This window comes from Cydia strobilella, chromosome 22 (assembly GCF_947568885.1).
Source record: "Cydia strobilella chromosome 22, ilCydStro3.1, whole genome shotgun sequence".
In the NCBI taxonomy this organism is placed as follows: domain Eukaryota; kingdom Metazoa; phylum Arthropoda; class Insecta; order Lepidoptera; family Tortricidae; genus Cydia; species Cydia strobilella.
In genome coordinates, this window is record NC_086062.1 from 1908232 (window position 1) to 2025587 (window position 117356).

General features: G+C 37.6%; 1 protein-coding gene across 2 annotated transcripts; it reads right to left on the reverse strand.

Moving 5' to 3' along the window:
• Window positions 1-6295: 6295 nt before the first annotated feature.
• Window positions 6296-113687, reverse strand: LOC134751538 (potassium voltage-gated channel protein Shal). 2 transcript variants are annotated; one of them, XM_063686987.1, is made up of 6 exons: window positions 112494-113687; window positions 22432-22594; window positions 21044-21232; window positions 17078-17230; window positions 11540-11653; window positions 6296-6845 (listed from the first exon to the last, which is right to left on the reverse strand). In XM_063686987.1, exons 1-6 carry the CDS (start codon window positions 113606-113608, stop codon window positions 6747-6749), a joined length of 1833 nt encoding a protein of 610 aa, XP_063543057.1. In that variant the 5' UTR covers window positions 113609-113687; the 3' UTR covers window positions 6296-6746. The 2 variants fall into 2 exon arrangements, with proteins under 2 accessions (XP_063543057.1, XP_063543056.1); XM_063686986.1 differs by lacking the exon at window positions 11540-11653 and having other exon boundaries at window positions 6300-6845.
• Between the last annotated feature and the right edge of the window lie 3669 nt (window positions 113688-117356).

Here is a 117356-nt window from a genome sequence, read left to right on the forward strand (position 1 = left end):
TCAAACTAAAGATACGTTCACAAGTTAGTACTATCGTTAATTGATTTATTTTGTTCCAGAAATTAAGTAAATTAATTAGGCAATTTTGGACCCATGTTGATATAACATTTTTCTTTCGTAACACTGCCAGGAATCCACGGTTAAAGTCTGTCGGAATCCCTGTGCCCACCCTGTATAAATAGGCGCCCGCCATTTTTATTAAAAACATAAATATATTTAAACAACAAAAGTTAAAAAACATTGGAAAAAAGTTGAAAATTTATTTACTTCTTTATCGATTTTAAACACTTAGCTACACCACTTTAAATATATTAGTTTTAGTAGAAATTGTGGCAATTTTATGGAAGAAATTTTCAACATCGAATTCGGTATAATAATTAACTACAAAATAAAACGTACGCCTAACCTTAAAATGCATCCAATGCAACACCGTCATTATACATCTCGTCTTAATACTAAATTTAACATATAATTTAAATAAATCTCTAGATTAACCACATAAATTCATCTATCTATTTAACATTTACGAACTATTGCATTCATAAGAGTCCATAACGAGTCCTTAATGTCACATTTCGTACCAAAATTTCAATTTTGGTACAAAACGTCGACATTTCAGCCCTTAACGTATAACTAGAATCACTATATACAAGGGACAGCTAACCATCTGAATTTCTTATTCATTGTACAATATTCATTGCATTACCGCCTTTTCCATCAAAACAGTGTGATATCCAGTAGAATCCACCGAGTGGAACACCCGGGTACTATAATAAACTAGAATATCTTAAGAGATTCCTCAAGTGTTCTACTATGGTGTTTTGTCTAGCAAGCTGGGCTATACTGAACATATCGACGCTGGAAATGAGAAATGGGATAAGCGACAGTTTTAGAGGTATTGACAGAGTTATATACATCGTTGGAATCGCCAGATTTTTCTACATCGAATGGACTAGGTTTCGTACCCATCTGACGACTTTAGTGTCGCTTATCCAGTAGCTGATTCAGAGAATCACGGACATATTTCAATCACTAAACGACTTAGCCATTAATATCATCCATATGACCTAACAACTCAAGGGACCTCAAAAAATATTTGCGTTTACCCTCGCCCATGGACACCCGCAACACCAGAGTAATTGAAAAGACGTTACCGGCCTTAAAGATGAGGCCGAGAGTACGGTCTTTTCTTAAGGGTTTGAAGATTTCAAAGTCACTGAGTCGTATCGGTCCGGAAATACCACGGGCGACAGTTCATTCCACAGTTTAACTGTTCGAGGCAGGGAATTTCGAAACGTAAATAAAATGGAAATATTATGTCCTGGGTAATCCACCCTGATTCTGCTTAATATCACGGAATTTATCTATAACGTGGCAATGTACCTCGAGCCAGTTATCTAAAACTCTATACTCACTAACACAGAGCAACGTTAATTATTCCGAAATAATCTTCGAAGGCACTAGATCGCTAGTGGATTCAAAACAAATTTTAATCAGGAAGTTGAAACGCGATTATTTTACAGTATTTAAATACTACGGATAAATTTTACTTTTTATTTAGAGCAACCCCACACTAGCGTCTCCCAAGCGTCGGCGTCTAGTCAACTCTATGGCTGCTGCTCAACGCAACGTGGGCGCAATTTTCCTGTCAGCGCTATGGAAAATGGCGTCGCTGCGCAGTTGCGCCCACGTTGCGTCGAGCAGCAGTTATAGAGTTGACTAGACGCCGACGCTAGGGAGATGCTAGTGTGGGGTCTCTCTTATGCGTCGCGCCGTGGACGTGAACGGTAGGTAGGTATTCAACCTGAGGAAGGACTCCCGAACAGCACGAAATTTTAACTTTAAGTTTACCCGTAGTAGTTAAATAGTTAATTCTATGTCCAATGTCACAATAAATCCTTTGCAAAGCCTATTATCGAAATTGAGTTTGCATTTGAATTTTTTTATTGAACTGTGAACATTATAATTGAATATTTAGATAGATTGTTAGGAACACGTCAACTGAATACTATTACTAATATTTATAATTATAGTCCATCCGATAAACTTATATATACATACTAGTTTTTGGAACATTAATAAAATTGTTCCAAAACGGAACCTTGTACTTAATCATTGTTGAAATATTTAAATACATATATCGCTTTGCAAAGGCTAGCATTGTATTTAAAATGTACTTATTTCAGTTACATATTTTTTTCTTCTGCAAACTAAAATGGCGTAAACGCCATCCGAAACATACAATTGCTTAACATAGACTAAGAGCCAGCCCCAGAAAAGTTTTGCTGGCCTGTTATTCTGACCTCTACCGGTGACCAGTTGCCAAGCATTCGGCTTCAATAATAAGGACTTTTTTCTGATATAGGAGGCAAACAAGCGGACCAATCGCCGGATGGTAAGCAATTCCAACCGTCGCCCATGGATATGGATACATAAAACACCAAGGGTTGCAAGTGCGCCGGCTTTTAAGATGGGAGTACGCTGTTTTCTTAAAGGTTTGAAGATTGTATCGGTCCGAAAATACCGCAGGCGACTGTTCATTCCACAGTTTAGCAGAGCTGTGCGAGGCGGGAACTTTCTAAGGATAGCAGTAACTGCCTAGTTTCGTTGCTCGTAACCTTGAACCATTTTTCGGAGCCAGCTCTTTATCTAGCAGCGGCATTGACACCATACGTTAATCAATATAAGATGAAAATGTACTTTAAAATTTACCAGTAACCTAACCAGCTAATATTGATATGATTTCAATAACTATTGACTAGACCAAAATTTGAAATCTTTCCTTACCAGCGATGCGATAACTAAAATCATCTCTAAATCCAAACTTATCTCAGTTGTGGTAAGCGACATTCAATGTCTGTTAGGCATATGAAATGTAAATAGAAATGATTAAGATCCATTAGAAATAGTTCTTAAGGAGAACAGTTTTTTTTACTACAAATCTCCCGTGAGACTCAAACATATTATTAAAATTATTTTAAAACGGGTCACTCACGTATTATTATTAAGTCGAATAGCTCGACTTAATAATACGTGAGTGACCCGTTTTTTTTTTTGTTGGATATCATGAGAAAGTCGTAAACAACATATGTTTACACTAGGTACATCATGCTTTTAAGTAGATGTTGAAATTATTAATACCGATACATCTTGATCTTCATTTACATTTACAACTTACATTTTTTTTTATTTGCAAAAACTTATTGCATTGACGCTTACAACATTTGAGAATTATACACATTCGAGTAATCGAATCTGAACAACTGTTTCAGTCACCTTTACAACATTAAAACCTTATAATACTGTCATGTATCACTGCTCGGTAAAACACTGATAGGAAATTATTTATTAGAGACTGGTATTAGATTAGGTCAATGTGGAGAGCGTCTATCAGGTAATACCGTCTACAAGCAAGAGCTTCGACGAAAGATCGCCGCTTTTAACTCTTGCACTTGTACAAATACTCCATTAACAGAAGGTCGGTAGAGCAGAAGGAGCGAATCTCTTCCTTTCTGACTATCTGAGCGAAGTATGTATACAAATACGAGAGTTCTTACTCTATGACGGTTTTCTCAACCAAAAAAATTATATGCCGGTCTTTCCCACATTTTAGCTGTTTGAGGTGGTGGTACATGATTTTACGCAAAAATAACAAATTTTCATTAACGTACAACAATTGTCGCGTTTTTAATTTGTTCCAAACGAGGAACGTGACACAATAAGCAGTAAATTGTATTGTATTGTAGTTCGGGCGATTTTCCGCAACTCGACGACTGGCGCCTATTTTGCGTGACAAGCAGTAAATTAATATTAACATATCAATTTACAATAGCTAGCACGATATTTGCTGTTTCTATAAATATTTTGGTTTCTTGCAGAATTATAGGCCCAGGTATCGTTGAGAAGACAGTGTGACAGCGGATCTGCTTCAGCTTTGCGTCAGTAATTGGCAGGAAGTTGCGCAGGATCGGGACAGGGACAGGACACTGAACCAAAATAGTTAGTTAGTTAGCAGAATTATCAGTGCTTCACCCGAAAATGTGGAGCGTATTACTGAGCCATAACCCTTTTGTTTTGCTGCAACGCACACAGCAAACCTACCTACCTTTTATTGATGCTTTTTTGTTATTTATTTTATTTTTATTTTGGTATTGTTATTGTTTCTATTTTTTTGTCTAGATTGTAGCAAGCGAATACATGGTTTATTTATCTATTATTTTTTGGCACAGAAACCCGGCACTATCTCTTGGGCTATAATCTTCCCATGTAGAACTGTCTTCCTTGAGATAACTAAATCTAAACCAGCCTCTAAAGTTGGTAATCATTAGAAATATCCATTTCAGCGTGTTTATTAATCAGAAGTTGACATACGTGGCACATTGTACAAACTTCTTAAACTGGGCAACTTTATCTTTTTAACAAATTACATTTAGCAAATTAATTAAACACAAAGTTTTTCATCATAAACCAGTAAACCATTTTATGCTTCTGTTTTATAAAATTATGTTTGCTATTATAGTTTATAGCATTAGTTTTACACTGTAATGTCATTTAAACATGTTTTCAATAAATAAATAAATAGTGACCCAACTTGTGACATATTTAACATTGTAACATTGACAAAATTGTGCATCTAAAAGTACTTGAAGCAAAAACTTCTAGCGTATCGAGCATTTTAGTGTGTATTGTACATTCTCGTTGTTTTCTTATTTAAATACAAAACACAAATACAAATGCTTTATTTCATTACTTTTTACAGCTGTTCAGGTAGGTAATTAGTCCATCTTAGGTACACTTAGGTGCACTTTAGTGCAAGTAGTTAAGTATTTATCTAAACATTGTCCGACAATTTGATTGTTTAAGTAATGAAAAAGGTGCGGTGATTGCTGGATTTAAACCCGCCCTTGGTCAGCTAATTGAAAAGGTATTAAGATTATATAAGAATTTATGAAATTTTTGTTATTTTTAATCTTTACATAATGTAATTTAATAAATGCGTGTTATTGGCATTATTTTAAATATGTAAGCATTATTATATGTCTGTTATAATTACGGCTGTTGTTATCCTGATTATCAATAGAATAAATAAGTTTTTGGCTAAAATTTCATTTTTGGTACAAGATTTTATTGCTGACTGTACTTTTTTTCCACAGGCAACTAATACATCGAGACAATTCTAAAAACCCCAAACACAATTAGGTTGCGTTGTTTTATCACAGAGTTTCCATGTCCACCTCCTGTCTTCATCATCAGAACAGCTCGATGGTACCATAATATTGCATTGTCACCCGACTTACATGCGTATGCAAATTTTCAGCTTCATGGGAAACCGGGAAGATGGTTAAATTTGTTACCCTAGATTCCAATACATAGTTACATACAGGTCGACCTAATAAAAGCGTGTTAATAATATGGCTGTTTACGGACGATAATTTTGCGTGATAACGTTATAACGTTACCATGGAGATCTGTCAACAACGTGACACTCTTTCGTGCATGGTACCGGTGTTCGTCGATTTATAAGATGTTAGAAAAAAATTTTTTTGTTGTTCGGCATTATACCTGTTAAAAGATAAGGTAACATTTTAAGGAGTTTGTACCATTTCCTGAAACACTGCTTTCTAGAACACTGATTTAACATTCTGAATCGGAAATATATTTTTTGAAATGTGGGTACTTAAATATACGAATTTAATACGAAAAAACTATAAATGTACAATCGTGCCTGAAGTATTTATAAATTATAATACAGTGAAATTTCATTGGTATAGGCAACATTCAATTACAGTACATTTCTTTACAGTTGTCAAATATTATGTAAAAGATATTGTTAATAATTTGTGTATTTACATATTAAGAGGGAAGAATACCACGTACTCGTCCATACAAGAAGAGAATTTTTTTTTCCATCCTCGCAAGATTTTTAGTGCGTTATTGGTACAATGAGAGACTAGGTTTATAGGTTTTCCTTTTTTTCAATGTTTTTTTTTAAAGCGAAACCTATAAAGTCCGATATCGGCCTGTCAGTTGTTCGGAACTGTCAAATTTTTGTTCTAACTGACAGGCCGATATCGTCCGGCGTACTGATAGTCAGTGGGCCCCTTAAACCTAGAATATTGCTTATTATTATGCTGAAGCGATCGACATCAAAATTAAAGTGATTTATTAAGATTTAGTTAGTGGAAACTGTATTCTTCTGAAATAGAAATTTCATCAAATAAGTACCTAGGATCGCAAATATACGAGAAACTATTCATCCCTCTTAACGTGGAAACCCACAAATTTTCAGTGCATAATAAAATAAAAATACCTAACTATGATAAAATAAATAACCGAAGCGTTTTGATAAACACAACTAATTTATATTTATAGTTTAAAATTTATAAAATATTAAATTCGTATATTTAAGCAATCCACCCAAGATCAAGTACCTATACATCGATATAAACTTGATAATTCATAGGCAGTATCATGTTAGATAAAGACGTAATTATACATACATCTAATAATTGTTGTCAATAGTCTTTCCACCCTCACTGATCACGGGGTCCGTACTAGGTCCATCCGGGGGTTCGTGCGGGGTTCCGTTTGTTCCGTACGCGGGACCGTACGGGGGTTCGTACGGGGGTGGTCCGTATGGGGGTCCGCACGAAGGTCATTGCGGGTTCCGTACGAGGTTCCGTAGGGGGTCCGTACAGGTTCCGTGCGGACTATACGTAGCTCTCCATATGGCTAGTGGACGGACCCTAAAATGACGCCTCCACTAAATATGTGCCGTCCATCGCTACGCCCGTCTGGTTTCCCTGGACGGTGCTCCCCGCCGGAATGTATTTGCCGCATGCTTGCTGGAATGAGAGAAATTTTTTCGTGTTAAAATACAGGTGTTAAGAGGTACGTCCATATCTGGCTAATGCTCCGGCAGTTAGGGAAACGCTCTTTAAAGGGGCCCACTGACTATCAGTCTGCCGGACGATATAGGCCTGTCAGTTAGAACAAAAGTTTGACAATTCCGAACAACTGACAGGCCGATATCGTCCAGCGGACTGATAGTCAGTGGGCCCCTTTAGTAGTTGCGTATATATGTTTTGATATCGCAGTTACTAAAATGACAATTTGACTGGACATATTGGATAGTAGATACACCTTACTGTCATTTTTATAATGGCAAATGAAACGATAGCGAAATTTTGCTAGATTTGGAGGTACCTGTATTGTCCTGTACAGGTCAAAACCTAAAATATTTTTAACTTATTTATTTCTGCATGATAAAATAAAATTATTTATATAAAAAAAAAAACAAAGTAATTAAAGTAGGGACATTATTATAATTCATAAACACATTTAAAATGTTTGTACATTTTATTGTCAGTGTTTTAAACAGGCTTAGTTGAGATTTAAAACATTTTATTTGCTATCTGATTATAAATCGGTTTTATTTAAGCACTTAAATTTAAATACACATTACTTTTGACCTAACTACGTTTTTATCTACCTTAAATACTCAACCGACACGACATAATGCTCAAGCTTTAAAAACAAAAGTGTTAAAATACAAACACAATTTGAAAGTGGCAAGTAGCAGTGAAATTGTTGTGTGTATGAGTGAAAATTTTGGTGTAGTCATGCCAATTTGAGAGAAATAGCTTTTTATGTAGACCCAATAGCGTGTAACGTGTTAAAGAAATGTGCCATTGTCAACCAAAAGGGTACTTATTGTCGGTTGTCAATAAGGCGCTATTTCGAAACCTTATCGACAAGCGACAATGTGGTACCTTTTAGTTGAAAACGTCACAAATGTTCTTGTCAATAAAAGTGTTGGATGTCAAGGTTTTAATTTGTAAATTTTACAAGTTACCACAAGGTTGTGGACCTCTGTCCAACCAACAACTGTTATGTTCCTTTGCGTTAAAAACACGAAAAATTTCGTACATTGATCTGCCACTTCCTATGGACTGTATCGTTTATTATAAAATTTATAAATACAGATAGAAAATACCTGGTGCCCGTTTATCAAAAGCTTGTAGCTTGTAATACAAGTGGAAGACCCTTTCGGACAAATGCTGTCAAAAAGGGACTTCCACTTGTATTACAAGTTACAAGTTTTTGATAAACGGGCCCCAGGGGCCCGGGTCTCAAAAGCTTGTAGTTCGCTTTACGAATCATTGTAATTGCGGTTCGCATAGTAAGAGTTTTTTTTTGTGTAATATCGATTTGTTTGCACACCGTAAATTTTCTTGTAGTATTTGTCCGAAATCGTTATTATTACTCGAGAGAATTGAGTAAATTTTGTCTAAATCGTATGCTTTACGTCGAGCTTCCAGGACGAAATGTGTATCTTATTAAAGAATTAAACACATGTGTAATTTTTAAATTAAAATATAATAGCGTGCGTTGGGATAAGATCGAACGGGACGTCCGTATCCGTATGCCGAAGCGTTACGAGCGACTTTTCTTCTTATCAGACATAAAAAACCCGATCTATCTTACCCCAATGCACCTACCAAAAAAAAAACGGCTAAGTTGTATTTATAATAAACGATACAGTCCTTAAATATCTCTATCAATTACATATACTGTTGTTCCGCCGGTGATGCCGGAGGTCAATGACACCGTGCGAGCGGAACAGCGATATATTTATGCACGTACGATAGAGAGAGAAAATGGCGGATCAACGTATTAAATACTTCGTCCTTACTTTAGATGCAATACTGTGTCACATTTGACTAACCAATTATATATGGATTCTATTTCATTGTTATTAGTTAGTAAACTATGTTTGTGTTTATACTGATGATACTGCATAAAATGGTCAGGGGTAACCAACATTTATTAAAGAATTTACTTTTAATTTTTCTACTGAATATGTTTCTACTACAATTAACATATAACACTGCTTATAAAATGGCTATATGTTAACGCCATTTTATATATAATGTGTGCGGTGTGTTGGCATTCCTGTTGAAACCTTTGTCACAGTTGGGAGTTTCAACATAACTAGCAAATAATTTACAAACATTGAAGGACATCCGATTTTAAGTACATTTACAACACTCCTGGATCTACTTGAAACCTCGTCTCATTCTTGTTATTTAAATTTTAATAACAATACAATTTTTATATTTAAAATAAATATTACTCAAAATTGCGGTAGCCTTTTTTTCTACTCCAATTTCTGCAAGGTATTATAGAGACAAAATCCTACTCTCTACAAAAAATATATAAATTTGTTTAACGCACGCACAAAAGCTTGCAAAAAAAATGGTTTTACAAAGGTTTCTTTTGCACTTCTTAAATTCTTCTTTCTTAAATTATTAAAATGAGGCCGATATGCTCAGATAAAATATACCCTATCAAGATAATAAAAAAAAAAAAACAATTTTATTTTTTTATAAAATTATTATAACAGGTCATTTATGCTACCGCAAATTTTGGTACAACTTGTTAAAATTGTTCAAGAATAAGACGATCTCATAACAACAATATAACATCATATAATATACTGAAATACACAATAATAAATACATTTGACACTTCACGATATTGAAATAAAAACTTGCTTTTTACAACATCTTAGCACAGCAGCAAGCCCGTAAATAAAAATCACATTAAATACAACATTTAATACAGGATAAGTCGTACTGAAAAATACTGGGTATCACTGTTAGTACAAAAAACCTTAACGCAGGGTACTACGTAGGCGGCGCGGCGCGGCGCGGGGTGAATCAATCCTTTGATACCTATAGAAGTGTCCTACGCGGGCGATTTTGTTGCGAATGCGAACACCTTGGGCCCGCCACGCCGCGCCACTTCGCTTCGCGTTCGCGAGTGTTCGCCTACAACGCAGCGAAGAGTGACCGATTGGCCCGCTTTGAAGGCATATATTTTCGCTGAACATAAATAAGAATCAAATCGTTCTTACGGTCCTCTACATATTAGATTATTTTAAACCGGGTCACTCACGTATTATTAAGTCGAATAGCTCGACATGTGTCGGTCCAATTTACGAGGACCGTCTTCACGGAGACACGACACGTCTTCACTGGTCGAGGGGGCGGCGAAACATGTCGACTTAATAATAGGTGAGTGACCCGGTTTAAAATAATCTAATATGTTTGACTCTCATGGGAGTTTTATAGTTAAAATTACGGTCCTCTACGTTGGCCTTCGTTACATCAATAAGTACTAAAAGTGACACCGTGTACAATGAAGCGACATTTTTTATAGCAGCCAACACCCTGCAGACATTAAAAGCCTTTTTATACAATTTATCGGTTAATTACCACACAGCGATCAAAATCTAACCTGAATTTAAAAAACCTAAAATGTCTGTAGTATTCTTTCTAATCAAATCCAATAATATAACCATACTAATGAAATTTAAGACATACAAAAACGTTTAATGTGTCATACATATATTTACTTACCTAGCTAACTTACCCTCACTTTGTAACTATAAGTTTGTTTTATTAATATTGTCTTCGGTTACCGCGATAGTTACTCATGAAATAAAATTATATCGTGTATATTGAATTTATAATACATCCCGACGTTTCGAACCCCTTTGTTTCATTATTTATAACAATTAATCAGTCTTATTTCTTATCAGTTCACGTTTCCCTGTTTTATTTTATGTATAAAAATAACACTAACAAAGAACCGCTGCCGTATAATCTCTGTTATTATACTCCAGACATTAAAATTACAGTTTGATTGCCCATTATCCTGCTTTTGTACTAGTCTGTTCTAAAATTAATAGTGATCGGCGTTTTGAATGCCACATCGCGGTATATCAAGTTGAAATAGTAATATGGATACGCCTTTAAGCCCGCGATACCTATTAAACCGCTCGAAATAAATGCGTTTTAAGTGTAGGTAATATATTTATAAAATATACGACATTCATTAACCAGTTATTTTCACTCACCCCGAGTTGCAACCAAAACGCCGATATTAAGTTCACTACGGTTACTCACTAGTAGTTTTAGTCGCTTTTGGCGACATGTTTCGGACTCGTCGGGAGTCCTTCCTTAGGCTCGAGTGCCCGCGTCGGCTGTACTCCGTGCACTGCCCCCCCGCCGCACTGCGCGTGTGGACTCCCGAGTCCGAAACATGTCGCCAAAAGCGACTAAAAATAACTAAATAGTGAGTGTAACCGTAGTGATTTTGAAATATGTCTCACGATAATTTAATTTCAAAACGCCGATCACTGAAAATGACAGATCAGTTAATTAAACTGGTGCAATCTAACTGTCGTTTTTGCATCTCGGGTCAATTATGTCAACCATATCGTTTCGTCAGCCGTCGGAAACGTCACTACGTCAGCCCTACGTATATAAAGCTCCCTCCACACTCGGGGCGCGAAGCCGCGAACTCGAGTGTGGAGTCAATTTCGCAGATCGGCGACGCCCGCTACACAATCGCGGCTTCGCGGCGCGATTGGCGCACGAGTGTGGAGCGGGCTTTATGCCTAGCTTCACCCACATCCCTACCCTACTCATAGCTAGCCTAGCTTCGCTGCGTGGTAACACCGCACACGTACTGGTAAAGGGTCTTCGCTGGCCGCGGCGGACACCGAAGTATCGCTCGGTCTGGAGGTCGCAGTGTACCTCCGGGTGCCCCTCCTGCCCTTCCTGCTCGTATCTAAGAGCAGTACCTGTCAGCCAATTGGAGTTTTGAGTTTTTGGAAGAAATGTACTGTGAAACTGCTTGCTTGGAATTAGAAACGGTAACAACACTCATTGTATGTTATGTATGAGTAACTAAAATATATATATATATATAAATAACGGGTTAGGTGTTCATCACACAAATAAATGCCGTTACCAGGATTCGAACCCAGAACCATCGGCTTCATAGGCAGGGTCATTACCCACTAGGCCACACCGGTTGTCAAATATTTCGAAGATAATCGACTAAAATTGTATGAGTAACCCGTATTAAAACGACTTTAATGTGTTTTAGTCTCACGGGGGTTCTATAATTCTTAATACTATCCAGTTTTGAAATATAAAAGGTAAAATGCACTTAGATACTTGATATTATAATTGGAGGAGAATATCTTTGGACTTAAAATACCAATTCAAAAAAATACATTTCAATTCAGTTGCAAATATGTTTAAATATAGTGTATTGTATAAAAAAAATTATACAATGAGTGTTGAAATAGAGTTTTAAATAGGTATACAATTGCAAAAAGAGTAATTTTAATATTAATTGTAGTCAATTTACTGACAATTTGTATGTCGTGTGAGTGAAGGGATACATGACTAAATGAGAATAAATTTAAGATTAAGAATAATAAAAAGTCTTAAAATTATAGACAGACATAAATAAGCGAAAATAATAACAAAACATAGCTTTAAAGACACAAAGGCAAAGAGCATATAAAACCCTGTATTTAAGTTGAGCATAACATATACGTAATACGTATACAAAGTACAAATATTGTTGTGTGTAATTGTAGATACAGCTAAAATTACTTAAATATTAATGCTATATTTAACATGTTGGTATTGAACTCACAATGCTTTCAGTAAATGCTGGACTCGTTTTTACCTTTAAATGTATGCATTAATGATGATAATTTGAAAATACATAAATTAAGTAAATATAGTTTTATTTGGCTAAATATTTTCAAGCCCATACTTACCATATAATCCTTTGATAAGCTAATATAACTATAAAATACCTTGTGTTCGGATACTAGCAAATGTAACTTTATTTTTTATAATGTCTTATTTCGTTTTATTACAAAAGATGCTATTGTGACGATTAAAATAACAGTATAATTAAAAAATTTACCAAATAAAAAATGCATATATTCGAATACCTAGTTATTTGAGATTTGTATAGTCACATCTCGCCATTATACGAGTAGAATAACATCTTTTGTTTAATACGTATTTGTTATTATTTTTATTTGTAGTAATTCAGGAGCATTAAATTTCTTAAAAAATAGTTCAGTTGTTTAAGTTACTATATATAGAACAGTTTTTTTTCTTATGAAATTTTTATTCAAAGCTACTGACGAAAAAAAATTTAAAAAAATGTTTGTCTTGTTGGTAAAATAATACTAACTCCATTTAATCCAGTGCTTTGAAGTGCAAATCTATTCAATCGAAGATGTTTTAAAAACACCTCTTTATGAGATACCCCACACTAGCGACTCCCGAGCGTCGGCCTATAGTCAACTATATGGCTGCTACTCGGCGTTATCGAGTATCAGTCGGCCAACTGCGCAGCGACGCTACTTTCCATAGCGCTGACGCTCAAAAGACACTAGTGTGGGGTGTCTCTATATTACTAGTATATCTAGCATGATGAATGTTACTGAATACACAATATTGCAGCACGAGATACACCTAGCACGGCCAACATGACGGGGCAAGCGACAACACCCCAGGTTTTAAGGGTTTTGTGAACGAGCAATTTTATGTTTCTATGGCCGAGAAAAGAAAATGTCAAAGCTATTATTTATCGTAAATTTTGTTCATTTATTATACACATACACAGCATTGAGTACCTAATTATTTAAACTAATTTTTCATTTATATTTATTTTATTTTGCTGCCGCTATTTGTAAAATTGTGGTTTTAAATTGTGTGTTGCATAAAACGCATTAAGTTCTCACTTATAATGATCCTTTAATTTTTTATAAATATTTCTACGCATTTGATTCCAAATAATCAAGAAACATGTAGTAGTCTACCAAAGTCGATCATAGAAACATAAAGGTACGGCAAACAAAAGGGTCCACATAGTGCTCAGTAAGGCAACAGATAGTACCTCACGACGAGGGCAAGAGGTGAGTCCGATAGGACTGACGCAGCGCACCGAGCGGCGGCGCTTCTGCCGTCAAAATATCAGAATAATATAGTATGGGGTAAGAGCACTACACTAGCGTCTCCCGAGTAACTCTATGCGTGCTGCTCGACGTAAGGTTGACGCAACTGCGCAGCGACGCCATTTTCCATAGCGCTAACTAGACGCCGACGCTCAAGAAACGCTAGTGTGGGGTGGCTCTAAGAGTGTTTTCACCTTGTACAACCCAATATCGGATTTCGAATACTGCTATAAAAAAGAAATAATAACAAGTGCCTCTTTAAATCATGACAAGATTCTACTTTGGCCCTAAAATAGTGTCGCTACAAGCAAATTAAAATGGCAATAATGTGCGTATGTCATATATACTGTAATAATATATCAATACCGGTCGTGACAACGACAACGACTAATTTTAAAATATTGTTTATTGGAATGCCACGAAATCCTTCGTCGTTTTATTGATGTAAATGTTTTATTGTATTCAAAATATTTTGTCTTGCTTCTTAACTTTGACAACCTTCTATGGCGTTTTTATGGTAAAATCTGCAACATGGCGAAGGCCAAATAAGGTCTTGTCAGAGTTTATATTTATGCATTATAGGCTAGATGACAAATTTTCATTACTGGTATCAATCGATCAGGTTTATTTTTAGGATCAAATGTCCATATGGGCCCCATTGCATTAAAGCTATACAAAAGTCAGAAATGATAGTCAAAGTCCGACATTTAGACTGGATACATCTCTGACAAAGTATCTAATATTTTATTGATTCCATATTTGTAATTGTTTTTTGTAAATTTTGGTTTTGTATTGCTTGTAAAAATTGACATGTAAAAGTGCCCCTGTGGCCTATTTGCTGAATAAATGTTTGATGTTTGTTTGAGTCGTACTTCACTCGCGAAACGCTCCAAACAAAACGATAAGTGAACGTGACGTCAAGTTCACTGAGAGCCCATTTTGAATCTATGGACAAAATAAGAAAATTGCGTTTTTGTCGGTGAAATATTGCGTTTATGTATTTAGTTGCCATACAATCTTTTTTTGGATAAAATGTAAGAAATCGAATGGTACCCTTACTTTTTTCCTTTTTGTAAGTTGAAAAATTACTTAAATTTTGAAACTTTCAAGTCCTGTATTTTTGTATTATTTCCATATATTATTTTAATATCTACATTTTTATGATAAATTGCTCATTTGCTATCTATGTTACTAGATTTTGTTATAAAATTCAACATGTGTCGTCATCCCTATTAAAGGTATTGATAATTATATTCATTGAATTATTATTTGTTGTCCAAAAGAAAGCTTTATGACATAAATAAAAGGACTTACGCTATAAGGCACTCAATACACCTATTTTTCTTCAAGGGTCATCCGACCTCCGATATCGGATCGGACATGTACGGTCTCTCCAGATTTTATGAATGAAAAACTTTTTGTCTCAGAACTAACTTTTATTGGTAATTTTAGTTGTTTAGAAATTAAAAGATATGGATAGAAAATTGAAAATCAGGTGTTTCGGCTCAACATATTTAAATGGAAAAAAAGGGGCGATCCGATCCGAGAAGTGCTATTAAAATCAGAATAAAAATGATACTTAATAAAGTACGTTCTGAAATAAAAAGTTTTCATTCAAAACTATTGGAAAGCGCTGATATGAAATTATTCTTCCATTATTCCTTCCATTATTTAAACATAAATGTGTAGTTTACACATTATAATATATGTAGACAGACTAAATGACTTAAGTATAAGCTAATCAACGAAACCAAGTTAATCTGAAAATATTACTTAGGTATATACCTATCTATCTACTTATGTACTTATAAATGGTATTTGTATGTGTGTATGGTATTTGTTGAATGGTGCGTAGTATAATTAAAATGCAGGTACATTATATTAGACTAATAAAATTAACTTCAGAAATTCATTTGACATAAAAATCTACAAACTACCGACTAATATAGAAAAACTAATAATATAATATAATAATATCCGACTAATATAATAACTTAGTAAATAAGTTAGTATTTAATGTTGTTAATAGTCAGCTTTTGTGTTTTACTAGGGAACTATGAGTATGAGCCACCGCACACTAGCGTCTCCCGAGCTGGCCGAGCGTCAGCGTCTAGTCAATTCTATGGCAGCTGCTCGACGCAACGTACACGCAACTGCGCAACGACGCCATTTTCCATAGCGCTGACTAGACGCCGGCGCTCAAAAGACGCTAATGTGGGGTGGAACTACATGGGGTTGCAAGTGTAGGAGCACTCCAGGGGCCCATTTCTCGAACGGTATTAGACTAATATTATTAGTCCACGAACTGTCAAGTCATATGGGTTACTATGGCAACACACTAATAATTGCTAATAATATTAGTCTAATACCGTTCGATAAATGGCCCCCAGTATAATTTACGAGGTTGCAACTGCAGCTGAACCAGGTTTCTTATAAAAAACGGTTTTATTTTCGATAATCATCTTTCATGTCAAATCATTTATGATTTTTTAGTTGTTTTTTTTTTTTGGATTTCTACTCAAAATCAGAAATAGTACAAAATGTTTTTCTTTTTACATTATAGCTAATAATTATTTGTAAGGTATTTAATTTTTTTTTTATTCTAGGTAATGTTACATTTTTTTTAATGTCTACAGAGAACAGTCTTGCAACTGTATAAAGTTCTTAACATATTGTCATATTTTTATATTCTTTCACGTTTCACTATGTCACAAGTGATTTATTTATTTGTCTAATCTACATAAATCACTTTCTCTTGATATTTAAAAATGTATTGATCATTTTGTTGAATATTTAATTCAGTGTACAAACTTGTTCCAAAATATATGTACAGCAATAAATTCGCGAATCGCGATACTTAGACAGTATTTAGTGTATCTTTCTGTGGATAACGGCTACAATAGGTACTAATACAACTTTAACTTTATTTTTCAATATTATTAGAGCAACATGATTTAAATTAAATATATATTAATAACGGGTCACTCACGTATTTTAATTGATCCTAGTTGGTCGTTGTATAAAGAATTTAATTAATTAATTAAGTCGAAAAACGCTCGTGATGTTTCATTCCGTACCGAGGAGATTAATATGTATCATGTCTCACGGAAGTTTTGTTTATTAAAATTATTTAAATTGTCTTTTTTTTTAAGTTTTTTTATTGTTAAGTTTAGTTAGCAAGATATCTCTTTCGCAGTATTTTAAATGTTATTGTTTTCTTTGTTTATGTATCACCTGGTATTTCTGCGGACAGCAGCCGCAGCGCGCGCAGCAGGCTAACAGCGCAGGCGCGCGGCCGGAGTGCGCCGGCGACGCGAGCGGCGACGGCGAACCGGGCCGCTTCACCGCCCCGTTGAACGGGTTCTCCATCTCCACGAACTCGCGATCCTGGAAAAGGGTTTAATTATTTTGTTATTAAAAAATCTTCGAATAAGACGTGTGATTTATGATTTGACTTTATTTTTAAATGAGAATATACGGGTCATGTTGCTTTACATTTGAAACCCGCGCAAAAGGCTACCTACTTAATCCACGTTTTAGATGTTAACATGTCTAGGTAGTTTCAACTAAAAAAATAGGCAGCCCGTTTTGAAATACGAGTTTCATTGTCATTATTTTACGTCTTTTATACAAGGTGTAGTTCTGTAGTTTAACAAAAATAGCGGGAATCCGTTTTAAGGAAATATTCGGTATCGTGCTTTGATTAGGAATAAGTAGAAGAATTTTTTTTTTTAGACAAAAAAAGGGTTTTTGCTATATAGGGCAGTCAGCCAACTGTCCATACAAAGGTCAAAATTTTTCGCGTCAAAAATTAATTGGATACCGAACAAAGAAGATCAATTAATATAATTTAAGTCATAAATAAATAACCGAAAATAACCATAACCGGTTATTCGAGTTTTCAATAATCGGTTATGAAGTTTTGTCAAAATAATCGGTTATAACCGATTATTTCGGTTACGGTTATAACCGATTTGCATTCCCTAACTTGCACGGAACCCCACTGTCTTTTTTACACCTTGTATTTATTGCAGACATTATAGTCAAAATTAAGTCAGTAGCGTAGGTCAATAATATTTACACGTATGGTATATTTTATATGTATAGTTTGTTATATTATTGGGGATATGATTTGAGCAGTTAACGGGGCAGGAATTTTTAATTATATCACAAACAACAAAGTAGTTTACATTTACCTAATTTTAACATGCATTACGTAACTGTTATGTATCTTGTAACCATAAACCCCCCTATTCATAAAACTTTACTGGCCTGATTTAGTTAAATTATGTTTTATCCCTTTCTTACAAATACATAAGTCAAAATGACAGATAAAGAAACGATCCATAGCTAATTCAGCCCAGTAACGCTTTTATGAATAACGCCAGAATAACTATAAAACTCCCGTGAGACTCAAACATATTAGATTATTTTAAACCGGGTCACTCACGTATTATTAAGTCGAATAGCTCGACATGTTTCGGTCCTATTTACGAGGACCGTCTTCACGGAGACACGACATGTGACACGATACGTGAGTGACCCGGTTTAAAATAATCTAATAACGCCAGAATAATATACAAAGACATATCGAGCGCAACTAACTACTCAATTCGGTTTTTGACATAAATTAAAATAGAAAAACAACTAAAACTAAAACACATCGAATGTGTACTGATATAGGTAGTGGTGTGTAAATTGTGATGTGATTGTGATCTCTTCTAGGCCCCTTTTCGCCACGCGCCAAAAATATAATTAAAGTAACATATTTTTTATGTTATAGCTAAACACTTCACAAGACAATCCATGAAGAGAATTTCTCATAATACTATTTACTGTTATTGCGTGTCAGATACAAGCCTGGGGGCCGATTTTTGAATTTCGACCGATCGATTTCGTGTATTTCGTTCAATACTATCGCCACTACCAGGGGCCCATTTCTCGAACGTTATTAGACTAATATTATTAGTGCACGAACTGTCAAATCGTATGGGTTACCATAGCAACACACTAATACCGTTCGAGAAATGACCCCCAGGCATTTAAATTCTAGAGGTTATAATAGAATTGAAAATGAGTCTATCGCTCGTATTTCAAAAATAGCATGTTTCGACATTTTTGACTGATATTCGAGTCTTGAGTTCGAGCGGTCGAAATTCAAAAATCGGCCCTCGACCTTTAAATAATTAATGTGTTTGGGTATAATGTTCGATAAGTGTATAGATTTTTTATTATACATATTTGCTCATTCCTTTCCATGTATTTATTTGGTTACATTTGTGTTTTTAAAAATACGAGTGTCAAGTGATAAATATATACATTAATGATACAAACTTATATTAACATAAGTTTTAGATATGTATGAATACAACACCAATTTCACGAGCATTGCACATAAAACTTACAGTGCAAAGGGCGGACCTATTGCGTAAGACGTTCTCTACCAGCTAACCTTTGGGAAAATGAAAATGGTGTGAATACATGTGTAATATAAAAACAGACAATTTTGAAACAGGTGTCAACGCGGAATCTAAAATATGCACCTTTTGTCTTCATTTTCATTGACAAATCCGAAATTTGCTACTGAAATTTTAAACTACTTTTTTAGTGTAGAATACAGTTTATTTTGTTTTGTTTGATATTGAACGAAACAAAACAAATGCAACTTTTACATTCGAATATGATTTAAACTTAAACTCCATTGAACCGAATAAAACTATAGCTACGTACAGAACCATGAGCCTTGAGGTTATGTCAGAATAAGGTGCATATTTCAATTTCCTTGACACATTATTTAATTATCTAATTATTTGTAACTATAGCTATTATATTAACTAAGCAAAATAGAGCGTATTTTGTGGCTCGTGTGACAAATGATCTGTAGTCTAAAATTTGTGTTTAATTATGATGTAGAAAGCTGTGTGATGGATTAGGCACATAATATGCATATGCTATTATCTGTGTCATTATCATAATTAATTAATTACCTTTAGAATTGACAAGTAGCTACATTTGAATATTGTCATTGAAGAGCCCACATCCCTTGCAAAATCTTGATGCTACTTTAGGCTGCCATTCTCTGAAACTAAGATGACAGGAGACGTGCGGGAATCAACAAACGGCATTGGTTGTCTACTTCCGCGGGATCACCAATAATATTATATAGGTAACTATAGATAGGATTTTGTGCTTCTTATGTACGAGTATAATCATACATAAGGAGCACAAAAAATACTTCCATATTTATTTATATACCTACGAAGAAATCCGTTATTTTTGATTAATTTTCGCATTCCATTCATCTTTGTCATATTCGTTATTAAACACGAGCTTGTCTCTTTCTCTTTCAGTGAACGGGAGCTCGTTAGCATGTGCACATTTCTCGGGTGCCCAGGTGCGATTAGACAACTTGTACAATTTGTCACAAGGTAAGCGCTTCAATTTTGGAACGCCTATAACATATCTTGAGTTATATTAAATCATTGGGGATCACGATAAATAAAATGCTTACCAAGAATTTCAAATGTACGACGTACAATTGACTTTAAAACTAGCTTATCCATGGAGTCCGCGGTGTTATTGTGTCACAAGAAAACTGACTTCGACATGTCTATCTTGACTGAATGTATAGTGGGAAGCAATGTATATAAATTAAGATCTTATGTTACCATATGTTCATTGTGAATAAACGATTTCATTCATTCATTCATTCGACTCTGATTGGAAGACACCAGTGTTTGCGTGCTTCTTAGACTATTAGTTGAAACCCGGACGTCTCCTATCATCTCCGCTCATCACCAAGGCAGCAGGCAAGGCAGTCTAAATCACCTTTGCGTAGCTGGTGTTCAGCCCCTGTTTGGATTTATAGGGCCACCCCATACTAACATCTTATGAGCGTCGGCGCTATGGAAAATAGCGTCGCTGCGCAGTTGCACCAACGTTGCGTCGTGCAGCAGCGGTATCATGGTCGCATTTTTATCACCTGCCATGCCATGCGTCACTTTCGCACTTACATATTTGTTAGAACGTGACAGGCATGGTGACAAATGATAAAGAGCCGACCGTCTTAGCCCTACAGCAGACATAGAGTTCACTAGACGCTGACGCTCGGAAAACGCTAGTGTGGGGTCCATACAAAACTCGGTCATTGATCACATAGGCCCAGGAGTATGGTAAAGCACTTGCCCAGTCAATACTCACCGTGGTGCGCTCCAAGCACCGCAGCAGATGGTGATGCTGCAACTCGAAGATGTCTTCATCTCGTCCAGCGTCGTCCAGCTCCACGCCAGACTCCTGCGCAGCCAGGCGAGCCTCGGCGGCTTTCTTCTTGGATACAAAGGCTGCGCCGGAAGACGCCTTGGCAATGCGGATACGGGCGAGGCGAGCTTTCTGGAATTTGAGGATGTGGAGTTTAATTGTTACCCATTTAACAGTGTATGATCAAATAGGTCTCACGATTTTGCAACCACCAAAAACAATTATTTATTAACACATTACGAATTCCAAAAAATGTCCTATGGTCTAGTAATACCCCTTCTTATTATTAGCGACACAAGTTATAGGGCGTTTGAGAGAAGACCAAGTCGATCAGTGTTGTTCCTGTAGAATTTTGGAGTTGCCGTGTACAGAGTCTTAAATTGCCGTGCTTAAATAGAAAACCTTAAGAATATTGCGTCCAAAAATTACGTCAAAGTGCAGGTTTTTTTATGGGAGCTACGGCAATGAAACTGCTGCCGTATACCGAGTTTTGGTTAGAATGCACGTAAATTGCCAGGAACAAATCATTATGATAATTCTTACCCGCTGCGCCTTTATCAGGCGCCTTTATCAGCTCTCTGGTTCTGATGATTGATCATTGAGAATTGGACTCAATAACCGGAACAGGCAAAGCGATCGCGATCACTCCAGACAGCAAGCATACGCAGCATACGATCTTGTAGCCATTTGTACAGCTAAAGTTTATGATAGACTTTCAGTTCAAATATCAAAGGTCATTACGAATCCAAAAAAATGTCCTTTAGTCTAATCATGCAATATTCCATCTTATTGGTGATACGCGTATTATGATATGGTTATGATGATTCTTACCCCTTGCTTTTATCAGCTCTGTAGTTCTGATGATAGATTCTTGAAATAATAGATTAATATAACCACTCCGCAATCAAAGGATATTACGAAGTAAAAAAAAAGGTCCATTGTATTGCGCCATCTTCTTAATAACATACTTTTAGGAGCGCCTGGATAAGATATTTGCACAATTATGGCAGTTCTTACCCGCTGCGCCTTCTTCTTGTCAGCTCTCTAGTTCTGATGGTAGATCCGCGAGAAGTTGGATACGGTGACCGGTACAGGCAGAGCGATCACGAGCACTCCAGACAACGAGCATACGCCGCACACGATCTTGCTTGTACAACTAAAGATTTTGATAGAATCCACCATATCATAAACGACTTTCAGTTCAATAATCTAAGGGCATTACGAATTCCAAAAAATACCCTTTGGTTTAACCAATGTCCCTTCTTGCTAACGGCACGCGTTATAGGGCGTTTGAATAAGAGAAGACCAATGATGAATATGATGATTCTTACCCGCTGCGCCTTCCTCTTATCAGCTCTCTGGTTCTGATGGTAGATCCGTGAGAAGTTGGACACAATGACCGGCACAGGCAGAGCGATCACGAGCACTCCAGACAGCGAGCATACGCCGCCTACGATCTTGCCCGCGATCGTGCCGGGGACCATGTCGCCGTACCTGGAAAGAAGAATTCAAGGTTAGATTTGTATAGCTTTTGACGGTGTCCATAAATCGATAAGCGTCATCATTGGCCAAATTTTGCCACTACCACAATCTGAGGGTCTAAGAAAATCGCTTTTTTTTTTTAATCTACTTACACCTCTGTCACTCTTGCATATTCGAGAGATAAAGAGGCAGATAGCTAAATTTCGTATTCGCGTTTCCCGTTTCCTATTAATTTATTAAAATTTTGAATCGGGGATTTGTGCATGCCGCTGCCTATTAATACCATAGCTTAAGTGGGATTGGGCGGGACATGTCTGCCGTATGCATCCGGATCGGTGGCTCAAATTGGCTACCAAATGGACACCGCAGATTAGCCGGGGCCAAGGCATACCAAAAAAGAGATGGCGGGATGACCTCGACGCTTTTTGCTTTTTTTGTTTGACCAAACCGTGGTGAGTGGCGAAAGAAAGGGGAGGCCTTTGCCCAGCAGTGGGACAAAAGATAGGCTATTAAAAAAATGATTCAGGCAACTATGTATGTATGTAAGTGTGCGATGCACGCTACCACACAGTACCAGGGAGACGGACGCGGATCCGCCGACACTATCTGCCGACATCCTGAGACTATGTATATTTGAGCTGCTAGAAAAGAGTTTTAGGAGAATAAGCTAGTCATTAAATGACACTTATAAATAAATAATTGAAGGCCTAGTTTTTAAATCCTTAAAGATTCACTTATAAAATGTAATACAAAAAATAACAGCATTTAAACGTCAATCAAACAAATAAATGACATTATTTTGAAACTAAGTAGTCATTTTCATAAGTTTATGAATCATAAATATGCCAGTGACTAATTGTATCCTCGGAGATTAACGTTAAATAGAAAATAACACGAAATATTTTGACAACACAATGAAAGTTATTGCATTGTTAGCCATAAAATGTAGGCAATCAAGTCAAAAATTAAGAAATTGTTTCTTTTTATTACATTTTTAACTGTTTGGGAGCATATATACACAAAATTTATAGCTTTACTCACCTCCACCATGACAGTAAACTCTTTATTCGCTTCGCTTTTATTACAAATTATGACTCTTCTGTAATTTTAGTTTTGTTTCTAAATAGTCCATTGTTAATTAGTGCGAAGAAAATATAAGTGTGATTTATTGCTTTCGGCCAGGGCTGCGCGATTGACAGACAAATGTATGTAACCGAATTTGTAATACTTTGATTATTTAATTATATTGGTCGGTGCTATGTCATGCTTGCAAATTAGTAATTAATACTAATGTACCATTTTGGGTGCATTCCACGAGAATGTCCCTTACGAGACGCCGTTCTTCTAATAGTTCTGAAAAACCACGGTCATCACGGTAATCACGGTCTATATCCCGGTCAATATAAGTCTAGTGAAACTAACCGTGAATCATTCAAAACTCTAAATCTGAATAAGCTGAGAAAATGATATTGGGTCTGGTTGATTGAATCAGCTGCCATACAAGGCAAAAGCATTTCGTAAGAGATTCCCGTGGAATGCCCCTTTGATGGCACGATATTTCATGTAATCAATTTCGGCAAAGACCATTAATTCAATTTAGATCCATTAAACGCTATTTACTCTAACAAATGAAGTAAACTGAAATTAGCAATACATTGATTTAAACTTTCACGATTTTTACTCATTATTATTTATCTCCACGGGACTTAATCGCGTAAAATAGTTTTAAATTTACCTCCGACGTTAATCCACATGGAACCCAGTCATTAGTAAGTGTAAGCGAAACCAAATATCGAAAGTTGAAAAATCGAATATTGTTAGTGTTGTGTGTCGACCCGCTAGCATCCCTAGTGCGCAAAACGTTCAAGTTAATAAACAAGACCAAGTGCGGGTAGTTCGAAAAACTCGCGCGCCTAGAAGATGTTGATGTCAACTTTAGCCAGTCTTCTCCGAGACCACGGGGACAACGCCGTCCTCGAAACGTCGGAGGTAAATTTAAAACTATTTTACGCGATTAAGTCCCGTGGAGATAAATAATAATTAGCAATACATATTTATTAACTCAACAACGCTCGGTACGGAAACGGTCGGAAACGTCGGTAAATAAAGGTAACAAAATAAATTCGCGATAGACCCGTTTCTAAATGTGATTTAATATGTCAACAACGCTGTCAGCAAAATACAACGAGATTATCAATTTGCAGTCATGCTACATGTCCAAAACATCAACATTTCATCAGGTATCCAACATTTGTTGTGTCTGATCTCGTAAGTTTTACACATGCGTTGTCAGAAGTTGTATAACTTGTCACATTAATTTGGAGTTCATTTGGCTGGCTGCCAGAGAGTTAATTACCTACTTTGAAAGAATCCGGAATTGACTTCCGTTTTACGTTCTTTTGGGAAAATTACGGATTGTTTTAATTATTTATTGTTATTATTTTGTATGTCTGATTTTTAGGGTTCCGTACCCAAAGGGTAAAAACGGGACCCTATTATTAACTCCTCTGTCCGTCTGTCTGTCACCAGGCTGTATCTCATCAACCGTGATAGCTAGACAGTTGAAATTTTCACAGATGATATATTTCTGTTGTCGCTATAACAACAAATACTAAAAAGTACGCAACCCTCGGTGGGCGAGTCCGACTCGCACTTGGCCGGTTTTATACGTACTATCACTGAGCCATTTTCTTGAGTGCTCTAATAGTAACCGCACTTTATCCAAATCTACTTTCAAAACATACATTTATGTAGATAAGTTCGATCTCATCCAATTTCAATCCAATTTAGGGCCAATCTCATTTCGTGAGCATTGTCCGATGCCATATGCTTAGGTGTTGAAAGGACATAAGTATACAGTTATTTTATAAAATATTATTCGTATTCTAATTGTAATAACAGGTAATTGGTGTCAAAAGTGACGTTACTGGTTGAAGAAAAAAAATATGTTTTATAAAATTTGTACAGTCGCCATCAGATATATCGGAGCGACCATGGTGTTCACAATATCTACACGCACTAACGCCTTGACAATAGAGGAGTGTTCAGATATTTGTGACCACCTTGGCCGCTCCGATATATCTGATGGCGACTGTACAACACATAACCTTTTTCATTAATTTTATTTTAAGATTGTCTCAGTATATTTATCAATTATATCTATCAATGTATATACGTCTTATGCCAAAAGTCGTATCAAAACGCAGATAAGTTCATAATTTCACAATTCTACCTGAAGCTAACTTACTACCATTTGCTTAGTAAACAAATCCCTCGTTCCCACAGTGTTTGCTCCAACTCTGTTTGCATTTCATTGACGTCAAGGAATTTACGATTTCACGGTGTAAAGGTGTTTTTGTGTTTACCTGGTCTAGATTTGAGAACGTCAAAAATAACAAGTATTTGCGAAACGGGGTTTAAAAAATGTACATTGTTTAAAGCTTGGACATCGTTAGATAAATTTGAACCGGGCCACGGTAAAAAAAATAAGCAAGAAGTTTTGGGTTCGAATCCCGGTAAGGACAGTGTGTCATACATGTGAAATGTAAAAAGGAATATTACGCAAAAATTTGCTTAGGGGGCGCCACTAGTACAAACAGTAAAAAAACCGCTTTGATGCATCAATGTCATATTTATTCGTAACAAATAATCTGTGAAAACTTAATCGAATTTAAACTGTTGTGAGACATACTAACATTAAATCATTTTACGGTTTAGACTCACTTGTTTTAGTCACTCGCGCGACATGTTGCTGTGAAAACCGATGAATTTGGTCAAGTTTAAAAACCTTGTAAAAAAACACTTACTTGAATTACAAAGGCAAACATAAAAAAACAGCGATTTATATATATATACACACACACACACACACACACACACACACACACATGTACAAATCCCGTGCACCACCGGCTATACCTATTCACCCAACCACAGTAACAACAATAGATGACACTCGTAAACAGTTACAAACACACGATACGCTAACCATTTGACTGTAATATTGTAACATTGTTCTTTATACTATTGCTTTTCATAACTGCTCATCATTTTACATATAACGGCTCAGAAAAGATCATCATGTACTTCGTCAGACCTCCAAAAAAGGGGCCAAACTGAAAACCAGCGCTGGACTTCAGTCTAGCACATGCTGAGCTTGGTACCCATGGCCAACATGTATTGCAGAATTTGATTACCTATTAGATTAGACAATAAGTTAGTATTTAACCTAGAATAAGTTAACACTATACTTAAACTAGAACTTTTGTATTGTATTGTTGTATTGCTATTTTTTGTACTATCATGTTTTGGCAATAAAGTGATTTGAATTTGAATTTGAATTTGAATTTGAAAAACTTGTCAATAACTGTTTACGGCATAGTATATACAAATACAAAAATTTGTTGATAACAGCAATCAAATCAAAATAGGTAATTATACGTTGTATAACTATAACTATATTGTTACATAATATAAAATTAGTCATTCATTATCATATGCATGTCAATATCAATTTATCACGTTTTATGTGCATGGTAACTCAAAAAAGTCTCCCACGCATACAAAATTAAAGATACTGTATGGTTTATGGTTTGCGCTAGTGCTGCACTCTTTTTAGCGATAAGACCGCCTGTTGTTACCTAGTCTTAAGCTTGTATTTCGCTTTCTGTGTATTTTTTAACTTTATGGTGTACAATAAAGAATATTTACTTACTTACTTACTCCCCAAAGGTGTTATTGATTTAAAGTCCTCTAGGTTGCTAACTCGGTTAAATGTTCCATAATCCGACATTAGTGCAAAAACTAACTTTGCCAGCCAAAAACCTACCCAAAGTTAAAGACATAACCACTAAAATTAAAAAGTTTTCATACGAATTCAGATAAATCTTACAATAGCTTAAAATCTACCAACTTATATTTGCCGCTTAAAAACTCCAAGTTGTTCCTTATTTCTAAAGAGTTAAGGAGTAAAATCGTAATATCGTATTATTCGTGTGCTTCGGAAAAGTATGGATGGTAAAAGATTTTGAGTATACTTTAGTTTTTATTGGTGATAAAAGATGCTTCCGGGTGTATTTTGGTTAGCCTTTAAGGATTTTGTTATCTCTTATCAGCAACGTTTTTTATTGCTTCGGTAAATTTAGTTCATGTGAAGGTTTTTCTTTAGGTAGGTACCTTGAATTTTTTTCTTGGTACGTTTTAACGTTTAATATCAGGATCGAAAGTAAGAATAACAACGGCTGGTGGATGGGACCGGGGATAAGAGAGCTGGCAGCTTCCTCGCCCAACGCTTGAGCGTAGCGATTCAGCGAAGAAATGCTGCCAGCATCCTCGGTACCATGCCACGGGGGCCCATTTTAGGTTTAGATTTTTAGTTTTATAGTAGTTTTAGTTTAGTTTGTAGTTTAATTTTTACTGTAAGGCTTTATTTATTGTTTATTTTACTTGTTATTGCAATAAATACATTTTTAGAATAACAATAAATAAATGTGATATTTGGATGCCAATCTAACTGCAGGTGCATTACTGTTGTGGCGTCGTTGTTGCCGCAGCTGTATCTGTAAACTTTCTTGATAAAATGAGTAACGGAATGAACGTCATAGTAATGCGGTGGCGAACGTAACTTTTTTTTTTATTAGCCTACTTTGGTGTCACACTACTGGGCAAAGGCCTCCCCTCGTTTTCTCCACTCGACCCTGTCATCGGCATTTTCCCACCATTTGGGGTAGAATGCGTCCAAGTCGTCCCGCTATCGCCTTTTCGGTCTGCCTGAACCCCGGCCTGCACCGTCTATGGTGTTCCGTGGGTCCCACTCAGTAACCATTTTGGCTCACCTTTCCGGGTGCATGCGACAGACATGTCCAGCCCAGTCCCACATAAGCTTAGCGGTCTTGACGCCCACATCTACAACTCCAGTTCTGGAGCGTAGTTCCGTGTTTCTGATTCGATCAGTTTTACGAACACCTAATATACGTCACTTATAACAAGAAAATTTACCGCAACAAGTTCGCAGCAGCACTGCAACAGCAATGCACAGTTTAAGGTGACGTTGACATGCTTTCAGAATGTCACCTTAAAGACGTAATATTATTAAAGAAAGTAATAATTTTTAATTCAAACTTTATTCATCTTTGAAAATTTTGTATTGATAACTCATTAAAGTACCTAATACCTGTATGCGTAATGCAACATTACTTGTACGTTCAATTGATATTAAAAAAACCGGCCAAGTGCGAGTCGGACTCGCGCATGAAGGATTCCGTAGCATTATGCAAAAAAATCACGTTTGTTGTATGGGAGCCCCACTTAAATATTTATTTTATTCTGTTTTAAGTATTTATTGTTATAGCGGCAACAGAAATACATCATCAGTGAAAATTTCAACTGGCTAGCACTCACGGTTCATGAGATACAGCCCGGTGACAGACAGACGGACAAACGGACAGCGGAGTCTTAGTAATAGGATCCCGTTTTTACCCTTTGGGTACGGAACCCTAAAAATCGCTTTTGCTATCCCAGTTTGTTAATAAATAATACAAAAAAGATTGTAATACTGCATTTCGATAATCAACAGCAACATTCTTGCATTAATGTCATTACGTCAACTGCGGATAATGCATAAATGCAGCAATTGCACTGCGGTGCAGTCGCTATTCAGGTCCATTATAGTTCGATCTGTCATCGCCGTCATCGGCTATGCATTATTTTTAACGTGTTATGTTATAGCAGTAATACTTTTGAGTGTGTAGGGAAAACCTAAACAAATATGCATTGCTGTTAAATCGATTTGGTAAGTTTTCTTCTGCTTTCTTTATGTTTTTATTATGTTTTCAATCTATTTTTGATCCTGTTCAAGCTGACAAGATAGTCCTTTTTTACGTATCAAAGTTTTAAATAGCGGTATAACGCAGCGTCTTACGTAAGCGAACAACTCGCGAACGCGAAGCGAAGCGGCGCGGCGCGGCGCAGCGGGCCCACGGCGTTCGCGTCGCATTGTTCGCAACGAGATCGCCTACGTAGGTATCTAAGACACTTCTATAGCTATCAAGTGATTGATTCACCCCGCGCCGCGTCGCTTCGCTTCGCGCTCGCGTGGAGTTCGCCTGCCCAGTATACTGCGTAAGGGTTTCACACGTAAATAACTAAAATGTTAATGCAACATTTAGCGCAATCTACAAAATTGTGACAATTTTTGCGTCTATGCTTGATGACAGTCTTTTCAATTTATTAACCGAGCGTTAGCGAAGGTCTACGTTTCAGTTTGGGCAAAAATGCTTTCGTATATCCGGATGTTCTTCTCTACAGGTCGCAATTCGGGACAAATTCTCATGACATTTTGTGAGCAGATTTGATGACTAAATAGTTTTTTTTGCCGATCCAGTTTTTTTTATGAAATGGCGGAGCCATACATTTATTCAGTTTTAAGTTATGCTCGATAGGTCACACAATGCCACTAGTACAATAATGAACACACACTTATGTAACTCAATTGAAAAACATTGACAGCAACATTTATAATATAAAAGTACTTCATCGTTCTGTATATTAAACTAAACTTTTACCGCCCACACTAAAATCAACCTTTTACTAATATCAATAAAGTTCAAAATTTAAATAGATACAAGTGTTAAATTTGTTTACATATGTGGCTTAAATAATGTTGTTTATGTGATTTGAGATATGTTTATTGTTACGTTGGAGTTGTGCGAGGAATTTTCATATGCTGTTGATGATATTTTGGCCTCTCGTCTGTTGGTTAAGTTTAACTAGACTAGTTTGGGATTAATCTATGACTTGTGGTTTGTGGTCTTTCTGCTAGATCATTTATCAGTTTTTAGCTAAAATTTATCTTTAAGCCGTGGTTTGACCGGCTGTTTTTTAACCCAACGAGCTATAATCAATCAATAATAATAATATAATGACTATAGATTTAGATTTAGATATTTATTCTCATAATATAAAATTACAATATAAATTATCTTAGACTAATATACACGAATTTATATTATGGTATAGTACATACAATTTACATTATTTGATAAATTCAAAAATACAATTTAATTGCATAATATACATTACATTATCAAATAAATTCAAAATTACAATTTAAAAATGTCTGAGTAAGTAATCATAATTTTATCCACTTATGTCAAAAACAATCACATCATATAGAAGACAGAAGGGCAATTTTTGAATTTCGAAATTAAACTATCGCCAAATTCCTATTAAAACACACATTACACTACATTAGATTTAGATGTCACAGAATAGGCTATAAGGCTCACCTTTGAAAAACTTGTACAGACCCATAAAAACCACTATTTTTATAGAATATTTGAAGAGCCAACTCGCAAGTGCCTAGAACAAACGGTGAAAACAAAATGGCCTCACAATATTCTAGACTTTCTATTAACGCCAAACGTACCTGGTACATACATACATACATTCACCTTGATCATCACCTTAGCAGTAGGTATAATAATAACGAATACCTACACAGTGTTTATTGAGGAGTCAAGGACGCTCTTCAAGTGGAGCAAAAAGAAATAACTTCTTATTAATAGCCTTACGATATGAACTCAATGAGAGAACTGTTTGTACGAAATTTTAAGACATACCGGATACACTTTTGGTAATCGCTTTTAAATAGAGTTGTGCCGTTCTCGAGAACGTTCTCCGTTTTGTATGGGGAACGTTCTCGCTCGTGAATATTTCCTATAGTAAACGAAGAACGTTCGCAAGACAACACTACTTTTAAATCAAGGTTTTATACCACGTCTATGATATTATATAACTGTAGATAGTTTATACTCATACATAAAGAAGCACAAAAAACCGGACAAATGCGAGTCGGACTCGCCCACCGAGGGCTCCGTACTTTTTAGTATTTGTTGTTATAGCGGCAACAGAAATACATCATCTGTGAAAATTTCAACTGTCTAGCTATCACGGTTCATAAGATACAGCCTGGTGACAGACAGACAGACGGACAGACGGACAGCGGAGTCTTAGTTATAGGGTCCCATTTTTACCCTTTGGGTACGGAACCCTAAAAAGTACTTCCAAATTTGTTATTATTGATTAATTTTCGCATTCCATTCATCTTTTCACGCGCGGGAATTTGGTGGATGCGAGCGGCACAGGATCGGTCGGAGTGGCGAGCCTTGGGGGAGCCCTATGTCCAGCAGTGGACGTCTATCGGCTGACATGATGATGATGATGAGGATTCATCTTTTCATACTTGTCTTGTTGTTACATATGAGCTTGTCTCTTTCTCTTTCGGTGAGCGGGAGCTCGTTAGCACGTGCACATTTCTCGCTTGCCCAGGTGCGACTAGAGACAACTTGTACAATTTGTCACAAGGTAAGCGCTTCACTTTTGGAACGCCTATAATAAATCATTGTACCACGTTGGAAAATATGCAAATATATGGTGGCTCAAAAATACGTTGATGTATCACTTTTAGCTTGTTTATTAACAAAATACATCATTTATTTTCACGTCACAATAAATAAAACAGTAAATAACATCCATGCATAGATCGTGATCGGCAACGCAGGCTTCGTCAAGTGGACACAAAAGCAAATCAGTAACAGGCTTCGTCATCGACTTACAAATGATGTAATCCGCAACAGGCTTTGTCTAGCTTAACCACTAAATTAAACTATTTAGGCTATGGTGCCACCCCGGACCGTAGCCGGCCCAAACGTTCCCATGACACTGGCAGCGTTGCCCCGTTGAATTGCCAAATATCATAAAAAATTAAAATTATATTCAGTTATATTACTGAAAAGAACTAATTATCTTCGGATATCTGCTTTAGCGTTTTGTAAACTAATTTTTGAGCCATATGTAGGTAAAGGTATCTCCAGAGTAAATAGCAGTGTAATTATGTCTGTGGTGTTTTATAAGGTGGAGGTATACTTTCCCAGTTGAGTTAGAGCTCTTGCCCACTGACGTCCAGTTTTGTGCGGGATACGGTTTTCTGCAGGATTCCGTTTTAGTAGTATACGTCCTACTATATGTAACGTTCACACGAGCATTCTGTTTGCGGGATACTGCACTCATACTACAGAAAACTGGATTCTGCAGAAAACCGTACCCGCAAAAAACTGGATGACGGCGGAACGCGGCCTTAGACTGCTCCAAATTCAAGAGAGGATATAACATTTCTAGAGTCAGGCCAAGATAACTCTGCAGCGATTTTATTTATAAACGTTACGTCTATGAAATTATGACGTTTAAACAACACGTACATACCCTCCTTCGGTCTTTCAAATACATTGTAAACATTACAGAAATTCTTGAAACCATAAATGTCATTCTTCCCTCGCATCAACATTGTTTCTTCATTTAATTATCCAGGCCGGATAATTGGGATAAATTATAAATGGCATATTGTTTACCATAGATTACCTACAAAACGCATGCATGCGTCATAAGAAGAGGAAACAGCAAAACATATTCTCCTAGACTGTAAAAAGGTAGAAGTATACAGGAACCACAATACCTAGGGACACCATGCGCACTAAAGGAGACAGTTATAAATAGTCTGCACCATCTCAAATGACTTTTTCCTCTAAGACGGTAATCTGTTAAACCAAAGCCATTGTCTCTTTTGTGCGAGTGGTTGTCCATTGTGTGTGAGCGCCGCACGCGCCGTAGTAGAGACAAATTCATCGCGCTGCACCGACAAGAGCCCACAGCTCTAAAATTTAATGATGATGATATTATAACTAGGTTTTGCTTCGTCTGCCTTGAATGATGATGTTGGTGATGATTGATAAAAACCGGCCAAGTGCGAGTCGGACTCGCGCACCGCGGGTTCCGTACTTTTTAGTATTTGTTGTTATAGCGGCAACAGAAATCTGGCAAATAAAATCTGTGAAAATTTCAACGGTTCATGAGATACAGCCTGGTGACAGACAGACAGACGGACAGCGGAGTCTTAGTATTAGGGTCCCGTTTTTACGCTTTGGGTACGGAACCCTAAAAAACTATCCTGATGTCGTTCCTCGGACCTTAAATTATCTCCATACAAAATTATATAAACGAGTACACAATTTTGAGTAAACGTCGCACGCCTGATCAGCGCGATCTGCAGATTGAGCAGATAGAGACGGTGCAGTCGGGGCTCCAGTTCAAAATTCTCAATAACAGATCGAAATATAGTGTTTATTCGACTAAACTCTTTATTTACATAGAAGGTCAGCTGGAAGAGATCCCTTAAGGGTATAAGTTCGCATTTGTACACATTTACTGTATTATCTCTGTGTTATGTACTTGTTTTGTGCAATAAAGTGTTTACTACTACTACTACCTACTACAAGATATATACAGTGGTAATAGGTAAACGAAATTAATAACTAGCTTAAATCTAAAATAGGCCATTGAGGCATTGTACCAAGGATGCTGGCGGCATTTCCTCGCTGTATCGCAATGCTGATACGTTGTGCGAGGAAGCCGCCAGCTCTTCGGTCACCAGTTACGTCAACCAGACGCTTCGCGATTTCCGTTGAAATAAAACTATGAAAACGGATTATATCACGTATATTGAATTTATTACATCCCGAAGTTTCGAACCCTTTACAGCGTTCGTGGTCAACGGGTGATACGCGATATAATCCGTTTTCATAGTTTTATTTCAAGAGTAACTATCACGGTAATCGAAGACAATATTAATATTACGTTAATAAGGCGTTTAAAATAATGTTAATCATTTTCTCCGAATATGTATATAATGTTATGTTCTTCGAACCAAATTTGTTACAACACTACATGTTTGTTAAGTCCCGTACATGCCTGAACTAATGAACCCTTTTCTGGTACATTAAGGGATTAAAATTATACTTCATATCGTTCCTCTTTCATCGATCGCGCGCACATATACTCAGTTATGAGTCGATAAGCCGGTTTGTTTATGAGTGCGAATTTTTCAGCTGTTTACACTCGCTCCGACCAGCGCCAGCATTTCCTGTGTTTCATCAAAATGCGGAAAATGCCTCTTAACTGTATAATAGTTATTTTTTAAGAAGTCTTAAGAGAATAGCTAAGATTACATAATTGTTAATCGTTAACGCCAATAAGTAGGTAAGGGATATTTGGAAATCATCACGTGTCTTTGCTCATAAGTCATATCTGTCTACTTCACGATGTTTTTTTAATAAATAAAATCAATTTTTATACACAGAAAATAGAACAGTTAGAAGTTTTGTATGTAACATTTCTAACGGCTCTAATTTTTAGGGTTCCGAACCCAAAGAGTAAAAACGGGACCCTATTACTAAGACTCGACTGTCCGTCTGTCTGTCACCAGGGTGTATCTCATGAACCGTGATACAGTTGAAATTTTCACAGATGATGTTTCTCTCTTGCCGCTATAACAACAAATAGGTACTAAAAAGTACGGAACCCTTGGTGGGCGAGTCCGACTCGCACTTGTACGGTTTTTTAGCATCATAAAAGACTACCTACACGATCTTGACGTCTCGTTTTATTGAAGAACGCTTTAAAAAACCGGCCAAGGTTTAGACAATGTATTTTTTATGTGAAAAGTAACGTGAGTGAAATGTGTTTAAATAATTTTTAAGAAAAAAAAACCGAATTCAATGGGGGATGTCGTTGAAAGGTTACTTATTGTTAATGGTGCACTCCAGACGATGAAATGAAAAAGACAGCATCTTTTGCCTAACTAAAAGGAGGTAAAACCACCCACGTTTCTAGTAGCATTTCGTAAGGGTCATATTTCTAACCTAACCTAACCCAATGTTCTGATAGCATTTCGTTTCTGCAAGGGTCACAGTTCTAACCTAACCTAACCCACTTTTCTGATAGCATTTCGGTTCTGTGAGGATCGCAGTTCAAAAAAAAGTCCAGGTCCAAGTTTGGGTCTGGGTCCAAAACGAAGAGAATAAATCGCCAAACGTGAACTATGTGTCGTTGAAGAGTTCCATTCTGATCATCATCAGCAGTTCCACTTCATCAAATGTCACTTTTTTATGTAAATGCTGGATTTGTTGATGAAAATACAAAAATCACTATATATATGCCTTTCACATTTGAGGAGTTCCCTCGGTTCCTTATGGATCCCATCATCAGACCTCGAGCTTGACAAAAATGTGTCTTGAAAACAGAACTTGCTTAACAAACATAAAAAAGAAAGACAAATCGCCAAACGTGAACTATGCGTCGTTAAAGAGTTCCATTCTGATATTTCTGATCATCATCAGCAGCTGCACTTCATCAAAAGTCACTTTTTTAAATGGAAATGCTGGATTTGTTGATGAAAATACAAAAATCACTATATGTATGCCTTTCACATTTGAGGAGTTCCCTCGATTCCTCATGGATCCCATCATCAGAACTCGAGCTTGACAGAAATGTGCCTTGAAAACCTAACTTGCTTACCAGTCATAACGAAGAGGACAAATCGCCAAACGTGAACTATGCGTCATTGAATAGTTCCGTTCTGATCATCATCAGCAGTTCCACTTCATCAAATGTCACTTTTTTAAATGTAAATGCTTGATTTGTTGATGAAAATACTAAAATCACTATATGTATGCCTTTAACATTTGAGGAGTTCCCTCGATTCCTCATGGATTCCATCATCAAAACTGTGTTTTGACAAAAACGGGACGGGGTATAGTAAGTTATCCTTAAAAGATAGACATACACCATCGCGGACTTTTTTGTAGAGCAATGAAAGAGAAATCTTTCCACCATACATTATTTTGTTATATCTCAAACGGGTTGGGCAGCGTTTTCGATTAAAGCTCTTAGCCAGCGTGATTTTTTTCTGACTTCATTACCAAATATCGTCATATTTCAACCAATGTACACAAAACCTTAACAAATACGCCTTAAGCTTCCTCAAGAATCACTCTATTCATACGTGAAAACCGCATAAAAATCCGTTCAGTAGTTTTCACTGAAATTATTGCGATTTACCTACTCTCGCTTAATAGTTTTGACAAAATACAAGCCTATAGTTGCAACCGCTCGGCTGTGTGGCGCTGACATCGTGCACGGTCCCAATACACATATTATGCTATATAATTGTTACATATTTTCTGTGACTTATTTTTCAAAAGGGTTTTTCAATATAAAGACACGTCAAGATCGTATAGTCTTTTTCTAATGCTAAAAAAACGAAGTATATGTACGTCTATAATATATCTGTAGATAATTTAGAACTAAAGTACTTAGAGTCTGTTCGGAAAGAGAAGTCGTGGAATGTATTGGGCCCCATACATTCCACGACTTTTCTCTTTCGGAACAGACTGTAGCATGGCGGTAAAATCGATGGCTTACCAAACTTTACTTTTTATCACTCCTGTCATAACTTTTATCGGGCAATGGGGCTTGGGGAATTGGCGAAAAGAATATATTGTATTATATGGATAGCAAGGCTTTTTAGGGTTTTTAAATTGATTATACACGATATAATTATACCTAATATTGTCTTCGGTTAGTTACTCATGAAATAAAACTATGAAATTGAATTATATCGCGTATATTGAATTTATAATACATCATGCCCACACATAAATAAGTCGGGATATATTATAAATTCAATATACGCGATATAATCGATTTCATAGTTTTATTTCATATTTGTACCTGTTCATACTTATGTACCATTTCTTTTAGTAGTGTCCAATAAAGCATTTAATTATTATTATTATAATCCGTTTACTTAGTTTTATTTCATCATGACCCTGCCTGTAAAGCCGCTGGTCCTGGATTCGAATCCCGGTGAGGGCGTTTATTTCTGTGATGAGCACAGATATTTGTTCCTGAGTCATGGGTGTGTTCTGTGTATTTAAGTATCTACACATTATATACATCGTTGTTTGAGTACCCACAGTGGGGCTTAGTTAATTTGTGGGATAATTTTGTTTAATATTTGTTGATTATGTCTCCGGGACTTTCATTCTTTCATTTTTACGTCTTCACAAATCTCGTTTTAAATCGTAAAACCCGTCAACCTATCGGGTAATAAATATTTCTAAAACAGCCCGTCGTAGCAAGGTGCTGTGAAAATAAATAGAAACTTATATGACCGTCGGAACGTATCGGTGTCAGAACATGTTGACGTTGGCGAGAAATGACAAACTGAACTTTGTATCTTGTTAAAGGTGACTGTCCATTTTCAACCGCAGCTGCGTTACTGCTCCGACACTACTGCAGCGGCCTGAACGCGTCGGTGTTATTGTCAATTTCCATAGTAAAATGAATGACGATATCGACTGCACGTAATATGGTGATTTTAACGTTTTCCCAACCGCAGCTGCACTACTGCTCCGACACGTCGGTGTTATTGTCAATTTCTATAGTAAAATAAATGACAAGGCCGACTGCACGTAGCATGGCCATTTTTGCGTATTTAGTGTATTATTGCAACTGCGGCTGCAGACCGCACGTCAAATCTGTCACCTGCACTGAAATGTCTTTGGGTCACAGATATGAGTAGTTCTAAGCAAAGAGGATATAACCACTACGTTCTAAGGAGTTATTACACCCACGGATAAACAACCCCGATGGTACCGTCGCCATATATCGCAGATATATCGGGGCGGCCAAGGAGCTCACAAATATCTGAACACGCCTTTATTGTCAAGGCGCTAGAGTGCATGTTCAGATATATTTAGCACCTCGGTCGCTCCGACATATCTGATGGCGACTGTAGTACTACTGTAAACTTTTTTGCTAATCTATATTGAGCCATACGAGTATCACAAAGCCAGTTAGGAAACTAGAATGATAGGTCCGAAAAAGAGAGTGTCAAATTCGGAAGTTAACTATAGTCTGGCAAACCCTTCGAGCAACACCGGCTTCCGACACGTCGGAAGGGAGGAGCCCAAGCGATATCTTACCGTACAAATCGTTCTGCCATTTTTTGCGGGGGAAAACGTGCACACAGTCGCACTTCCCACTCACTACTTGCAAAATCCAATCTCTAATTAGGATTGTTCATTTTTTTTTAATGTTCTATTTCGAAAACCATTTCGAGATATTAGGTTTTTAAACAGTTTCCGACATTTGCTGCGATATAATAATCGAGGATTGAAGATATTTCAACAAATATACTGATGACCTTAGTTTGACCTTCTCGCGAGGCTGAATATAATAATGTCATCGTATAGTAAAAGTTATCGAACCATAGTAAATAAATCCGTCACTCACGTAATTGTTAAAGATGTCATTGTCATCAATTGTCATAATAAAAAAATTCAGTTAAACCGCTAGTTTCTTACGATTTGATTTATAATTTTTAATACCTAAACAGTAGATTTTGATTGCTTAATATATCAAAAACCTTGTTTCCACTTGTGGGAATGATTTACAAAAATTATAGTCCGCGAAGACCTACGTGAAAGACGGTGTTGTCGTGAAGTAAATGTGGAATGGAATACTTCAAGTGTTACACACAATATTGCTGTGAGGATCACGTCGATGTAAGTATAAAATTAATATTATTTTACTACGAATATTTAAAAGTCCATTTTGGTGGTCGGGTCACTATTACCTATTTATTTTCTGTGATGATGTGGCCAGAATATCTAAAGACAAACCGTTTAACACAGCTTGTCCGCTACTAGCTCCGTTTTACTGATTTGAAGTTAAATTCAACAGACATACATATATGTAACTTATAACCATCTTGCAAGCAATAAATCATATACATACAAAAATACATAGTTATATTCAAAATACAACATGAAACTGAAAAGATAATTTCTAATTTCCAGGTACCTACAAGTTGCAGTTCAAGGCTCAAGCTGCTGATATCACGACCATGGCGGACAAAACTAAAGTTAATAAAGAGTTGTGAAAAATAAAACATGTCTTATTTTTTACTTTTTTATTAATTTACGAAAAACCTGTTTCCCAAAAAAGTGTATACATTATATGTTCAACATGTTCTGCACGTAAGGTTGACATTGAGGGCTTTGTTTAGTAGCATTCAGTTGAAGTTGATTTAGGTTCTACTCTTGTTGATCCAGAAAATAATTGTATAGTTTATTATTAAATCTATGCTCACGCCCAGGCACTATTCTTGCTATAACTTTACATTCTCCGCCTTCTCTAGAAATTTGTACATTATATACATCCAATAAAACTAAGGTATATAACTTAAGGCAGATTTATTTATTTATTTTTATTACAAGGGGCAAAGATGTTATTTAATACCTCATGGTAACATATTGATATCCAAACATACGAAACGATACAAAATTGAACCACGAGAGAAGCGAATGGTTTAAAATTTAGAATATTGACAGTTGCGGAGGTCTCAAGGCATGAGGGTTAAACAAACTGTGTTACAGTGCAACACGTAATTCTTCACACCAACACGAGGAAACCATTTATTATTCAAATTAATTTATTAAAAGTTCTTTCTATCGGCCAAGGTGAGGGAAATATCTTTCTTCATAAAGGATTTCTTGTCTCGCCCGTCAAGTTTTATATGGATGGTGCGGTCATATCATAGAGTGCCGTCGCCCATTCACACCTGCAACTGGACAATATGAAGTGTAAATTACAAATTATTTTATTCATCATACTTCACTGTTTGGTACCTAAAGAAAGTAAAATTGGCTTAATATGGATACTTAGAAAGATAAATCTGTAATATTTTGCTAACACCGAACGACTGCCTGCCCACCATTGGATAATTTTATTCTTACGTGTCGCATCGTCATCTCCAGAACCCACGAATCACTTTGCAGAAATCAATAAAAGGCCTGCTAAAAGAGCCTACCTGGCATGGTTTTGAGGGGACGTTTATTACAGACTTCTAAATCCAGCCGCACGTTTCTGACGGCCGAGTACCTATACGTGATGCAGGTGGATCAAGTTCGCACTCCCCCCGTATATATCACGAACTCCATGAGTCCCGTTTCCGTCGGATTGCTGTGTGCGGTGGTTACGCATTTAGGCAAGAGGATGGGGAAGAAAATTTCACATTGTGAACTTACCTTAATGTTAAGAATAATTTTTCCTCTGCATTAATTTTATTTGAGTAATTTGATTGTATTTCGTCAATTATTAAGTCTCATTCAATGTTGAATTGCTTTTCATTTAATCGGCAATATTATCTGAATAAAGGATCACCATTAAATATCAGATTTTTTATTAATATTGCGTAGCTGCCTTCGTCGGACTCTGACTATTGTAGAAAGGCAAACTGGTCTTCTTTTTCATGTAGCATGTAGCATTATCGTCACTCGCTTCTTCACGTAAAAAATACAAAAGTAAATTAGTATTTTATTTGTACGGCTGACATTATATGACTTGACATTGACAAGCCATCAACGAACGCTGTCGCGACTGCACGCCGCAACAGCCGCAGTCGTGCTGCTACAGTAGTGCGGCACCGCGTAACGTCGCAACTGCAGTGCAGCGGTAGTTACAAATGGACAGTCACCTTAAACCACAATTGCAAATAAAGGGGCCCACTGATTATCAGTCAGCCGGACGATATCAGCCTGTCAGTTAGAACAAAAAAATTTGACAGTTACGAACAACTGGGTAATCAGTGGGCCCCTTAAGCATATATAGGTAGCTTGCCTGACCGGGTGATATAATATATGGACACCGTAGCCTATAATGTTTCAAGTGGCGTTGCTAAAGTTAATGTGTAGCGTGTGTGTGTGTGTGTGTGTGGTGTGTGTGTGTGTGTGTGTGTGCGTGTAGTGTAGTGTAAGAGTGAATAGACTGAATACTGGTAGTTTTTCCCCAATTAAGGCTTCCTTTCTTTTGAGGCGGAAAGAAGACGTGCAGCAAGTAACCAGAAGCCTACTAAAGCTTTTCGCTACTGTTGAAATAGGTATAACAGCATGCAGCAGTCAATTTACCATTGTTGCACCTTTTTTCTTTGCAATATTTTCACAAAGTCTCAGTAACAGTACCTATTAATACCTATTTAAATACAACCCAACACCTCTAAAACTTATAAAAACAAATAGTCTGGCGACGAACGACAAACATATCGATGTCGAAAATGTTGAGGTTGGCAGCGTCACATGATCCCCGGGGCGAGAGGTGACTAAACTGAATTCGATAAGCTAGTTAAAAGCGCGGGGCTTCACGTTACAAATAAATGTGTCGTTTTCAACCAAAAGGTACCACATTGTCGCTTGTTGATAAGGTTGATTTCTAATTGAAGCTATATGGAAATAGCGCCTTACTGACAAGCGACAATAAGTACCCTTTTGGTTAAAAATGGCACTAATGTTATCCCCCATTTATTTGTGTGAATTCTAAACAAAAAAAAACTCGAATAGCATCGTTTAGGTGTGATTATTGTTTAGATATCGCAGTTCTGAGGCAATATCCATACTAATCCATACTAATATTATAAATGCGAAAGTCTGACTGTCTGTCTGTCTGTCTGTCTGTGTGTTACCTCTTCACGCTTAAACCTCTGAACGGATTTAGTTGAAATTTGGTATACAGATAGTTTAAGTCCCGGGGAAGGACATAGGATACTTTTTATCCCAGAACTCACCCCTCAAGGGGGTGAAAAGGGGGATGGAAATTTGTATGGGGAATCAATAACCGCTGAACCGATTTAGATGAAACTTGGTATGGGGATAGTTTGAGCTGTGGAAAAGGATATAAAAGTTATTACTTTTATCCCCGAAATCATCCCTTAAGGGTGTAAAAAATGGGGTGGAAATGAATAGTGTGGACCAATTTGGGGGTGAAAAAAGGATGGATTAAAAAGCAGATTAGTTTAAGAATTAAGGTACCCAAATTACTAATTCCACGCAGACGAAGTCGCGGGCAAAAGCTAGTATTTTCATAAATGGAATTAACCCAGATAAAACCAAAAAGAACATTGGTACCTATTCATATTTACTTATTCAACTTGTAAACCTTAAATAGTTCAGTGGATTTACGGGTGCGTTGGGCTAACATTGAAGGGTTTTTTTATGAGGTAAGATAAAAACCACCCGTCATGCTTAGCGTTATAACTCACTTAGTAGATTTTCTCACGGAAAGCGAAACGAAAGTAACCAACGTTCGAAACGAAAAAATTAAACATAGATATGGCGACCTCAAAAGCGTTACGTCGGTCGTAAATACGGCACTAAATCTACGCAACAATAAACAAAGGAGTTTATCGTCGCGGATAAAACATGGCCACTTCACGAAAACACCATTTTGTGACGGAGACCATGTTGTAATACGTGATTTTTCTTTTTTCCTGTATTTATTGGATTTCTGAAGAAAGAGCATCGCTAGTATCCTTTCGTATGTGTGGCGGTCTAAAATCGGTCAAGCCTCATTTGAATATGCAAGAGTATGAGTGATAAAGAGGCAGATAACGAAATTTTGATTTTCGTGTTTCCCGGTACGCTCTCTGAATCTGACGTATACTCTGTCAAGCCATTTGCGTCAGTTGAACAAAGCGGCAAATTTTAAAAATGTAAGCGCGATGGGTTATCGTACCACAGAAAATTTGAATTTCGCGGTTTTTTCTACTGACAAAGTTATTTAACCGGCATGTTTGATAGCAACAATAGTATATTATTTACTAGTACAATCGTCAACATTTTTAAAACATTTACCTATTCATCTAAAGGCAATATATACACTTTGGTAATAGAAGTTGTATGAATTTTACCATTAGCCTTTTTAACTTCTAAGGCTCTTAATGTTTTAAAAATGTTATAATGTCTGTATTTTGATATTTTAGTTAAGTATTATTATGGCTAATAATCCTACTGAATTGCACTGATACTTAATTTATAACTGTAAGTAAGTAGTCATGTGCTATATGTTGATGCTGGTCGCGTCTAATATATTAAGATGTTTATTTAGTTATATAACATGTGTCTTATCTTGTGTTCTTACATACTGTTCCATAACTACATTCGTAGCAATCTTGTGAACTTGCTTACATAGCAACTTATTAAGTTTTAATAAGAGTTATATTAATTTCAATTTCACAAACCTTAAAAGATTACAGTCCACTAAATATTGATCTGTGTAATACAAGTATACAAGGAGCTAATGTAAAATGTAGCTTATATTTAATAAGGTATTGATTTTGTGCCTAGTTATGTTATTTCTGTTATCCATAGGTCGCTGGTTCATATCCGGCTCGAAGGACCATGTTAAAGTATATACTTTTGCCTTGGAGTCCAAATAAGTAATTTTTATGAATTAAAACTGCGAAAGTACAAACGAATGCTTTTATATTTTGTCCAAGAAGAATGTTGACACATTGCTATGGTAACCAGTAGTTTTCTTAAATGTTGCCTATATAAACTCTATTCTGCAACAGTAGGTACACAATTTTAGGAAAATATTTGTCAGATTGTCAAGACAGCACCACTATAATAACCTTTCTCTAGGAGTTAGGATCCGCACAAAGGACTCGGCCAAAGCACAATTCTTCTAGGTGGGTATCCGAAATTCACCAGGTTTACGGAGGACCACACCGGCGGCCAGGTGTATGTCTATTTTTCGTCTGTCATTAGGTGTCAACTAATTAGAGGGCCGCGCGGGCGGAGTGTGGGGAGGGAAGACAAATCTGCATACATAGATCTGATACTTGTACATGTTACAGATAGTATTTTGAACATACTCAATGTTGGCACGAACTACGACAATATCTAGGCCCGTCTTGATCGTATCCACTACAAGAGAACACGTGTACAAGAGCGTAGGATTTAGATATTCGTTCAACAGCTGACCGAATGATTGTGATGTTGACGCGTTCGGGGCGAAGACCGGATATTTTAACCGACCAATTTACAGAAATACATATAAACATAGGTACTTTATTTATCGTAAAAATGTTACAAGTTTAATAAATTATTGATTTAATTACCACATACCTACCATAATACCAAAGATAGATATAACTCCGTAATAGATGGATACAGTCTAAGGAAAAAACGTGCCTCGAAAATCACGAAAATTTGATTCTCGATCAGATGGTGCCACTAGTTTTGGCCTACTCTCGTATAGAGGGCGTTGACTGTTTCGTTTGTTATTTTTAATTTTAACGCATACCAGTGAAAGAACATGGGTCAAAATAAAATAAAAATAATTAATGCAAATAAAAAAAACATTTATCCATATTTAAATACATTTTATCGTATTTTTATAAATATTTATTTTTAGTTTTAAAGTGTGTCGACAGATGGCAGTGAATTTACGGGGTTACAAAATTTACTATGACAGTACCGCTCTAGTATAAGTTACTCTATGATAATACATACCTACTAACTTTGTTTTTAAATATGAAAGTTTCAATTATTTCGATTAAAACAATAAAGTGAGCTAAAACATAATGACCTAAACTAAAAAACTTACAAATAAAAAATCTGACCTAGGTCTCGGTCGTATGGTAGGGTGCCCAGAAGGCTGGCCGCATTTCCGCGCTGTATAGCTATGCTGATGCGCTGCGCAAATGTTCGTTACATGTTATGTTCATAATGCATTGTATGTTTATTGCAATAAATACATTTAAGAGATAATTAGTACAACATTTACTAACTAAACATCAGGACACACGATCAAAATAATAAATTGAATACCTCTACAATGAACTAAATTATTTGCAATAGTTTAAATATATTCATTACATGTTATATAAATAATTTTAATATGTAGTCCCGACGCCAGAAGCCATTTCTCAAAGTTTTAAGAATGTCAGAACTGTGCCTACGTGGCTGTCACAATTTGGGCCCACATCTCGTCTCCACCCCCCAATTTTTCATAAACCTTCCCTAGCAATACGTGCGTCTCATATTTTGCCTTCCATTGTTTGCGTGACCCAGAAACGTTGCGAGATGTATTCGTGAGCCAAAGGATTCAAAGATGTGTAACGTAAATGTGAATGCTTAACCTAACCTAAAATGCTTGTGTTATTAACAAGCACTTTAAATATGTACAAAATATCTCTACTAACGTTTTAACTAGGCGTATTGTTTTGTTGTATCTATCCTACTTAGATTTTCTTTTAAGAGGACAAAATCAAATCGAATTTAAAAAGGTTTGCAAAAAATACTATTGGACTTAGGCTATAGCTGTGTATAGTCTTCATTTTCTCAAATGACTTTTTCGTCTAAGACGGTAATCTGTTAAACAAAAGCCATTGTCTCTTTTATGTGAGCGGTCGGCCATTGTGTGTTAGAACGTGCCACGGCGCGTGCGGCGCTCACACACAATGGCACACAATGGCCGACCGCTCTCGGAAAAGAAACAATGGCTTTCGTTTAACAGATTACCGTAATTCAAGCTTGCAACCTTTACAGCCTTTTTGATCAGTGACTGGCAACATACACGCATTTAAAATTAGAATCCGAACTCCCTGTCAAATGGAACGGGTGTGCGGGTCGCCATTCCTTTACAATACACCAGCAAAGATCTTTAGATAAAGAACCTATTTGATGGCGCTGTATTTACCGATACAGACTATGCTGTGAATTAAAAGTGTTTAAATTTTAAATCTTTTCGGCCTGGAGGAGATGGCGGGACGACTTAGACGCATTTTATCCGGATTGGCGGGACACTACAAACGACAGGGTCGAATGGAGGAAACGAGGGGAGGCCTTTGCCCAGCAGTGGGACACTAAATTAGGCTAGTAAAAAAAAAAAAAAAAAATTTAAATCTGGCTGAAAATTGACACAGTTCCAGCAAACAGCCTAGCCGGTAAACACTTTGTCCAGGCCGTGTAATTAAGCCAGCGGGTGTACTCGCAAATTGCTAATTACGCGATGTTTAACGGGTTAATTATTAACACGTCGGCTGCTGCTCTGATTAACTGATGCCTTGTTTTAAGCGCACAAAATATGATGTTTGTAAACGGGCATATACTTGGTGTATTTAATTTAACTTAACTATGAATGTAGTAAGTGTAGGCCCTAATGAACATATAAGATAAGATAAGATAAGATAAGATATTTCTTTATTGTACAACCGTGTTACAGAGGTGTTATGTGGTGTGATACATGTGAGTTTCAACGGTAACCCAATTCGGGTATACAATGGACACTTAAAACTAAATTAAAACTAAGAAACACTTAACTATTATACACAAATATGATAAATTTTTAATGATATAGGAGGTAAACGAGGAATTGCCTGAAGGTAAGCAATAGCCGTCGCCCATGGACATCTGCAACACCAGAAGGCAACCCTTTTATAATCAGTTTTTGAAAAATAAAGAGAGCCGTTACGAGATTGTGTGTTGAAAAATAATTTTAAATACAGTTGCTCAAAAGTGCTACTTTTCGTGGCTGTTTAGCGTGCGGAAAGTTGGTTTTCGCGAACTAGTGCTTTTTACTTTTCCAATTTTTTAAAATTTTTACTTGTTCCAATTCATGACTACTTATTGATGAGTGCATGTTAATATTAGTTTCTTTTAAACGTCGTAATTAACATAAAAACCTACTGTTAATGTAAGAATACGAAACATATGCATATTTCATATTTTATTACTTACCTCTTCATCATTATAAGTATTATAACACGTTTATTTTTTAATGTTGAAAAACCGTTCTTAATAAGTTGTCTGAATGGAACGGAACGCCTGTCAAACAAGAGGCGTATTTTCTTACAGCAATAATGTTTTAAGTTTTCAAAGGCAACATTCGATATTGTTTTTATAAATATACGATACACAAATAATCGTAAATAACGATATTTAGGTAATAATAGTACAATGTTTTAATATTTACAATTGTTTCTGTCTCATAGAACATGCATTTGAAAAAAAAACTTTCATTGAAGTGGGTCCAATAATAATAACAAAATCTATTCTAGTCGAATAAAAGCTAGAAAAACACCTCTTCATAATGTCAATGTCAATGATGTCAGTGTCACAGAATTAATAATATAAAAGTTTCGAATTCCATTCCTTACTTGTTGCTTTTCTTATTTTTTCGCAACTGTATTAAAAAACGTCGTTCGATACACGTGCGGATATGTCATTCTTCACTCGTCCCGAGTCTTGCCACTCGCCTACGGCCCGTGGCAAGATATCTCGGTACTCATGACGTAATGACATACTTTCCGCACTAGCATCGAAATGTACTATTCCATGCATTCGTAACACGTGTCAGTTGCATGTTACAATTATACGAGTATCTATTATTACGTAGGTAGATAAAGCTTTTACACTTCCGTGAGACACAGACATATTAAATATATTAATAACGGGTCACTCACCTGTGCTGCTGGGTCTGCGCCGGTCCGTCACCGTCGACGCAAGCTCCTGATGACGCTCCTCGGTACGGAGTGAAACATGTCGAGCGTTTTCGACTTAAAACACGTGAGTTACCCGTTATTAATATATTTAATACATCAATGTCAAACATAATCAATAACTACATTCCGCATTGTAACCCGAGTTAGGTATTCTACGTATCTCGTAAGGCTCAATATACATTACAATGTACACATTCGTTGCAATCTAATTAGTACCTTTCGTGAACCAAATAAAGTAGTATTTCTTTTATTTGATTGTTTTTTTAACACAAACTCATTTAATTTCAAATTACTTATAGAACAAGGTTCAAATTAAAAATAGGAAACTTTGTATGGTGAGCCTTACGAGATTGGTTAAATGTTAGAACGATCTGAGTCCGGACCGAAGCTTCTGACACATCGTTTTCGGTAATCACAATGCTTTTGCTTTTATAGAAAACTGAAGTGTCGGACGCCTATGCCCGGGTCCGACCGTTCTGGTCATCCATGTCTGGTCGCACCTAAAATACCTACCATCTGGTCGCTGTATATAAGAATAAGTTTATGGGAAAAACACCCACCGTTACATCTAAATAGCGAAGCTTACGACCTGTCTATAGGTTGACTAGCGACCCGCCCCGGCTTCGCCCGGATAGTTCAACTAATTCACACAAAACCTTTACAGATTATACATATAAACCTTCCTCTTGGATCACTATCTATTAAAGAAACCATATCAAAATCCGTTGCGTAGTTTTAAAGAATTAAGCATACATAGGGACAGACGGACAGACAGCGGAAAGCGACTTTGTTTTATACTATGTAGTGATTAATGTTTAGCGCGGCTGCATACAAATCAACGCACGTAATAAGCATCCTTGCATTTAATTGCATATATTCGGACTCGCTGTGTAAACCCTTACCCAACCTTACCCAACCTATCAGATCGCATAGGAAGTATAGCAGTGCATAGAATACTATACATAGACAAAGGATTGATTTCTGTTAAGTTGTTGGCAACGTATATTATTCTATACGTTGATTATTTCAGTATTTGCAAGCGGTTGTTTTTTTTTTTGTTTTTTTTTACTTATTTTTTGGCTATGATAAATCTAAAAAACATAAAAAAAAAAATTATTAAAAAAAAACTTGCGACTAAGGGTTAACAATATTTTAATGACTACTAATACTAGTACTATAACCAAAAGCTAAATCGGGATTTTACACGTATGCAGTGAGAGTGCGTGTAACTAGATTTAATCGTAAAAATTACATTAAAGTTGTGATGGGGTCACGTTCGCCGGGGCGGGCGCGGCCTCATACACCTCCCTTGTTCCAGACGGGAGCAAGGGTTTCCTAGTTAGCTCAGAGGAGAGAGAGGGTGCAGAGTGAGACAAAGAAACACAGGTTTAATGCTGTAGTATAGATCGGCGGGCTTTTATGCCGGTTTATTATAAATCAAGATTGCTTAGGTCTAGGTATCCTAAGCTAGGTACGACGCGGGGGTGATTCTAATTATCGCAACAGTGTGGCGCGGACCCTAAGCTACTCGCGGATTCGGGAACGGTATCCCCTAAGAGTGAAGGGGATGGCGAGATGGGAAGGATATGCGAATCGGGGGGGAGCGCCTAGGGTGCCTACGCGTCTAAAACACGCCGGCTCTGACCAGGGCGATAGGGAGTATCAAGGGTGCCTACGCGTCTAAAACACGCCGGCTCGGACCAAGATACAGGGTAGGACAGGATACGTAATCCAGGTGCCTACGCGTCTGAAAACACGCCGGCTCTGACTGGGCTACGGGAATCAGGAAGGGTCGGAGGGGAACCGGGTGCCTACGCGTCTGAAAACACGCCGGCTCGACCGGGAGATCAGCTGTCCTCACTGCGGAAGGCGGTGAGCCCAACTGACGCTGTTGTATGGGCGCGCGCCGCTTTTATACGCTCGGCCCGGCGCGCGACGGGTGGGGCGAGTGGGCTGGCACTCGATCGGTGGCCGCGGCTCGATAGGTAGCTCCGCTGTCTGTCACGTGGCCGTTGCATGATGTTGTAATGCGCGGCTAGGCGCGCCATTACAGTCCCGTCACCCGTCTGGAGATTTTTACCTATGGGGAAAAAATCACCGTTAGAATATGCTGGCTGAAAGACGATACCATTTCTTTTTTTTTCTTTTTTTTTAATTCTTATTATTATTATTTTTTATTTACTGGATGCTATTATGTTTATCTCTCATTTTTGTATTTATTCTAAGTATTCGTCTTCCTATTTGCTACACGTTTATTTATTTTGAGCCTACTTTCTCTGCTTGACCCCACGTCGTTTGTTTATTTATGCTTATTTTAAGTATCTATTGCGGTTTAACTGGTCCCACTTTTGATTACACTTATTCTTTCTTTAATAACTATATTTTATGTAAACAATACGGTTTTTTTTCTACACATTTTTTTTAATGTTTTTTTTTGGTACTTTAATCTATTAACGGTTTTTTTTATACTACACTATAATATTATGTTTTTTTTTTTTTACTACACTATATTTGTTTTTCTTATTACGGTACTTGAATGTAATCTCTATTATATTTTTATATTATTTCACTACACTATATATTTAATTATTTCACTGTTTATTTATTCTTGTTTCCCCCCTTTTTCCTTTCCGGTGACGTTCGTAGGGCGGGTGCGCCTGCCGCGTTCGCGGCCTCCTCGTATGGCCGTGTTGTTGGCCGCCGTTCCTCTTTCTGCCCGCCCTGCGCGTCCTTTTCTTGTTTCCGCCTTCTGTGTCTGGTCTTGAGGACGGTGCCGGTGCCAGGGGGCTGGCGATCTGTAACTTACTTTTTCTTATCCATCCTATCTCTATTTTTCTTTTATTAAATTGACGTTTAAGGGTCCCATGTTCCATCTCTGAAGTCGGTTCGTGTCCGCGCTGCGTGGTTTGTGTTTTTCGAATTTTCTTCTTCCGGTTGTATTTTGTCGCTAGTCTCTGTGTGTGCTGCGTAAGGTTCGCTTTTGCTCGTCGGCGCGTGACTCGGTTTGCGGTGTATTTACCTTTTTCGGATATCTGGTCAATCTTACGGAAATCTACCTGTGGGAGCGGGTACGCATCTTCTTCGGATATCTGGCTAAGCTTACGGTAATCTGCACGGAATCGGTACTGACCTGACAGTTTTTCCACTGGTACTAAGGGGAAACTACGTGAGCTATGGGACTTCTCGATCACGCCCTGTTGAAGCATGTCACTCACGTGTTTGTCAGTTATTTCTTGCTGTTTCGGATTTCGCGGATTGTATTTCTGTTTTACGGGTCCTGTGTGCTTTAGTTCTATTTTGTGATGTACCTCTGTGAACGGTGTGGTTGGCTGCTGTTGACTGGATTCGGCGGTTATGCTATTCTGGTTTTCTTCTGGAGTGTCTACTTTTTGCTTGTCCTCTCCGTTTTTCGGATTTTTTCTCTGGGTATCTTTGTCATCGGGGTCTTCTTCGTCTTGGCTCTCTCCTGGCCATTTTATTGACATTCCAAGTCGTTTCAGGACGTCCATTCCTATTATAATGTCCGTCGCTGACGGCAGTACCCTCAGCCAGTGTCTGATTTTTACCTCTTTGACTTCTATATCGACCAACAGGTTGTTGTGGGTTTGTGTCCTGGTCCCATTCGCTAGTATTACTTCTCTTGTTTTTACCTTATTCTGGTACGCGATGTTCTTACATTCATTATATACTTGCTGGTTGATGTACGAGTTGATGGATCCTGTGTCTATTACGCCTCGGTATCTTCTTCCCATTATGTGCAAATCGGTGTATATGCGGTTGTCGCTCGCCTGTGGGCTATCGGCTGCTCCTAGCTTTTCCTGCCCTATCCAGGTTGGTTTCTTGCAGCATGTCCTGCTTAACACTCCCAGTTTTCCACACTGGCTACAAAATACTTGGCGCCTGCCTCTGCAGGCGTCTGCGTTATGTCCCGGTTTCCCACAGGACCAGCAGCTGGTCTTGGGGTCGTACTTCGGATGCACTGTGTGGCTCGTACTCTCTTTCGGTTCGGGTTTCGGTTTCTGGTTTTTGTGGCGTCGGTCGTCCCTACCTTGGGTCGTTTGTTCGCTGCTTGCTTGTTTGTCCTCCCTCCATTTGCTGTCGTCGCTGGCGTCTCGCCACGCTCCTGACGACGTCGTTGCACCGTACGTGGGTGTCCTTATATTTTCATACTCGGTTCCTAATTTCAATAGTTCTGGTAAGGTCTTATAGTCTTGCCTTTTGATGTATAGCTTGTAGCTATGTAACATATTCTCGTGAATGCGGTGTAGCTTCGCTGCTTCGTCGAGACTTCCGTACCTGCGCATCAGCGTCAGAATGTCTGTGACGTAGTCGGTAAACCTCTCCTGGTCTCCTTGCTTTCTAGTGACAATTCTGGCTATGAGATCCTCTTCATAATTGGCCGGGTAGTAGTACAGCTTAAATGTTTGCAGGAATTGATTCCAATTGGTCCACGAGTCTACGTAATTTCTGTACCAGAGCAGTGCCCTACCTTTTAAGATGCGTGGTAATGCTGCTAATATATCTTCCTTCTTAATCTTGCTCGCCTTGATGAGTTCTTCCAACCTTTCTATGAACTCGACGGCGTCGTCTGTGGTCTCAAATGAGAGGTTCCATTCTTTTATTAATTTTGTTATTACCTTTGCATTGTTTTCCGCCATTTCTCCCGCTTCTTCCTCTTTCAGGATCTCCACCAAGCCCTTACGTATCTCCTCTACGGTTAAGTCTTCGGTCGGTACGCCACGTTTTGTGGCTTCTTGTACTAATTCGGGTTTTTTCAGTCGGTATATCCAACTTGTAGGCATTTCTAATACCTACCGGTAAGCAGCGGTTGTACGGTGCACGGTTGTCCGTGCGGGGTTTTTTTTTTTTTTACTTTATTACTTGGATGGAGCGTGGGGGCTCCTGGTGTACCTCTGTGCGGGCTAGGTGTACTCTACGGGTGGGCGGGATGCGACAGTCCCCGTTGCCTCGGTGCGGTGATGCTACGTGTAGCGGCTGTATGGAATATATTAGTACACGGGGCGGTATATGTTAAATATTTATTTATTTATTTATTCTCTCTCTTTATTCTGTCCTCTCTCGAGCATTGGTTCCTTCCAGGATACCGTATGGACTCCTACGTGAGTTTTTTCGTTGGGCGCCAGATGTGATGGGGTCACGTTCGCCGGGGCGGGCGCGGCCTCATACACCTCCCTTGTTCCAGACGGGAGCAAGGGTTTCCTAGTTAGCTCAGAGGAGAGAGAGGGTGCAGAGTGAGACAAAGAAACACAGGTTTAATGCTGTAGTATAGATCGGCGGGCTTTTATGCCGGTTTATTATAAATCAAGATTGCTTAGGTCTAGGTATCCTAAGCTAGGTACGACGCGGGGGTGATTCTAATTATCGCAACAGTGTGGCGCGGACCCTAAGCTACTCGCGGATTCGGGAACGGTATCCCCTAAGAGTGAAGGGGATGGCGAGATGGGAAGGATATGCGAATCGGGGGGGAGCGCCTAGGGTGCCTACGCGTCTAAAACACGCCGGCTCTGACCAGGGCGATAGGGAGTATCAAGGGTGCCTACGCGTCTAAAACACGCCGGCTCGGACCAAGATACAGGGTAGGACAGGATACGTAATCCAGGTGCCTACGCGTCTGAAAACACACCGGCTCTGACTGGGCTACGGGAATCAGGAAGGGTCGGAGGGGAACCGGGTGCCTACGCGTCTGAAAACACGCCGGCTCGACCGGGAGATCAGCTGTCCACACTGCGGAAGGCGGTGAGCCCAACTGACGCTGTTGTATGGGCGCGCGCCGCTTTTATACGCTCGGCCCGGCGCGCGACGGGTGGGGCGAGTGGGCTGGCACTCGATCGGTGGCCGCGGCTCGATAGGTAGCTCCGCTGTCTGTCACGTGGCCGTTGCATGATGTTGTAATGCGCGGCTAGGCGCGCCATTACAAAGTAAGTACTTTTAATATTAGAACGCGACTAGTCGTGGTATAGTCGCCATCAGATATATCGGAGCGGCCGAGGTGCTCACAAACATCTGAACACGCCTCTATTGTCAAGGTGTTAAGTGCGTGTTCAGATTTTTGAGCACCTCGGCCGCTCCGATATATCTGATGGCGACTGTACCTACGATAAGGCGCAGTTAAAAAAGTCTACGGGTAAAAAGGTCGAAGGGAAGAGAATTAAAATGTGAAACATTTCAAAGATCTTACTCCGGGCATAGAGAAAATAGTTATTTGTGCAACAAGAGAGGAAAGTTGGTTTTTCTTGCGAGTGTTTATTTTGAGTCCCGAGAAAGCGAAAGATTCTATAATTGAATCACGAGCGAAGCGAGTGATTCTAAGTTGGAATCTTGAGCGTAGCGAGGGACTCAAAAACACGAGACGTAAAATAACTTTGCTCTCGTGTTGCACACATAATTTTTCACCTCAGCAGCTCGAACAAGCCTACTTTCGTCACTCCCTGGAGTGAGGAAAGTGCGACTTTCCTCACTCCAGGGAGTGAAACAATGTAGCTTTTTAATTTAGTGAAGGCCATGAACTTCATACTACGGTACGGTAAGGTAAGGTACGGTACGGTACGGCACGGTACGGTACGGTACGGTACGGTACGGTACGGTACGGTACGGTACGGTCCGGTCCGGTCCGGTACGGTACGGTACGGTCCGGTCCGGTCCGGTCCGGTCCTCGTCTCGTCTCGTCTCGTATCGTATCGTATCGTACATATTATAATACTTTTTTTTCTGTTTATTCTGTGTAATTCGAAATACATTTTAACCTTTAATATGTTCTCACTACTAAGGTGAAAAATTATGTGTGCAACACGAGAGCAAAGTTATTTTACATCTCGTGTTTTTGAGTCCCTCGCTACGCTCAAGATTCGCTCTTCACTCGTGATTCAATTATAGAATCTTTCGCTTTCTCGGGACTCAAAATAAACACTCGCAAGAAAAACCAACTTTCCTCTCTTGTTGCACAAATAACTATTTCACATCAGTAGTGAGAACATATTAAAGGTTAAAATGTATTTCGAATTACACAGAATAATTCATAGAAAAAAAAAACGTAATCAAAGTATGAAGTGGCAGTTCATGGCCTTCACTAAATTAAAAAGCTACTTTGTTTCACTCCCTGGAGTGAGGAAAGTCGAAAGTAGGCTTGTTCAAGCTGCTGAGGTGAAAAAGTAATTTTAAATAAAGTCACAGAATACGTAATAGTATAGTGCTCACTTCATACAAGGCTGAAGGTGCACGGGGGGTATACTGACGCAAATTATTGTTATTTTTAACTTTCTGTTTGCATAAAAAATAATCAAGTCATATGTGTGAATATAATATACTACAACTAATATTAGAAGGAAAAATTGATGGCAAGAGGAGAAGGGGAAGAAGGAGTCACCTGGCTTGACAACATAAAAAAATGGACGAACGTCGATAACGCAGCCATGCTGGCAGAAATGGCTAAGAACAGGAGAGAGATGGCAAAGGTCGTCGCCGACGTCCGTTAGGGCATGGCAAACAAAGAAGAAGATGTGTGAATTACTACGTGAAAACTGTCTAGTGGAATTTAGCCCAGATTTATATTCGTAGTAGCAAAGACAATGGAAAGTTTATTATGCACGTACAACATGCAGTCTCAATGGCGCTTAGTTCTAGTTTTAGAATGACCAGTCGTAAAACAGCAGTAAACAAGAACAAACAGGAATATAATTAGACAGAGACAATTGTTTACGTATTTTTAATGTGCCCTCTCTCTCTTTATTGTTTTACATGCTTTGTCTTTTGTACTTTTAATTTGCTATACAGACATACTAATTTGATTTTACGATTGGGCCTGAAATAAAAAATTTAAACAGAAGACTAATAAGAATATCTCAAATTATTATCTATAATTTTCGTGCAATAATTTTATTTTACAAACCAAAATGTTAGTAGAGAAAGTCATCGTCCCACATGCCGTCTTTAAACATCTTATAGCGTCGGGGATAGTGCAATACCGCACAACTAACAAAGCCGAAGGAGTACGAAATCCAAACAAGGTATAAGGAAATGAGGGCTACCGTTTTTGTGCTCACCAGTTGGCGCCACTGTAGATGTAGATCCAGAAAAATAAATCTCAAAATTCTTCTGTGCTTATTTTTATAAAATCAATACGTACGCAAAGGATTTTAAGGTCTAAATGTGTCATTTTTTCAACCTGTTTAATTTTGCATATATTATAGTTGGCACTTTTTTTAAACCACTGACATTTATTGAGCTATATCTATTGTTTACCATGATTAATCAAAGATGAACAAAGATTTACCACAATTATGAATAAGGAGTAAAACTTCCCGATAAAAAAGCTTGAAACCCCCAAAACTTCCATGCATTTGACATTTGGTAAGACCTCCATCTACACTAGCAACCCTAGCGGTGAAATTAAACGCGGTAGCCCTCATTGGACCTTACTACATTTGTTAGTGATGTCGGATCGGACAATGTGAAAACGCTCTTACGCGGTATTGCACTATCCCCGACGATAGGTCAATAGAGATGACAGCAAGCAATCATCTATTTTATATTTATAACCTACTTAATAAATACCTACTTACTTTACTCTTTGTTTATAAGCATAAGGATGTCGAGCACTAGAACTTTTAGACATTGACCGCGGTAACTTTGCACAAACTTTACGAATGCATACATACCTCTATAAGTACTTGACGTAGCACTTCGCATGAAAACTTTTGACGTGGTCCCACTCTAATTTATTGCTTTATTTATTTTACAAAGAAAAACTTTATCGAAGGTACGACAGTGGCAAATAATAGGTATAACAAATACACTTACTTGTCACCACATTTTGAAATAAGTTTGCTGTAAATAGGTAAACTTGCATAAAATCTCCAATGTTTGTAAAACAAAGCTTTTTGCAGAATGAGTCTTAGTTAAACTTAATTTTGTGATATCAAATATTGTAGGTACAATATAATAACGGTAAAAACGAAAACGTAACCCATGTTCAACGCGGCGGCAATAAGTTGCTGCGCAATACAAAATTGTGGGCAACTTCGGGGCAACTGCGGGGCAACTTTGACTATTTCTCCTTTACACGGAATACGGGAGGAATGTTTGGAAACATACGTTTATTCTTTAAGGAGGGTGCGTTTTAATAAACGCCGTTATTATTAGCTTAGACAGATTATACTGGACTGGGTACATAAAATAAAGTAATATATATGTAAGTTTATTTAATTATAGTATGTATAGTACGTATATGTAAGTTTATTTTCGGTAGTGTGTATTATTCATCGCTATATTTTTTTGTTTTAAGTTACCTATTCTGCTTTTTTTTTGTTCAATGCCTGCACCTATCACTGTTTCTGTTTAGCCTGGTGGTTGACTGGTAGAGAATGCCTTTAGGCATTAAGTCCGCCATTTGTACTTTATTTGTTATATTGTGCAATAAAGTTTAAAATAAATAAATAAATAAATTATAGGTGCTAAAATTTAATAAGTAACTGAAAGCATTATCTGCACTATATGTAGATGAAAATTATGAAGGTAATAAGTATAATAGTTTTTTGTATAAGTATAATAGTGTTTAAATTTTTTTCTTTCAATTCAATTATTTTATTCCTTGCTTTGTGTGTGTTTAATAGGTTTTATGTATATAATACCATTTCATGTCTCAACACAACTCTTTGAGGGTACGAGTATTGCAATACATCTAAGAAATAAGAACTAAAGTACGTAATAACGTTAAAATTATTTGTATAGTTATTTTATCTCTTACATAATATTATTTTCTTGTGAGCGTTTTGGGGTCACCTGTAAGCCCGCAAGAGATTTTCACAAATAAAACAATAAAACAATAAAAAATAACATTGAATAAGTTAGGCATTAAAAATATAATTTAAATCATTCTTTATCTCTTCTTTGTCCAGCCCATTTCCCAGTTTAGCTGGGGTCGGGCCTCCTCGTACGTCGGCGCCAGGACAATCTATCCTGGGTTGTCTGTGTTGTCAGGTATTGTGTCCTCATCTCTTTTTCGACATTGGACCACCAGGTTGCTGGTCTTCTGCCTCTTCCCCTGCGGTTGCTTGGGATGTTCATAGCCTTCCTCACTATGTAGTTTTCGTCCCTTCGCATAACGTGCCCATACCACCTCATTCTACTCTCTTTGAGTTTTTCGATAATAGGCACTACCTTGAACGAGCCGCGTACATGTTCATTGCGAACCTTATCGAGTCGCGTGACTCCGCGGGCCCACCTAAGCATTTTAATTTCCGCGACGTGGAGTCTTTGTTCATGCACTTTCTTAGCGGCCCAGCATTCTGCTCCATACATCATTGCGGGTCTAACGGCGGTTTTATATATTTTCCCTTTTGTCTTGATTGGATGAATTTAAATTATTCTTTATAGCTCAGTTTAATTTTAGTATAAGCTACATGTTTAACTGATTTCCTAAAAAGAAGTACCTAATTAAGTCATATGACTACGCTACTATTAAATTATAGGATATGTATAGGATTAGTAGACCAATATTCATACTTCACTGGCTCAGTGACCCAAAATGGATCTTGGCCTCTGACACATGAGAGCGCCACTCTGCCCTATTCTGCGCCACCTTCAGGCCAGTTGGGTATTCCGAGGGCGGACAGGTCTTTTAGGGCTTCGTCACTCCAGCGGTATCTGGGACGCCCAGACGGACGTTTTCCGCCCGGGTGCTCCACATACGCTCTTCTCACAGCACGATCCTCTGGTGACCAAGCCAGCGGAGTCGTGTGGTTTTGATCTCGCCAATTATATTGGGCACCGCAACCAACTTCTCTAGCTCCCTATTCTTCCTACGCCTCCAAGTTCCATCTTCATCTCTGATAGGTCCAGTCGCCATCAGATATATCGGAGCAGCCAAGGCGCTCACAAATATCTGAACACGCCTCTATTGTCAAGGCGTTAGAGTGCGTGTTCAGATATTTGTGAGCGCCTTGGCTGCTCCGATATATCTGATGGCGACTGTCCCAGAAACTTTCGCCAGATTTTTCTCTCCGCCACTAAGAGTTTGCTCTCTTCTTTCTGAGTCAGCGTCCAAGCTTCACACCAGTACATACAAATTGGTCTAATTACAGTCTTGTAGAGTCTTGTAGCCTTACATATTCAATAACTTAAATTAATCAATCAACTTCCCTAACTCCTCGCCGGACATTGTAATTCGATGAGTAGTGATTAGGATTAGATGGTAAGACGTTGACGTTGGACACAATCCAGACAAGCCCCCCACTAACAGACCGATTCGAACGTACACTGACATGAATGACATCTAATTGATGACATGGCACAAGCGAGACGAAGTGTAACGAACATACACTGGCATCAGAATGATATCTGATTGTTGTCATTTAGATATCGTGCGCCTCACTCGCGTCATATGAACGGACAATTACGAGCGAAAGCATGACAAGGGCCTATAAATGACATCATTCTGATGTCAGGGTCAGTTCTAATTGGCCTGTATGTCTCAATACATATTCTTTTTGTATGTTTTCTTACATTACGCGTATTATTTAAGTAAAATCAAATGTTGAAAGCCGTAAAAAAATTGAAATTTTGAAGTAAGTTATGCTTTTCATTTATTCTATAAAAAATTGTACTGATTGGTGATATGCTGAAAAGTTGTCTGCATAAAAACATTTTTAACGATAAGTCAAAATGTAGTTATCATTTGTTTTACTTTTGACCAGTAATAAATATTTTACAATACATGTGCTCGAAAAGTGCGTTATCGCCATATCATGCGGAAAGTACTACTTTTCCGCACTAGTGCTTTTTGTTTTAAAATTTTTTTACAGTTCATATGTCGAAAGTTTAAAGGGCCATATGCCATATGTACTGTAAAACTTTGTACGATACACGTGCGAAAAGATGATTTCCGCACTTGTTGCATAAATAGCTATTTTATTAATGTACACCAGTCATGCTTATTTTAATTTTTCAGCTGTTACTTGGGCAAAGTTGATTCAATACAAGGTATATTACCGAAAAAACTTAAATTTGATGATACTCATACATAAAATTAATCTAGAGCATTCCTATGAAATGTCTTCCCGTATTTTCCACAATCTTGTGAAATGGGACAATAGCAATTTTGGCCGTCGCGTATCTCCAAAGTTTCGCGATCAAAATGAACTTTGTCCGTTCAACTTTGTTAGCTATTTTTAAATAAACTTCTTAACTTGGCAGTATTTTACGTTGCACGCTTTATGCTAGGGGAAAATTTAGAGAATTATATTTTTGGAATCAGCGTTTTTATAGGTACCTACTTATTCTGGTTTTAGTGATATTTTGTGTGTAATAGAGATGTGGATTTTTGTTTTAATAAATAACTAATTTAACATAATGCAAGAGTACAATATATAGAAAAGCGTAGACCACCAAATTTTGTCCAAAAATTACAATTAATATTTTTAAAAGTGGAAAAATGACTGCATTGGGAAGATTTGCTGACTATGGATGAGGTCTTGGTGGCCCAGTTGGTAGAGCGCTGGAGTATCGATCCAGAGGCCGTGAGTTCAAGTCTCACCCAAGTAATTTTTCCACTTTTAAATTTGTTCTAAGCTTCGCATCGTTCGCAGACGTTTCTGCTTGTTAAAAATTAAAATTATATTTAATAAATCAGAGAACTTCTAAGAGTAGGTAATTTGACCGTGATGTAGACAAATACAGATGTACTTTTTTTTTAATTCATTTATTCATATAATACAGTTACACAGTTACACATATACTTTAAATGCGCCAAACTGGAGTAACCAGTTTGTTCTTGTTCTATAGTTAGTAGAAGAGAAGGAAAAGAAAGCATACATTTATTTACAAAATAATCCTTTTATATCATAATTTTTCGAAAACGTTCATATTTAGTCAGCTCAGTACTTTTTGTATTGAAACTGACTGAAATAGTATAAAAATCAGTGTACACTACACTCAGTACTGTTTGTTGAATTTTCTACTTATAAGTAAGGTCATCATGTTTATCATTTGACAGATCGAAAAAACCGGCCAAGTGCGAGTCGGACTCGCGCATCGAGGGTTCTGTACTTTTTAGTATTTGTTGTTATAGCTGCAACAGAAATACGAGTACATCATCTGTGTTTCAACTGTCTGGCTTTCACGGTTCATGAGATACAGCCTGGTGACAGACGGACAGACGGACAGCGGAGTCTTAGGAATAGGGTCCCGTTTTTACCCTTTGGGTACGGAACCCTAAAAAGAAGCTGGATTGACGTGCCAGTAAAGACCGCTTATTGCAATAAAAAATATTTTATTTATTATAAATTACACATAAGTTAACAGTAGGTATCACTTGAAAACACGTGAGGCTTTATACAAATTATTATTATTGTTTTTATTATTATTTCAGTTTGTCTATCTAACTAATCCGAATTTTCCACTCATTTACTCTAAGGTTAGCTGGAAGAGATCCCTTATAGGGATAAGCTCGCCTTTGTACCTAAATTTATATGAATTTCATGTTAACCATTTTTGTTTTGTACAATAAAGTGATTTACTATTACTACTATTATTAAATTAAAATGTGAATCAAAAACATGAATTACATACAAAACAAAAATTAAGCTAACTACTACAAATATAACACATAAATTAAACTTACAAAAAAAGAATAACGGCGACAAAATAAAGTGAATACCTACGTCCATAATGGTTTTTGGAGTATACCTAGTTGAATAGCGTATTTCTTATAATAACACAATCTCATGACAACGTAATAACTAGAATAACATTAAACTGTTATTATAGGATATCTTGAACAAATAGCGCCCCATTTCTCAATGCCCGAATAACCTTCGTCTATGCAAAGTATTATTTATAACACAATAGACGATATATGGAGGTTAGCCGCATGACGTGTAGTCTGTCCCAAAAGGGATACAGGGTGAAAACTATACTTTAGGAAAATAACAGCCCTAACAGAGTCTATACGTCATTATGACGTCAGCGACGTCATAATGACGTCATTATGACGTCGCTGACGTCACTTTGCTACCTGGGAGAGGGCTTGCAATAATATTATAGATTACTTTGATAATTTTTATCACAATACATGTATAGATTTTATTGCTTTTTGTATGATTTTAGCAAGATAAATATATCTAGTTTTCGATTTTGACAATTACGAAATATTATTACAGTTTTATAAGTGTTTGGTTCAAAAACGTTTTTAGTGAGTTTTTTTTTTAAGCGAGCTGAAAATATATTGATTTTAATGCCTAATTTTCTTGCTGGACCCTAATTAGGCATATTCAAATATTATATTTCTTAAAACCTGTGTGATGAAAGCCTTAGCAAAATGTACCGTACACCCAAATCGTTAATGTTTAAATAATATATCACCTACAGGGTTTTACGGTATAACTTTTTTAATAGTTGTGAGTCACTTCCACCTCACTGCTTTAGGTAGTCTAGTAGTATTACTTTGTACGGGCTATGAGAAAAGTTGGTCTCATGTAATGTTTTATACATAAAGGTTTTTTTTAAATGCATTGTTAACTTCATTTTTTTACTAGAGGTTTTTTTAGTAATACGCTGAGTATCCTATTGTAATTCACAGTATTTCATTGCAATATTCATCATATATTTATAAAATGACTAGTAGAATAAGCAATCTACAAACTAACATATATTGTTTACTGAAAAGCTCATACAAAAACACTCAAAGGTGATAATTATATTATTGGCCGGTACTGTAACTGTATCGATTTGAAACGTTAGTAATAGACACATACATAGATAGATGACATTACTTAACTTACTATCATTTAACATGCAATGCATACCTTTCAATCTTACTTGTTAAAACGCCACAATGACAGACGGTAAAAACGCAACCACCATAGGATTCCAGTAGGATTAGCACAAGAGCACCGCAACAGTATCTCGCCCGCCGTCCCTCACTAATTAGCACAGTTAGAAAAAGATGGGTAGTCTATCTAGCGGGCGAGATATTGTCGTACAGCGCTTCTAGCTAAGCTTACAGCTACAGTGCGTAGTACGGCTACCATGAGTTGACACTTGACATTTACGCTAGCGTCTGCGTAAACTCGATTGTAGTCCATCTTGCTCGCATAGTACGGCTACCATCAGTTTGGCACTGACATAAACGCCATCGAGAACGTAATTTGCTTTATAAAGTAAATTACGTTCTCGATGTCAGTGCCAAACTGATGGTAGCCGTACTGATGTATTGGTACGATTGAGAGGGAATGCAATCAAGTTCACGCAGTCACTAGCGTAAATCTCAAATACCAACTCATGGTAGCAGTGCAGGATGACGAATTTATGGCGAGAAAATAACATGTGTCAACAAACCATTAATCATTCTATACCGTGCATTTTGAACGAGATACCATGGGTGTTGTATTTCGCTTTTAATTTTAATAGGAAGCGGGTTTTATAAATATGAGCCGTTAACGAAGCGACGACGGATTTTGTTTTCAATTAAAACTCGTAAATTATTTCATCCATTTCTGGTACGGTCAACCAAAAAAAGTTTTTTTCTAAAAAATTGTAAAACTACTATTACTAATTTGTCAATAGGTATATTTTAACTTTTACTATAGGTGTAATAAACAAAGTCAGTTAAGGGCCCACTGATTATCAGTCCGCCGGACGATGTCACTGATATCAGCCTGTCAGTTAGAACAAAGATTTGACAGTTCCGAACATCTGACAGGCCGATATCGGCCGGCGGACTGGTAATCAGTGGGCCCCTTTAGGTACCAAAAAACATGCTTAAAAATATTAACCTACGTTTAAACATAAACAGTCTTGTACAATTTGTGTAAAAATTGATAAATTTTATAATTATAATATGCGATTTAATTATTTTAGATAAAATTCTAACTTACATATGCGTAAACATTACTATTAATTTGAATAAAAATAAAAGCCTAATAAAAAAAACCACTGCAATAATCAGTCAATTTTACCCCATTACTGGGGTAAATGGAACAAGTTACACATACCATCAATAATTGGCCAATTAACAACCAATCAGATTGTCCTGACGCGGACTAATTGTGTTGACCTAATGGGGAATGATAATAATAAATATTAATAATTCAGCCTATATACGTCCCACTGCTGGGCACAGGCCTCTCATGCGCGAGAGGGCTTGGGCTATAGTCCCCACGCTAGCCCAATGCGGATTGGGGACTTCACATACACCTTTGAATTTCTTCGCAGATGTATGCAGGTTTCCTCACGATGTTTTCCTTCACCGTTTGAAGGTTTTCCTTCACCACTTGGATTTGAAGTTCAAATCCAAGCTCAAACCAATGAGTCTTTTCGGAACTTATATACGAAATATCATTGATATTTACCACTTGCTTTTCGGTGAAGGATAACATAGTGAGGAAACCTGCATACATCTGCGAAGAAATTCAAAGGTGAACTTTAACTCCCCTTCATATATTTTTATATGCAGGGATGCAAACCTAATAGTTCTGTTAATTTTAACTGATACCTACCTATTATTCGATTTCAGAATCAGAAATATTTATTGTGTAAACTGTCATACATTTCATACATATATGTCAGTGTTTCATACATTTTATTGAATATTAATTATATACATACGTACTTTTCTCATAAACGCAATATTCAATAGTATTGAAAAGCGTACCCATAAACTGAAAATATATAAGTACAAAAAAAAATAGTAAGGAGCGTTAGGCATATCAGGCTTTTCTCATTTCTGTTTTTTGTAATTATTTTAATACAATTGGTCCGATATAGAGAAATAATCCTCACAGCAAACCGGATCGTTTGATATCATTTATAAAAACTTGAACACTTGTATATTATGCTTATTAACTTTGGTATTATGTAGATATAGAACTAATAGATGACTAGGTTTGTATATTCGCTCAGAAAGTGGTAACTAAATATACTATTTAAACTATTCCTTGGTTAACCTAAGGACTCAACAAGCTTCGTGGCCTTAACACGGTATTCGACTGAAAAGCTCTCTATTATATCACGGTTGTATAAAATACTGTATTAATTTTACGGCGTATAAGTTACAAGCTAACATGCTCCTTGTCATAATGTACTTTTACTTTCCAAATATTCTCTAGGAAATTATTATGTCGTGACACACTCATCTCTTTGTTGCCCGCCCTAAGACGCCTACACACGTCAATTTCTGACACCATTTATTGAACTGACTTTTATATGTAACGCCGCGTACTACGTAGGCGAACAACACGCGAATGCGAAGCCAAGCGATGCGGGGCGGGGTGAATCAATCCTTTGTTACCTATATAAGTGTACTAAGTGGGCGATCTGAGTCGATCTCGTTGCGAACGCGAACGCCGTGGGCCCGCCGCGTTGCGCCGCGCCGCTTCGCTTCGCGTTCGCGAGTTGTTCGCTTACGTAAGACGCTGGCGAGATATGGCGAGTATTAGCGGAAGCCGCTCGACCCCAATTTCAAAGGAATACCGCAAATCGATGTACAGGTTAGCCGTTTGGCACACACATACTAGAGGCCAAAACAAAATTTTTGACCCGCAGTTCCTAAAAAAATTTCACTCCCCCCCCCCCCCAGCATTAAAAAAAAATTGCTAATGATATTATTTTCAAAATTGCTATCTTGGGGTTAGACATGAGGATATCACGTATCATTTGTGGTATATTGTACAAAAAAAAATCAGCCATATCGTGTCTGGAGGAGCCCATACTTGGTATGTTTCGAAAATTCTTTTTGTTTTAATTTTAAAAAAATGCCCGAAATGTAATGACGTGATATATTTTTAGAATCGCCTCAAAAAGCCCTTTCGTATGATACCACATACCATAGGTTTTGGAATTTTTTTTTTTTTTCCATACAAAAAAATAATCATCAACCCCCGCAGCGAATTTTTTTTAGGAACTGCGGGTCAAAAATGTTGTTTTTGCCTCTAGTATGTGTGTGCCAAACGGCTAACCTGTACATCGATTTGCGGTATTTTTATACGAACGGGTTAGACTATATCAAGAGGCTCGAATGGTAAATTAATATGTAATGTTACACACATGGGTAACAAAAGCATATAAAACACGAACGTATTGTTGTGTGAACGGTCTGTCTACGTTGCGATACATGTGGGTTAACAGTACGCGCCGTTTTCATTTTAAAACTACGTTTTGGATGTTAATGAAACTTTACACATACATTGACATGAGGTATATCTAGGTCTGAAATTAGTTTATATAGCTCCAAATTAATTTTTAACAAACAGAAACGTCTGCGAAAAATTACTGCCTTGGGTGAGACTTGAACTCACGGCCTCTGGATCGATACTCCAGCGCTCTGCCAACTGAGCCACCACAAGACCTCAACCATAGTCAACAAATCTTCCCACTATATGGGTCTAGGGAACCCTAGCGACATCTACCGTAAGAGTGTTACACTTCTTAAACGGCCACCGGAGTTCCAAGTCATATTGGAAATTCACCAGTTTCGATGTGCTACCCGTTCTAAATTAATTATTAACAAGCAGAAACGTCTGCGATCGATGCTATTAAGCTTAGAATAAATTTAAAAGGGGAAAAATTACTGCCTTGGGTGAGACTTGAACTCACCCAAGTTTCAAGCAAGCTTGAATATAGCTCCAGTTTATAAAACAAAAGAAATACTTAGAGCAAAAACACGTTTTGTATGAAAAACTTAAATTCGCTGTATTTTTTTAACTATGGTATCTGAAGCTATATAAACTAATTTCAGACATAGATATACCTTATCCTATTGTAAGTACAAAGTTTAAGTGCAAACTAGCTACTCGTTTTAAGATGAGAGCGGAACTACGTTTGTATGGAGAACCGAGTTTGTCGGAGACCCTTAAATTTTTTACTCTTTAAAAAAATGAGCCTTAGTAAATTGTAGATGGATAGATAGATAGATAAAAAGTTTATTTGGATGCTGCAAAACACACAATTTTAGTGTAAAGTATAAGTAGGTACATTGCAGTCAGAACAAAACTTATGTACTAAATTAAATTAAAAAAAAATTTTTTTACTTAAACAAGAAAAATTAGTTTTTAGTGGTTAGCTGCACGCTGTGTGCATTGCAGCAACAACAAAAGGGCTCCGACTCAGCTATACGCTCCACTCTATTGAGCGGAGCACTGATATTCTGCCGGAACCCAGATTACGTTACAGTTAGGTAAATATGACGATGTACCTAAATCGTTAACATTGTTACAATTACAGTTCACAGAAAAGATGCCCCTTTTCTCCTTTTTTTTTTTTTTTTTTTTTTTTTTTTTTTTTCTCTCATTTTATCTGCAATAGGCCGTTCTAGCCATAATCAGATGTTCTGTCTTTTTAAGGGTTTTGAGAGGTCTTCCATTAAATACTCTCTCTTGACTTTTATAAAATATAATTTATCTTCTAGTGCCTTTTCTCCTTATAACATTAATATCTAAAAACCTACTCAAACGGAACAAGTACGAACGACATATGTTGCCATATTTATGAGATCAATAAACATGTTTTGCTGTCGGTCCTGTACCGCACTGCGGACGCTCATCCCCGATATGGCGATCTTTAGGAACTATACACGTATATAGCCTACTGTAGGGCTACAATGGTCGCCTTTATTATCCTCTGTCACCATGTCTGTCATGTTTTAATATGTAAGTGCGAAAGTGACGCATGACATGAGCCAAGATGCCAATTGTTAATAGAAAACTCCAATTGAAACTTAAATAGGTAATGTATGAAAATACTCACGTGACTGCGTAGCAACTGTTATCCCAGTACTTTTTAGGGTTCCGTACCCAAAGGGTAAAAACGGGACCCTATTACTAAGACTCCGCTGTCTGTCTGTCTGTCTGTCACCAGGCTGTATCTCATGAACCGTGATAGCTAGACAGTTGAAATTTTCACAGATGATGTATTTCTCTTGCCGCTATAACTACAAATACTAAAAAGTACGGAACCCTCGGTGCGCGAGTCCGACTCGCACTTGGCCGGTTTTTTTTTTCGATTCGTTTGGCGTTTCAGGATGTACAATTGTCATCATAGGCCTCCTGTTTACACATGAGTCGTACATTTTTTGAGTCATTTCGAGGATGCGAAAATGGCCTTTATGCTCCAAAGGCTTCGTCACACTAGACATCACAGCGGCGGTAGCCTGCCGTGAGCTTAGAGCAATGAAAGCGGCCAAAGGGGGGCGCTAAAATACAAGACACTAGCGTCTCCCGATTATCGGCGTCTATACTGTCTATAGTAGACCCAAACCAAACGGACGACCGGGGTCGTAAACTTCTCATTCACGCTCGCATGGTCGAAAGTAGGGTGAGAGAGATAGAGATATGATTTCGTTTGGTTTGGGTCTACTATAGTCAACTCAGGAAAGGGACTACATCCCTACGTACGAGAAAATGGGAACTATTTACGTCTCGGAAAGGCGGTTTCGGGGCGGACGTCCACTTCTACTAAAACTAATCTACTAAAACCATTAACCTACTGGGATCCTGCCTTTTCGCCGAAAATAGTATTGCCGAATTTCACTTGCCATGAAAATGACGTACTAGGTTGGGTTAGGTTAGGTTGGATTATGTAAAGTTGGGAAATGAAATTCGGCCAAATGAGGCTTCTGCAAAAGTTGGTTGGTAAGTGAAATTCGGCAATACAATTTTCGGCGAAAAGGCAGAGAACCTAAACTACTACCTACCTACTACGGTATGGTTTCTCAACCAAAGCGCATCGCTATAAAATTGATCAAACCGCTATTTTAATAATAGCAAAAGCTGCACTTTAAAAACATTCCGCTATTTCCGATATTTGCTGCACTTTAAATGCAGCGGACTGTACAATGCTGACGTCAGCGGCGATGGTTAAATTTAGTGGGCTAAAATTGGGACACGAATATCGATATATGATTATTACGATCTAAATCGGGATTCCTATTATTAGTCTTATTATTTGTCTGTTCTACATGCACAAACCTATCCAGCAAAATTTTCGCGACGCATTTTTTTTACCGTCTGGACGCCCTAGGTACCGCTGGAGAGACGAAGTGCAGAAAGACCTCAGCGAACTCGGCGCCGTCGACTGGACAGAAACGGCTTTGGACAGAGTAGCATGGCGGTCTTTGGTGTCGGAGGCCAAGATCCACTTCGGGTCGTCGCGCCACAGCAGTAAGTAAGTAAGTACTTTTTTTAAACAATTAATTTTAAAACAATAGCACTTACAGTTTTAAAACTGTTGTTATTAAAATCTTAGAGAATACATACGAAAAGTTTGTTTTTGGTAGTTACAAAAATATGCAATTCGGGGCTTCAAAATGGCGAGGAGGATAAAAACCGGAACTACCAACTTTCCATTATTTTTCAACCTGGGGGCAGTGGTAATCGTTGTTAAAAAACACCAATCGAAATTGAAATAATATAATATGGTAATGATCACAGGACTTTTCGTTGCATTCGTCATTCCGATTCTTTTTTTTCCATCGGCGTTACGAATATCGGATGTCGGATAGAAGTAAAATGTAAGACATATGTGTTTTTCTGTATTTATTTATTCAATCAATAAATCATTTTAACTAAAAAACTATAGGTAACGCAAAAAAGGCGGACTTGGTGCCATATGGCACTCTCTTGCAGCTGTTTTTCTTAGGGCGTTCCGACCTCCAATATCGGAAAGGCGCTTCCGATAATTTCAGCCATGTCGGAGCCCCCGTCAGCTGTCGGACCGATAATATTTGTTTGTGTGCGTAATATGTGTACGCATAATGTTTGTTGAAGTATGCGTGACCTCTAAAGACGGCGCCTTCGCGGCCTGACTATGCGGATGTAGGATCCTACATCCGAAATCGGATCGAACAATGTGAAATCGCTCTTAGGGTCACTTGTCGTCTTAAGAAGCCTTTTCCTTAGAAAGAGATTACTTATTGGCGTTGCGACTCCACGGCGCTACGGTCAGGGTCTTTACAGCAAACGCCGCAAATATGCGGTTGTTTTTGAGACCGGCATATTTGCGGCGCTTTAGGGTTTCAGCCCCTGCCGCCGCTCTGCCCGCCAAAACTTAAGTGTTTTGCATACTATTAACATAGTCTATAAAACAATTTAAACAATACAGTAATTAAACGAAATAAATATAATATAGAAAGGAAAAAATTACTCCTTAATTTCTCCTTTCCTTTTTCCTTTTCTTCCTTTGTATATGATATTTATTTCGTTTACACTTTAAATAGTAGTGTGACTACTTGTAAAAACACAAATTAAAATATTTTCATAAGAAAGTAATTTAACTTGTTCTTAGAATACAGTCATTCGACGAAGCCGTCCAGATAGGGCAACCGTGCGGGGATCGAGGGGGAGAGGAGGGTCGCGCGCACCCGAGCCGCATACATCGTCATTGCTAGTAGCTCGGTACAACGTAAGTGTAAGTCAAGTGTAAGTCTTGGGCAGTTGTGTAAAGGTCTGTGACAACCGTACTGTGTTCTTGTGCAGTATCGGCATTTACGCAAACATCATCGGTCCACTGTTACTTTTTAGGGTTCCGTACCCAAAGGGTAAAAACGGGATCCTATTACTAAGGCTCCGCTGTCCGTCTGTCCGTCTGTCTGTCACCAGGCTGTGATGAACCGTGATAGCTTCACTGTTGAAATTTTCACAGATGATGTATTTCTGTTGCCGCTATAACAACAAATACTAAAAAGTACGGAACCCTCGGTGGGCGAGTCCGACTCGCACTTGGCCGGTTTTATACACTGTGCTATTAATGTCAACTTTAGTTAACCTTTTTTCAGCACAACCTCGCTCTGTCTCTGGAGACTCATCTGGACTCTGGAAAGTCATTTTCAAGCAAATTTATACGTTATTCAGCCCCGTTTTATTTAGGTAATAATTGTGTAAACATCGTGAAAATTTAAACCAGTGCTTGGGCCTACCTACTATAATCTATTCGATTACTGGTATTCGCCGTGCATATCTATAATTAAATATTCTCCGAAATTGCACTAAACTGTACATCTGCATTGACGTCATAGGCCTGCGACAGACGATAAATCGAGTGCACTAAAACTGCATGTTACCATTTAGACGCGTGCGCTTGAATTAGATACAAACGTTCGCAATTACTGGCGCTATTAATACTGTTAGTGGAATAGTGATATTTATTTTCATTTTGAAATAGCAATGGGTCACAGATTGCCAAAAGTTTTCTCACCAAGAAATCAATTCGAAACTAAACACCATTCGATGTGACTGGACAGTATACTACCGACAAGTGGTATCGTTGTATTCGGTAGAGTCTACTGAGTACGAAATAACAACTTGTCACTTTCTAAGAGTGTGGGATAAATTTTGGACTAATCCATTCAGCCATATTCAATTTAGAGCAGTTCAAAGTGAACTCTGAATTGTGAAATTTTTGATAATTTTCTAATAATTTGTTAGACCAACTAGTGAAAATGTTAGAGTATGTTATATATTTGTAATCTACTCACAATGCACTTTCATTTGGTACCCCACATGGTATGTTTAAAAGAAAAACGTTAAAAACTTTGTACTGCCGTTTTTGAGACGTCACAGTTATCCCCCCCACACTCTTAGAAAGTGACAAGTTGTTATTTCGTACTCAGTAGACTCTACCGAACACAACGATACCACTTGTCGGTAGTATACTGTCCGACTGGACATCGAATGGTGTTTTAGGCCATCTGGCCGCTGTACTAAATGCGATACAGCGAGGAAATGCCGCCAGCATCCTTGGTACAATGCCTCAAGATCCTATATCCCACTGTATATATATTGTATGTAAATAAAGAAATTCGAACGTACATTTTGACATCAAATTGATATCTAAAGGATGTCATAATAACATAAGACCCATAATACGCCTGTATCATATCATAAAAACATTACATTTCAAGCGAACACCTACAAAACCCGATTTTCGACTGAGCCCATCCCATCAGTATGATTGACAAAGTTTGCTCGACGCGTCCCGGCCATCAATCATTATTGAAGTCTAATCCGACTTGCGGGGAACAGATTGATTAAAGTTTAAAGGAGCTTAGAAGGTTATCTTGATAGTGGTTATTTTGGTTATTATCTTACGCAGCGTACTACGTAGGCGGACAACACGTGAACGCGAAGCGAAGCCATGCGGTGCGGGATGAATCAATCCTTTGATACCTATAGAAGTGTCCTACGTAGGCGATCACGTTGCGAACGCGAACGCCGTGGGCCCGCCGCGCCGCGCCGCTTCGCTTCACGTTTGCGAGTTGTTCGCTTTACGTAAGACGGAAAAATTACTGCCTTGGGTGAGACTTGAACTCACGGTCTCTGGATCGATACTGCAGCGCTCTGCCAACTGAGCCACCAAGACCTCATCTATAGCCAGCGAATCTTTCCTCCATATGGGTCTAGGGGACCCTACCTAGAGGTAGGGCAAATGGTACCTTTTCGATGACATAACTAACAAATGCGGCCCTTCTTTAAAAAACAGGCGGGAAGTTAAATCTTGGCATAGTTTTTTATCCTAGATCGATACATTCGACAGCAGATGGCGCGGTGCCAGCCGCTCGCATTAAAAATATAATTACACATCTCGAGTGTTTATGTGTTTTTACTAGGGATTACTTGTTAATGTTATTTCTAATGTAATTAAATAATACAGTGAGGAATTTTGTTATAGGAGTATGTGTATCATACAAACCGCCGGTGTGGTAAATTCTAAACAAATTTATTACAGTCGCTCAGATATAGCCGAGCTGCTGAGGTGGTCAATAATATATTAACAAAGCCTTTATTTAAATTGTTGTGATATACTAACATTAAATAATTTCACGGTTTAGACTCACTTGTTTTAGTCACTAGCGCGACATGTTTCGGAGAGCCTAGGTCTTCTTTCTCAAACATGTCGCGCGAGTGACTAAAACAAGTGAGTCTAAACCGTGAAATTATTTAAAGCCTTTATTATGTTTAAAGAGTATCAACAGCTATAAAAACATTATACAGACTTAGGCATCAATACAAAGCGAATTACAGGAACTGACAGATAGATATTAGGACATTACGGCCACTTCTCCATACAAAGGTAGTCCCAATTTTCCTCTCTGGATATTGACATTATGGAAAATATTTTTACATTATTTGATGTTTGTAAAGCATAGCTATGCCCCTACGTTTGACTTTTTTCGATTATTTGATTATCGCAAAAAATAGGAGCGAAATCATATTTTAAACAAATTTTTCAATACTCCTAACGCATAGCTGTGAGTGATATACAACAAATTATGTCAAAATATTTTCAATAATGTTAATATCCAGAGAGGAAAATGAGGACTACCTTTGTATGAAAAAGCCACAAAAATTCTTGTTCAGATATATGTTGAGCACCTCGCCGTTACAATATAATATAATCATCTAGTTTTGAAGGTAGAACATAAATAGATTAGAGATTTACATAAATCAAGCTATTTTCAGAATTACCCGCTATGCACCTTAATATAACTAGTTAATATTTTCTAATTTACTTACCATTAGTAACTCATTACTTAGAAATTGATACGCGATTTCTGGTAACTTACCTGAAAAAAAAAACAAATAATTATTGTTTGTTTTTGAAGTAAAACAGGCCGCGTAGCCAACACGCCAATCGCTAACGCTTAATCAATCAATCAATCTTTATGTAGAATGGCTCCATCGATACTGTCGATGATTTCGCCAACGTCAAAGTGGGATCCACGTGGGATCGAGTTATATTTCTTCAATCTTGATGTAAATCAGCCAGTGTACGGTAAAAGTATAAATAATACAATTATGGCCTCTAGGGCTCTATCCAGATACGGTTAGAGGTAGAAATACCAAATGCTCTTAGAGCACGACGTTGTTTGGTAGTTGTGATATTATGAGCTCTTGTATAGCGATAGCAACTATACAAGGGCCACGTGGAGCTACTTGGCGGTGACGCCCAAACGGTGGATAAACTCGTATCTAGATTAATTCTACATTATCCGCACACGTCTTCATTAGTTTACTGCATAATAAGCTATCAGTATTACACTTCAAACAACGTTAATGAGCAAAAACAAAAAATTAATCCCGACTCGATGTCGCCAAGATGGCGGTCGTCAAGCAACTCCCGCTAACGCTCCGTAGCGATCGAAACGCAACTGTCACTGTCACACTAATATGGAAGACTCATAGAGAGACACAAAGCGTTTCGTTGTCGAAGCGATAGCGATTGTCACCTTGGCTAGGCCGGCTGATTATCAAATCAATTTATAGATAGATAACTATATTTATTCATAAACTGAAATAAATGTACTAAGAAAAAGTGACCAAGGCCTATTTAAGGCGATTTCAGAGGACGCTGGTTCGATTCCAGCCTTGGGCACTCTGGAGGCCTTTGGTCACTTTTTCTTAGTATGCCTATGACTTTGATTTCAGTTTATAATATTTATATAGTAGTGTTTTTATGTGAAATAAAACAAATTATAATACTTCCAAAAAATAATTTAACATGTTCTTATATTTCTAATAATATTTCATAATAATTCTTAGAAGAAAACAAGTAATATTTAACTCCAATTTAGCCAAATCAGGTCTGACCTTATTTCAGTTTAGTCAAATCAGCCCCTCGTAGTAGTGCCCCGAAATTTTACACATACACTGATATAGAGCTGTGATCTTTTGACCTTGCTCATTTAAATAAGACCCTTTGCACTACATCAAAGCTATTAAAATCCGCAACCGGGCCTTATTTTCGGCGCTTGCCAAGCGAAGGTAAATTTACTACAACTTCAAAAATACAAATACAATCAGCAGCAGAAGTTGCTAAGCGGGCGAGGTGTTTAAAATTACATTGACACGCTCTTATTCTCTTAACCATCATTTTGAACACCTCGCCCGCTTAGCAACTTCTGCTGCTGACTGTACAAGATTTAGTGTCAAAACTGTCAAAAGTGACATTTCTCCAACCAGAAACAGTCACAGTGTGCAAATCATAACCATAACAAATCCAGATCAAATTCATAACCTGTTTTTATAATCAGTATATATTCAGAATACGCCCCCAAATTAACCCGAGATTTCAATTCTCGTGAGCGATGAAAATAAGGCCAGCACTCTCAGCGGAAATACAGCCGCGCGACGGAACATGGCGCTTAAAAATGGCAGCCATTTTTCTTTCCAATAACGGAGTGCTATATCACTGTGACAACTGGAATTAGGGCTTACACAAAATAAAAACCTTTTAATATATACACATTTGTTGATATATTTGCTCAAAGACTGAACTTGACTTGAATTTTGTATTCTTCTATTGACCGGATTGGCCCCTAGTGAAGAAAGTTTGCCCGCCACTAACCAAAACGGTTGTCAACGTCGTATCAAAACCAGTTCAAAACCATAACTACACTATTCATTAACTACACAATTAACTTGTCCGAACTCCAAAAATTTAGGATTGTTAGATACTTGACCTAAATACGGATAACTGAGGCTATTGTGTTGAGCCATTATATTATATCCCCAATTGATGTCATCATCATTAGCGTATTGGTTTAATTTAGATGTTTGCATTGATATACAATATCACACGAATAAGAGCATAACAAATGATATTGACTTAACTAACTTAGCGGTTTCACTCACGTATTTTTAGTCACTCGCGCGACATGTTTCGGATCTCCATTTTCAAGCACTAACAGTGCCAGTTGTACGTGACGCCCACCCGTCGTGACCGCTACTCACTCAGGCACTGTTAGTGCTTGAAAAGGAGACCTAGGCTCTCCGAAACATGTCGCGCGAGTGACTAAAAATACGTGAGTGAAACCGCTAAGTTAGTTAAGTGAATATGTCTCAAGTTTAAATTCGATTAAACGATATTGATATTGAATGGCGTGTAAAGTACAAAATGTAGTGCATAATTATTTCCATCCTATTTTAACGGAAACTTACGAACGTGTCTTATGTATTTCAGTCAGTCTCGGTACAAACAGTACTGATATTGACTGAACTAGCATGACAAATACGAACATTTCCGAGAAAATACGATGAAAAACAATTATGCACTAGGTAACGATGATATGTGGCTTTACATCAGAGAAAGGTCCCAGAGGAGGCCACATATATGAGTATCTAGTATAGGGCTTCTGCCGCGACTTAGTCCGCGTGCAATGATTATTTATAAAAACTATCTATCCTTTCCCGGGCTTTCTTCTTATAATACGTACCAAATTTCAACGTTCAGGTTCAGCTGTTCAGCGCGAAGAGGTAAAAGAGAGACAGACAACCAGACAGACAGAGTTACTTATTTAGAATTCTATTAAGGATGTGATTAATATAGACCAACCGATAGACCTTAGCTATTTTAAATATGTTAACTAGGAGTATATCGCTAATTTAGTATCAATACGTACGTAGTAACTAGTAATACGTTATTCGTCATGAATTCTTCTATCACCTATAAAAACGTTTAATTTTATTTAAAACTTCTCCATACACACTGTAGGGGAGACCGAGGTGAATTGTGACAGAGGAGAGTTGTGATATTGCATATGTTTATGAACCTTTTAACTGTTAGCGAGCTCGCAACAGCGCGTTTATTAGCTAGTAACTTGAACTAACAAACGCGCGCTATTGCGAGCTCGTTAGATTTCAAAAAATCGGCGATGTCACAATTCTCATCTGTCACAACCCACCTTGGTCTCCCCTACCCTATTTTACTTCCAGTATCTACCTTAAAAAAGGTCGTATAGGCCAACATCTTCCTTAATAATTACGTCGTTTCGATTCCTAGGTAGTTGTGGACTCGTTTCAGCTGAAGAGGCATGAAGTGGCCATTATCTCGGCCCTTCATTTTCGCTGACACCCGCGGGAGGCCGGGGGCGATATCTTAGCTTCAGGTACAGAAATGGGTGTTTTTTGTTACATTTTTCCAAGGTTTTATTAACGGTAGATAGTTCAACATTTCCCAAATGAGCCCTGAAACTACTAGGACATCTGAGCGTTACAAATAATATTTTATGCCTCCTTTTTAAGAAAGCCAAGAGGTGGGTCCAGAATGTTTGTTAATTAGTTAGTGTGAGTCAAATCTTGGTAGCTAAATTTGGCCCACTTCCCGATTTCCGATTGAGATGAAATTTTGCATACAGTCCTATGCAGATCGGATGCAATATTATGATAACATGGAGCTGATCTGAGACAGGAGATAGCCATGGGAACTCTGTGATAATACATGAAAACGAATTGTATTTGGAGTTGTTAAAATTGTCTCGATGAGTATTATTTGCATGTGGAATGGAAAATACAATCAGCGGTAAAAGCTTGTACGAAAAATTAAATTATAGCCGCAACTTATTTTGTTTTAAACCCAGAAATCCTTATATAAAGAAAATAATGATAGGAATAGTTGTACAAATTCCAAAGTTTGATAGTGATGGAAAATGTTTATTGTTTTAACTGTTGTAAATAAATACATCCACCCCTCGCCGAGTTTCTTACGCCGGTTCTTCTCGGGTCTGAGGTTAACGTTTCCGAACCGGTAGTAGTATGTCTGAATTAGAAAATAAATTAACCTAGCAGTTATGAGACAAACAGATCACTGAACTATTTGTCGCATGGCTAACACATAAAGTAAAATAAATAAATCATTATAAAAAGGACGAGATGTAATATATACATAAATAAATGTTCACGGCGAGCCGCCAGCTGTCATGATCATTATGTGTGGGTAGATCGGACAGACGCTGGACGTATCGCACGTGGACGGAACTAAACCTTGTGTTTTACTGAGCAAGCCCCCTCACGGTGACAGTGGACGTTACATTGGTAATATGTAAAACACGTGTTTTGCTTAAATCTGCATGATAACAGGATTTCACTGTCTTGTCACTATAGGTACGGCTTCAGCCACATTAATGTTTTGTTACGGTTGAACGGGACTTGTAACCTTCAATTATAGTATGTTAATATACATGTCTTCATACAAATATATCAATATTTGAACTCAGGTAGAGCTACGGTTGTCATACATCAGGGTTCCCCTGACAGGTTAGAATTTTTGGTCCTCTATCAGAATTGCGGGGGGACTCTAGAAGCTAGCAAAAAGTTTGGAATTGGGCAGAAGAAAGGTCCCTTCTGTGGACAAACAATAAAAGTTATTGACCCGGGTTTTTTTTATACAACGTCGGTGGCAATTAAGCATACGGCCCGCCTGATGGTAAGCAGATTTGAATATCACGATTTTCTTACGTGCCTAACGCATACCACAAAATGTGTTTGATCGATTTACTTTTTACTCGTTCTATGTTATCTGTCATAATTAGCTATTGTGAAACCAACATAGCTTATAAAATAAAAAATAAAATTATAAGCATTAAATGCATGCATAAAATCAGAAATCAGAAATCAGAAACATTTATTGTTCAAACTGTGTAGGTATGTACAAGAAGTATAGCTAGGTACATTTTTATGCATGGGTAGCTTTCCTGGTCAAAGATGTTTTCCTGATGAATAATCTTGAATATATTTGTAATGTATGTACTAAACCACTAAATCTGTGTACTAAACAGAGTCAATATTTATACGTATTAATATAAACACGAAAAACCCAAGATATTTTACGATCGGAATGACGTACGTAAATTTCGTAGTCCTTTTCAATTCACATTTTGTTTAAAACCTTTACTCAATTTTGAAAGGGCACACAAACCCCGCTTCACTCTGCGGCCCCTGAACCGTAAACTGCTAACGACATGCCATTAATTACCCTTATATGGGGGAGAAAAGGGTGGGACGGTAAATGAGAGATGCAGCATAACTGCTAACGCTGACTTGGGGAAAACAGCCGAAAAACAACGGGCAAAAATATACCGGGAGAAGCGGCGCAGGTGTCGTCATTTACCGGAAATAAGTTTTTAGCAAAAAATTCTAGCTTTTATCGCTGACTACTTTTCTTTCCACAGGCAACGAATACCACCAACCACCACCACCAACCAACCAACCAAGTGCGGGTAGTTCGAAAAACTCGCGCGCCTATAAGATGCTGATGTCAACTTTAGCCAGTCTTATCCGAGGCCACGGGGACAACGCCGTCCTCGAAACGTCGGAGGTAAATTAAAATCTTATTTTACGCGATTAAGTCCCGTCGTTGTGAATAATAATGAGGCAACAAATACTCATCGAGACAATTCTAACAACCCCAAACACAATTAGTTTGCGTTGTTTTATCACAGAGTTCCCATGGCCACATCCTGTCTCCATCATCAGATCATCTCCATGTCATCATAATATTGCATTGTCATCCGACTTACATACGTATGCAAAATTTCAGCTCAACCGGACACCGGGAAGTGGGTCAAATTTAGCTTCCAAGATTTGACCCACACTAACATAATTACATACATACATACTAACAGGGCGAGTTAAATAAAAGCTTGTAAAAAGAGGTACCAAGGTACCATGTATGTATGTACTTTTGTCTGCGACTTCGTCTGTATGGAATGATGATGATCGATTAGAACAATCCTTATAAAAAAAAAATCTTTATTTCAGAACATTCAAGATTCCATACAATATGAAATATGTCCTTACCCGGGCCGCAAACGATCTCGGTAACACATTTCATCTAAATCGGTTAAGCAATTTTTGTGTGTCATATTTCTCTATTTTTCCATATAATATATATGTATGTATGTGTATTAGATAGCAAATAATATATATAGCTACTTACATAATTATAAAACCCAATATACGTATATTAAATACGTACATAAAAATAAAAAATACCAGTAATGCATGTTTATTTAATTAAGCTTTTTTAATTGAATTAAGTAAACTTTATATTATAAGAAAATTGTTTATCCAAAATCCGATCGCTCTCTAAAAATTGTGTCACACATATATTGTAACTAGCCCTAGCACAGGCCCCGGTCTTTTTGGGCTGTTACTGCACACTATGTCTTTAAATTGCTGGCTTAAATTAAAATGTATAATTAGAAACAGTGAAAAGTTTGTTGTATATATTTAATGAATAAAAAAAAATATAAAAATATAAATATAAATTTAAGCGTGAAGAGGACAGAACAGGAACAGACAGAAAGATCTTACCTGACTTGTTATTTTATTTCATTTATTTGGCTCACAAAACAAGTTACAGACAATTGCAGAAATTAATACAATATTTGCATACAGTTCAGATCTAGACTATAACTCTAAACATGTGTGCACAGAAGGATAAGAAGATTTAGTTACAATTTATTGCTAGGGAGGTGAGATGCCATTTCTACACAAGATTATGGACAGAAAAGTAAAATAAACAATAGCAAGATTTAGTTATGACCTTGAGGATCGCTCGCGCTAATTGGTGCATGCGAAAATGTTTGTTTTTTTATTATAGGGATTAGGGACATTCTTACACAAATTGACTTAGTCCCACGGAAAGCTCAAGAAGGCTTGTGTTATTGGTAGTCAACAAAGATATATATAATATACAAATACTTAAATACATAGAAAACATACATGACTCAGGAACAAATATCTGTGCTCATCACACTAATATATGCCCTTACCGGGATTCGAACCCAGGACCATCGAATTCACAGACCGGTCACTACCCACTAGGCCAGACCGGTCGTCGAAATGAAGTGAAAGTCGGCGGATTGCTAAAGACGCCGGTTCGAATCCGGCCTTCACCATTGGAGGGCTTCCTCACTTTTTCTTTAATATATGACATTTATTTCAGTTTATAATTTCTCCATAAAGATCCACGTATCCCCATAAAGGTCAAGGGTAAGGTGTATAAAACGGCGGTTCGTCCGGAGTTACTATACGGGTCTGAATGTTGGACAACAAAGAAGTCGCACGAACAAAAGGCACATACCAATGAGATGAAGATGCTCAGGTGGGCGGGAGGTGTAACCCGAATGGACAGAATCCGAAATGAATACATACGAGGTAGTTTCAAAGTTGCACCGATCGCGAATAAAATCCTTGAAAATCGTCTTCGTTGGTATGGCCATGTCAAAAGAAGAGAAGAATACCACGTGGTACAAATTGCGCTGAACCTACCAGCACAGACGAGGAGAGGCAGAGGTCGCCCCTCTTCCACATGGTGGAAAAACATAGAAAGAGACCTCAAAAAAGCCCAATTGCCTGAGCAGACAACCCAAGATCGTACGACTTGGCGCAGAAAAGTGAGGAGACCCGACCCCAAATAATGGGATAAGGAGAGGATAAAGAAGAAGAAGAAGATTTCAGTTTATAATTTATATATAGTAGTGTGACAGTTGTCACACAAAAAAAAAGTGAGGAAGCCCTCCAAAGTGTGACTGCTTAAAAAACACAAATCAAAATAAGTATTTAATAAAATAATTTGATTTGTTCCCACAATTGTGAAAAGATGGCACGATAACTTATTCGTATTGAAACACGATATTTATTGACCAGCGACTAATGAGACTGTCAGTTAATCATTAATCAATAACTTATATTACGCGCTATTCGTTCGATGGGAAACGATACGATACGATACGATACAGGTATTTTAATGATATACAGATACACCGTAACAAAACTTGTGTAAGTAGTTACATTCTACTATTAGTGTAACAAGTTCGGCTTTATTATTGAAACATTTTGTCAGTATATTAAAGGAAAATTCCACCCACCCATAACCCATTCACTGAAGATTATGAAAGCATGATTGTTTTTAGGGTTCCGTACCCAGTGTAAACGGGACCCTATTACTAAGACTCCGCTGTCCGTCTGTCCGTCTGCCTGTCTGTCACCAGGTTGTATGATACAACCTGGTGACAGACAGGCAGACGGACAGACGACATTACGACGATACAACTTGTATCTAATGATCCGCGATAGCTAGACAATTGAAATTTTCACAGAGGTTGTCTGGAAGAGATCGCTTTTTAGCGATAAGACCGCCTGTTGTTACCTGGTTCAATTTTTTCTTTAAATATTTCTTTGTAGTTTTACATGTATGTAAAATGTATAATTTTGGTGCAATAAAGAATATTTACTTACTTACTTACAGATGATGTATTTCTGTTGCCGCTGTAACAACAAATACTAAAAAGTACGGAACCCTCGGTGCGCGAGTCCGACTCGCACTTGGCCGGTTCTTTTTAACCAGATCAATTCTAATTTAACAATTTGTTATGGTTTTGACACGAATTTGACGATCTTCATAGTGATGGCGCACATCATAATCATAATCATTTATTTCGTAAATGCACACAAAACATTACACGTCAGAAACAGGTCACCTCACGCATGACTTTCAGTTTATTTCGCATGCGTTCAATAGAGTGAACGACCTTCAAGGTCGTATTATAATAAGAATAAAATGGTAACAAATTGTTAAATTATATAGGCTCCCGAACAAAATTAACGTTTTAATGACCGAATGAAGCGAGGGTCTTATTAAAAAAAACCGGCCAAGTGCGAGTCGGACTCGCGTTTCAAGGGTTCCGTACATTACACAATTTAAACAAGTATCTTTTGTCAAATGTCTTTAAAAACCCGTAGGGGTCGGATCAAAATCTAAGTAATTAAGTCCGACTCACGCTTGACTGCTCATTTCTAATAGGTTTTCCGGTAATCTATAGGTAAAGATCTATTTTGTGTATTTTTTTCAAAATTTTTGACCCAGTAGTTTCGGAGATAAAGGGGGGGATGGTCATATTTTGCCTATTTTCTTGAATAACTTCTAAACTATTTACTTTAAAATTATAAAAAATATATATTTGAGATTCTCACAAAGAGCTCTTTCATATTTTGATATGTAACACAATATAGTTTGAAAAAACTTTATTTTTTAATTTTCTCATTTACCCCCCAAAAATGGCCCCCGTGTTTAAAATTAATATGTTTACGTTACATGTCCATCTTTGGGTCACAAATGTGTACCAAATTTCAACTTAATTGGTATAGTAGTTTCGGAGAAAATAGGCTGTGACAAACGGACAGACAGACAGACGGACAGACAGACAGACAGACGCACAAGTGATCCTATAAGGGTTCCGTTTTTTCCTTTTGAGGTACGGAACCCTAAAAACTAACTAACTTGAGTGAGGCACATCTGTCAGTTACCTATCATAATAGTGTTTAGTCAGCGCAAGTGACTAACAACACGTGAGATAAACCGTAAACTTTCTTATTTTACGGGAAAATTTAGGAGGATGAGAGGGGTTAGCTAAATTTACTTATAAGTATATAATAAAATTGATATTTTAGAATACTAGAAATTTCTCCAACGCCCAATAACTTCCATTTCTCCGTATTCGCTCAGCAGCCATATTTTCAACGCGACCCAGTTATGGAGGGCTCTCACAGACGCCAACTTAATTGGACCCAAGTTATTCTAGGCCTGAGGAAAACCGTTTAGACGTGAGAAAATATAGTCGGGAAAACGGTGAAACCAGTACGGCTACCATGAGTTGACACTTGACGTTTACGCTAGCGTCTGCGTGAACTCTATTACAGTTCATCTTGCTCGCACTGATTGGTACGATCGAGAGGGAATGCAATCAAGTTCACGAAGTCACTAGCGTAAATGTCAAATGCCAACTCATGGTAGCCGTGCAGAAGTGTAGTAATGCCACCTTGGCCTTCGCAAACGTGTCTGCGTTTTGTAACGCAGCTATTTTTAGGGTTCCGTACCCAAAGGGTAAAAACGGGACCCTATTACTAAGACTCCGCTGTCCGTCTGTCTGTCACCAGGCTGTATCTCATGAACCGTGATACCTAGATAGTTGAAATTTTCACAGATGATGTATTTCTGTTGCCGCTATAACAACAAATACTAAAAACAGAATAAAATTAATATTTAAGTGGGGCTCCCATACAACAAACGTGATTATTTTGCCGCTTTTGTGTGTAATGGTACGGAACCCTTCGTGCGCGAGTCCGACTCGCACTTGGCCGTTTTTTTACCCACGACGCAAAAAGAGGGGTGTTATACGTGTGACGCCAATGTCTGTCTGTGTGTCTGTAGCATTATCTGTAGCAGTCTGTATAAATGATGATATAACTAACATTTTATCCAGTTTTTATTGATTTGACGTCTTTTCCACTTTTGACAGCGATAGTCGTTAAACGATTTACTGCATAACATGCTCGTTGGATAATATATCATTTGTCTACATTTCTAACTTAAACTTACTTGATAAGTGGATAAGTTAAATGACATGCTAAAGACGGTTAATGAGGCAATGAAATAAAAGTACACTTTAAAAAACGCCTTAAATAAACTCCATTATAATTTACTTTTCAAAAGCTCAAACCATGGATAATTTTTAAATGTCGATAAAGGGGCCCACTGACTATCAGTCCGCCGGACGATATAGGCCTGTCAGTTAGAACAATAATTTGACAGTTCCGAACAACTGACAGGCCGATATCGTCCGGTGGACTGATAGTCAGTGGGCCCCGTTATAGATAAGTAGTAGAATTTGATTTAGTCATCTATTCTTTAAAATACGCCTTAAGTCATCGAGGTTAAAATTGATTTTTCAAAACCTCAAAACATATCACGCTATCATTAGTCACTTATACGTTATCCTCGCGACATTATACCGAATTAAGTCACTTATCAGATATAATCGTCATTTCACGCGTTAAATGATTGATGATATGGTATCAAAAGCATCATAGCCCTGCTGGATTAGTTATGGATCTAATCTGTCAGTGTTAAAAGTGATTTTTTTAGTTGAAGCAATGTCACTTTTGACACTGGCATATTAGATCCATAACTAATCCAGATCTAATTCTTATCCTGTAATTAAAATCCGAAGACGCCTCCAATCTAAAGTAAAGAAAAATTGTGCAGCAAAACCGCCCTACACTCAAAACTCAACGCTTTAAGCTCTATATTCGAATGTCGTTTAAAGGCCGTAATAAATGCGGTTTTACGAAATCAGCGGCCATATTGGAATAGCTCGAATGCAGCGAATTAATTAAATCCAGAATTGTATGAATATTCAGGGTTTCAGGCTAGGATTTGCTGGTGTGGCTAGTTAGTAACTTTTTTTGAAATTTGTCTTTCGTCACATGACGGACACGCTATACATCAAAAATCACTTGCCTTTCTATGTGTGAACGGCACGTCTGTACACGCGGCATGCGTCATTGTGTGAGATGCTTAAAAGCAGTACTATGCTGAGTGGTCGGCAAAAGGTCGTCAATCTGCTGTCGCGGGGCGAGGTAATTCGAATCGCGGCGGGGCGGTGCGTGGCCGTTCTGTGTGATAATACCATTACTTATTCTGTGCTTAAGGCTGTTCCATCGGTTTGCCGCTGTCTTTGTCACATTTCGCAAGAAAGAACGGGAAAGAACATACGCGCCAAGTGTCAATTTTGATCGAATTTTGTTGGTTTTTATTTATTTTAAAAACGTTACCTTACAATATCGAAATTCTAAAGCTATGAAATTACTATTTATGTTAAGATTGTTTTTTCTTTTTTTTTTGTTTATAGTATCAAATAATAAATAACCGACTAAAGTAGGATTAAAAGTCCGAGTTAGAGGTTACTTTGTGAATTAATTGTATCGAGCGAAGTGTCATAATTCGTGTATCAGAAACTATGTTGTTAAAGATAATATAGTCAAGAACTACATATATTTTTTCCACGTCTACGAATATTAAAGCCGCTTAGAAAAACATGATCATATAAGGAGATTTTTCGCCTTCTGGCTCAGGGAACCGCCTAAAGAGGCCGGTGTCGATTTTAGTCGCAAAAATGTAAAATTAATAGATTTAGTCTGTGAAATTGTACACCTTTTGTTACCTAATTGAAATAACAAGTACTGGTTTCTATTAGCACGTCTTCTTATCTTGCCTTTTATCAGATCAATTTTTTGAAAACAAACACATTTTTTTTTTCTGATGGACGTTTAGGTAAACGCGCGTAAAGCACTGATTTTGTCGCTCTTATTTGTAAATTTCGTAAATATTGCACTACTAAAAATGGTAAATTTGTGTTACACATATTCTGTACTTGACCGTTATCAGATTACATTTTTGTTATATGACTAGAGTTCGTGGAAATGAAAGTTAAACGAATTCAATTTTCTCCAGAAATGACCTCAAAACAAGTGACAATTTCTCCGAAAATCTACTTATTTTCGACGTAATTTTGATACTTAAACAATCTACAACATTTGCTGAAACTATTCTTACACATCAATTTGTATAATTTACCACCATAATTTTTTGATGAATTTTTAAAAACTGCCCCTTCTCTTCATATATTACCGGCGATGCTTCATATAAGGCCGGGATAAGGGCAGGAAGAAGAAGAAGCACGCTCGCGACCTCATTATTAAAAGGCAAGATGAGAAGGCGTGCTAATAGAAACCAATACTTGTTATTTAGATATTACGTAACAAAACGTGTATAATTTCAACGACTAAATCTATCAATTATACATTTTTGCTCCGAAATCGACACGGAATCGGCCTCTGTTAAGTGGCCCTGTGACTTAAGCGTGGCCGACCCTTAAGAACCCTAAATAACTGCTTCTTGAAGAACCCCATGTCGTAGCGTAAAGGAAATACCTCAGGAAGTAACTGATTCCACATACCTACATTAGATATATTCTAATAATGGCCGAACAAAGCTTCATCCCAAACGGTAGCAATAGCATTTCAATCTATATTGGCCCGCTATTTTTATCCCTCCGATTGTGACGGAAATACATCGTGTGCACTGGACATGTGCCTATTCAAAGGGGATTTCTGTTGTCTGTGTGTTGTTTATGCTATTATAAATTTAATTTACATTTTTAATTTAAGATCGGACTTTTAACTTCGGACGCATAGATTGACGAATCCAGAAACGTAAATAAAACAAAAACGGCCGTTTTAACTTCGGACGCATAGATTGACGAATCCAGAAACGTAAATAAAACAAAAACGGCCGTTTTAACTTCGGACGCATAGATTGACGAATCCAGAAACGCAAATAAAAACTATTATAATGTATTCAAAAGGTACTTAAATACAAAATACAGTACGTAGCGGCCCCCTTTTTTTAAATATCTATCGTTAAATTTAAATAATCACAATTATATAGCAGTGGCGCTAGTGAGCACGTTAATGGGCTCTTATACGTGATTAAGTCCCGTTTCAGTTATAAAATTATGAAATAATGCTAAGTATAATTTAAATTTCGTACGCCGAAACAATTCTGAGATGTAAAAACAAATTAATGAGTTTGAAAATTGAATCGTGTTTCTAAATTTAATAAAGTTGAGTTTAACGAAGGCCTTAATAAGTGATTAATGACGAGGTATCATCGTTTTATAAAAGCAAATTTAAATTGAATGTGAAATTTATATACATATTAGTCTAATAATCCATCGCAGATATGCCGCAAGCATCTTCAGTACAATGCTCATATGTAAACAATAAGTATTTAATTGTTAGAATCATTTATTCATCAATTTTGCATTACAGGTAATGAATGCAGGTGTTATAAAAAATAAAATAAAATAAAACAATTTGTTCTCTGTAATATGTCTTGCGACGTACAATGATTTTAGTTACCTAGCGCATGCAATATTATTAGAAATGTCACTATATTTAAAATAAAAATAATCAGTAAGTTTTTTTTTTAATACCACGTCGGTGGCAATCAAGCATACGGCCCGCCTGATGGTAAGCAGTTACCGTAGCCTATGGACGCCTGCAACACCGGAGATATTACACGCGCGTTGCCGACCCTAACACTCCTCTCCCTCGTTGAGCTCTGGCAACCTTACTTACCGGCAGGAACACAACACTATGAGTAGGGTCTAGTGTTATTTGGCTGCGGTTTTCTGTAAGGTGGAGGTACCTCCCCAGTTGGGCTCTGCTCTAGATCTGGAATGACATCCGCTGTCCTGTGCCCTACCACACAAAGCAAGATGTCATTCACAGTGCCCATACCTCTCTTTTGGACGTAGTTTAAGGACATATCCGGGTCCGGACGCAGTTTAAGGACATACCCGGGTCCATAAGTTGTAATTGATAATTTAAAATAAATAATGATTAATGGGTAATTATATAAGTCAATCATTCATTTGTCAAAGTGTCCATCATAAATTCATCAATATTGTAATAACATTTATCTCTTAATAATTTCTTTAACCTAATCTTAAATGTCGACAGCTGTTCATTTCTGAGCAGATCCGGTAATTTGTTAAACAATTTAAGGGCGATTGTGTAGATAGTATTTGTATAAAAGCTTGTTTTTGAAATACAACTTCCTGGGGGAAGAATTTTTAGCGTATTTGTAGCTGGGCGAGGATGAGTATTTACATATTTTGTTTTTAGATTGTTTTTATGTTATTTATTGAACTTTGCCCTAAGCTAAAAATACTCAATCTCAAGTACCTATTCGTACCTATTTTAAATGACATTAACGGGTCTATCGCGATTTAATTTCATTATTAAGGCATTGGTGTTTTAATAAAAGATCTAGGGGCTAATTGATATTTGGCATGAATGAATATTTTATTTAAAAAAAGAAATTTAAAAGTATAATACGGTCTTATGTTTTCTTGCAACTATAGTATATATTTTACAGTACATATGGTGCTACTTTCTCGCACTAGTGCGTAAAAGAGCACTTTTCGTGCATATGTCGAAAGTTTAAAGGGCCATATGTACTGTAAAACGTTGTACGATACACGTGCGAATAGGTAATTCGCATCTCGTGTCGATTTAAAACACTCCCTGTGGTCGTGTTTTAATTTATCGCCATTCGTTTCGAATTTCCTCTTTTTCGCACTTGTATCGTAAATAACTATTAAAGGCGATATATACGGACCATCGTTGAAAGGGTTGAACAGGTGAAGTTGTCAAACCATCGTGATTACTGATTTGTGGATAGAACGGTTGCTATTTGGCCTCTAGTGCAAAGTTGTCTTGACAATAGTGTCAAATCCATGTCACATCCGAAATCAACAGACTAGCTGTAGACGAATCGCAAATACGATTGTTTACAGAAAGCAACCTAAATATTATCTCGTAGAAGCCGTCTGCGAGTCGTGCCAATGTTTACTATTTTTTACGTTCGGTGACTCATTTGTGGGATTCGCTTTAGGTCATTCTATTGCGCAGCTGATGTGTTGTGAACACTGTAAGCTAAAATGTATTTATTTATTATAAACTTTATTATACATCAAAAAGGTACAAAAAGCCATGGCTACAGGAGGCCTTGAACTTTTTCTTTCGTATATGACAGTTCTATAAAGATGTGGCATGTAACGTAGAATGTCTAAATATATACAGGGTGGGCCAGTGATAAATTAACTTTTCATCTCGACCTTTTTTGTTATTTATGAAATATAGGCAATTGAGAAAGATGTCATTTAATAGAAAAAAAAAAGATTTTTTTATTCAAAATTGTGCCTTACACGGGGGAGCAGCGAGCGTTTTGTATTGAAGCTTTTTTTTGAAAACTATCGTTCTTATGTGACTGTTCGTCGGCGTTTTCGACTTAAGTTTGGATTACGCAATATCCGTGAGTGTCCAAGCACAAATTTATAGATAGATTTGAGGCTACTGGATCGACACTAAAATCTCGACGCCAAGGACGTGCACGGTCTGCGCGTAGGTTAATGAAAACATCGAACGGGTGAGAGCGTCTGTGAGAGCTGATGCAAGGAACTCAACGCGTAAACGAGCTACGGCTTTGGGGTTGTCCAGAACAACTTTACGACGACATCTCGATGATTTAATTTTTAAAACGTAAAATTTATTTGTTTATCCCAAATTCTAATTATATTTTTTATTTAAAAACATAAAAATTGATTTTTATTGAATATTTTTAAATGCATTTATCACTGGCCCACCCTGTATTATCTTACTACAGTTTTAATTTAGCAGGACTATACTTGAAATAGATTATTGTTTATAATAAGAATCTAGGTAAAACTGCCGTGAAAAAAGAAGTGAGAGACGCTTTAAAAATAAAAAGCTACGTCCAACTTAGATTCAAAGGCAACACAGCTTCTAAGGTAGGTTACTAAACGCAATCAAGTGAGAAAAGTTCAAAGAAAATGCTAGGCATTATCAAAGCTGCAATGCACCTATACTACAAACACGAAATATCTATAATTATTTAGAAAGTGGGGTAAAGACGATATTTTATGAAGTAAAATTATTTATTCGACGGCAATTTTTGTGTTCATAGTCCTTCACCTACTTTACAGTGCCTTTTTTGTCTCTAGTTAGACCAAGAAGAACTAACACTTACACTTTGACTTTTGAAATAACACTTGCACTGCGTGTGCTATCAAAATCGTTGCAGACTTATATTGGTCTAACTCTATTCACATTTTGATTGGCGTTTGTCCATAAAGAATGTTTATCTTCTTGACGGCCCTCTAGATAAAAACAATATTTAAAAAAATTGATTTTATTTCAGGCAAGCACCCATATAAAACACAGAATTACCTATAAAATGAAAAATAAGACAAAAGTGTAAAAAGTTAAAGGTAGAAATAACAGTCAAAACTGAAAGACTGACATGTTTGTTTTATATATAAACATGGTCGTCAACTCGTCATCCATTTTGTTTAAATAAAAGGTGTTTCAGTGTCACTTACCCATGATGAAATCTTTTATTTACATACAAGATATATACAGTGGTACTACGTAAACGAAATTAATAACTAGCTTAAATCTAAAATAGGCCCTTGAGGCATTGTACCAAGGATGCTGGCGGCATTTCCTCGCTGTATCGCAATGCTAATACGTTGTGCGAGGAAGCCGCCAGCTCTTCGGTCACCAGTTACGTCAACCAGACGCTTCGCGATTTCTGCAAACAACTCGTGCGCGCTAGGACCCCATAGACCTAGAGTTACCCATTGGTGATATGGCATTGCATATCACGACAAGATATTAAAACATGTCGAAGAACTCCGACGTCCGTATGACTAAATAACCACGTTCGCGTCCATTATTGTGTGAATATTTAGGTTGGATCGTAAACCGTCTTGTTTGCGAGCTGCAGACGCGAGAGGTAAACAACTGACGGTCGGCTGCAGATGCATCATATTGAACTTATACTTACTATAAATTCTGTAGAAACTGATATGAATAGGGGTAGTGGGAAAGATGACAATCGTTTATCAAAAAATGTCTTACTACTTTCTCTACCAGTCAACCATAAAAGCAACCGTAAAAATGGTGCAAGGAGATCTCCTCTGTCGGTCCCTCATTACTGGTCACGCTATTTGGTTTTGCAGCTCCTGTGATTTGTCTCCATCGGTCTCAATCTCCCAACGGTGAGTTTGCCTGAGGTAACCTTTTGAACTTTGTCAAACGTCAGACCATCTACTTGGTACTTGCCAGAGAGAGACAGACGATAGAAACGCATTCGAAATGTGATGCTGGAGGCAAACGTGTCAATACGCCAATTCTCGGGATTAGTTGCCAAGCGGACCCCAGGCTCCCATGAGCCGTGACAAAAAGCCGGGATAACGCGAGGAAGGTGGTGGATGTGTCAGTACCCTCGCGTCTTCGGAATAGGTGAAGTTATTAGAACGCCACCTTGAGGGAGGTCGGTCACTTTTATTTCTTAGGACGCTGCTTTTGCTGTTGGTCGATTTCTTAGATTACATTTGACTCAGTTACGTTCAGAGATCATTTTGTTGTATCGAAGAAAACGCGACCTACCTCAAAGTGGCTCAACCAAAAAGTGACCTAGTTTTCGTAAAAATCTGAATAATCGAAGGAAAGTTATCAACTTAACCAAAAGATTAACATATCTACTAAAGTTGCAGCTGCAACTAAGCCAAAAATCGCGTATGAATTTTCACACCAAATAACAGCGACCTTGTCGAATCCTTAACCCACTTTTAAACCATTTAAAACGACTTAAACACACGAAAATACAGCTGACTTGCCACGTTTTACAAATGTAGTAGTAGTGAACTTGTGTGACAATTTGGACATGTGCCAGATAGCAGCAGCTGTTTAAAAAGTGGGAATAAATCTTAGGATATTAGCCGGTATTTGGGTAAGTGGGGAAATGCTTTGTTAATATCTTAATTAGTTGTTTATGGTTGTAAATTATTAGTTTTGTTGTCAATTTAAGGCAAGGTATGCTTAGGGGGTATGCGTATTCTGATTGTAAGAACACGTTATGAATTTGATCTGAAAAGTGACGTATCTGATTGAAGAAATGTAAATTTTTAGATCTTGCGGCACCCACACCGTGGCTATTTTGTCTGACCTCTGTGGGTGCATGCGGCAGACATGGCCGGTCCAGTCCCATGTCAGCTTAGCGGTCTTAGCTCCAACATCACCAATGCGCGTTTTTGAACGCAGCGTAGTTACGGATTCAATTAATCCGTTTTGCTCCCAGCATGCTGCGCTCCATGGCTCTTTGGTAAACCTTCAATTTGGTATTTTGCGCCTCAGTGAGTGACTTGAGCACCATACGTTAGGACAGGCAGGATCGACGAGTAGCATGCTACACACTTTAAGCGTGTTGCTAAAGCTGAAACGGAGACATTCGTTCGAACTTCGCGTTTGCTCGGTCAATAAAACAACGCAACTTTGTCAAATTTCGTTAAAGACCTAATTTAACACAATGTATTAAAAGTACAACATGGATTTCTCAAATCTAGTTTATTTAAAAAGCTTTACTTTGGCGTAGTGCTTCGACACATATTACTACTTGTAAACTAGTTACATTAGTAATGCAAGTCGAATAAACATAGTTCCAAGAAAACCTTTAATTAAAATTTACTACGTTTTACTTTGTAAATAAACACTTGGGAAACGACATATTATAAATAGACGCCATAACTATAGCTAAATGCATTCCACGTTTCCAACGTCATTTTAAAGTCGTGAGAGTAGCGTTGAAAAGTGCCTAATGAATCTTAAAATAGAATGTAACAATTCTTTTAATACTAATAACGTTATAAATATAATATATTTTTATAACGGGTCAAGGTCACTTATATAATTGTGGCTGATTTTATTGCGTGAGTGACCCGCTGCGAATGTTTTGTAATTTTTTTGTCGCCGTGTGTTTTTGTTTCGCTTGTACTTGTCTGTACATGTATAGGCGTAAGCGAGACGCACGATAACTAGGTACCTGATATCATTCATATATCATTCTGATGTTAGTGTATATGTTCGAATTCGAAATAAGTTAATCAACATTATTTAACTACCCAGTTTTTCAGTATGAGGAGATTTTTTTAATGATCCAAATTGGTATAGGTAGTTTTTTTCTGTTTTTTTTTATACCACGTAGGTGGCAATCAAGCATACGGCCCGTCTGATGGTAAGCAATTACCGTAGCCTATGGACGCCTGCAACACCAGAGATATTACACGCGCGTTGCCGACCCTTTAAAAACCTGTACACTCCTTTTTTGAAGAGCCCCATACTGTAGCCCCTCGGGAAAACCTCGGCATGAGAGCTCATTCCACAGCCAAAGCGTCCGCGGGAGGAAATTCCTCTTAAACCGCACAGTACGCGACCATTTAGGTGCTAGGGTGTGAGGATGAACACCCTGCCGATGGCGAGCGGTGCGGTGATAGAAAGCGGCCGTTGGCATCGTGTCAAACAATTCTTCAGAGCACAGCCCATTGTACAAGTTGTTATTATATTATGCCTTCTTGTGATATTTATTTATTCAAATAAATATAGAAATGAATTAACTTCGCTCTTTCACCCTTTGAAAATTTGGCTAAATATACTGCAATGCGTTAAAAACTAACAATTATAAATCAAATACCATTAATCTCAATGCCGTGAGATAAAATCAACATACTTAACACGCAATGTCAACCAATTGGTTCCCTTTCTAAAAGGTGGTAAGTATGTGCTTTGTAGTTTAAGTGAATAAAGGGGCCCACTGATTAACCCCGGGTTAGTGGGATGGTGCAAGTGGCGCTTAAGATATTTCAGATTAAAAGTTGGACTACCAACAAAATAACTTGCGACCTTGGTATATGTATAGCGCAAAAGCACTGCAGCACTAAATAGAATGCAGCATCTGTTCCACCTACAATACGGTCCAGCAGAATAATTTTTACCGGCGTTTTATTAAAACGATTATTAAATTTATGTACGTAAAACTTCTACTCGCTCTAATTTTATTGTATTACAATTTCTAGATTCATCTATGACTCTTAAGGTTGTATATTATGTCGGCGGCCGATTGTATCAGAAATCAGTCAGGTCATGAAATTCCTAGGCATATCGTGAATAGTGAAAATCATTGTCTCGTTCCCTGAATCGAAGGAGCCCCGCTACGCGGAGTTTCTTTTTCTGGACAGTTTGCCCTTCGATCATCTGAAGCAACCTAACGAACCTATCCTAAAAATATGTGCATTCCCGTTGCCAGGGAGATTTTGGGATTATACTGAGCAACTTTTACTATGGGACCAACTCCCAAATCGCGAAAAAAAAATTGGCTGGTCATACATTTTGGCTGGTCCATTTTCTAAGAGCGTAAGTTTTTTTCTCGAGTTCGTGGTTGGTTCCATAGTAAAAGTAGCTCAGTATAATACCAAAACCTCCCTGGCAACGGGAATGCACATATTTTTTGGCCACCCTGTATACATAGGTAGTTATAATACCATTGGGTGTATAGTACAAATATACTTATACAAACTCATCATCGATCGAAGCAAGTGGCCGTGGGCTTACCGAGATTACGGCAAAATAATCCGAGATTAAACCGCGTTCAGGACAAGCGGAATACCGAGGATAGGGTATTTGCAATATTTGCATTTAGTTTTCGAGCTGCAGCTTGTATGGATAGTATGGATACATAAGTATATATTCCTGGTTTCACATTGATTGGTGGAGAGAATGCTGCGTCCGCCGTTTGTACCTACAATCACTGTGCAATAAAGATTAAATAAATTAAAAGTGGAAAAAAATACTGTTCTTGGATAGGACTTGAACCCACGACCGCCTGATCGCTAGCCCGGTGCTCGAGCTACCAAGACCTTACCTAGTACAGCGAATATTCCCACCATATATGAGCCTTGGGAGTTAATATTCGCAGAAGTTTCTGCTTGCTTGTTTTTGCTTGATACAAAATTAATAAAGATTAAATAAATAATATTTCCGATTTCTACCAGCCAACATTAGGAGGGTTGCCACCTTTTTCCTATACACACATAGTATTTTTGTCAAAATATTGAAAAAATATAGTATTTACTGGGAAAAAAAAATAGGACGCCGATTTGAGGCGAATTAATAATCCAAGTCGCATACGATGCGATATCGGTGACATACCCCTTTCTTGAGTGATGAAAATATAGTATTTTTCGTACTATATTGTTTTTGTATAATATATAGTACAATTGACTAAAATATAGTACGGGTGGCAACCCTAAACTTAGGAAACAACTCAATATTTGTATCACATTGCTTAGCCACTTATAGATTAAATCCAACTTGCTCATCAATTTTTGAAGATGATTAGTTTTCCAATGGTTGAAACTTTTATGCGTACTTATGTCCAGCGAACATAACGTCATAGAAATAATCGCCTCTCGGCGCGTGCCAACACTCAAAAGACGATTAGTATTATGTCATAAATCCATTTTTCTGTCTGTTTGTGTCACCGATAACATGTGGGTCAATGTCTGGGTGCGCGTCAGACGCCAAGGTTGGAATATTGGACCTTTTTAGATGTTTCGTAATTCAGGTGAAAAATGTGTAAAGTCACGCGTATTGACTTTCTTTCTTTATAATGATGATGATGATGATGATGTCCTCCCAGACGTATCCGTCGACAGCGACATCCTGACAAGCGTTTTATTTGTATATTATTATTTCTAAAAGGGTTTTTATTAACTACTAGCTGTGCCCGCGGCTTCGCCAGCGTGGAATTCGGTCTGTGTCAGTAAGCGGCTAATTCACCTCTAATTTACCTCCCTGTCCCCTGGAGACGGAACTTAAAGTAAAGTTGACAAATGGATACGCTAGAGGACTGTAGTCCAGATAAAATATTTTACAATTAGGTACCTACCACCAAAGATAGATATAACTCCGTAATGTCTAAGGAAAAAACGTGCCTCGAAAATCACGAAAATTTGATTCTCGATCAGATGTCGCTACTACCTTTTGCCTACTCTCGTATAGAGGGCGTTAACGTTTTCGTTTGTTATTATTTAACAATTTTAACGCATATCAGTGAAAGAACATGGGTCAAAATAATAAAAATAATTAATGCAAATAAAATAAAAAACATTTATCCATATTTAAATACATTTTATCGTATTTTTATAAATCTTCATTTTTAGTTTTAAAGTGTGCCGATAGATGGCAGTGAATTTAGTGTGGTTACAAAATTTACTATGACAGTACCGCTCTATAATATTATATCCTCTTTGCTACCACTAAATAAAATTACACTCCAAAATGTTTTTTTTTTGCCCTTATTCAAATTTTTGACGTGATTTAAACGGCATAGAGTAGTAGGTGTATATCGAACGATACAGTACCATTTTCGTATTTTTACGTCCTTGACTGTACCTATCCAAATCGGGTACACTACATATTTCCGAAAAAAAATTGTTCCGAATTTTAGAATGTCGAATTTTATCATTCCGATTTTTAAATGCTCGACCCATTAAAATTCCGACTGTCATAATTACGAATGATGAAAATCACGAAGATTTATATTTCCGAAAACCCAAAAAGCCGAAATTTGTAAATTCCGAACTACATAATTCCGACTATAACAATTCCGATGGTGGCAAACACCGAATTTAACATTTACGATTTTCAAAATCACGAATTCGGAATTGCCCTTATTCCGAATTAACGTGATTCCTATTTTAAATATCCCAATTTTTAAATTTCCACTTTTTTGGCAACAGTTCGTTTTCTTGGGGGTCGCAGTTCTATCCTAACCTAACCCACTTTTCTGGCAACAGTTCGTTTTCTTGGGGGTCGCAATTCTAACCTAACCTAACCCACTTCTGGCAACAGTTCGTTTTCTTGGGGGTCGCAATTCTAACCTAACCTAACCCACTTCTGGCAACAGTTTGTTTTCTTGGGGGTCGCAGTTCTAACCTAACCTAACCCACTTCTAGCAACAGTTCGGTTTCGCAGTTCTGTCTAATTTATTTATGCCGAATTTTTATGCCAAAAATATTTTATGCCGAATTTAACATGACGCGGCACGACAGGTACCCGTAATAATTACTAAAACGTGAGTCTTCATTTGAATATCACGGACTTCATTTTTCCAATATTGTAAAAAACCGAATTTCTAAATTCCGATCGGACAATGATTTTTCGGAATTTAGGAATTCGGAAAAAAAATATTAAATAGTGTAAAATCGGAACTTTAAGCTTTCTGTCAAGTGACAATCGGATTTAAAGTTTTCGGAAATAGCACATTCGTGATTTTATACCATCGTGTTTTTAAAAATCGTAATTTTGATATTTCGGACTTATAAATAATCGGGATTATGAAAGTCGTGGTTATAAAAATCGGAAAAACGTATTTCGGAATATTTGGGTGTTCCCATCAAAATCATGTCATCCAAATCGGTCCTCCAGTGAAATCAGTCTAAGCATGACGCCGGCGGCGGGCAGTGTCTGCCCCTTTTTTTTTGTTTTCGGAGTGGGAAATGCAACTGCGTAGCGTCTGCCCCTACGACTTGTTGATAGTCATAGCGAAGCAGACGCTCACGGGGACCTGTAGGCGCTTAAAGCGGAACGGGAAGTTGCTCGGAATGAGGGGGATACGCAGGATGAACACGGCTTCTCCGGCGCCACACTCCGTCAGGATCTGCGCCTACATATGTATTGCGTACGATGTATTTGGGATCACAATCGAGACTCGCGCTGGCTTGCCGTTTCAGCCGAAACCGAAGCGACCTGCCTGGCTAGAGCGCCACTGAGTCTCTCACCGTGGTTTTTCTTAGAGTCCTGAGACCGTGCCCCTTGTGGCCGCAATGCATTGCGAGACTTTCGCGAAAGATTCGATTTTTTTCGGGAAGGCATGGTAACGCGTATAAGTCCCAAATCGTTTGACATTTACTGAAAAATGTTTTTTTTTAAAGTACCCACCTTCGTGACCATTATTAAGAGGAAAGGGCACGGCCGCTTCTCCATGCAAACGCAGTCTCCATTTTTTGGATAAGAACTACCCTATGTTCTTCCACGGGACTCAAACTATCTCTATACCAAATTTTATCTAAATCGGTTTAGCGGTTTAAGCGTAAAGAGAAATTAAAAAAGTTTTTTTCATATTTTTTGTGTTTTCACTCGGGAATGGTGTCATTTTGATATCATAAATGAATTCGGCATATACCCGATTTATACAAAAACGATACCTAACTTGGCCTAGTAGCTAAAATGATATAGTTATCAAGATAAAGTTTTTAACCCCTTTTTCCATGGGGGATGAATTTTTAAAAACGCTGAAAAAAAAATTCTTGCTTTTTAATATAATTAACGTTTTGCAAAGTTTTAAGTTCCTGGATTAAAATAAAATTTGCACCCCAAGACAAACTTTCATCCCCTTTTCAAACCCCTGAGGGGTTAAATTTCCAAAAACGTCAAAATTAGTTTTTTTGTAATCATCTATCATACATTTCTAAGAAGTTTCAAAGCATTTGTAATGGATTCAAACTTTCAACCCCCTTTTAACCCTGTTAGGGGACGAATTCTTGAAAACGCTAAAATTACTTTTCCTGTATTATAATAATATGCCCATTATACAAAGTTTCAAGTAACGCACTCAAAAAAAAACTGAACTCCATACAAACTTTCAACCTCTATTTCACCTCCTTAGGGGATGAATTTTCAAAAACGCTGAAATTAGTTTTCTTGTATTTCAATAATATATCTTCTTACGAAGTTTCAAATTGCTAGCTTAAAATAAATCTTGAACTCCATACAAACTTTCATCCCCTTTTTAACCCCCTTAGGGGTAAAATTTCTCAAATTTTTATAGCCTATAACCTGGCTGTGGATTTTTTCGACAGATTAGTAAAGTTTGCATCAAAATCCGTTCAGCCGTTTTCATTTGTAGCGCGGTCAAATAAACAGACAAACAGATAAACAGATAAACAGATAAACAGATAAACAGACAAACAGATAAACAGACAAAAATTCTAAAAACTGTTGGAATGTGTTCTGTTATCGATTCTAAGTATCCCCAACCAATTTTTTTTCGAATATCTTCCATGTACAGACTTTCGACCCTCTTCCGCTTTATTATATGTATAGATGTATAGATTACGCGCATGGGCGCGAGCGTGACTTGCATATCCAAATTTGTTTTTAAAAGTCCGACAGCACGAAGCACAGTGGAGCTGTCCAGATGAGTTGTAGGTGTAGTTGTAGGAGGGCTTGGGCCGAGTTTTTCGAAGCTGTCATTTGGCGTCAAGATTTTCAAGCCGGGTGCGTTCAAAGTTATCAAGACCCGTATTGACAGCAGCTCGCCAGTCCGATCTCCGAATTGCAAGCTCCTCCCACGACTCGCATGATATGCCGGTGGCCGACAAGTGGCGTTTTACCACATCCTTGTAGCGCAGGTACTGCCCGCCAGCCTTGCGTTTACCAGAGGCTAGCTCACAGTAAAACACTGCTTATAATAAAATTGTAGCAGTAACTGTATGCTACTGCTAAGGTAGGTTTCAACGTATAAATGTGCTTGGCACAGCAGTGCCATGGAATACACATTAAATGTGACGAAGCAATTTAGGGAAAAGGATCCAATCCACAAAAAACTGTCAATATAATTTGAACTTTCTGTCAAAACGAAAAGTCATTGTGGCAAATTTTAGAGGATGGATCCTTTTCCCTAAATAGCGTCCTTCTTCTTAAGCATGACGACCGTTAGACCGGGCCGTGTTCGGGCCGGAGCTTCCGGCGCTTACTTTTCTATGACATGACAGGTGATCACGTGATGCTTTCCATAGAAAACGAAGCGCCGGAAGCTCCGGCCCGGACACGGCCCGGTCTAACGTGAGTCATCCTTTAAGCTTCCTTCCTTCATTACTTCCCGGTTAAGTCGCACTGGGTTAAAATGTTGATATCGGTGCATTTTATGGACAAATGTGTAGACAAAAGGGAAATTAATAAGTAAGTTTTATGAAAAAGTGATAACGAAATCTCGATTCAGCAGCAACTTCTTCTAAGATGATGTTTTTTCAACAACGGTATGTGTCATTTTTATGTAGAATTTATTAAGCTTTAATATTGCCCTTGCTAAACCATATTCAGATATGCTACATCTAAAAGTGAGTAGATTCGGAGTAAAAGGCTTATTTGAATAGCGTGGAAAAGAAAAACTTTTATTAACATACATAACAAATTACATAATTTCGAGCTTTGTCCATAAACGACTGAGGTTTTTATCTGTCGATTAAAGGATGACTCACGTTAGACCGGGCCGTGACCGGGCCGGAGCTTCCGGCGCTTACTTTTCTATGACATGACAGGTGATCACGTGATGCTTTCCATAGAAAACGAAGCGCCAGAAGCTCCGGCCCGGTCACGGCCCGGTCTAACGTGAGTCATCCTTAAGCAAGCTCAAAGCTATAGGTATCTTTTTGTTGCTATAAGCCAGAATACCCGCATTTTCCACGCGTGTTTATCTATGTCATCAGGCATGCAATTTTACTAAAAGCATCAAGATCACCCCTTTCATCCAAGCTGTATTGTGTAAATATACACTATTACTGTTAGTGTATAGCTTGAATCTATTTTTACGCCAAAGACCCTAATATGTTGAACAAGAGCCATTGTTTCTTTCGTGTGAGCGAGTGGCCATTGTGTTTGAGCGCGTGGCAGTTGTGCCTGAGCGCGTGCCACGCGCTGATATACCGTGCAAATTGTAAAACTGAAGAAGGATTTTAAATTCGTCTTACGTCAATCAACTTTAGTAAATACTATATTTATAAATGCGAAAGTGTGTATGTCTGTCTGTCTGCTACCTCTTCACGCTTAAACCGCTGAACCGATTTAGTTGAAATTTGGCATAGTGATAGTTTGAGTCCCCGGGAAGGACATAGGATAGTTTTTATCCCAGAAATCATCCGTTATGGGGGTGAAAAGGGGGGTGGAAGTTTGTATGGGGAATCGATAAAAAGCAGATTGGATAAAAAATAAGCTACCCTAATTACTAACTCCACGCAGACGAAGTCGCGGGCAAAAGCTAGTATGTAAATATTTATGGACTTTGGGTACAGTACAGACTCTGACAGTCGCAAAAAAATTGGCCCTACCCCTCTATATCTCCTTAAGTGTTTTAGACCTCAACTTTTGGTAATGGCAATAGAAGATACCTAAAGCTGTGTATCATTTTGAAAATGTCGAAACATCCAGTACTTACTCGACGAAGCGAAACACCAACAGGCAAAACGTAGTTTCCAGAAGCCATTACCAGCTAATCAAGTTTGCTCCACTAGTCAGCTACGCTTTTCGGGTGACCAAACGTTCCGACTTTTCCGAGACGTCCCATTTCCACCTATTGAATTTGGCCACGTCCCAAAATTTTACAAGACTAATTCGGCGCTGAACCTTGTCTCGAATTGTTATCATTAAGTACCGAAAACTAAACAATATTTCCTGTGTCCAAAAATATCTCCATAAAAGAAAATTACTTTCTTACTTCAAATTGGTCTTGACTACGAATACTGCAAATAGGCAAATACATATATGAGTGATAATGTTAAGTAAAGATGTTGATGATGTTGTTAATATACTTATAGTGTTTATTGACAACGAAAATATAAACAAACATAATACATAAACTTACTAAGTACCTAAAGGTAAACAATTTGGGCCAAATCGCCGTCAATGTCAAGGTGCCCAGAAGGCTGGCCATATTTCCAAATAATTAAAACATACAATACAAATAATACAATACAAATACCCTTTATTGCACATCTCATTACAGAAAACAATACAAAGAATGCAAAAAAGAAGAGGTTAAACAACAGGCGGTCTTATCGCTAAAAAGCATAAGCATAATTCATAATCTCGAATGTTAGCCTAGTCCCGAATTTTAAACGAGACTGTCCCGTAAAATAGGAAAATAATGTGCTAACCCTAGTTAGTATGATCATAATAGTATAGGCCGTGAGCTGTAGGTATAGGTATTTGTATAAAGACTGTTATATTATAGCTTATCGTCAGAAGTGTCCTTGAATCCTGTTCCTTGACATTTTGCTATATTTGTGCCATTTTCAACCAAAAGGGTACTTATTGTCGCTTGTCAGTAAGGCGCTATTTCCATATAGCTTCAATTAGAAATCAACCTTATCGACAAGCGACAATGTGGTACCTTTTGGTTGAAAACGTCACATTTACTTATAAGCAAGAGCGTGCTGAGTAATTTCTGTAAATAGATCAGTATAATTATGTTAGAACTATTACTTCGTCGCAGAAATAGAATATAAGTAAGATAAAATCAAAAACCGGGCATGTGCGAGTCGGACTCGCGTTCCAAGGGTGCCGTACATTACACAATTTTTAACAATGTTTTTTTTTATGTGAAACGTGAGTGAAATGTCTATAAAAACCCGTAGGGGTCGGATCAAAAACTATCCTGTTATCTATAGGTAAAGAACTATTTTGTGTATTATTTTTTTTCAAAACTTTAGACCCAGTAATTTCGGAGACAAAGGCGGGGGGGAGGGGTCATTTTTTTGTCTATTTTCTTTAATAACTTCTAAACTGTTTATTTTCAAATTACAAAAAAAATTTAGATTCTTAAAATAAGAGGTCTTTCATTTGATATGTAACAAATAGATAGATAGAAGTGGCCCCCATGTTTAAAATTCATTTGTTGAAGTTACATGTCCGTCTATGGGTCACAAATTTACATATACCAAATTTCAACTTAATTAGTCTTGTAGTTTGGGAGAAAATGGGCTGTGACAGACGGACAGACAGACAGACAGACGCACAAGTGATCCTATAAGGGTTCAGTTTTTTTCCTACGTACGGAACCCTAAAAAGGGACCTAGCATAATACCAAGGAGAACTAAGAATTAGTAGATACTTCATACTACCCACAGATCTAGAATATCGCTTGCGCTTGCAGATTATTGAAGTGTGCAAAAAAAGGGAAGCCATCACAGGTATATGAACATTTCATGAGTAGGTGCGAAAGAGGTAGACTACAAATAAAAAAAACATGTCACCACTTATGAACCTTCGTGCGGCCGCTAGAATGTAGCAAAACTGTTATACAACTAAAATAGAGCGAGTTTGTACGTAGTAGGTGCAAGCATTGTACCTATATATACTGCTCGCCCTTAGAGTTGGTCAATGGCGCCTAATCTTTCAAAAATATCATAAGTTTTCTATGTAAAATGACATAGACAGGTATACCTATGTGTAGTTAATATTACTAAACAAATATAGTTAAAATTAATTAATAAACAACTAACTTATAAAACTTATAAACTAAAACTAAAAATAAATAAAACTATGAAAACGGATTATACCGCGTATATTGAATTTATAATACATCCCGACGTTTCGAACCCTTTACAGCGTTCGTGGTCAACGGGTGACACCGCGATACGCGATATAATCCGTTTTCATAGTTTTATTTCATGAGTAACTATCGCGGTAACCGAAGACAATATTAAAATAAAACTAATCTTAAAATAAATAACTAAAAACTATTCCCCTGCGGCATGGTGTCGTAGATGCTGGCAGCATTTCCTCGCTGTATCGCAATGCTTACTCTTTGTGCGAGGAAGCTGCCAGCTCTACGATCACCTATGTTACATATGCAATGGGAATAGTTTTTAGTTATTTATTTTAAGATTAGTTTTATTTAGTTTTGATAATCAGTGGGCCCCTTGTGTCACACGAATGCCGCCATACAATCGAAATTACAATCACATTTTAAAACGACATAACATGAAAGTTGACATGAACAATCATATGATTTTTCATGTGACTCAAGGGGCCCACTGATTATCAGTCCGCCTCAGTCCGCCGGACGATATCAGCCTGTCAGTTAAAACAAAGTTGACGGGCTGATATCGTCCGGCGGAGTGATAGTCAGTGGGCCCCTTTATAAACCAAATCCTTATCCAAGAGTAATCTGACCTTAACCTGAAGATAAGGCTTGATTCGGAAATTACAGGCGGAAATTGTCTACGTACTGAAATCCCAAAAGGTTAACTAGAATAGGTTTTATAAGGGACTTTGTTATTTTAAATACCTAAGTGTACGTGCGTGTGTAATAAATTGTTTGCTTTTTAGGTTAAAATAAATCCAGATAAAGAGCGTTTATTATGTAAAAAAAAAGAAAAAAAAAACAAAATATAGCGAGTAGAAGTTATAACACTGATTTAAACTTTCACGATTTTTACTCATTATTATTTACAACGACGGGACTTAATCGCGTAAAATAAGTATTAAACCCACCTCCGACGTTTCGAGGACGGCGTTGTCCCCGTGGTCTCGGAGAAGACTGGATAAAGTTGACATCAACATCTTCTAGGCGCGCGAGTTTTTCGAACTACCCGCACTTGGTCTTGTTTATTAACTTGAACGTTTTGCGCACTAGGGATGTTACCGGGTCGACACACAACACTCACAATTACGCGATTAAGTCCCGTCGTTGTAAATAATAATGAGTAGAAGTTATGTACCGGTAAAACGGGGTGGCTTTAGGAAAAATTGGGGTTACTTTGATGGTTTTAAAATGGCTACAAAATTACCATTATTCATTATTTACTGAAACTGTTCGTGTAACTAGTTAGATTAAAATGTATTGATGGTCACCTACTGTAAAAAAATCCTGCATAAAAATATATTATGGCTTAAAAACTGAAATTTCAAAATCGCCCCTGCATTTCAAAGCCTGCTTTGCGGTATGTAAAAATTCTTCTCGCTCTATTTTTTTTATTATAATTTCTACCAACGAAAACTAGTACACACATGTAATTTACCTAAGCATGTTGTTTTAACCCTTTTCCAGGCATAGTACGATTTGTCGTCCACATACGGTACGGTACGGGCATGTGATGCGGAGGGATGAAAGTCATGTGACGAGAAAGGTATTAAGAATGAATGTGGAGGGAAGTAAGAGGAGAGGAAAACCGAGGAAAAGGTGGATGGACTGTGTGAAAGATGATATGAAACTAACGCAAGTGAATGATGAGATGACGGGTGACAGAGATGTATGGAAGAAAAAGACATGCTGCGCCGCCCCTAAGTGAATGGGACAAGGGGCAAGCGAATGATGATACGCGCCAATAGAATTTCAACTGGTACAGGCGATAAAAACGCGACCATGCTAACGCCGCGCCGCAAACTTGATCCGATTATAGCACATCTCAACTTTCCAACTAACACTACCCCAAACCCCTAATCGTCTTTACAACCCCCGAGGGAAAGAATGGGGTTCTTATCCGTCACAAGGGACTGATATGGGATCGTTTTCAATAATAAATTATTATTATTATGACCGCTTTTGAAGATAAAACGGTGTATAAATATTTTCATTTCAGTTTTTTTTTTAGTTTTTTACGACAACCAATTAAATTTTGGTTTTAAATGGATTTGTTGTACAATTGTCTTTCTGATATTTAACTCCCCATTCCATAAATAACGATACTTTTACCTAAATTGTTAATTGAAATACTATAAAAGTTTATACTTAGACGTTTTTTTAAATACACATGTATTTTACTTTCCTCGTATTCGAAATGAAAAGTGTTTAACTTGGGTGAACGGCACCAATTCAGTCTCGGACTATTGGCGTTCTCACTGCGTTCGAACGCTAAACTACCTCGACTAAAGTGCCTTGCCTCCCTTGGTTAACAGTCTACTAAAGAGAGTTTTAAATGATTCACGGTTAGTTTTACTGCTCACTAGACTTATATCGACCGGTTAAAAAAAAGGAATAAAAAGGAAAAGAGAAAAGAAAGAAAGGAAGAAAGGAAAAGGGAAAGGAAGGAAGGGGAAAGGTTTTCACGCTCCATATCCCGGTCTGTATAAGTCTAGTGAATCTACTAAACACTCAAATCATATGCTTTCCTCTGCTCGAATCAACCCCCAGTCCATAATAAATTCATACAATTGTACCTTTTGCGTGAAAATGACACTTTCGTTGTTCTGCACGCCTAAATACGCCACCATTAAATCCAAAACGGCACCATATGTTACAAACGTTTTATGCTTCACGCTGCAGCGAAAATATATCTTATCACCAAGACTTAAGGTCTAAAGTTAGTCAAAAAAGCATGTACCATCGTCCACACAGTTAACTGACATATTGTAAACCCTATTATAAAGACAATAAGATCGACCACCGGTCAAAAGTGTAAGCATCAATTATTCGAGGTAACCTTTTAATGGAGGCAATCTGCGCGACAGTGGACATCCATTTTTAAAGGCGACAAGTGTTTACAATGGTTTAGTGTCCAGGTTTTATGTTTGGGTATTTTTAGAATAAGCATTGTGTTAGGGTAACGGCAGAGTAGCGCAAAGGAGTCCGGCGTTTAGGTTGCACATAAATAATGATTTACGTAATTAAATATAATTTTTATAATAAGCCAGAAAATTTATTTCACATGTCAATCAGTGAAAAATAGTAAGTAACAAAGAGAACACGTCAATGTCATAGTAGGTAAGTAAAGCGGCCAGCAAGAAACCTTGCTTTTGATATAAACCTCAATACACCTCCTCAAAAGCAAAGTTTATTGTCTAACATATGCCAAATACGAAAGGCATATTAATTTATTATTATTAGTAACATAATATAAAACGTAATACGTAAAATAAAAATTAAATCCGAATTCTAACCAAATGTACATTATTCGTTAAAAGGGTTTGAGACCCAGACCAGTTATACATTTGTTATGTTTTATGCTGGGCAGTGGTTTTTTCAACACATCTGCCAGCATTGATTCCGTGGATACATGTCCCAGAACTATGCTTTTGTTATCTCTTAAAGTCCCCCGTATGAAATGGTACTTTATATCTATATGTTTGCTTCTACCATGAAACACGGGATCTTGGGCAAGAAACATAGCAGATTGACTATCGGTATTTATAGAGATATCAGCATACCTTGGTAAACCTAGCTCAGTTAGTAAACTTTGGAGATATAGACCTTCTTTTAGAGCCTCCGCGAGACTAACATATTCAGCTTCACAGCTTGAAGTCGCTACTGTCCTCTGCTTTTTAGAAGACCAAGAAATGCTAGCCCCTCCTAGAATGAAAGAGTACCCGGAATAAGATTTCCTATCTATTGGGCAACTTCCCCAATCTGCATCACAGTATGCCTGAATTGACTTACCGGTCTTACTGTAAACAAGACCATAGTTTGCCGTTCCCTTAAGGTATCTTAAAACTCTTTTAGCAGCCTTCCAGTGACTCGAATCGGGATTATTTACGAACTGAGCGAGCTTAATCACAGTATTCGTAATATCGGGCCTAGTCGCTACCGATAAATACATAAGTGACCCTATAAGTTCGCGGTACGGCCATTTTTCTTTAACTTCACCCTCAATTGCCTTGCTGGGCATACTAATAGATAACTCGCTGGGAGTTCTGCAAATATTGCAATTAGATAAATTGAATTTTTCCAACACAGTCTTAACGTAGCCTTCTTGCGATAACACAATGCCATTGTTATCTCTCCTTATGTCAATTCCCAAAAAGTATTTAACCTGTCCATAGTCTTTGAGATCGAACTCATTTTTCAACTCATTCTTAAATTGTATAATGCGGTCTTCATGTTCTGATGCGATCAGTACGTCGTCAACAAAAACTAGTACAAATAAATGTTCGCCTTCGTGTTTTCTCATATAAAGACATGGTTCGTTGAGGCTTTGTAGTAATCCCATGTCTTTTAACTTCTTGTCAAATCGTTTATTCCATTGCCGGCCTGCCTGCTTTAATCCGTATAAAGATTTCTGTAATAGACATGTGTCGCCACCTGCTTCCAAATTTTGAAGCATTTCTTTCGCGTTCTTCACTACCATAGGATCTTCATTATTATCATACACCAGTTTAAGCAAACACTCTTTTAACAATCGAGGAACACGCATATAAATTTCCTCTTCGAGGTAACCGTTCAAATAAGCAGTGTTTATATTCAATTGATGAACCTCTAAGTCCATCTCTGCAGCAAGGGCCATCATAAGTCGTACTGTTTCTAGTCTGGCAACGGGTGCAAATGTTTTATCGTAATCCACTCCAAACCGTTGACTAAATCCTTGAGCCACTAGTCTGGCTTTCTTCTTGCTAGTTTTATCTACATTAACTTTAGTGGTCAATACATATTTACAGCCAACGACATTTGTATTTGGTGGCCTTTTGACGATAGTCCAGGTTCCTTTTTGCACGAGACTTCTTATTTCAGAGAGTATAGCGCCCTCCCATTCTAATCGTTCTTCACTACGTAGGGCATTATCTAAAGATATTCCCGTTGCTACACCTGCAAACTCAATACAGTCGCTGTATTCTTCAGTTGCGTCCTCTTCGTTTTCTATGCAGTCTCTGTATTCTTCAGCTACGTCCTCTTCATCTATCATGCATTCCCTGTATTCTTCAGTTGTGTTCTCTTCCTCAAATTCCCTATTACATTCTTCTACTTCAATATAATTGTAGACTTTTCTTGGTCGTCCTGGTTGTCCGGTGTGCAATAGTTTTGGCCTACCAGGTCCTCTTTTCAATACAGCTTTGCGAACTTCATTCGATATTCCTGCTTTTCGGCTGAATTCCTGTTCTCTCTCAACTGTTTCTGCCACAGGTGGCAAACTCTCATCTGACCCTATAATATCTTGTTCATCAGTTTCAAGTTCTCGTTCTCTTCCCACATTATTTGTCGTAATTGGCATGTTCACATGTTCTGTGTCTTTAGAGAGGGCAATTTCGACTTTTCCGTATTTTTCATCTATATTGTTTGTATCTTGAACCTTTACAGCATCTGTAGGAAGAAGAGCTTCAATTTCAAGAATGTCTTTTTCATCTCTTAACAACATGGTCTCAATGAGCACATTTTCATTGAATTTGATGTCTCTTGAAATTATAAATTTTCTTTCTTGTGGCACCCATACTCTGAAGCCTTTATTGGTCTGTGGATAGCCTGTGAATACTCCAGGTATCCCGCGGGCATCAAATTTGTCTTTATTTGGGCTTTTATTCAGAAAATGAACCTTCTCCCCAAACTTCCGTAGATAGTGGATCTTTACTGGTTTCTGGGTCCATCTCTCATATGGTATGTCACCTCCTAGACTAGATGTCGGGCATCGATTCCTAATGTAACATGCTGTATCGATCGCTTCGGCCCAAAAACCTGTGGACAACTCGCTACTTAAGAGCATGCATCTGGCCATCTCAATCAGAGTACGATTCATTTTCTCCGCTATTCCATTTTGTTGTGGCGTACGTGGCACAGTTAGCCTCCTCTGTATCCCTTCTTGCTTTAAAAAATCATTAAAGTCCGAATTACAATACTCAAGTCCGTTATCTGATTGAAAATATTTAATCTTCAATCCCGTATAGTTTTCAGCATAACTTTTGTAGAGTTTAAAGGCTTCCAAAGCCTTACTTTTATTCTTTAGAAAATATACGTCGCACCAACGTGAGCAGTCGTCGATGAAAGTGATAAAATATTTAGCACCAGATTTTGCTTCACATCTCATGGGACCTACTATGTCAGAATAAACAATGTGCAGTCTCTCATCACATGGACCGCTAGATTCAGAAAACGGTAATGCAGACAACTTACCTCTTGCACAAATATCACAATCACGCAGTACATTCATATTAATCGAACTTTGACTCACCTCATGACCAGTTTTCTGTAACAATTTAGTAACATCTTTGGCATTAAGATGTCCTAAGCGTTCATGCCAAAGTCTAAGATCTATCTTGCAATCCGCTACTGCGTTCGCAGATTCACATTCTTGAAGGCAATATAAGTTACCTCTTCGGTTCGCAATCAGCCTAACGTTGCCACTTTTGTCTAATACCTTGGCCATATTACGTGTGAAGTATACATCATAGCCATTATCCGTAACTTTTGCCACCGACATCAAGTTAGTTCTCAAATCTGGCACATACAAGGTGTCTTTAAATTCAATAGGTTGTGCTGAGCTCTCTGTCAATGCCGATAGTCTAACTAAGCCCTTACCTTGAACCTCCGTGCTCGTGTTAGTAGCCAACTTCAGTTTACCATTGTATTCTTTAAGTGTATCTCCAAATAAGTAAACGTCATTGCACAGATGGGACGTGCACCCGGAATCAAGCACCCACTGTTGTTTAAGGTCATCAACAATGTTGCATTCTTGTATACCTGAAATGTTTAAAGACATTAGTCCCTCATCTACAACATTACTATATTGCTTTGGTTTTGGGTTTGGTTCCCGACAATCCGCGGCTCTATGGCCGACTCGATTACAACGGTAGCAATTCATTACTCTTCTTTCATATCCACCGTTTCTGTCATTCCCCGAGTGGTCCTGTGGTCGTGACGTCCCTGGCTCTCCCTTAGTATTAACTCTCCAATTGTTCCAAGTCCTCCTTTTTTCACGTACATGCATTACATCATTTTCAGCAGTATTTACTTTCCTAGACTCGTATTCCTCTAAAATCTTTACCTTGAGAACCTCTGGTTTCGGTAATTCATCTCGGCTTTCAATGGCACAGCGAAAATTTGTAAAACTAGATGGCAAGGTATATAATAACATGATAGATAAAAGATCATCGTGGATCTTCACCTCCATTGCCCCCAATTTATCCACTGCGTCGAAAAATGTCCCAATTTCTTCGCGAATATCACCGGATTCATTAATTTTATGCAACAATAGTCGTTTTAATAACATTGCTTTCCTAGCGGGCCCCCGAGAGGCGTAAATAGACTCTAGTCGCAACCATACCTCCCTCGATGACTTGCAGTCCCTGACGTGGCGTAGTTCTGATGAACTAATGCATAATATTAGGTCAGATTTTGCTTTGGCGTCTTCTGTTAACCACTTTTCTAAAGCGGCAGCTTCCTCTTGAGTTTCGGCTGGTTTAGTTACATTACCGTTCGTGTACTTCCACAAGTCATTTTTTATGAGAACGGCTTCTGCTTGCAGCTTCCAACTGTCGTAGTTCTCCTTGGATAAAGCATCAATACGTACATGTGCGCTCATTTTATTTCGTAATAAATTTTACAATCGTCGTCACTTAATCACTTTTTGCAACCGGTTTCTGTGCCCATAACCATTGTTAGGGTAACGGCAGAGTAGCGCAAAGGAGTCCGGCGTTTAGGTTGCACATAAATAATGATTTACGTAATTAAATATAATTTTTATAATAAGCCAGAAAATTTATTTCACATGTCAATCAGTGAAAAATAGTAAGTAACAAAGAGAACACGTCAATGTCATAGTAGGTAAGTAAAGCGGCCAGCAAGAAACCTTGCTTTTGATATAAACCTCAATACATTGCGATACAGCGAGTAAATGCTGCCAGCATCTACTACACCATGCCGCAGGGGAATAGTTTTTATTTATTTATTTCAAGATTAGTTTTATTAATTTTTAGCTTTGGTTTATCATACATCGAACAAACGCCAAATTAGGTGAATGACAAAATCGGAATGTCAGACGCTACAAAAAAGTCACGTGACTATTTACATATATTATTTAAGTTTTGATTGGCGTTTTCTGTCAACGATAGTGGCAAATAGAATCATATATAATGTATGGAAATGAAGACTTGACTACGTTAGCATCTGTCATCGCGATAAACTTTATGTCTTAGCTACGGCCCCATTCGATTTTTCTTATCGCTTATCCATGATTAGAAACTGTAAGTTTTAGTCACATGAAAATATAAGAAGGCAAAAACATCTGATATTTTTATCAGAAGTGCTAGTCTACTTGGTTGCAAATAAAGATTGAAATTGAAATTAAGTGTTAGTAACGAACGTTATATATCTTCCCCCCATAAAACTTTACGGGCCCGATTTAGTTAATTGTTATATCCCTTTCTTACAAATACATAAGTCAAAATGACAGATAAAGACAAACGATTCATAGTTAATTCAGGCCACTAACGCGTTTATGAACAACGCTACTTATCTTTTCACGCGATGTAAATTGTTTCCTTAATGAAATAGATTAGCTAATAGCTAGCTAGATAAAAGGGATTTTCGGTGCGGATTACTTTTGTTGTTAGAAAAGTATCATAATTATGTCATGACTCATGAGCTTGGAGTGCTACTCTGCTTAAGGTTTTGTTATTTCGTAGAGTTAGACCAAGACAAGTCTGCAATGCAACGATTTTGATAGAACACGCAGTGCAAGTGTTGTTTTAATCGTCAGACTTCTATGAAATTATGACGTATAAATAACACTTGCACTGCGTATGCTTTTAAAATCGTTGCAGACTTTTCTTGGTCTAACTCTAATTCCTTGTTATTTGTTGAATGTAAACAAAACAGACATAGACAAAGATTTTTATAGTAAATACAGAACTAAAAGGACTTCGCCAAAATGATAATAGAATTGATAAACGACAAACGAAAAGAAGTAAATGTATCGCGGGATGAGAGATACTACGAAAAGTCACGTGAGTATTTTCATACATTATTTAAGTATCAATTAGCGTTTTCCTAGAAAAGTCCGTCCTAAAAAAAATATCCCTATCAAGCTACAGATATGTATATCGGTCTTAATATTCACTATTTTCTATAGAAACTAAAACTTACCCCAGCGTCGTCATAGTGACAATGGTGTACCAGAAGGCAGCAGGAATGGAAGTGAAATTCGTGTCTTGCTCATTCTTCTCCGCGTAGAACATAACCGTGGCGAAGATGATTATAGCCATGGCCAGCGAGAACACCAGGAAACCCAGCTCGCTGGCACAACTCTTCAGGGTGTAACCAAGGATCCTGAGACCCTGGGAGTGCCTGGAGAACTTGAAGATTCGGAACACCCTGAACACTCTGAGGGTCACAAAAGCTCCAGACACGTCGTCGTTGTCAGTGATCCCCAAGCCAATGTAGTATGGCAAGATGGCTACCACGTCGATTATCGACATGACGGAACGCACGAATTTGCAACGGTCCGGCGCTGCAAACAGGCGGAGAAGATATTCAGCCGTGAATATCATGACACAAGCCGTGTCCAAGCAGAAGAACACGATCTTATATCGCTCCCCGCAGGGAAGAGTCCCCGCGCGCCCCGGCCGGTGCCCACAAGGTACTGTCTCAACTACGTTAGCCATCACGGAAACCGCAATGAAAAACCCGGTCACATAATAAAATACTAAAGCGGCAGTCGACGTGTGAGGGTTCTCGAACGCCCTCCACATCTTCTGCCTCAAGTCCGTCAACTGCGGCAAACTCTGGTCCCCTGCCTCACTCAGCTTATCATCCATCAGCCGTTCGGCATTCTCACGTTTCCTATCCCTATAGTCCTCATAGCAACAATCGCCTATCACATCAGGTAAGATTCCAAAGAACGCTAGCTCCTCATCGTAACCTGTGAGGCATTCATGTTTCGGATAATGGAGCTTCCCTGTCCTATAATAATTAAGTATATGTCTGAATATATCAGGGTCTCTATCGAAAAAGTATTCCCTGCTGTCTTCATCGTAGAAGAATTCTCTTTCTGTGGATCCTAGCAACGAATCAGGGTATTTTTCGAGTGTGTTTCTCCAGGTTTCGAACCGTCTTCCGGAGACGTTGATGAGGAGTTTTTCGTCTTCTGCCCGCCGTCGGTCTTTGGGGACGGGTGGGGGCGGGAGGGGGTGCGTGGCGATGGGCACCCAGCCGATCGCGGCGGCGCGAGCGAAGGGCAACCACGCGGCGACCGACGCCATGGCTCGCTGGTCGCGGCCGCGGCGGCGTGGCTACTGAAGCCCCCCACGGTTATTTCGGGCCGCCCGCCCAGATCAGGGTTGCTAGAGTGGAGATTAAAATAATACGGAGTGAGGTTGTCTATGTAAAAATTTGATCTGTTGGTTTAAGGTAAGGTATTTTTTTTTATCTACATATTTAAAAGGAGCCTTTACCACTAAGACATGTCGGCTCCGTTGGGCCAGAGTTTCAATAAGTGTCAGTATATATATCAAAAAAACTTTACACGAATTTCGCAGTTTTAGACAGGGGTTCCGCCAATATCGAGTGAAAAAAAAAGGTAAGGTTAGGTAGTGAATAAACAGCGCTGGGAGTTAAAATATGTATATCTCAATTTAATTAATTACATACCTACATAAGTAACAAATGTGCTTTAGCCAACTCTTACTTTTTTGTTTATAAAACAAAAACACATGAATACTAATTTGATTAATAAGTAATAGAAATTTATATTAATTAGGTACACATACAGTCACGACCATAAAATATTTACATTCCTTCATAGTACTCACCTTGGAGGAATAATCACGAGGAATAACGAATTTTCAGAATTTTAATCATAATACACTTCTCGTCAATTATTCCGTATGAGTCGTATGACCTAATCGTTGAAAAAAACACTGTTTGTGTATGACATTTATTATTATTTATATAATAATTCGTCGGATAATAATAGTTTTATTTTATTCTTAAATAAAACTTGTCATAATTTACTTGTTCTTATTTTATGAGTTAATTTAAGTCCGTGTATAATTTTCTGTACGTAAACGGCTCGTGATATAAAAAATGGGCTGTAAACATATTCATTATCGTGTTTTGTCTTAAAGCATGAAGAAATAAGTAAAGTGTGCTCTCACTCCATACATCAGTTTCCTTATTTATTAATAATCCTAAGCTAAAACCTAAGTTTAATAGTTAAAAATATACAGCGAATTTACATTTTTCATACAAAACTTGTTTTTGCTCTATTTTGTTTGTTTTATAAACTATATATATGTATATAAGCTATATATATATGTAATATCTAAAGTGCTATTATGTCATGTTTGTCGATACCTATTCACAAATTCTGTGTAACCTTTTACTAATCTGCTGAACTTAAGCCAAGATAGGTACTTTTTCGTGCTATATATAAAGATATGTTTAATAAAAATGGAAACTATAGGTCTAGACTAAGAGAAGAAACTGTAACAATATTTTATGTATGACCGTTTGTTTCATATTTAAATAAATAAAAAATATATATATAGATATACCTTATCCTATTGAAGTTTCCGAGCAAACTAGCTACTCGTTTTACAATGAGACCTAACTATTTACGTGTGTATGGAGAACCGAGCTTGCCGGAAATCCTTAATGTAAAGAAGGTACTTAAGGAGAATCAGATTCGTCGGCACGTTTGCCTCCTATATTATTAAAAAAAAACACTTAAAAAAGTCCAAGTTACCGTAATAATTTTATTCCTCTTTTAATCGCATTTCCACAATTTTCTCCACCGCTGGCAACCCACGCCCGGGAACTCTTGCACTACGCATGCGCCGCTCGCTACGTCACTGCCTAATAAATTGATTTTCAGCTACCCATCTCGCTTCCACACCCCTTTCTCCCAATACCCCATCCCGCTCGCACACCTCAAAGCTCCAGTGACCTTTTGTATATTTTTCACTGCTTTAAAGTCTGAAAAGGCTTTTTGTTTGGTCTGTAAACGCCGTTGCCGGAGGCTGTACTGATTTTTTAAAGTGTTGCCCAAATTTATTCGGGTCATAATGAAAACAAATGTTTATTTTTTAATTGGTTTTTTTTTTTTCGAAGGTCGAGTTATTTAATTGGGAGGAAAAGGGGTTGGCTTTATATAGCTTTTAATATTGTGTGATTGAGAATGTTTATTTTTAAACTCATCAAGGATGCGTATTAATTTGGTGCAATAAAAATAGCGGATAACTTAAATGCTAGAGCAGGGTTTCTTAACTTGGGGTCCACGGACCCCTTAGCATGTTTATCAGGGGTCCGCAGTAGGTCAGTTACCTACAGTAGGTAGTAGTAGTAGTACTACAAGATTTCCTTATAAGTATGTTTACAGTAACTGTAAACATACTTATTAGGAAATCTTGTAGTAAACTTGATGAAACCTAAAGTGTAAATTTAAGTAAGTTTTAAAATATAAATAAGGATTTTTATTATTTTCCTAAAATATTTTTTGACCTAGGTCTGTGGAATTGTTAAAATTGTGAAAATGGTCCGTGGCAAAACATCTCGGATCCCCGAGAGACCTCCCCGAGGTACTACTCAACATCAAAGGTTTGATAGGTTTCCTCGAGGAGCTGGGCTGGCAGGACAAGCCCACCCCCATGTCACGCAAAATAGGCGCCAGTTGTCGAGTTGCGGAAAATCGCCCGAACTACAATACAATACAATACAATACAATACAATGGTCCGTGTGGGAGGATGGACTTTTTTACAAATATAATGTACCAACTTGTGTAACTCCTTGCAAATAAATTATTACGAATTATGAATTATGTGCTTGCAAAAAGTGAAACCCTGTGCTAGAGGTTCCGGGTTCAAATTCTAATGCGCTAATATTTATGACCTAGCTTACGCAGCGTACTACGCGAACGCGAAGCGGCGCGCCGCGGCGCGGGGTGAATCAATCCTTTGATACCTATAGAAGTGCCCTACGTGGGCGATCTCGTTGCGTACGCGAACGCCTTGGGCCCGCCGCGCCGCACCGTGCCGCTTCGCTTCGCGTTCGCGAGTTGTTACTTGTTCGCTTACGTAAGAATATTACGTTATTGCGTTAATAATAATAATAATCAGCGAACGGTCTCATAGCGAAGAGTCTCGACCAACACCTTGAGAGACTCTCGCTAGGTGGTTGGATCAAGGGTCAGATGCAGAAGGCGGTGATCTTGGACACGGCGCGGATAGTCCGCCGGTTCCTCTCTCTGCGGCCCTGACCACCGGCAGCTTGGGCCCTGCCCCGCTGCTGGCGGCACCCTAGGTTAGGTTTTTTATAATTTGTTTATATGTATTTTGTATTGTTTTGTAAGTGTTTTTATATTTTACTTTTATATGCATATTATAAAAAAACCTAACATGAGAAAAATAATAAATAAAGAGAATAATAATACGTTAAATACTAGATCTATATTACACTGTACAAATTAATTATTTATTTATGTCACCAATTAACTTTCTAGACAGTCGAAGATTAGTCATAGTCATAGTCACTTAGTTTATTGTTATTATAAATAACCATTTCGTCTGGTAAGCATTTACCCACTGATACATTGACCTACAAAAGTGCATACCTAAGATACAAGTAAATGTTTAGTTAGTTTAGGTATTGTTATCAAATTTCCATGAGCGACAGAAAATACAAATTCGCTCGGTATTAAAGTTTTTAACTTGACCTGTACCTATTTTGAGTTGAATCTATGAATGTACTAGTATTTAAGTATAAATTGTATATTTACCACTGTATAAAACCAATTAGCATAAGTTTTAAATGAATAAATATTATCTTATCTTATCTTATCTTAACAGCCTTCAAGGATCTCCACAACGCCAATCCTTTAATACTCGTCTTGTCAAAGTGTAACAAATTAAATCTAATAGATATGCAGTTAACGAATCACTTAAAACTAAATGTAGGGCATCGATTTCGACTTAACTTTTTAATGCACTAAAAAGTCCTAAGTATCTTCAACA

Coding starts and splice junctions, on each gene's coding strand:
- LOC134751538 (XM_063686987.1), bottom strand. CDS start 113,608: ATGGCGTCGGTCGCCGCGTGGTTGCCCTTCGCTCGCGCCGCCGCGATC. Junction 22,595..112,493: donor GTCACTATGACGACGCTGGG/GTAAGTTTTAGT, acceptor TCTTCTTTCCAG/GTACGGCGACATGGTCCCCG. Junction 21,233..22,431: donor ATAAGAGGAAGGCGCAGCGG/GTAAGAATCATC, acceptor CTCAAATTCCAG/AAAGCTCGCCTCGCCCGTAT.